We start from the raw sequence: 114,069 nt of genomic DNA, 5'->3' as shown, positions 1-114,069 counted from the left end.
TTCTGACCCGCGGCTCGTTCCTGCAAACGAATAGAAGAAGGGTGCAGAAGGATAGATATTCGAGCGTCTTCAGTGAGGAACGCCAGATTTCCCTGGAGACATTGTGCTTCAACGGTTCGATTGATTCGTATCGCCGGCGTGCTCATACAGAAGGCGCCACGCATTTTTGCCTTACTGGAGCCTCGGGATTCCTTGGCCGCAGTCGATTGGAGCGGAGTCTCCCCCGAAAACAAAGGCCGGCCTATGATGCGATCCTTTCCTCCTCCCCTCTGGTCAGGCCGGTGGGTTAACGAAACCCGCGGAGGCACCAGTGGGGATCCTGGAGTCCCCTCGCTTTCCACCCCCACAAGCTCCGCTGACGACGATTGCTTCTCAGCAATTAATTCAGGAGCGCAACAGCAGAGAAAAGCCGAACAGCAAGACGCCGCTCGTTTTTCCGTGGAAAGGTTTTCAGGTGCAGCTGCACGCGAGGCTCTAAGCCGACTCGACAGGTTTGAAAGCTTGCTGTAACGGCTCTTCCGTGGACCGGCGAGCGGGCTGCACTCCGATACAAGCCCTCCTGTAAAACAGTCCGGTGCGTCAGAGGTGCTTGCTGCCTCGCTCTCGGCAAAATCATCTACAGTCGAAGGGGGAAGCCGTTCTTCTTCCTCTGTAGTCGCCGTTTCAACGCCAATGACAAGCTCTTGTCGCTTCGACGACCGCTTACGAGACCTGTTGTTCGCCGGTGGCATGCGCGGCTCTTCCCGTTGATCGCCATGGTTTAAGAAATCTCTCCCTACGGCCTCAGCACCTAGCCGCGCTGATTCTCGCCCTTTAGTTAGGCTTCTCCGCGAGAGCCTAAATAAACTGCCCGTCGCACGAGGCATAGCACAGGCGTCTTCGCTTCCCTTTTGAGAAGGTCGGAAGGCCTGCTCTGCAGCGATACTCTCTGAGGATTTGTATTCCTCTTCTTCGTTTTCATCCACCACTTCCTCAGCGATTTTTCGCCCAACCGACTGGCGCCCCGCATCACCCGGTAGAGATGCGCTGCCGCAAGAAGCAGCGGCGGACGTTGCACGCTGCAGAACGCGAACTCCTGAGTCTCGAGTTGTAGCTATAGAGCGACGTTGCAGCGTTGCCGTGTTGCCGCCGCTATTGTCAGTGGTCAACCCATCATCAGGCTGTAGGTCCCGGGGTTCCTCCCGCTGGCTAGGATCGTGTCCTGATTCGGCCGCTCCAAAGCAGGACCGAGGAGGAGGAGCTGTTGGCTGAGAGATGGTACGCGATCCTGTCCCGCGCCTTGTCTGGCCCAAGTTATGCCGCGCTTGGCTTGTGACAGAAGACAAGCGCTGAGACGTCCCGATTGTGGCGAACTGTGGTGGACACCTTCCGGTTGCGCATAATCCGCGGCTTGCTCGCTGGGTAATTGTATTCGAAAAACGGAAACTGGGGACGGAGTCGTCCACATCAGCGAAAATGTCGAACATTTCTGCATCGTCTGATGTAGCGGACAATCGCTCTCTCTCACGAGCGCCCGGGGCAGTCCGGATCGGCATTCGACTGTCTGTCCCAGTAGCGTCTGTTTGGTCTGATGGCCTTTCGATTTCACGCTGTATGTCACAGCGATCTTCTGCACCAGCGTCGTCCTGCTGCTCCTTTTCGCCATAGTCCGAATACACTTCGGGCGGTACGGTACAACTGGAACGAGCTGAACGGCAGCGGGCCGCAGCCGACGTCCTGGTCGTCCTTGTGACGTTCAAACGCGATGAAGGTTTCCTGCGGGAAATCGAAATCTGACGAATACTCGGGAGGCTGTAGCCGCTGTCTCCGCAGCTTGCATCTGCAGCTGGAGTCTCGTGATCCTTGACATCCGACGGTGTGTCTTCCTCTTCAGTCTGCGAAGAGGACGAATTTTTCCTGCCCACAAGGTCGTCTTTTGCCGGGAGGGCAACAGAGCGTCGCACGGGTATTAGTACAAAGTCTGCGTCTGTATGCTGGTTTACAGCATGGGGGCATGGTAAGAATTTCGAGCAGAACTCATCATTTGGATGCGCAACAAGAGTATACCTGGATCTGGTTCTTTTCACTGGAAGTAGCAGGTGCGAGCCCCGGCATCCCCGGACAACCGACCCTGTTTCGCCAGAAAAGCCTGGCTCCTCGGCTGCAGATGCTGAAGTGCACGTGGCACAAACACTTGACAGGCGCCTGTTTGACATCGCGCGATCGGGGCGTTCGTGCACTGGCCTGTGAGCTCTACAACTTCGTACAGCAATACTTGCGCAGCGTGAGGCCATCTCGTCGTTTCCAGGGGTCAAACGGCCGCTTCCAGACGTCCCAGTGCGTGAGCCATTTGACACGACTGCTGAACGACTGCTCCTTCTTCTCGTTGGCAGATTCAGCAGTCGCGAGGGTGCCACCCCTGCCGATGCTCTTCTTGCACGCCCGCGAGTGCGAAATGGCCGCAAAATGGAGGCTGTGCGCTCCTCGCCAGCGCTGACGGGAGCTAGCAACGTTAGCTGACACTCGTGATGGGGCTGCAGCTCTCCCTGGAAGTCGAAGTGTCCCGCGAGCGGCTGCCAGCAGGGACGCCTCAGCCTACTGCCTGCCTCGGTCACCACTGAGCTTGGCGTGCTGCCGCCAACAGACTCATCCCGCGACACTCTGTACTCGTCAACGCTTGCCTCGTCCTGTACGATAGTTGCTGTTATTTCATCGTCGTACGCGGTGGGCCTGTGGTGCCGTAGCGAAGTTGAACATAGCCGACAACGTTGAGATCGACGGGGCGCGCGCCCTAAATGAATCTGAGTTTGAAAGGGCTCTCCCCGCTCTCCACGTTCCGCATCGTGCACCGCTGACGCACCCACAGCTGGACAACGCGGCAAGGCCTCTACTTTGTCGCTGGATAGCCTTTTTGTTGCCCGTCGCTCCGTGGGATGTTGCTTCAGAATGCAGATTTCATCATCAGACGCGCTGTCGCGAGAAGAGCAGCTAGCACTGTCTGACAGCTCCACGCCTCCGTCAGGCGCGACCGATGTTCCTTGGACACCGACCCCCCGTGCAGTAACACGCCGATAAATCTGCGAAGAGGCCCTTCGCGGGGATGACGTTCGCAGTCGGTCAGAAAAACAAACGCTGGAGAGGCGAAGCCTAGAGGCAGCTGAGCTGCGCACTGGAATGTACAGTATCGGATCGTCGTCGTCTTCGGCGCTATCGAGAGGTCTTTGACTAACAGGAAGAGGAAGGCTGCGCGCTTCGTAACCATGATTATGGGAATCAGGCCTGCTCAGGTGCCCGATCCACGCATCGGCTTCATCTGCAAGTGTCTCTGGTTGAAGCCTAACGCTGATATTACCCTGCCTGTGTCTGGTCCTCGTTGGTGCTGATGGCATTCCCGACGTGGTCACCGACGTGCGGGCTAGATGGCGACGGAAGACATCGGTTCGTCGTCTCCGTGCAGGAGAACAGCCCCTTAGCACACGGTCGCCAATGGCGCTTTTTCGTGAAGTGGAACTGCGTGAGGTTGTGCAGCGTTCAGCTGGACAGGTGCAGCGCGGGCCAGCGTATGGAACAATGAGGACGTCATTGAATTCAGGTTTTTCGTGGGCCAACTCCCCTGCTGCCTCTGGGTCGGGTAAGGGCACTGATATGAACTCTGAAGCATGTGGGGGTGCTGTCGAACAGCGAGGGATCGAGCAGCAGCAGAGAGCGGCATCATTGCCGGTCGGCAGGCTGACTCGGGCCCGGGTCGATGACCTTGACCGTCCCATTCTTCAAACGGTCAGCAAAACACCCCTTATGAGACTGCAACACGGTTGATCTGTTGTGTGGTCACAGACGCGCTTGCTGAGTCTAGGACTCAATGCGACAATCCCGTCCCGGTTAAGCTGGGATGCAGCCTTCTGCCGGACGTATCCTGCGGAATGTGTGTCCAGGCCTGGAATAGGCGGGAAACGGCAAGAGAACGCAGTGAGTCACGTACCATGCTGTCGCGGGGGTGTCAGGGTGCGAGAGTATTTAGACAGCACGAGGATCAACAACCATCAGCAGCGCCGAGACATCACAGAATATTGCTAACAGCATCGTTCCCTCATATTAGCAGGCTTTGGATTCTGTAAGGCTGCAAGTGTACTTCATAGTACTGTAGATGTGTGAAAAGGTGAACTTTTAAAATGACAACAACGGCACCGCAGGATGACACGCAGCCATCGCTGACTATGAGGCAACGTATCAGATTGACTGCAATTCTGTTAGCGTGATTCGTGCAGTCTTCTTGGCAGATGACTCTCCAGATATACTACGCACAACACAGACGGCGCGTGCCGCATAACCTCTTCAACCACGCTGCGTTTGCAAAAGTGGTAGTGAACCCGACTACGTGCGCATCCATTCACAGAGCGTTCCTCTTATGACGCTGGAAACACGAGAGACGTTCCAAGGAACGAAACTGAAGCCAGTGTTGGAGATCTGAACGCCGTGGGGCTTTTGTACCGATGCGTGTGTTCCAACGGGAAGCTCTGGTGCGGCTTTCAACGCGCACCAGGACACGTCGGTCTCGACATGCCAAAATTTGCTTCGCGGCAGACTGTGTTTCCCAATACAAGAGCATCGTTTGCTACAGAAAACACTCTATTGGCTGCCAACCCCACAAAAAGTGTTGTAGGGCTGCGCACACCTATAACTATAGAAGCCCTCTTTGTCCCACACTTCTACGTGGACACCAAACGAAACAAACCGTACAGAACGGCCGACCGCGCCCTCGTCGGATTCGTGGACGTGCCGCACTAAAACTAGGGTTTCAGGAGCGTCTGACATATTGATTAAGGATTTTCGTCTCGGCGCTTGTATCGAAGTTTGATACTCATGCGGGGAGAAAGCAGCTCAAAACGCTGCAGTAATCACGCAGAGCCACGCACACTATAGAAAACTCAGGCGCTGCCACCCAACACCAACATTCCTGATACAACATAGGAAAACACAATCGCTTAAGTCGTACACATTAAAATGCAAATCCATGCGATGCGCAGCTTTCGCAGAACCCCGACGACCAACGGACCACACAGAAGCACCGCAGGCTTCCTTCCACAGAAATCGTGTGTGTCGACCCAAAGTTGTACCTTTTTCTTCAACGATTCCGCTAGATGTGGCATCTTTTCTCTAACATCGCTTCCTCGAGGGAACCAGCCCGGAACCAGCTTCAGACGGATTCTGCAGCGCCAACAGTATCTTGAGGATCAAATGTGATTTTTTTTTTTTCAGTAACATCCCAGTGGAGCGGGCGGCTTCGTAGCAACGGAACGTGGTTTGGATGGCCTGCCAGACGCCTCATGAAGCTGAAGCTTTTCTAGCCGTCCTGTAGCGTTACAAACGCGCAGGTAAAAAACCGGGGATGGCGAAACGCCCAACACCCGAGCCCTGTTAGCTGCGTGTCTCTTCACACCTGCCATCTAACAGGATGGCCGGCATCCACATATACCATTCTTCGTCCACATTGAACGGTCTGCACACAATGGTTTTGTCTTGCATGCGGGACCCGCCCTTCAGAGGGATTTCAGTATGTCAGCTCAAAGAAGTATCAGACACCGATTATTTATTCTGGCGAATGGGCCTGTCACTTTAAGCACTAATAGTGCAAGGGAAGTCACTCTTATGAAGGACGCACAACGTCGGGGCCTCGATCTGCAGCGCAGTATCGTCGTTCGCATTTTCGCATAAGTCACCTACGACGTGCGCGACTTCTGACCGGCAGGATATACCTGTTGATCTCTCGAGTTTTTTGCGCTAAAGAGAAGATGACGTGGGGGATGGGCTCGTGAGACGAGCACGCACGCAAGATAGAACTAACCGCCTAATGACCGCGGCGGAAGAACGCGTCGACAAAAGGAATAGGATTCATAAGTCGGATGGAGCAAACCAATACGTACTACCTACGACTAAAGTTCTAGGCTGGAAACAATACGAGGAAACCAACGTTTACAAATCACTGTAGTTGACAGTTTTACTGGTCGAGACAGGGGAGAAGCAGACACGGAAACGCTGCCGCTCGAGCGCAGACACTGGGAGGGAACGATGACGTATGATGCCTCCAGTAACACGTAGTTGATCTTAGAAGGACTATTTGGCGCAGCCCAAGACCGAGTGCTGCCCCGCTCGAATCTTTTGAGATAACTACGCACACGACACTGTCAGTAAGACTAATGAGACGTGCAGTGCACCAACGCATCGCTCCTCTATATGGAACCTGGAGAGAGGCGGTGTAGGCCGGAGAGGACGTAAGACAGCCTCAACCTCGCTCTATGCTGGGTACAGTACCTTTCATTCTCTCGGTTCCATACTGGTAACTAGTTTTCACCTTGCCTTCGCGAACACGACTACGCGGAGATCCCGAACTAGAGACATTAGATGCGGGAGAGGGGCTCATCAATACAAAATACCTGCCGTGGCGTTTTTCCATGTTGAGCCAGCCGAGGTAAAAGCGGAAGCATGCCATTGCCTTTATGTGCACATCTGCGTGCATCATTGCGCTGAGCCGTCAACAGGCTATGGGCCGTGCTGGAGACGCGATGAAAAGCACCAGTGTGTTCGAGTACTTGAGCCTCTCCGGGGGGGGGGGGGGTTGAACGTAGGAGGACATAGAAGATTACTTTTCCGAATGAGACCTTCGCTGTACAAGAACACGGCATGTCTTCTCTCCTAACGTGTGGGCAGTCTGACCAGACCCGCAGCAAGGACGACGTAGGCATCATTCCGCGCGCGTTGCAACCCCCTGTTTTCACACCCATTCGACTGTCGAGGGTACCGATTCTCGGCGACAACCATTCAGAAGCCATCAGCCGCACATACTCGCGACCTAGGGTGAAGAATTAATTTCTTGAACGCCATGGAGAATAATCATGCTGCGACCAGTCGGGGGCTTCAGCGGCCGCCGCCACAAGCCCCAGCTCAAGGACGAGATGAAGGTTCCCGCGCCTGGCGGGCGACCGCCATGTGATCGGCCGGGAGCCAAGTACAGATAATTGCCACCACTCACGCAAGCTCGCCAGACCATACTCGTATTGCTTCACAGGCAAACTGCGGAGGCCTGTGTACTAGCAGGAGACTGTTTCCGTGGCCGGGTCGACTACCTAGTGTCCGCACACGGATGATGCATTGCCCTCAAGACAAGCGCGCACGTCCCCCTCAAGGGGGCGCGCGCGCATCACGCACATTCTTTCCTGTGTCTGACGGTCGCCACCCCGACGCCGTCCGTACTCCATCAACGGTCGACAAGCTACACAGATCGTTTGCTAAATTTTTTCTGCCTCAGGGTGGATATTTTTTAAGACTGCCGTGAATTGGTTGCGTAGTGCCTTTTCCAGACTGGTTCTGACAAGAAATGTGCTTTCCCGAACTGTGACGACCCTTGCTGCGGAATCCATCGCTTGGAGGCCGTTGAGTGGCCGGAATGCCCGGCGGCGTCTTTTCATCGGTTGGCACGGAGCCCCCTTGTGCGCCAGGAGGGCATCTCTGTTTCGTGTTTCTCTTATCTTTGTTTACAATCAAAATCCAACCCACACTAGTGCGTTGTTCCACTTCGCACAAGAGCAACTCCCGGTTGAGAGTGATACAGGGGTCTGCTAGCGGTCACTTGCCGGCCGGGCTGCGCACAGTTCGCTGTGCAGAGTCTTTTCGTCGTGCTACCGCTTGCGGACGGGTATGATGCGTTTCTGATGTCGGACGCATCCATTTATCAACCCGTTTCTCGAGTGTTGTCGTCTTTTCTCCTTCCTTGAGCAGCCCGAAATGGGCGCAGGCTCACTGAGGCCTCGTCGCCGATTGCTTGATGTCTGCCATGGTCGTTTTCTTCAGCTGAGGTCAAGTCTGTCTCGACACAACTCTCCCCGTTCGCCGTTCGCACTTCATGTCGGCTGTTGGGTTTCCTGGTCGTGAATGATTTGCGCGCGTCGTGCTCTCGGCGCAACAGCGTGAGGGAACTGCCGCCTTGGCGTTCTCCTGGAGAGCACCGTGAACCGGCACTCGTCGTCTTTTCTGAGCACCATGCATCTTATCTACCATAACGTTTCCTCTTCTCGGTCAGGTTCTCCAGCCGACGGTGCATTCACACGGCCTGTCGTCGCAGAGAAGATCGCGCCCGCCCTCCACCCTCAGGGACCGCCGCCACCTGGGTCACAGGCTCCCCTGCTCCGGGCGCCCTTCATTTCTTACTTCAAAACTGCCTCATCAAATCAGGATATAGGCCAACGGAGTGGGCCTTCGACATGCCTCCCCGGTGCACCTGTGAACCATGGGATGTTCGAAGTTCCGTCGGCAGCGACGCCTTCCGGATGCGGGTCTAGTCCGGAAAGATTCGTATTCTGTGCGCGTGGACGCGGTGAAGATCAGACGGGCGCGGTGACCCAGCATTTGAAACACGAGAATGGGAGTTTCGCTCCTCCACGCGGAGCTCTTTCTCCGTCACACTATCCAGGGTATCACCGCAGTGCCTCCCCAATGGGGGTTCCGGGCTCGCAGTGGAATGGGGACAGGGGTTTATCACAGAGGCCGTTCCTCAGTCATCCCTCGACTCCACTCACGCGCACAGCCTCCCCAGACGTGTTGAGATCACAGATCAAGCGAAATCCCGGGCATCCAGATGACGGTCTCCTAAGCCAGTCCTTTCCGCCGCAGGTGAACTTATCACCGGCAAACCACTCTTTTTCACTGCAACAGTCGGCTTTTCCAACTCTCAATGCGGGTGCAGGCATTTGGCCGTTAACGTCAGCAGCTTCAGCTGCTCGGGCGGCGGCAGCGGCCTGCAATATGCAAGGCTATCGCGCGTGTATGCCCATGGTCCGACAGCAGAGACTGGGTGGAGCAGACGTTACACAGTTCAACGCACTCGAATCTTGCGCGTATCTCTCAGCCAACTACAGCCGACCGGCTTCACCGTCGGTGCCTGTAACTGGAAGGACTGAAGGGTCATACGCATCTGCAGAAAACATGCGTGTACTTTCACGCTGTGTTTCCAACTTGGCACGCTCAGGGGCACAGACTGCGGCTGCAGGTGCGAAGCCACAGCAATCAGTGCTTGCCCCTGGGACAATTCCTTTCGGAAGTTTCAATGACCAATTGCACCAACAGCAGGGATATTCACGGACCCCTTCCCCCGTGGTCCAGCAACCGGCGCAGCAGCACGCTCCAGCACTTCAGCCCTCTGGTCGGGCTGGCTTTCCTGCAGCAGACGTTTTCCGAGGCGCGGATGGGATTCGGGCTGAGAGATCGTCTGTGGCTTCGTCGGACAGAAGTCAAAACAATACGGGAGTCAGGGATACGCGGCCACCCAGTCCCTCCATTTCCCAGACAACATACGCTGGGTATCAGCACGATAACCATCCTCTTTCTCATCCATCAGATCGCACGCTGCGCGGCGGACCTGCCGGAGTCATGAACACTGCGTCGAGCGTGTTTCTTGACGGGCACGGTGGCGGTGCTGTATCTCATGGAGCACAGGGAACTGGCGGACATTCGTACGGCGGTGCCTCTCAACTTCAACCACCCCCGACGATATGTCAATCGGAGATATCACCCACGAAAACGGCATTGCCGCTCTCGGGGGTGACACCGCCAGGCGACAGAGTGTGTGCAGGAGGCAAGGCATCATCTGCCAGCTCCCGGCGACCGAGGTCTGCCCCTCCGCCGATGCTTCGCCCACAGCGGCAGATACCGTCGTTGGTGCAACAGGTAGGAAACGACGCATCTGGTCGTCCTTTTTCGGCAGGCGATTCGGAGTCTCAAGGAGAATCTGGCACCCGCGCGCGCACTGTGTATGGAGGACCGTGGCAGTTGGGTGAGACCGCCGGTGCCTCTGTCCGCAGCGCGAGTGCCGACCCCAACGTTATTAGCGGTAGGCATGGGTTCGCACCTGCGACGACGGGAATCGCTGGCAACGGTTCTGGGCGTTGTGATCCCCTGATGACAGAGCCAACGAATTCCTGCTGCCCATGTGGCACTGTACCAGCATCTGTTAACTCATGCTCTTTCACTTCGACGTCGCGGAAGCTGTCAGCTTTTCCTGTTGCAGTTTCTGCTGCTGTCGCGGCAGCTGCTGGCTACAGTTCCCGCACTCAAGGCCAGACCCCAGGCGTTGCGGACTGTCATTCTGGGATGTTGACTAAAACGCGTCTCGTGCTAACCATGAAACAATCAGCGGGTGAGTTAGGAGTCCCTCGGCCGTGTCAGCCAGCACGGATGTGCTCAACGAAGTCGTTAGGGGAAACGGAGAAGCAGCCACACGCTCTTCCCAAATTTGGATCTTCTCTTACACAAACCCGTGAGTATTCTGATGCTGCACGGGCAAATGGGTCGCCACAAAGTCGGTTGCCGGCGCCGGTGCCGACGACTCCAATGTTACCCCATGTAAACCCGCGGAACAGTCACCCTATCCACGGACAGGGTCCTTCTCAACGTCAGGAATCGACAACCCTAGGTGGGCAACAACTGCATGAGGAGGGCATGTCATGGCAAGACAAGCTCCCCAGCTTGCCTCCGAAGAAGGCGGCCGAGCAGAAATACGGAGACGGCGCTTCGAAGCGACATGAGGTGGAGCATACGTACGACCAGGGTATGGCTCCTATCCATTCAAATGCCATATCCAATGCAGGCTCAAGCGAGTCAACGCAGTCATCGGTGGAAAGACGCTGCTCGAGCCGCCGTCTCAGATCTAGCCTCAGTAACGGTGAGTTGTGTACAGCTGATACTCCAGGCGTGTGCTCAACGGCGGGGAGCCTACCGGGTCCAGGAGCTGTTGCTGCTGATTCTTCGACGATATCCGCATATCCAGCGTCTCCCGAGCCTGACAGACAGATGTCTGGGTCTGTCTCATTCCGCATTCGCGGTTCGAGTGACCCTGTCAACGGTGAAGTCGCGGCCGATAAGAGCGCTCTCGTTTCTTCAAGAACAAGACCCACGCCATTTCGAGCCCCAGCGAAGTCGCATCCGACAGAAATTGAAGTTCAAGCCGCAGTGACGAGCGGGCTGGCGCAGGCGTCGACTGACACAAACGAAAACTGTTCCGATTCTGTCCAACGATTCGAGACGAGGTGTCATGCGGCACGTGATCCGTGCGACTCCAGTTCGATAACCACAGACAACACATCTGTCGAAGAAGGTTCAGATTCGATGACGGTCGTCAGAGACCACCCTCCACAGCCCGCTCAGGGCCTAAGCGTGTCCGGCGGTCGCGGCGATTTCTCACTAGCTAATGATGTGAACGATGATGAGACCCCACAACGGCAGGTGGATTACAGGCAGGGCTCTCTACACAGCCAATCAGATGCGCTCGCAGATAGCGGGCGGAGTGCCTTGGGTGGCATGGCAGGACAAGTTCAGGCTGAATACACACGGGAACGCCGGAAGGATGATGTTGGGGGGCAGGTGATGAAGGATATTGCGCCTCTGCGAAACGTGTCCGGAGATGGGCAGTCACCCTCTCAACACGAAACGCCGGAGCACGATGACATTATTCCCTTACGGAGGTTTTTGTGGGAACCGGAAAAAGTGACTTGGAACGACCAGTCATCCTTCACAGAAAAGCGCACTAAACACACTTCTGAAGAATCACTAGTGAACTGTCAGTTGGATGACTTCGAACTGGCAGATTCGCGTTCTGGGGGTGATGCCAGCCTTCTTGGGAGGGGCACTTACGGCGTTGTGAGAAAACTGAAGCATAAGGCGACAGGGGAAGTTTTTGCCGTTAAATCAATCGAGAAAGAGAGCGTCGTTCGTGCAGGGATGGTGAGCCAGGTGGAATTTGAACTGCTGGTTCAGAAAGACCTCCTCCGACACCGAAACGTTCTGCGGTGCTTTGCCTGCGTCGAGGACGCTGAGCACGTTCATCTTATTCTTGAATATTGCAGCCGAGGAGATCTGTACACCAAAGTTCGCTCTCAGACTCGGCGACGTTTAAGCGAGCGCGAAGCGTTCGTCTATTTCTCTCAGCTCGTGAATGGACTTCATTACCTCCACGGCAAGGGCGTCATGCACAGGGACTTGAAACTCGAAAATCTGTTGTTAGACTCTAACAACGTTCTGAAGATCGCGGATCTGGGTTGGTGCGGCTCTGTCCTAGGAAAAACGAAAAATTTCAACTTCTGTGGGACGCTTGATTATCTGGCACCCGAAATGGTCAGAGGTGGAGGCCATGATTGGAGAGTTGATCTCTGGGGAGCAGGTAAGACAGATGCGACGTCTTGCCGCGTTCCAGGGCCTCCTCACGGTGGGGAGATGGGTGCCCCTGTTACGAGGTGTTGGGTGCGCGCGCACTTCACAAATAATGACAGAGTAACCCACGTGTATGACCACGGTCTTTGGCGTCGCAGGCGATCAGCACACAGTTCCTGGGTGACCAGCTCACATCAGGGCGAACGAAATGGATTGCAGGGCCCAGCAACACCTTTCTTCGAAAGCCCCTTTGCTTTCTTCGTGTGGCTGTGCAGGCATTCTCCTGTATGAAATGCTCGATGGAAAGCCGCCATTTCAATCAACGCGGCATCTCGAGCTGGTACAACAAGTTCTAAAAGCGGAAGTTACCATCCCTCCAGTAAGTGTGTGTCTCGCTCTTTTCCAGCAAGCGTGGAGCGCCGTAAATCGGCATTGCCGCGGCTGCGAGGGTCGACGGTACTGTTGAGGCGAGCGCATTGGTGAGCCGTTTGTGGCGAACTCACCACCTCCTCGCCTTGTCTACCCTGATTCCGGTTATCGCACAGCGACCACTCTGAAGCCATTACGCGTTGTTTGCAACCTCGCAAGAACATGAATCCATCTGGAAGATGTCCTGTGTCCTTGCTTGCAGCACATATCCCCCGACGCTGGAGACCTGATTCTGCAGCTGCTTCGTTATGAGCCGGAAAGTCGAATTCCCCTCCACGGTGAGCATGCCTGTTCGTTGAGAACTTTTCTCATTTACCTCGGTTTCGGATCCCTCTCCTCTGCGATTTATTGCCGACCCTCTACCCGAAAGGTATACGTGTTATGAGGGTACTCGGATGCGTCGCGTTTAGTATACTCGGGATTTCATTTAGGGTTTAGGGTCATTTAGCGGTCGGGGTGACTCTCAGCAGCGTCACTATAGTAGTTCTGAAAGCAGCCCGTCGTGTGCCTTCCGTTCTCTGGTTTTCTTTCAGCATTGCCACAACATCCGTGGGTAAAACGGATGTGGTCTGAACTGCGGGCCGAGTATTACGCCAAATATCCGAAGGCTGTGCCCCAAAGGAGCGGCAGAATTCAGGAGTCAACAGGAACCGTCGGGACTACCCAGCGTCTCACACGCACTTCGTCAGTTCCTCACTGCGAGAAATCTCCAATTCTTGACAGTCGGCCCCTCGTCTCCAGGCGTCCGGTGTTAGCCCGAGCATGCTCCCAGACAGTAGCAACGGGGGCTGGCGGAAAAGGCTTCGCGTGTCCAGGTGCTGCAGCGGTGGCAGCGTCAAGCGATGACGGCCAACGTTCAACAGCGTCCTTCGTTGCTTCTTCACAGTCCTCGGGGGAACATTTATTGGGGGCGGGAGACGCGTCTCGTTCGCGTGGTGGTGCTGACCTCTCGTCGGACAGAATCGAAGACTCTCTTCCCGCACAGCCACCGGCCTCACCGGCAGGTATTAGCCGTGAATGCGTACTAAAGGGAGCCTTGGATACACGAGAAGGCGAGTCGCAAAAGGGATCGCACGAGCTAACACAGAACCGCACGGACGTCTGTGCGCCTGATACGAGCAAGGCGGAGGTTCCAGGTCTTCGAGATTTCTGTAGTCTGCGCGGTGGTGAAGCTTCCGTTTCTGGTCCCTCACGTGGAAACTACAGTCGTAAAGGAACCAGTGATCCAGAGAATGCTGCAGTGGAAAGCGGGCGAGCACCTGTGGCAGGTAGCGCTCACAAAGGAGCGCTCACCACTGAGGAACGTGGCTCTCGGCTTCAGTGTAAATCCCGTGGCGGGGCCGGCTCGGAAACTGTCACCTCTTCCGTCCTCAAGAGCGAGAAGGACGCGTCACTAAGAGTATTGGACGCCACAGATAACGAAGAGGCTCGTCTGAGGCAGGGGCGAGGCTCACCGTGCCTCACACTTCGTAGTATAGTGTCTGGCACACAGGTCGCTTCACCAGCGCCTGGTGACGTGGATGATGACGCAGCGGCAAGCCTACCCCCCAAACGACAGAAAAAGGTCGTCACCTCAAGGACCAGAGGCCGTGCTTCAACTACTTCACCTCCGGGAGGGAGAGGACTACGTGGTTGTGGCTCCCTCAGGCTTTCAAGAAGCTCCTTCCAAATTCCTGAGAGCAGAGCGTCCATTATTCAGCCACTGGAGAAAAGGGACTCGGTATCACAGGTGCACAGGGGGCCCGGCTCGTCCGGTGCGTCCTCTCATCTGGCAAGGACTACCGAAACCGCCAGCAGCAAACGCAGCCGGCGCACTACCAGTGTTGAGAGGGTTCCGCCAACAGGGCAACGGATGAATATCCAGCAGGATGAGACGGTTAATGCGTCGAGACACAACAGGAATTCGCGTGGAGGCGACCGAATGACAGGCATCATGACAACCGAACGACGACTGGCAAGAGGGGGACCGAAGACAACAGACAGTTTACTCATTGAAGAGTCATTTTCAATATCTGACGAAGGACATTCAGAGAAGGTAGCAAGACCCCTGCGCGACAGCAGCGAGCTGTCGAACTGCGCGAGACAACTTTCGGAGACACATCTCACCGGCTCCGATTACGGGATTGGCAGCATCGATGGCAGCTCATTCAAGCAGGATCCGCGTTGGCAGGGCTCATCTACAACGATAAAATCTCACCAGAGCACCGGCCGGAACCATTCTCATACGATGGTCGCACCCTCGCCGGACGGAGGGCCGCGCTTTGCGTCTGAGCGGCATTCTCAGCAGGCTCGACAACAGTGGGGAAACGCCATTCCGTGCGCCATGTCTTACGCTTCCCAGGCCCCTTCGCTTCATCCTCAGATGCCTATGACCTCCGAGCCCCACTGTCTGAATGCTCAGCAGATCGGGGATTCTTCAAATGTCAAATCCTTCCCCTGCGGCAGAAGCGAGCAAGGATCCACTCCACAGAGGAACGCGTTCGCTCTCCCCAGGCCGGGACAAGAAGGGACGCAACGGAGTCACTGCAGCCGGTACGGTGGAGCCGATCCATGTGCCTCCAGGCCTATCTCGCACATCCGCGACCCTCTGCGTGCAGCCGATAGCAAGGAGAACTTATCTGAAAATGCGGCAACCGGAGCGATGTCTGCAGACGGAGCGATGCAGACATCCTTGAAGGCTCATGGGACTCCATCCACCTTTGGAGAGCGGTTCCATTCATCTGCCAGCCACAACCACCGCTACTCAGAGGTACACAGAGGATTTCCACCGCCGGTCCTGTCGGAAGCGCCGCACCCACTGGATGAGGAAACAAACGACCTGGCTGCATTTGCGGATCACCTCTCCGAAGGTTCAAAAACCGATGAAATTCTCGTCTCCACGGTGTACTGCGAAGACAGTGAACCTCTTGCGCCTCGCTCTAGAGACGCGGCGCCCACGTGCGCGGCTCGCCAGCGAGTCCCTCGTTCTGAATCGACTGCAAATCGCCAGTCATCAAGAAATGGACTGCCAAAGCCTCGCAGTCGCTCAGAGCATCCAGCCAGATCCGGCGGGAAGGGAGGACTCTGCTCAAATCAAGCGGCGTCACACGCGTCGGCGTCTGCTACTGTGCCAAGTCAGAACCCACGCAGCGTTGACCTCAGGGCTTCCAAGCACGCCGTGCCGGATATAGGTAGAGCACGAACACCAGGGACTGCAGGTACCCAGCTCTCGAAAGCAGGTGATTCAAGCCCGTCAAAAAGAGGTGTATCGTGTGGCGCAAGGCCAGGTGGCATTTCCAGCTTGAAGAACAATGTCACGAACGGAGGAGGAACGCGGAGGGGAGCAGAAGTGGCCTCTGGCTCTAAACCAGCAAATCTGGCGGCACACCGCCCTACGAGCCGCTTGACAACAGCAGAAGCGGGTGCTGGGGCACGGTGGCTTTCGAGGACACCCGCTAGTGAGGGCTCAATAACTGAACAAAATGAATTGCCCGCTGTCACATCAGACGGCAACAGCCAGGCTCACCCAAGCATGGGAGGCTCAGAAAATCCATATTCAAATTCAACTGGTTGCAGTCAGCCGGGCTGGACGTCCGGGAAGATTGAGGACTCCTCGCCAACCCTTAACAGCACCATTTTGACCAATTTCGGCAATGGGATTGATTCATCAGGTAAGGAAGTGCCCGCCCATGGGTGGCAGGATGGCGTTTATGACAGGCTGTGAAACGATGCTGTGTCATTCCGAGGTACCCACCGCACTGGAATAGAAGTGTGCGTCGGGGAGCGACATGGCGACCAAGTCTCGTAACATTTTCCATTAATCGGCGACGCGAGCCGTTGCCCCGCCCAATGTAGGGACGCCTCCTTTCCCAGTGGCTGATTACGCAACGTTCTGCGGTCTCCAGCGTCAGAGACAAATGCGTGTGGTGTAGTTAGATGCACTGTGACTCACCATACCGTTGGCGGCATCTATCGTGGCCGCGGGTAGCGGACACCATGGTCTCCTGCCGCAAATTCCGCCTTTGTGATCCGTCCCCTTGTTCCTTGTAGGTCAAGGAGCGTCGTTCGGTGGGCAGGGGGGACCAGAGACAGCCGGAGTGGTCCCGCCACCATCTCCGCATCAGCAACAGACATATCCAGACCAGGGAGGCGCCACAGGTCTGGCATATCCTTATCTGTGCGGCAATGCAAAGCCCGGCACCTACGCGGGAACACTTCCCGACCGTAATCCCGCTACGTGTGAGCGTCGTCCCGTCTCGAGAAACGGTAGGTGCACTCATATTGGATACGCGGAAGCTGCGGGCTGCCGTTTCTCGCGAGGCTGTCGCCGCAGCGGAGACTTGACGCTGCCGGTGCTGCTCATCGGCATGTGCTCTATGGAGAACGTCGCTGGCATTTCTAACTCTTTGTCTTCAGCTCGCTGAACTGGCGAGAGGTGCACACATGCAAGAGCAGAGGGCAGATAGGATCCTGTCACGTCGTAGAAGCGTCGGCATTCTCGCTGGCGTCCTTCGCGTGCCCATAGCTTTCCCGTGGCATATGTAAAGCTTTCGTGCACGGTGCTGTCTGTTTTCTTTCTGTGGATGCATCCGGCGTCCTTTCTCGGGGTCCTGCTCGTGCGTATGGTGTACAGGTTTTGCGAGAGCGAGACTGCAAAGTCCACCACCCGCAGCCGCAAGTGGAACCTCCGAGCGTCGACCGTGGAGCACGCCTCCGTCAGTGGTCACGCACTCCTCCGGGACGCGTAGGTGGTATCGTCTCCCGACGTGGGTCGGTAACATCCCGCGAGATTCTCCAGACGACTCCGTCCTGCATCTCACTCCAGGCGTTCCAGGGTCCCGCTTTGAGGACTTTTTGGGAGTCCCGGTCTACTCCGACCCCCGGTCATGTTTCCAGACCTCGCGCAGCGGAGGTGCTGCAATTTCGCAGGCACCCGTAGCCCAAGGCCCATACAATACTCGCCGCCATCCTGTATTACCCACCCCTTCGAACTGCAACACTGCTGCCTTTTCGCCGGCGCTGAACGGCTCGAATGCAAGCATTGGCCTTCAGCTACCCCAGTCTGGCATGACGGCCACCTTGCATCATCCTCCTCATGTGCAGCCTCTTCAACGAACGCCCAGTCCCGTGCAAGGGGCAAGCATGTCTCAGGCAGGATGGCCAGCCGAGTCCTACGGCAACGGAAGATCTGTTCTTCCGTTCCCCGGCTCTTCGTCCTCGCAGTGTGCTCCGATGGTTTTTCACACTCCCTCCATGAGGCCGTTCCATCATAGCTTCGTCAACAGCCAAAAGCTGTTCGCGTCCTCAGCAATCCACCGTGTGGCTGCAATGGCAGCGGCAGTCGCAAGCGGCAGTACAGGCGCGGCAGCGTATGTGCCTGGAACGACTCTACAGCCTTCGTGGGGTGCTTTTTCTAGAACCGTCCAAGGCGCTAAGGGGCCGTGAGCGTGGCGCTAGTTTGAACGGTGTGGAGCGGGACAAGTTTTTGGCGGTCTGTTCACGATAATGATGGAAGAGAAGTAACACAGCTCGCAAACCGAGGAGGGCGTTGACGCTTTCACACCGGAAAGCGATAGGATAGTTTAATGCAGACCGTGAGGGGGCTACTTTGGCGGTCTGTTTTCCTCGAGAGGGCGCATCGTTGTATGAATCCTACCTTTTTTTCGTTGACCGCGGGGTTTCTGCCTGCCGTCACAGGCTGCGACCGGTTTATTTTTATCGGCGTTCAGCTGCGCTGTTCCAAAACGACTGTTCATAGTATATCAGTGTCTCTAAAGCTGTGAGATGGCTCGTTACTTCCTGACCATCTGGCACGTCGCGATAAAAGCATGTGCCACCGGCTTTCCGGCCTTTTCCCGTGCTTCGAGCATCCATGTATTTTTCTGGATCGGGAATGACTTATTTTTTGCTGAGCAATTATACTGGCTTCTGCCTCTGCACCCGCCACCAAGAATGATGACCGTACGACGGGTGTAGAGGCCACTCGCGACCCTCTACACAGTTCACTACCTATCGCCTGCAAAAGGGCGGTGCTGTACTCTTCCAGGAGCGGATGGACAGCATCCTGTAGTCTCGTTTCCGGGGTCGCGACAGTTGTTCTGCGCGCGTGGGACATAGGCGAAAGCTGTGCCAGCTTCGCGGGATATGGCGCCGTCTCGAAGCCCTACACTTTTCCACCACCGCGTAGCTACGTAAATGCTTATCGCCGCGTCTAGCGCATGATTTCAGTGAGCTCGGAGGTGTTCTCAACGACTCGGCTGACCGTCGATGTCTCCCCTCGCGCTTTCGTAGCCCCGTTTGTGGAAGCATATCAGAGTGTTTGTCAGCCCTACACTTTTCGACAGTGTTTAGCTGACAACACCAAATAAAGCTGATGGATGTATATTAATTTACGAAAACAGGATAAGATCTATTTCAGTTCCTGTAGACAAAACTACAGCTGCAGGAAACGTCTGGAGAAGCATGTCCACTCCATCCACACCCCTGTCTGCGCCGTAAAGCACACCAACATACAGCCGGTTGAATGCCACGCACCATAAGTCCCCATTCGTGTAAAGCGCTTCAATCCGATCGGTTCCAGGTGACCTGCGTGGACTCCGGACGTGCCTTCGAGAGCGAACACGGCCGACAGCAGGATAACAGAAAGAAGCGTCGCTCTTCACTACGAAGAAAGGTTTCACGCGCTGATGCGGGACGCAGCACACCAGGAAAATACAAGAGGGGCGCGTCAAGCGCCGTAGATAGAGAGAGATCGCGGAAAACAGAAGACCCTTCGTTTCACAGCTGAGTCTGTATTAGAGAAGAGAGCACTCATTATCACGCCTGTTATCCAGGCACAGGCGACGCAGCGGAGCCGCATGCAGAACGTCGTCCAAGCTGAACAGGACGGGCATGACGCGATGTTCTTCCAGCTCCTCTCAGTCCCGATGCCGGAATAGAAAAACCAGAAGCCACAGATACCAGATTCCTCAGCAACTCACTTCGTCGCAGCCGACGCCTTTTTAGGCCGATAGCCACGGGCAAGGTCCTCCATTGCGTTGTGCTGCGCGAGAAATCGCAAGCGGGACAGGGTCAGCGCGAGACTGTGAAGGTTTCGCTTTGTGTCAACCGCACAAACGTGACGAACGATATTTTGTGTATCCTCAGGTGACGCGAAAACACAAATAAGACAACCTTGAGTCTCCGTATCTGTACTGGACTGAGATCGGTACTGAACGGAAAATCTGCGTCGGCAGCATCAAGTCGCCAACTAGACGCACGTAACCTCTAACACACGCAGCCGCAAGCAGTTCTTGGCACCTGCATGCCAAAGTGCGGAAACACACAGGCATAAAAAAGAAAGACGCTACAGAAATTGTCAGTCTGACGCTGACGCAGGGGCTCCTGATGGTCGCACTGTACGCTGCATTCACAGCATGCTGTCGCAGAACGCCACGCGAGACTCCTTGCCTGCAGCCGGCTGGGGTCCGGCCGGTAAACCCTAAATCCGCGTCCGCTAACTCACCTGTTTCGGCCCGAGTCTTTTCCACTTCAACACCTCCGCTCTGGAGAGTTTTTTCCCAGGCGTCGGCATTGCTGTCGTCCGGAGAATAAGCCGAAGGGGGGTACCCGCGAGAGAGAACTCCTCTCTCATTGTATTGGTCAGCTGTCTCAAGTAATGCACAGGAAAGGTGTTATACACGTTCGACCACGCGACAAAGGTCGGCGGCCGCGATTTGACTTGAGTCATATACTTCACCTGGCATTTGGAACCCAACCTCCACGGCGGCGGCCACCGAAGGATGAATTCCCTCAACCACGAATTTAGTTTCGATGTCGGAATTCGCGCGTTCCATCTTCTGTAAAGTACCATTATTTTAGTCATGAGTGTCTCCAAATTCTGTCCATGCTTCGCGGCAACGAAGACAACGGGACAACCCTTGAGGTGGCCTAGTCCGGTTTGCAAACGCACAAGTATCTCTCTCCGAAGTTTTTCGCGTTCGTTCTCAGCAATCAGATCCCACTTTGTGACACAGACGGCGAGACACCGCCCCTCCTTTTCACTTGCCAGGTGGGCGAGCGCGAGCTCGTGGCTGCTGATTGGCTGCCCAGTCTCTGCAGCGGTCGAGGCGTCAATGCATAAAATGCACACCTGAGAATTCCGAATATTGCGGAGCGTCTGAAGGCCGGCTTCCAACAGCAGGTCTGTATGGCGCATTTTCCAGCCCCGCGTGACGCCTGCTGTATCGATAAGCCGGAAGGGGTGACCCTGAAACTTCCACGCTGTCCCGACCGCATCTGTGGTCGTCCCGGGACGATTGTCGACCACCATGCGCTCTTCTTGGAGTAGCGCGTTCACAAGTGTTGATTTGCCGACGTTTGGGCGCCCAATAATGGCCACGTTGATGACATCCTCGAACAAAAGCTGACGCCGAATCGGGAGCACGTAGTCCCTCGCTGCCTTGCTACGCAGGCGCTTGCGGAGGGAGTCAGCGGGAGCCTCAACAGAGCGAGACAACGCCGCAGCGAGCTCGGTTTCTGCCATTTGAATCTACGGATACAGGGCAAACAGGCAAACGGCAAGGGAGCAGAGATATGCGTAGCAAGAAGGGCGAGCAAAGCTAGCATATCGGAAGGACTGTTCCGCCATGGACCATGCTTCAACGAAAAACGTATTTCATTCTGTCACCGTGATAGTTGTGGATGCGTGGCGCCAGACTGACCTCCACTAAATCTGCAGCTCTGAGGCATGAGAATCTCGAGACGGTTTACAGCACGCGACTTGCGATAGAAAACACGCGCATACTCCGAGGGTAGGCGTGACAAAGGATAGGGTCGACAAAGGAAATGTGTGAAACATCTGCGGTGCCTTCTTCGAAACACACCCGGGCAACAGGACTGACCTCGTCTTCAGTCAGAGAACAGGCGACCCTATGCTCAGCTCCAGCATGTTTCTGCGGCAGTTCTTGTCCGCCACCTCGCTCTACCTTCTCCGCGCCGACACATGTTGCTATCGAGCTTCCTTCGACAGTTTCGTCGCTTGTTTGTTGCTGTCCTTCTGACGCAGACTGGTTTGATTTCGCGGCCGAACGACGTTTCTAAACAAACATGCGCAGCACGCAAACGCAACGCAGAAACGACAGACACTGAGCGAGTTCAAAAGGGCTGCTTCGCTGCACGGAGGGTCACAACTGTGACGTCGCATGCATCCGTTTAGCACAGAAGGGGAATTTTAAAAAATGTAAACTTCATTTGAGCTTAGTTCCGACAGCGGTGCACCACTGCAGGAGGCGTTCAAACATCCTTGCAGCGTATCAGTCCACTGCAGCATAACAGACGCCAACAAAAGCGCTTACCCTCTCCACTGCTGCCTCAGCTGCAGCCAACGCAAGAGACGTGTCAGACAGATCCCACGAAATGTATTGAGGGCTGTCTGGGTTGGTGAAGTGCTTGTATGTCTCTTCGATTCCACACTCCCCGTAACGCCTCGCTAAGCCCTCGATCCATGCGCCCGCAGCCTCCGATGGACGAGGAGGGTGCAGTCTTTCCGTAAGCCGATCAAGATCCTGAAATTGAAAAAAACAGCAAAAATATAGGGACGAACTGTGCGCTACTCACTGAGACCACAGCTGTCGTGTTAATGACAGCTGTTTATACTCGCAAGAGAATTCAAAGACAACGGAAACATTGACAGCAGGGAATATTCATCTCATCTGCCGTGAGCAGTGGCTGTCAGTCACGGCGGCGGCAAAGCAACTCGTGCTCCAGAAACACTTCTGACGAGGCGCGCACACGAAGACGAACCAAACAATGAGGCCCCTTGCTTGCATGCCCACCCGCGAAGCGTCCAGCCCTCATCAGCTGTGACTGCCTTGGAAGGCTGAGGGCGCCCCCATCTAGCTGCGCGCCTCTGTTACGGGTCATTGCCTCCCCTCCATTCTTGCATGTCAGCAACAGCAGTTTATCTTCTCCCCCTGATTGTTGCCTTTCTTTATTCGTCACACCAGAGGTTGCACGCCTCTCCAACCACAAAGAGTCACTTTATCGATTAGTACCTCCGGTAGCAGCTCCACGCCTTCGACCGCCTCCTCGGCATGGCCCGAAGCATCGGCCTCTTGTCGGGCCTTTAAAGGCTCCGCCTCCGTTTCCTCTTCCCACTCTGACTCCTCATGTTCTTCGTCCATCGTGTCCTCTTCGGACTCGAAAGCGGCATTGTCTCTATCTTCTCCCGCTGCGTCGTCATGACCGCCAAAGAGACCTTCGGTCGTGGTTTGGAGGTGACCGACGTCCAGCACCAGGCGGTCGTAGAGGTCTTCCATACCCTGCCACACCAACAGGCAGTATGGCGGCGCCATGCTGTCGCATGGTCGGCTTCATCAGATCGACACTGCACTTCTTCTCGGAAGTTATGCTTCGCGGCGGCGCGTGTTGTAACACCGGGCATGGAACCGGGATTGCCGTCCTGAGGTCAGTGCAGCCCCCTACCCCTGGGATCCTCCCCGCGACGCGGACGTTACAGCGATGCCCAGATAAAGCATCTGAGCTAGCTAGATGTGCACCCAAACAAACAAAAGCTACAGGAGAAACACGGAAACGGGTATTCCGCCGTGCTGTCTGCCCACTCCTGCGCCCTTTGAAGAGGCGCGCTCTGCGCCATCGGCGCTAAAAGACAGGGCATACGGTGGATTTCTTCGTCACACTGACTGCGCATCATTCCTGAAAAATCAACTTCACCTGTGGTCAGTGCCAAATGGAAAGCGGAAGAAACCTGTCTGGCTCGTAGCACGTTCAGCCTTCGCCCCGCCTCGATGCTCACTCACCTCGTTCTTCTTCGCCGATACAATGACGGGTGCTCCCAGCTGTAAATCGTAACAGTCTGCTAAGTAGTCGCCGAGAAAGCACCCGTCTGCCTTGTTAACCACCAGAATAACTGGGACGCGTTCAGCGCCGCTTCCCTCATCAGAGGCTTCATATTGCCTTGCCGATTGGCACCCAGGCTGAAGCGCAGCGCCTCTCGAGCTCCCGGTCCCTGCTGACGCGACGGCCGCCGCCTCCGCGTCTCGTCCCTTCCGGGAGGCTGCAGAAGTTTCTGCGACAAGCGACACTCGGCCGGCATGGCCTGCATGCACTCGCTGCCTGAGACTTCCGCCACCCGCAGCCTGTGCAGCCGCAACTGAAGCGGCTGAGGCCCTGACAACAAACGCCTCTGGCGGAATTGCAGGCGGAAGGACCGCTTGTCGAGCGTTTTCTGTCCGGTGTTTCTCGTCCAGCCAGTCATTCACGAGGCGGCTCAGAAGAATATCAACCGGAGTAATCCCCTCGGTTGCATCGACAAGGAACAGGACGCAATCCGGATCTTTCAGCGCGATGCGCACCTGTACGACGCAAGTGGAGAACACAACGCAGATCCCACGACGTCCGTATTGGCTTCAGCACGACTTGTCTTCAACCGTGCATGGCATTTTTACACCCCCACAGACCCTCAAATGGAGGGGCGAATGAACTGCGAGTGTGGCAATGTTGAAATCGGTTCAGACTGCTGTAGCACCGTCTCCGCGGACGGCAGTCAAGCTATGACAGCGGATCTACGTTCTAGAGAGAAGAAAAGCAATGTTCCGCGCCTACGCGCCTCTTTGTCTGCTGACCTGTTTCCGCATATTCGACAAGAGCTCGCAGGCCTCTGTCGTCTCGGTGTCCTCTAGGCCGCCCGTATCCACAAGCAGCAGCTGTAGTCCTCCAAAGACCGCTCTCGCCTCTTTCCTGTCTCGCGTCGTTCCTGCCTGAGGCGACACAATGGCTTGCTGCAGGCGCTTGAGCGGAGCAAACGGAGTGGATGCAGAATTGCCTCGTGTGCCGCTGATTAAGCGATTGAAAAGAGAAGACTTGCCTACATTGGGTCGTCCCACAAGAACGACTTTCAGGGGGCGGACAGACAAATCAGGCAGGCGCTGCAGCCGCGGATGAATCCGTGAAGTCGAGCGGGAGCCGCCCCGAGCCGAAAACGAAGCAAAGCGCGCCTGGCGCGGAAGCAAACAGCAGGGAGACTGACGCTGGAAGGAGTTGCCTCCAAATGCAGACGCCTGCAAATTGCCCAGCCGGGCCGACCGCCAAGACTGGTCCCACCTCGGATCAGATGATGTACCCAGCAGTCTCCCGGGCAGGGCGGAGAAAACAGAACGAGAAGAGCAGGCGAACGGCGGGCGACAGTGCGACGCCATACGGAGAAACGCTGGCGACGCTGCAAATTGGAAACCAAGAGTGCGAGAGCGAGGTCCGCAGGCAACGTGGCCGCCGGTTTCACGGCTGAAACGTTCGCGGCGCCGGGGTGTGTATGGCTGTCTCAGACGCCTTTGCATGAGCGCAGGCTGCGCACGCAGAGAGGTGAGGTTCGAGCTGGGCATGGTTACGGAGGACGGAGAGAATGACGAAGCGAGGCCAGGGGCAACGGAACTGTCGCTTTTGCAAGGACTCGCGATATGAGGAATGCGAGAAAAACAGGCGGACCCCCTGATCAAACACATATATGTTGAAATGCTGGTGGTCAGGAAACACTGTGCACAGTAACGGGAGTCGCAGAAAGGAGGCCGCAGGCAGCGTGGCCCCCAGTTCTTGTCTGCTCCTCACGGCGCGCCTCCGAACCAAAGCTGTAGCGGCGAAAAGCTGGTGGGACACGGGCTTCAGGGGCGGAGGAAGTCAAGGCATTCTGCATACGGATTCAAGGACGCGGTAGGAGTTCTAAAGGGTCCGGAGCTCCGCTGCTGGTGTGAAATGGGCTTCTCGCTAGAAAGCAGGTGGTCTGCTTCCACATTTATGCAGGCGTCGGGCCAATATTGATTCGGTAGCGTGCCTTCATTCCTCCCTGTCATCCTGTCGTCCTCCCTCAAGATGAAAAAGCGACCGTATGTCCGCTGCCGCCCCGAGGCTCCAGGTGCTCTATTGAATGCAGCCTGGCCTCGCCGGTTCGCCCAGATTCTCACTCCAACTAAAGCAAGCCGTTGACAAAGCCGTGATATAGTCAGAGCATCACTATAGCGAGGAAGGGACACACACAGGTACCTCGCCGAAGGATTTTGTCGCGGAAACGTCACACGCGGCAATCTCCAGTAGACGAGGGCAGAGTGACGACGGGAGAGCAGTGATTTGGAAGGTCGGCCTCTGAACAAAACAGAGCAGAAAGAGAGCACGAAAGACGCTGGAAAAGAAGCAGTACAAGTGCGATCCAGGAGGAAACAGGAAGAAGGGAAGAATTGAAAGATTCTTCAACAGCAGACGCATGTGCTGGCGTTTCGTGCATGCGCCTTGCGTCGTTTGGTGTCTCCTTGTGATGCCATATAAGTTTTCTTTTCTATCTTGACAACGGATGGAAGGCAACCGGAGACTCAGAAACAATTCATATGTTCGAATATCAGTTTGGCTCTGAGCAAAGAAACCCCCGTGCGCTACTGAGATGGGTGTGTGTGTTTCTGCGGTACTTCTTTGCTCATGCAACGAGCAATCGAAGCTCGTGCGCGCGACCGCAGCGTACACTTCTGCCGGGCACGGTCGGGTTAGCGAGGAGGCGTGGCCTTCCATGCTTTTTGATTGCTAAGGAGCTAACAGAAGGGTTTTTTTGGCGGCATAATTTGGCATTTTCAAGGTTGCTGAGAAATTCCTTCGGATCCCCGCTCGAGGCGCGTGCTATAGGGGACAGCGTCTGCACGTGACCCTGTGTGGAACCCCGGAAGAACTCTACAGGCAGCGAGCGGCTCTCGCGTCTACCAGACCTGATGCATAAAACAGCTCGTGCATGCTTATCGCACAATCCTTACTAACCGTCAAGATAATAGAACACGAGGCAGAATTCGGACGCTCAACGCTTTATGTTGTCTTCCGGCGCATACTTCTAGAAAGCCGGCGTCTAATAAATAGGTGAGCCCACGAGTTGGTGATTCCAGTCTGCGGCCACCACAACCTGGGCGGGACCGCAACACAACCGGAGCTTTTTTGCCGCCTAAATTTTTATCTTGGAACAGCTGTACTCAACCACACAAGACGGGGGGAATGTCACTGGTAAAGTGTCTATATTCTCCCGCCTCGCCTCTCGCATATGTCGAGGTACGCGACGATTTCGCGTCTACAGCCGTTCTGCAGCAACCGTATCAGTGTTCATTCACTCGACTCGGGAGGTAGCTCGCCCACGGCACTAGAATTTTTTGAATACCTATGCTATGGGATACTCGCGGGGGATATGGGGAGTCTCAAGAAAACATGCAATCTCGCAAATTACGTGCACCGTTGGCCTCCTTGTACTCCCTTCTGGGCGCAGTCGAGCTCATTCCTCGTCCTGGTCCCCTACAAAGTATTCCTCATTGTTTTATCTGGTTGTATTTTCACTTTTGATCGCCCAACCCAGAGCACGTGGTTTCCAACCCGTTTCTGCGGGACAACACGGCCAAAAAACTTACGGCTGCAGATCAGGACGGGGGGCGATCTCGCCACTTCTCACGCTATTTTGTTTCTAGTCCTTACCCCTTCATCCATGATGAAAAGTGTGTCGTGGTTCTCGCAAACATGAGAGCACTCTCATGGGGAAGCGAACGATGGAACGGATATTCGTGTGGGCGGGGGAATGATATTATGCGAATGCGCTAATACAGATTCGTCAGAAGGTCTTTCGATTTTTTACGTTTTTCTAAGCATGCGTAGCGCCTACACTAACTGTTTCTCTTTTCAACGTGATATCCTCCGTACTTCGTGGCCGTCGGGGTTGGCAGAACCAACCATTTCTCGGGTCGCTCTTCCGGTCGTCTTTGCGGCTGTCGTCAGAACCGACACTAGTTTTCCAGTCGCATGGAGCATGAGCTGTACTTCATCACTTTGACAGAGGGCACGCCCGCGTGACACCGCCCCTGTTATAGGGCGTCAGCTTTTCTTGGTGGTTTTCCTGTGGCAGCGGGTGGTGACAGCAAAGGCGTCAATAACTGCCTGAACGTTGCGCATATCAGCCGCTTGTAACCTGTCTCCCTACACGTCACAGCTCCTTCTTTCCTCCGCCTCTCGAATCCCAGGTGCCGTGTACCCTGCTGTAAGTAGCGTGGAACAGGTAGAGGGGAGTTTGAGAGAGAGGGGTCAACCACCTGATTCGTCGAGTCGCCCCCGGAGAAGGTGAAGCGGAGTGGCTCTCGCCGATGGCGAAAAATCGTGAGCGTAGCCAACAGCGAACATCATGGTCAGCGCAGTCTGACGTTCGCTACGTAGGGCAGTATGAAGATGTGACCCCACCACCTTCCTCAGGCGACGATAAGACACCGACGAACGTCGCTTGCATTGCATCCGAAACTCTAGCTGGGGGCGAAGCGCGAGAGCCCACAGATGACCAAGAGAAGATAGTTTCGAGAACATGGACCCCTTCGCAATGGAGAACACCAGGAAGCGACAATTCAGATGCGCATCTGAACGGCGACATTGAGAGACGTTCTGCAGTATTCTCATGGCTTCGGCGTTTTTGGCTGTTCAGTGACATGAAAACAGGTTCATCTGTGGCTACCGTGCCTGATATTGATGCCGGCATTCGCGCGTGTAGGACCGGTTCTGCGGCAAAGCCTGCGCAGGGCGGACGAGAACAGCTGAACGCAACTAACTCTGAATTCCGAGATTCTATGTCGGGCAAGACATTTCCACTTCGCTCACTTATGAGTGGATGCTTGTGTCGTCTGGTAGCTTTCAGCAGTCTCGTTGGCTCCCCATCTTTCTGGAGCAAGCGTAGCACCTCCGACAGTGAGCCAGTTGATAGCCAGAAGGCTGGGCAGACACAGCATAACCTCCCACCATCAGGATCCCATGCTTCGAACTCATCTGGCTCATTGACATCAAGATCGTCAGTCGTTCATCTCACCCCAGGCCGTGCTTCGGACGACACTTCCTGTCTACAAAACAGCTGGTATTCGGCCGCTGCCTGGAGGGAAGCGGTGAATCGTACAGTCAGATTACGGCAAAAGGGAGAATCGCTACATGCCTGTGATGGTGGAGAGCGTCTCCTGACAGTGCTTCCTGTAAAGGATCCTTGGGCGCTGGTGGTTGGACCCTTGTCCTCGACTACTTCATCCATGTCGCCTTCCTCATCTCCGTCGGAGTGCACAGAGACCTCCTGCCTCTCATTAGAGCATTCGTCTGTATGCGACCAGGCCTACCTCAGTTCGGGTGAGGAAAATCCTTCTGTTATCTCAGCAGCACCCCATGCACCTGTGTGTCGACGCGAACCTTCGAAGTGGAAGGACGCGATACCGCAGGAGAAACTGACAATAGCCCAGGGCAAGGGAGTGGAAAGCATTCTGAATCGCCCTCTTGCCCCGAAAACACTGCAGGAGTGGGTGTTCGGTTGCCTATGCTCTGCGTGGATGGCTTTACGAGGAGGCACCGCATCGCTTTGCATGTCGAAGGTTTTCCGATCTTCGGGAGACGAGCTCCGAAATTCTGCCGGGAAACCAGGTGCCGACCAAACGAGATTGCAATTCCCTTCACAGCTGGGTTATAGACGGAGGAGCATGAAAAACTCTCGAACGACTCCACTGTGCAAACCAGGCGACACGGGGACTGCGTCAGTCGAAACCGAACATTGTGCATCTATCAAGTACACGCCTAGCGGTGAAAAGCCTATTCTTTCTCTCGTGACTAGGCAAGAGAGACATCCGAATATGTCAGCTAGGATTGTCTTGTCTACTTCTAATCTAAGGTCGATGGATATGGCAGACTTGCTGCGCATTGGTAGGGACTTTGTGCCTCCTCATATTCTTGAGAACAGAAAAATGGAAACGGCATTGAGGCGTGAACTGCGGGGGAGAGTACTTAAGCAGTGGTTTCAGAGGCGCCTCACCCGTTTGCTTGCACTTGTCGCTGTGATCTCTCTGCTTCTGCTTGTCGCGCAATTTCTTAGTGTGCCGGTGTGTATCTTTGGTGGTGTATTCTTACTGAGTGCCGGTGGGCTGGTGGCTAGTTTCTTCCATCTCATACGGTTTCACGGGTTGGCTGTGACTGTATCGCCTCACACAGCACAAGTTTTGGAGGAGGCAAGGCTTCTTGATTTGCTGTACGTCCAGCTTTCCTCCGGCAGGCACAGTTTTTACATATCCCGTCTTCTGGCACTTCTCTTTTCCAATCCTACCCCTGAAGAAGCGCTGGCGCTTCTTGAGGGTTGGCATCCTTTCCTCGTTAAGGTTCTAACCACCCGTGGCGTCGTTCATGCTATGCCGCGGTCTGTGCGACGTGCTTTCTACGGGACGGGCGAACACGGGAGAAAATCAGGGCGCGTTATTCCCGAAGGGGAACACACTTCCCTCGCTTCTTCGGAGAGGGGGCACCATTCTAAGCAGGACAGGGAGAGGGGCTGCTCACATGAAGACACACTGGACAATGAGACTTACAGACGTCATTGGACAGGCGGCGCTCTCGGGCGTATCTGCATAAACCACGAAGAGGACCAGAGTAGTAAGAACGGATGCGGTTGGAAGACAGGAATGAACCCAAGTACTGCCACAGCTACCGGAGAATCAAAGCATTCTTCTGAAACACTGAACGACGTTGCTTCTCCCGAGAGCGGTGACTGCAACGCCCCGTTCAGCGCACTGCACGGCTGCATCGGATCCCGCACAGAATCATGTTGCTCTTCTCCCGCCTTATTCTCGTCTCCTGAATTCATCTGCTTCGCAAATAGACAAGGACATCCTCACCAGCCGCCACCAGCAGCGCGTGGCGGCCTCGAGACGCTATCCTGCCCGCTCCCAGGACCCTACTCTTCAACCTCCACGCCGTCGGTGGGCCGACAAGCAGAAGAAGAGAGGACGAAAACAACCTGCCCGCTGTCAATAGAGACAGCTCAGGGACTGCTTTCACGACAAATGTCCCCAGGAAACAGCAGCGACTGCTGCTCGGAAACGGGGGCACAACTCGTCACTCGAGAAAGGCAGAGACGAGGAGGGGAGACCCCTCCGTGGTCGAGAGAAGTCGTTCTCCCTCCATTGCCAGCTCACGAGTTTGTCCCTTCATTCGACGCTTACTACAAAGGCAGGGATTTGAAGAAGTCGGTACTAGAGAGCAGAGCTTCGCAGGTTGTCAGCCAGTTGGGACTTCGTGTTGGTAAGCGAATATGGGGAGCTGTGTGCGAGTGGTTGTGAAGGGAGGATCAGGGAGAACATGGAATGCTGTGTTCCGCGCTTTATTGTAGAGGTCGAGCCTAACGTGTAAGGAGCCCTGAGAGCGAACATATTTGTGCGTATGTCTCTTGGGAGAGAAATACACTGCATGGTTACGCATGTGACTGAGCGGATACCGTACCCTCACACGAGCGTGATGATCGATCCGTGTAAGCCACGTTGGTCGTCCCCCTTTCCTCAGGTCTGCGTGACACAGTGCGCTTGCGTCGGCGGGCTTCAGCTTCCAAGTTCAGCCGTACGGCGTCAATACCGTTGTATCGTACATGCGTGCGAGCTTCATTTGCCCTGAAGTGTCCTTCTTCATTACGCGTTTGACAGAGTCAACTCCTTGTAGAATCGTTTGCCCGTTTGTGGAGAGCCTTTTTCAAAAATGAGTCATTTCGTACATTTTCTGCGGTTCTGAAACAGGCCCGAGACGCAAGCTCTTCCCTCCCCTTGCCCCCGTTTTGCTACGCCTCGTCGTAACGAGGCTCATGACTTCGCCCGGCCTGCGCACCGCCATCGCGAGATTAAAGTCGAGACTTCTGCCCATAAGTGCCGCGTGCGCCTTTCTTGCTGCGCTGCTGCGGCAAAAACAAGTACGAGGGGCGGGCGCGTCTGAAGTTCTGCTTCAATGCGACAAACTGTCCGGTGTTGATGATTGCGCATACTGCTTGAGTTGCCAGCTTCGCAGCCCACGCAGGAAGTTTTCTTGGCGAGGATCGCTACACATGTTCCAAATAATAATGACATGGCATTTTACCAGGCGTGAATTGTAGACTTCCCAGGTGCTTGGTTGGACACGTTTTTCTAGTACCTGTGCCCAAGCTGCGTAACGCACGCAGCCAGGGTCTTGCCGCCGACAGAGGCTTACTGTGGTGTTGTGTACCTGCCTCTGCTTGCACTGCTGCCTTTCGTTTTTACACAGATTCGACAAATCTACCAGCGTCTGCCTTTGGGAGTCCTTTTCTGGATTCTTCTTTCCTTCTATCTATTTCTCGTTAGCTCTCCGGGACCTCCAGTGTGGTTTCTTCGGCTCCTTCGCCTTCGGCGTCGATCCTTTCATCCACGGCGGGATTTCCAAAAGGCGGGCGCACCCCCGTGTGGGGAAGAACATTTTCGGGGGAGAAGGCAGGCAGCCGAAGGAGTTATGCGGGAGGAGGAAATGCAGGAGCGAGCTGTACGGTTTCAATGTCCTGCGGATCCCCTCCCTTCTGCAGCGATACCTCACTGTTCCAGTCCTACTGCGAACTCATCGATCTTCTCGTGCGACGAAAATACTACATATGCGCGTTTTGGGGGTGGCGCGATGGCGAAAGATCCTCACTTGGCTGTCTGTGAAGAAGCCGCTACTCAGTTCTTTGCAGAACAGTTCTGGCCATTCACACTACGGAACACAGAACATGAAGACGACATTCACGAGAATGTTTCGTAGGGACAGTGCCCACTAGGAGAAAATTCGGTCTATTTTCAGAGGTGATACCTCTGAATAGAAGGGTCGGCTGCACACGTGCTTTCACGTTAAAGCGATCTCGAGGACAGACCCTTCCGATCGTGAGCAATGGGCGACTGATTTTTTTGGGAGAGGAATTGCTATCCGGTGCCGAGCTGCTGCATTGATGTAAAGTTCTGAAAGTTCGACTGTTGTGGTATTATGCCTGCCGGTTTCACATAGAAGCAGCCTCCTGTATGCATATCCTGTTGTATGTCGATGCCGTACAGTGTGATGATGACCCCGTCCGGTTTGACGGGCAGGGACTTTTGACGGTCAGCCGCTTGGATTGTTGAAGACACCACTAAGGCCATCCCTTGTAGTTTCTTACTTTTGAGAGCCATGCTTGTTGGCACCCCCACGGCGAATTGAATATCGAGGGAGAGGAATGGCTCTCAACGGTACCCCACGTCATTCCTCGGCATGATATCACACCGTCAGCTACCGTAGACATACGCATACATCTCCCCTACCCTATACACGGAGGCGATGCACGCTTGCATCTCCTCGCGGCGATGCACTGACATCAGTACGCATTCATCAACGAGCAGTCATGAATAGAGCGCGAAACCGTATACAACTCGGAAGCATTCATTGCCTTACTCTACATTCGGGAGAAGAGACGGTAACCGAACGAAGACAACGTGTAATGCTGTCCCTGTGATACGACCGCGATGACTCATCCGGTGGCAGGTCACCCCAGCGCTAACAACCAATAGTTCGTGTCGGGCTCGTATTTCCCGTCATTCTCGTTTCAATTACTAGGAAGGGTGTGGCATCGATCAAGGCGCGGTTCACCGTCGTTTTTCGATCTGCGCCTTCACTGTCACAAAGTGGCACCGTGATTGACAGAGGTGCCTCCGACGTCCTCCTCGGTACAGAGGTGGTCGACAAAGTACTTTCTTCTCAAGTCCCTCCACTCTTGTTGGAGAATCTCACTATTCGTACGCGAGTTATATACCGACGCCTCGCTGGAATCATCCGTGAACTGATCACTAGCTCATCCTGCAGACCAACAGAAACAAGATCGACAGCAAAAATTGTTGCTTTCCATGAGAATTGGTCTGCTGCCACCAGTCGCGGACACGGTGGGTAACTTACACAGTAATGGCGATTCCCTCGTTTAGTCCATTTCAGATTTCTCTCGCCCAAACCGCGCAGAATGGATGGCTGAGTTGCTCAGGGCGCGTGTTCCGCTTACACGCACTGAATCTGTGTTCCAGCAGGATTTCTTGAAAATAAGCCGACCGCCAAAAAAGCTTGGGTGTTGCTACCCGTGCTGCTGTTCGACTGGCGTGCACGTTTTCTCTCACATCCGCTAGCTTCGCCACGAGCTGTCGCCCTCCAAAGAATTTTATCAAACCTGCAAAACAGCTTCAAGGTTTAACAGAAGCTTCCTCATGGTCCTTTTTTTTGACCTTGGTCTTGGGTTTGCTTCCCTCGTTACCAGGGGGTTTTCTGTGCGTGTTCGTGTCCTTGGCTTGATAGGACCGGCAGCGTCAGCATTCACCACACGGAAAAACGGATTGATTTCCCTACGCGACTGAGTAGCCTTGCTTCCGAGGAGGCTGTATAAGACTGAGAACCACAGCTCCTTTCTCGCATTTCAGTATGCCTTCTCACCTTACCTGACGACAGAGAACGTGTTCTTGTCTGTCTTTAGGTAGGTTTGTGGTCCCGCAGGCGGCGCCAATAGTCTTTTCGGGCGAAACAGCCCTTCCATAGTGCTTCGCTGAGCTTCAGGGACTTCGCTTCAGTGTTTTTTCTCCTTGACATGCCCAGTATGTGGCGGCTGTTCGCAGTACTTCAGCGTGCTGCCGTGTTTTGAAGAGTTTCGATCGCGTCCTGTTTAGCAGCCGAGGCTCTGGGGCGCGCACCTTTTTTTGGTTACAGGCACAGGTCTTTTCTTTTTTTCGTCTGGTGACATTTTGTATTGCCTGTGCGAAGTATCGCGTGCACACGAAGGCAACACTTTTTCTGGCGTGCGCGCTCCGGTCTGCGTCGGGGTGCCATCGGGCAGTCGTAGTCTGGCGTTCATCCGAGACTTCCGTGTTTTATTCCCAAACCCCGTCGAGGACCGTTCTGCATTCTCTCCTCTGCAACTCCTCGAAATGGCGACCAAGGAGGAGCAACCGAACCCTCCGCCCGCAGTGCAAGGCCACCCAGCGTATCCACCGGCATACGGCCAGCCCGTGTACTACCAGCAGCCTCCTGCCGGCTACCCAGTGGGAGGCTATGCCAGTCCGCCACCGGGACAGTATGGCTACCCTCAATCTCAAGCTTATGGATATTACGGCCAACCCGCGGTCAACAGTCCTGCCTCAGCTCCTTATGGAGGAGTGGAGGCTGGCGGCTATCCGGCTCCGCCTCCAGCTGCCTACGCGTACCAGCAGCAGGAGGCTCCGATGACCTATGGAAAGACGTCTTCGATCCGTGAGTGGCCTGTATAAACTAGTGGAACAAGGATGATGCCCAGTGTGGGTACGAATGCGCGTGCACCGCGCTGTATCGCATGTGCATTCCCACTCACGGCCTGAGTCTCTGTGCGTGGCATTCCCCGCCTCTCCTCAGCGAGGAGCGGAGATCGAAAGATAATGTTCGGGTGTGAGGGGTTCCAGCTGGTTTCGTGAGCCGAGTCGGAAAGCATACGAGGAATAGACGGATCATGTCATTCGGGAGTTTTTACTCGAGCGCCAGACAGCAGAGGTGTACAGAGAATAGCTCTACACTTTTAATTCGCTCGGGGCTACAGCTGCTGGACCTCTCTACGTTTCCCGATGTCACGTATTTATTACTTGTGCTGGTCTGCTGCGTACAATGATGCATGACGTGAACGTTCCATGTATTCGAAATGAGGGGTTCGTTTTCGGAGCGTCGTTTTTTTTTCTTTTCAGAGAGCACAGCACCTCCAGGAGCGCGTCCAGGGGCTGTCGATCTTGAGACAGCGTCTCAAGTGTCGGATCTGATAACCCCGGATGTGGACAGGTCGATCCGGCATGCATTTGTCAGAAAGGTCTATGTCATTCTGTCAGTCCAAGTCCTTGTAAGCTAAACAATTTACGACGTTTCGCAGCTTCCGATAGAAGGCCGACTCTAGATAGCGACGAACAGGCGACTAGTTCTCGCTTGTGTGTTTAGGGGCACGGCAGTTCGATGTCGTGTTCGTTCCAGCCAGCGATAACCAGGGGGTAGTATCATAATAATAAAAACATATCCATGGGTTCTCTTCGTCTGCGATTTGCTGTTCTGCTTTTGCGTTTTAGTTCACCTTCGGGTTGGCGACTGCCTTCTCCCTCGTCACTCCGATGCGAACGTGGCTCCAGGCGAACGCTTGGCTGCCCCTTGCGCTGACGCTTATTGGTTTTGTTTTGATGATAGGTAAGCAGACGACGGGTGTTTGGCTCGTCTGGAGTGGAGGTCTCCTCACGGGCGATTAGTGCTCTCAGCTGTCGGCTAGCGAGCCCTACCATCTTCTTTGTGCTTTCTCGCATGTCGAAATCCGCAGGATTCGTCATAAATGCATTCAAAGAATCCGGTTTTTTTTTTGCGTAGCCCCAGCAGCAAGCAGGCTTGACAGCTTTTGTTTACTTCTACTCAGCATCTGAACTCCACCTGTGGCGTGCTTGAGGTATGAGCTCGTGGAACTGATGAGCGACGCATCCTCAGAGTAGTCACCCGAAGATGTCTCGTTCCTCATTCCTGCGGAAAAGAGAGGCACGTGCGTATGCTGTCACGCAAGTGCACTTGTTGCCGTTTTCTCAGGAGCAAATATTTCATATTCTTTTGGTATCGTGATTCTGCTTCGTATGTGAGTATGCACTTCAGAATGTTTGCTCGACGCATTTGGGTTTGACGTGTGCGTTTGCAGTCGTGACGTGCTTCCCGGAGATGGGGCGGCGGGTGCCGCAGAACTTCATCCTGCTCTCCCTCATCACGGGCTGCTTCTCCATGCTCATCGCCTTTGGAGGGGCGGCGACGGAAAGTGACGCTTTTTTCCTTGCAGTGGGCATCACCTTCGTGGTGGTTGTTGCCCTTACGCTGTTTGCGTGCCAAACAAAGATCGATTTTACAGGTCAGTCCCCCTTTTCTGAGTTGCCCTCTCTCGCGGATAGTACACGAGCCAGCGAAGCGTGCAGTTTGCAAGTTCCATGCCTCTTCTGACCGGAGGCTGTGTACGTGAGTCTCCAAGCCTACGCGTTGCTGCCCCGCCGAGCGCGGAGGCGGCGTGAGAGGAAGTGGGCCGGTGGCGTGATCATACACTAAGCTTCCACTGGGTGTTCTAGTAACGGCTTGCGAACTGTTCCATAGCCACCCCGTCGTTTTGAAACCTGGTGGCGATGTCTGTCACGTTACGTGGCGGGGTGCGTTTTCTAGACTTGGCGGCGGACTCTTGCCAACGCGTAATGTGTGACGGTCAGTTGTTGATGCTTTACACGCATAAACGTTTTCTGCCAGAGTGACGAGATCGTGCTGTGGAGCACGGCGCAATTGCGACTACACCGGATAAAATCGTGCGGAAAGTATTAATATATGTCGACTGCTTTTAGGATCGCCAGAAAAGTGGTGTTTGGGGAGTCGCGCCAGTCTGCAGATCTGTTTTTATTGTTTGGCGTCATTTTGTTTACAGGCTGCGGACCGTACATCATGGTCGCCGTGATTTGCTTGATGATGTTTGGTATTTTCTCCATTTTTTGGCACTCGCGTGTCATGAACCTCGTTTACTCGTCGCTCGCCGCCCTCCTTTTCAGCTTCCTTCTCGTCTACGACACGCAGGTAAGGCGCCCTTTTCGGCACGACAGCTTCCGCCGGGGTTTTCTGTTGTTTCACAAGCATGTGGAATGCATATCATACTCAGGAATGAAGTGCGGAATTCATAAAATATACCACATTCGTTAGAGACTACTGTAGGCGGGAACGCGCACTGCCGTCGTGTATGCGGGACACGTGTGACTGGCGCGAGTCCAGAGGTCTGTGTGCGGCGCACGCAGCTCCGGGCTTACGGCGGCGGTACGTTTTTTGTCGAGACTGTGGCGGATGTGTGTTCACTTGCCGGGGTTTCGTGAGATGGCGCGCCAACATCGAGGATCGGGTCGTCTGCGCCTGTGACGTTCCTTGTTAAACACAACGGTTGGTTGTCGAAAGGCCCGGTAGTGTACTGCACGCGATCCTGTTTGTGTCTGCGTGCAGCAAGTCGTTGGTGGAAAGCACCGCAAATTTCAGTACTCCATCGACGACTACATATTCGCAGCTCTCACGCTGTACATGGACATCATCACCCTGTTCATGAACATTTTGAGCCTGGTTTCAAACTCATGATGCGTTTTCGGCGCGCTAGCATTTTTTCTCTGTAAAATGCTTCAAAAGAAGCCAAAGGGGCTCGAATAGAGTCAGTAAGGGATTGCATGTGATGGGGTGGTGTATACTTCGGAGCTGAATTGCGCGCACGGCCTTTAAGAGCTGTGAAGTCTGCATCAGTTTGAATCCTGTAACAACAGATGAAGGAAAAAGTCTGTCCGACATTGCCGCATTTCATTACGTGGTGTGTTGTGTAGACACCTATCCATACCACCTTTTTGGGGTCTGGCGGTAGTCAATTTTTCCCGGATTTGGCATGGATGTTGGACCTACCCATAGACAGGAGAGTTGCGCCGGACATCGAACTAGGATCGTCTTTCAACTCCAGCCCCGCCGTGTCGCACGTTGAGCAGTAGTACCGTTATCCTTGTCATCGTGAGAGTATGTCAGGGGTGCGCGGGTGTATTGGTATGCAGTCTGGCGACACGCCATGGCTTGCACGGTATAATCTCCCCTCACACGGATCTCTCGTCATTTTGACCGTTGCCTGATCAGTTTCGCGGTCTGTGGGGGGAGCGGTGTAGTCTTCTCAGCTGTTAGTCGGATACTCCGCTAACCTATGAGTGACGGGTGCGAAAAATACGGAGAAGCGAGCGAGCGCAAATGCTGTGTGAATAGCAAGATCTATGCTGTGTCCCGTCATGGAAAGTCGTCGCAAATTTTCAGATTTACGGGGAGACAGAGACCTCTCACAGTGCGGCAGACTCCGTTACGGGTCCGCCGCCGCTGGGCCTGCTGTCCAATTTCGACGGTCGGGTGTGACGAGTTAAAGATGGTCGTCTGGGCTCATTGATGCCTAAGTGCCACAGGGGACCGCAGATCGCACGGTGTGCTATTCCTTGCTGGACATAATGCGCTCTATTTGCGGTCGTATGCCACTTACAGCCTGATTTAGCCGTGCGGATTTCTCCGGTGTCGTGAGTGAGACCCGCTGGCTACGAGCCTCATCTTATGGGGCGACGGAAGGCCGCCCGTCAAGGGCACACGATGCCTGTGCCGCATCTACGGAAAACATCTTCCCGCCTGCGGCGCTTTCTGAAAGCGCCGCCCACACCAAACAAGAGGGCGAGAGCTGGAACGAAGGAGGAGACAGCGGGAGCGTGCACGATTGACAGATGTCATCGGACGCCACCCACCTGATTCTCTGCAATAGTCAGCCCCGTCAGGGGGTGCCACTCGTTTGTGTGGTGCCAGAGTATTAGATGCAAGCGGTGGCAACCGCTTAAGGGAATCGCGCGTGAAATCGCCATAGTCTTTTATCAGAGGCATTTTTGTTTATCAGGAGGTGACGAATAAACCCACGTTCCTCGGGATACAGTGATGAGTACGAGGAGTGCGGTTGTGCCACCGGTGGGTGGCCCGTAATTGGACGTCACACCTGCTTTCGGACCTCCTAGGGTGTACGGGTAGCGACGTCCTATCGCCAGAAAACGCCAGAATGGTGAACTAGAGAGGGCGTCTGCTGCTGCGGATCCAGTGTCGGCGGTCTCTGCCTGCGAACCAATGCATCTTTTTTTTTTTTGCAGTGCATGGCAAATTCCCAGGAAATTAATACTCCGTACAAAGCGGTTGCAGTTTATGTATTGCTGGTGGGACACCGTCAGCGTGCCTGAGCCTGGAAGTATTACCGTCAGGCATATCGTCCGCTATTTTCCATTCGGAGTTTTTGCAAAACAGACCTGGAGTTCCTATATTTCAAAGCGGCGAGGGCTAAAGATATCCATTCAGGCGGTTCATCAGTGTTTCTACAAATAGAAGTCAGCGCAGCAGGTATCCAGTACCGTTCCTACTGCAGATGTTAACTGCATCCCTTGGAAGGGATAGGAGACATCCATCCGCTTTACGGGTAGACCTCTCGGCAATGCAGCACCAGTTTCCGCCACTCGTCATAGAATCAGTTATATCAATACGATAATGCTAGGCATCACCCCATCTCAGCAAATTTCGTGGAAACACCGCAGGTCTATGGAGGTTTCAATAGCTCTTGTTCCATAGATGAACCACACGAGTCCACGGAACGATTGTAGGCTGACGCTGGAAATGTGAGGAACACTTCGAGGCGAACCGTTATAGTTTTATTTGTGTTCTTCCAGATTACGTATAGTGGTTCATGAGGATCTTCCGATGTACGAATATACTAGCCGTGTGTCGCACTGCAACTTACGCACATGTGTCGATCTGCGGCTGTCAGGTGAAGGTACAAGGCACCTTGCTGCTTTCGAGGGTTCGTACCCATTCACTGCCCGGTGCCAACCCGTACTTCCCTGGAACTGCTAACCGTGACAACGCCATCAGGCTCTACCCGCGTTTACTCAGGCGCACCGCCTTCGCATATTCAGAAGGCGTTTCTAGTCTTCACTAAGGAAGAATAGGTGGTAAAGGCTCAACGCACGCTGGTCGTACACGCATATTGTTACCCTGCCAGGGGGGGTGCTGCTGCACCACTCAGCGTCCATGATATGCTTTCCGACGCAAATGCATTTTTCACAAGTCTCTGCTGCAGCAGCGCGGCAGAAGGTTATTAGCAGGTGAGAGACTTAATACAGCCCACCCACCTGCAGTCAGGACGGTCTCGATAGACTATACAGCCCCTTCCCCTACTGAAACATCTTCTACCGCCGCACCCGGCATATGAAATACCGAGAACTCTCCTCCCGTCTAATTTGCTGAAATGTCAGTCATTCGTCCATAAACGCGTGCATCGACCACTAAAACGCTCGCAGGCGAACCCAAGTTTCGTGGCAGTTCGACAGCACGACCCCGATGGAACGCAAACTCTTGACACAGTCGCCCCTTGACTTATCTCTACGAACCCGCAACGCGTCCGCAAGAATTTGGTTGCCGGCTCCAACGCCGAGCGAAGTGCCTGGTCATCTAACAGGTACAGCGGATGCTGGCCGCTATACCGGAGCTGCACGGACATCAGAGTGGGAAAAGCTTCCAGTAGGCGTTCCAAATGGCAACCAATCACGGGACAGCAGAAAGCCGCATTCTCGTGCTCATTTCTGTGTGGCTTATAGGCATGCCACCCGTCACGCGAAGATACGGTCTGATCAGGCCTGGGTGGCTTCCATAGTAATGTGCCCGTGGCTGTCATGTAACTGTCCTCTCCCGGCGTCTCTTCCTCGAGAAGCGACTTGTCCACGTTCCGGCGCTTCGCCATTTCTATCGGTTCACCGACTATCCCTGACGAGCCCGTGACGCCACACCTGGGCACGCCCACTACTGCACCTTCCTTTCCCGAGTTCCGCGGCGTTGGCTCCATACCCCCAAAGCCCGTCTGCTTATCGATACTGTGCAACTGCCTGTCAAATTCGATGGCATCGAATTCTGAGCTCGACAGCTCAGTCCGGAAAGGCCTCGCACGAAGTGGCCGCAGCGGTTGCTCTATAGAGACACGGAGACCGCGTCCACCGGTAGGACATTGGCTTTCGGAACGCAGCGGTGGTTCTGCCGTCTTCGTAGGTGTGAGTGGGATCGTGCTTGCATGCAGTCTTTGATCAAGAGATACCTGCGATCCTTGCGAGGCAGGCACGAGGGGGTCACAGCCTCTTCCCATTCCGGAATTCCTGCCAAACCTCTCGTCGATGACACACGTTGCGGCGAACAGAACATCTTCTGTGATAGCATCGCTAGTCGCTTGCATGTCGAGGTCGACTATGGTGAGACCCACAAACTTTAGGCATGGTCTCGAAACTGCCTCCTCCGCCACGAACCCTTCCAGAGCCTGTGGAAGCGGACGTGTACTGTAATGATGGCGGTCTTGATATCGCGAATTCCGTAGACATGCAGAAATGTTGGGGACCTCCGATGCAGTTGCATCGTCTCCGAAAATCAGCGCAAGGACGCTGACCGCCAGAAGGACCCCACCCTCATTACCAGCAGCAGGCATCGTAGTAATGACTTCCCCGCAGATACCTCCCAAATTTTTTTCCAGAAACGTAAATACTCGCGACGCTAAACGGCTGAATACACTTCTTCTGTCCCTACCCTGCTGGGAGCTCCGCCCGGATTGAACTGTCTCGGATAACGACCACCTCCGATCAATAACGTTTTCTGCATCCACCGCATTGGTCTCGGAGCTTGCCTGTGGGGCACCATACGGAGTTCTTCTCGGCACTGGGATCGCCGCAGCCTCCACGTCGTCGAAACGCAGACATCCTCCGAACATCGACGACGGCGAAGGCCATGAGGCATTCCGTGTATATTGGCTAACGCGAAAACCCACGGATGTAGTGGACGCGGGCTGAGGATTTTGATCAACTTCTTCGTCCTCACCTGAAACTGGTGATGCCAACGCGGCCCCGGAGTGCGGATGAGCGGGAAAGAGCTGTTGTAAATTTAAGACGTAAAATGGATCCTCTTCCTTCTGGCTGGAACTCCTTCTGCTGCCCCCCGTCAGCGCTTCCTCCAGTTCCACCTCTGGACATTCTAGACTGCTTCCGACGACGCCAGCATACTCGCTGCCCCCGTCACTTGGGTCTTCCCTAAACGTCTTATTCTCCTTCATGTATCGCTCTGCGTCGGCTAATAACTTCTGGGCACTGTCTCTCAGATCCTTTCCAGAGACAGTTATCGAGAGACAGAGGAGACCTGGACGACCCGAGATTAACTTCGCACAAGCAGGCCCACAGTCTGTTGCAGCCTCGGTGCTTCCAGGTCGGACGGGGCTCGAACGCGAGGCAGGTGCAGGTGAAACCTCCGCAAGCAGCTCTTCGTTCAGAGCAAGAAGAAAAAGCACATCCTCCAGCCCCCTAAAACAGTACGATACCGGTTCCAGTGCTCGGAACAGGCGGAGATAAGAGCCTTGACGAGGCACACCGTGACGCTTGAGAGCATTCCGGTTCTTCTCACGCAGCTCCTCAAATTCACGTTGGTGTGTAGAACCCAGCTGGTGGCCATTCAAATCTACAGTAACCACGTGAGTCCGTGGAACAACAATTCTGTCAATCTCTAGATGAACATCCGGAAGGTAATTGTCGAGAACCAGCTCTTGTAGAGCTGGAAATGAGACAAATGACAAAGGCAGGTCGCACGTCGTCGACGATGTATACCGAACGCGAAGACTGCATATGTTCGGCGCGAGATGCTCTATGATCTCATGAAGCAACGCCCTATACTGAGCACGGCCAACAAGGAAACCATCTCCTGTTTCTCCTTCTTCCCACTCTGCTTCCAGGTGCGACCTGTCCTCTCCATCTCCATTTTGAAGAGAACCATCGGGGTTGCGTCTTTCTCCGCTGTCCGTCTCTACGCTCTCGCGGGACATGTCCATCTCTGCCCTTAGTGAGCGATCCCGTGCAGACTCGTCCACACTCTCTGAAATAGAGAGTATCGCCCCGTCTGCACCGACCGCCTCATCGCCGTTGTCAGAACTGCCTCCCAGGTCGCCACAGCGCCGCAGGAACGACTCGCCGGAAGGCGTGTCTCCATCGCGTCGCTCGCAGGGGGTTTGGCCACTTGGAAACGAATGATCAGAAAAAGGAAGAACGGTGCCCAAAAGCGGATGCTGGTGGAGGACAAGGGACGATGCTGTTACTGTGCACTGAGGAAGTGCTGAAAGAATTCCAGCAAATCTAGCCACATCGTGAACAGACCACCCTAAATGCAGGGGCTCTCGGAGTGTGACCTCTCTGAGGTTGGGAAGAAGAGTGTGCACTCTTGCCTCTGCCGGAAGCAGACCACTATCACTGGGAATGCCGGTACTGTCGTCGGGATACGTACTCGCTCGCTGCCTACCCAGGCCTTCCGCCCCAAAGGGCTGTATGACAGTGTTAGCCGTCAGTATACCCAAATCAACTAGTTCTGTGAGTTGTCGAACATCCAAGGTGACCTTGCGCAGCCGGGTGCTCAGAAGGACAAGCGAAGGGACAAGCCGGACAGAGAAAAGATCGAGAGCAGGAGGCAGGCGGATATCTAACACTTTCAGACTGTGCATCGTCATCACACTGCGTAATAATATCTCACGGTTCGCTTCCAGCCGCCATGAAGGTCCGGCAGAACCAGCACCCTCCAAATTGCTCCTCGTATGCGCCGCACTCCCGGCGGTCCCGACCGCCCGTTCGATGTGCATGCCTTCGGGCCTTCGCCACCCAAAAAGTCTCTGTAGTACTCCGTGTAGACCCAGACCCTTGAGAAACGCCGCTGAAGACGCGCATGCACGTCCAGGCGTCACCCTGGTCGATTCTCGCTCCCCATCCCTGCTGACGCTGAAAAGAGGGCATGGTAGAGTACGTGGAAGGTTCCCGTGCAAAGAAAAACTTTCGAGGGAATGAGGCAGAAACGTCTGCATGGCGTCGAGCGTCACCAGGCAGGAAGCTGCGGATCCAACAATCGAGAACTCTCGGAGCTCAAAAAGGTACACACCGGCACCTGACGAGTAGGGACCAAAAGAAAAGCCAGTGAGACCGTCGCTAAGCCCGCCAGTCTCGAGACCACGGACACTCGTATCCCAAGAAACTGTTTCTGCTTCGCGATCAGCTTTTGAAGATGATTCATCCTGACCACGCTCGCGGTCCGGTGCGGGAGGAAGACGGTGACTTCGAGTACCCATCGTCCCGCGCAAGCCCCCAGGAGCGTTGGTAACACCATCGTGAGAAGACGATGGAGAAGAGACACAGGGAGAGCGTGTGCTCCCGCATGTTCGTTGAGGTTTCAACAGCAGCTCTGCAGCGTACGGAAGGCTGACGACGGAAAGACGTTGCAACGAATTCTGATTGTTCTGGAGCAACATCAAGAGATCTCTCCAGCACGTCGGGCATGATTCAGAGGCCGGATCAGCGAAGGGACAGAAGAAAATCTTCAAATCTATCAGGCGTGTGAATTGGGAAAGATATGCAGCCCGAACTGCCGGTTTCGCGCCTAGCCAGCTTACGCCCACAACAAGGCTTCTGTAGGAAGCGAACACGCACGCTGTCGCGCCTCGGCCGACACCCTTGATGACGCGGCCCCCCTGCGTCTCGTCTCCGTGTCCGTTTCCCTTTCGAGTGTCATGTCTGCGACAGTGAGTGGTCCTTCCCCCCTTGGACAGTTGACTTCCGAGAGAATGAGCTGTCTTCAAAAACGAGACTGGTGTCGCCGTTCCCGTCTTCGCAGAGGCCAGAGCCGCCCCATTACATGGAGCTGGCACGCCCGCTCGCGCCGCATCGCGACTTGAGGCTGCAAAGATTGAATCGTCGCAACTCGGCAAAGAACTTGTATGACTTTCCCCTGCGCTTACTAGAGTCTCCTCACACTCGCTCTCGCTCGCCACTTCGTCAGGCGGGAACCCTGAAGAAGGAGTTGTCTCCAGCTGCATGCCCTCTCCCTCGGCGCGGGAAAATGATGTATCCTGGTACAGGAGGACCTTGTCAAGCCCAACCGCTCTACGGACATCTCTGCTAATAACTTGATATTTGAGATTCTCCTCGACGGAAAGAAAAGAGAAGCACAGTCTGACACATACGTCGGGCAGGTCGGAAAAGCGGAAGATGTTTCTCGATGTACAGCCAGATCGGCAACGTGGCCCTTGAGCAGCAACCTCAAGAACATTCAAGTGACCATCGTGTACTCGAGTCTGTCCCTGAGACGCCGAATGGGGCTCAGCTTCCAAGCAACAGCGCGTCCCTGTGTCCGCAAAATGGGACGTGACGCTTGCTTTGAAAGGATCACACGATGTAATCTTGCCGTCTGGCTGACCTGCTTCAACAAGCGTTCCTGTTGGAAATAGAGCATACCTATCCTCTCGCTTTTCATCGTTGCAGCCGCTGCTAGCGGGCTCCATCGGGGAGGGATTCCCTGCCTTTGCCGCCACGCTTTCCGCACGCAGCGAGGACGATGAAGCGCTGAGGGGCGTGGACGAAGGATTCGCACTCGACCCTGTTCTGTTCAAAATATCCTCGACACGATACACGTGGAGAGGAGAAAATGAAGCATTCTCCTCATCAGGAGGAACGGAGGTGAACTGCTGTTGATCTGCGTACGGAATCGACGCGAGTACGACCAGCGAGTCACCGCCATTGGCTGGAAGGGACGCTGCAAAGACCGCGGGTTCAACATGTGAAGCAGCCTCATTGGTACTTAGAGAGGAAGTGGTCAAGCCCGGCTGTTTAGATGCCAGGAGTTTCCTGAAAAGTCGCATCCTCGCAGCTCGGGGTCCCACAACGCGACACGGCCACAGTGTGCCGGCACAAGCTGCCTCAGAAAATCCTCAAACCGGCATGCCCAGCTCCAAGCATGAAACTTCTTCACAGACTCAAGAAAGAACTCGCACTGCTTTCGAGAAAAGAAATAGAAAAGGGTGTTTGACGACGCAAGCGATAATTCGCCACGTACGAGCGGCGCCGGCCTGCGTCACCAGCAACGGAGGATGCACCCACCACAGCCTACGGATCCCAGCTCGTACAGCGCGAAACAAAGCAATATGATGGGACATACACATTGACACACATGACTGACCAAATCGTGTTAGTGGCAGTTCCAAATGAGAGACACCTCTGCGCCCTCATGACAGGGAGTTGCCCATCTGCCCAGCCGTTGCTGGCAGGCAGGGATCTGTCGAGAAGGGAAAAGGCCTGCAACGCTGAACTTCAGACCCACACGTGTGTAAAGTTGTAGACACTGAACGTTAGAGACCGTGGTTTCAGAATCAGAGAACGCCAGTGACGCAACGGGAGGAGTGGTGAACAAACCAGTAGTCGACCCTTCCTCCGTCATCAAGATCGAGCGCCGTCACCTATCCGACCTCTCGCGAAGCAGAGACGACGCAGTCACCTAGCCGCAGCCAGGCCAGGCAGTCTCTGTCGAGGCAGCGCTCCGCGTCTTCTGGTGCTCTGCCGCTTGCAAGGAGCGGCTGCCAGTTTTGTCGCAGGAAAATAGGCGGCAGTGCGTCCTCTATGATCAGTTGCATAAATTACCGCCTTTCATGCAGCTTTCCTAACACAGCTAGGACTGATGCACACGGGTTAAACTGCATCACCTTCTTTTCTAGTTTGCGTTTACGGCGCCGCTTGCTGAGACAGCTCTAGTGCAATGGTCACTTGTACTGGCAGGAAGTGTGTACGGGGGTGGCTTGGTTCGTTGAAGCCGCGTGAGGCAGGCTTTCAGTTGCTGTCTGCCAATTGATCGATGCGGTCATTTGGTGCTGCATGCTAAGCTAGTAACATACCTCTCTCCGTGAAACCGAGCACCCCTCTCGCGTCCACATGCACACCGCATGAACCGGACGGTAGACTGTCAAAATGGAGTACCGTACTCCTTCGTTCTGACGAGAGGATCAGGACGCACAACTGCCCGAAAAGTCCTGATCCTCAGTTCTCTCAAGCAAGGGAACGAATGCGCGCGAAATCCACGACGAACCCACATTCCACGTGTTTGTAAAACGACACACCACCACTGCCACGCACCGGGAATCAACAGACGGAAATAGCCCGCCATCTGTGTGTCCCGCTCTGGAACCAGCGTCATGCATCCTACATTTGAATGTCGTTTTCAAATTCCCGTACTCCCATCTAGGACTGTCTTTGAAGAGGTGGCTCGGTGTAGTGCTGTTGCCTAGACCCAACTATCAAACCACTCGCGGAGGGCCAACACCGGGCTGAGAGCACTGACTGCAATTGCAACGACGGAATCCTACACTGACCGGCAAAAATCTCTTCTTCCAGAGAAATAAGACACAGGGAATGATACGGAGAAGGTCTGACTTCAGCGTCAATACGATGCAAGACAACAGCTGTGCCCAAAGTCAGAGGTCTGCCAGTTTCCCTCGTGGAGACGAACTTGATAAGGAAAAAGCAGATCAGACGCCACTCGAGTAGCAACATTGCCTGATGTCCAACCTACACGGACGCCTACCTCTTCTCGCTACTCGAGAAGACGACCACCAGTGCCGAACGCCTAAAAACCGTAGAAGCCAGCACACATGAGGCATGTCTCAACAGTCATAGCGTGTCTGACAGCTGTAAGTCTCCCCATATGCAAAGTTTCACGAATTAGGCCTCCATTACAGCCAAAAGGTTGTGTGGAACGCACACGCTGCTCGGTGCTTGAGTCAGAGTAACACAAGCTCTCCATTTCAGCACCGGGAGCGAACACAAGTCCTCATCGCTAAGCCAGCAGGATGTGGCAAGAGCATACAGCGGTTTTTTTGAAAGCGGCACGCGCGGTCGTCAGCACTCAAAGGTGTTTCGGCGTACTCTGGGGGAGTATCACCATGATGTAATAAATCGGGAAGCCCAGCTTCTTTGTGTGGGGAAGAGGACTGTCTCATCCTTGATGGAGATTCCACTTACGTCCAGGTCTCGCCAAGTGTCAGTACTCATCCTCATCGCGCGTTCAGGGCGAATGCATGCTGCCGAAGGCCCCTTGCACAGCACTGCGTGGCGCGGAGCCTCACCTGCAGCACGACATACTGTTGATGCAAGAAATTGCATGTAAATGCGCATGCGCAGGAAACACCATTTCGCCAGCTTGTGCTATACCGTCACTCCTGCGACGCTTATAGAAAATCCCAAGCTTGGGGGAGTACCCGTCGATGGTAGATTCCGTGTTGGGTCAGGCTCGTCGTCATACCGCGATGCTGTATTCACCTCACCGAAGAGCTTGAGCCGCTCGTCAGTGCTAGGGAGATGCTGCTCGCTCAACAAATGTGAGGAATTCATGAGGAGACGAAGCGGCATACGCACTTCTGTTTGATACGTGTCTACCGTTCGGGTGCACTGCGCCAACAGTTTAATGTGTCGTCGGGTGACATCCGCGCATATGAACAACAGCTGCCGAGACACGCGTCGTGGAAGTCCCGAATAATCATTCGCAGCGCCACTTTTGCACACAAGAGCCATTTCGCATCGCATGCCTGAAGTGCGGCAGAATCGCTGGCAGCAGGTGCTCTTAACTTACATACAGCTCACTTCCAGTCTCCAAGGTTGTTGTTTCTGCTCGAACGCGCCGAAGGTCTCGAACGCTGTCACTATCTGTGGTGTTACAATGTCACTGTGTCGCGCGTGGGCAACCGTACATGACGGGAGAAGAACTCGCCTACAATTTGTTAACCTGGCGCAGACCTAGCGTTTGCCTGGGTGTATTGGGACGATGAAAGGTTAAGAGAGGTTGTTGCCGGCAGACGACACGGGGTCCTCAGTTGCACTTCACCACCAAACGTGGAAGATCGAAGTACAGCAACGACTCTTCTGCGTAGGCCTCCCATCACAGGCACGGCAAAATTCGTCCGTACACTATAATCATATACTATAATAATATAACACAGACCGCCAACTTAGAAGATTCCTACTAAAAAATCTCTTCGAAACTTAAATCTACACACACTATGAGGCATATGCTAGCTTGAGGCTTCGACGCCTTCTCCGGGCTTGTCATCGCGTCCCCCTAGTTGGCAAACTCTGCCACCTGGTGTGCGCTACTCTGTCCCAAAGATGGAAAGAGCAAGGAACAGAGGTAACTACTTCAGGCATTTCTTGCGAGCAGATCACTCGTCGCATCCGCTGCGGCGATTTCTTGTCTCACTACAAGTGCTGCTGTCTTCGGTCCTTTTCTAAAATTGTGTGTCAACCGTCTCGGGTAGTTGTGTAAAAAGACCGCTCAGCAACCAATATCGGAGCTGCAGCAGACACGGCTATCGACCGGGGCAAGTGGGGCTGTGGCGTGCACAGACGTGCAAGACGAGCGACTCTCCCGTCTCAGACGTGAGTCGTGTTCCATCGGTACTGCGTGATGCTAGCCGGGTCTGAGCGCGAGCGACACAGAATCATGATTCAGCGTCTGTGCCATTGTCAGCCCATATAACACATCTTAGCAAAGGCCACTTATGACTCCGGGTCTCTCGAGCCAATCCCGAATTTGGCTAGGTATTTCATGAGGATGCATGCAGAATCGATGAATGCGTTACGCGGGCAGTGGCATGCATCTTTCAGAGGAGGCAGACATCGCGACAGAACACATTTGAGTAAAAGTTCGAATTGGAACGTGAAACGTCTGCACTGCCGCAGCAAAAACTCTTCCGTTGTACAGACTACGCCTTCTAAGGAAGTGACAAACGAATCTAACGCGTGGCCTGTCATGAATAATTGCTGAGCTACCGTCGACTGTAGTCAACTTCGACAACAGTTATGCATGTAGACCGCGCCACGTTTCAGAGTCATGCAGAGGTTCTTTTCTTGATGGCGAGCATTCACGCCTTCTTCGATCCCCTCGCTCCCAGTATGCATGGGATCTTTCCTGCATTCTCGCCTGTATATAAAGACGTAGAAAAGCGCGTGTGCTTTATCTTTCACCAGACTTGTTGCATGCAGGTTGTACGGCTATCTCCTGCCCTTATAGCCCATTCACTTCAGTCTGGGCAGCGGTTCTCGTCCCATCTGTTGTCCTGTCCTTTGTATCCTTTGCGCTGTTGCATAGGATGGATGATAGCGTTCACACCAGAGTGCGATGGATGCATGTCTTCGTCCCGCCTTCGCCTCGAGCCCCCGGGTGCTCAGGTGTCCCACGTCAACCTTTGCCGGTGATTTCGCTGCACTCCCTGCCATGCCCTTAACTCGCGTTGCACCCCTGGATACTCTTCTACGTTTTTTTGGATTTCCCGTCAAGGGCCGGACTCGTTCCTTTCAGCGCACATCCTCAACTGCGGCGCAGCAGGCCCTCGCAAGGCCCGAGCGGCTTCACTTCCATGATTCCCGTCTAAACAGTTCAGGAACCCGACCAAAAGAAACGTGGCAGCTTTTATATCGTCGTCCGCTTCGCCCTCTGGATGCTATTTGTCGCTGTGCTCTCCTGTCTCGCCTATTTTCTTCTGTGACGCCCTCGCGTGGCCCCGCCGGCAGCGGGGCGGGCCCTCGAGCATCTGTAGGTGAAGTATCACGTGATAAACGGCTTAATGAAGAAGCCAAGCTTCGAGCTTTCGCTCCTTTGGCGTCCTCTGACGGGGCCGGATCCGAGGCTCCTAGGAGAACTCTGTCAGATGTCACGGCATCTCCAAGCGCCGCGGAGCACGAACGTCGCCTGCGTAGGCGCATTCAAGCAAGCGGTCGAAGGCCAAGCGAGATACGTCGTCTACAGGATGTGCTTGTGACACATTTGCTGTCTGTCGCTGGGAATCCTTCGTATAGGTCAGTGATGCTGCCCTCCTCTTGCCAGTTTTTGCAGTACCGCGCATATAAGGAACACGCTTGTGGCGGTGTTGGCTTTCGTGTCCAAAGGCATCTTTTTTTTATTGAAAGTCCAACGAGATATGGGTCAGAACTATCCCCAGCTCGGCTGTTTGCGTGTTCGCCAGGTTGTCGAGACAGAGCGTCATCGTCAGCGGCGTATCCTTGATAAACGAGCTGCGGAAGTCATTCCACTGCAAACGACTCATCGTCAGCAGGCATTCGAAGCGCCCTAAACCAGAAGAGTGTGCAGATGCTGCTGAAAAAAGCGATCTTCTCAAGGCAGGAGCGTCTGGAGGGCGTTGCCTAGGTCGACTGTCTAGTGATGAAAATACTGTGCAGATAACGGCTAACTGCTCAGCAGAGACCCATTTTGCGAGCGATCGGATTGTTCGCAAAGTAAGTAAGGAGTCTGTGTCAAACCCCGTGCAGCGTCACGTCAACGAGATTGACGCGAGCACGTGATAGTGGGATTTGTCTGCTGTGCTATTTGCGTTCAGCTTTCCGGTCTGCATTCGTACGACGGTGGCTGTGTTGCGGAAATGCGGTACCCTCCGCCCGCAGCGACTTTCGGTGATGTCAAACTGCTGCTGTGTCTCGGCCGTCCTCCTAGCTCTTTTTACGAGAACAGTGTGGCTGGAGGGGCGGCCAAGGGCCCCGAGGAGGAATGTGGCAACGACCAGCAATCCGCACTGGGCACAGTCGGCACAATTCTTCGATCTGCAGCCGCATTGCAGTGGCAAGGCGTCTGGCTTTTACCTCATTGCCCGGACATTTTCAGCCCTCTCGGCATTCGAGCTTCGCAGGTGAGGCCACGCATGTGGTTGAAAACGATTTTCATTGGAGGTGCGTGCCCGGGAGAACATTTGTCACAGGTCAGGTGCTTCGAACTAGTGGGGACGTTCTAGAAGCGTATCATGCGTAGTGGAGCGGATGCATCTCAAACAGGCGAGTCTCAGCATATTCGTGCACGGTCTGTGGGACTATATAGCAGCGGATCCCAGTCAGCTTTCTATTGGGGTCGACCTCTGTTTTGTGCGCGCAGGGGGCTCTGTTCTGGCTGCCATACCGAAAGGGAACGTGGGACGAGTTTCTCAACTTCGCAGCCGAACAGCAGTTACTCATCTGTGTACCTCATCGCTCTGGAATAGATGTTCACTCCGGAGAGCTACTGCGTCAAGGTTACAAGGGTATATGTCTGTTGATTGACGACACTGCCTTCCAAGCTGCTGAATGCGTTGTTCAGCAGCGTAGTAGGAATGAGATGAATGCGGTGGGGGGCCACACTGCCCCATTATTAGAGGTCAGCGACCGCCTGGAAGGCTCCGTAGGAGGTGGAAAGAAGAAACTCCCTATGCTTTCGCGTCACCACCAACTCATTTCGCTGCCACCGGTTGGACTTCGAGGTAGCGAAAACGAGCGTGCTGATGGTGTGAATTTCATGCACCCTGTTTCGTCAACTACAATTATGATGTATCAGCTGAAGCATACGCATTTTCCTGATACAGCGTCATCGGCGTTTCTATTCTGTAAAAACAGAGGATCATAGATGGCCGCGTGGTTCGTGAGCGCTGGGTTGCTTTTGGTAAGATTTCGGTGATGGCGTCGTGCCGGAGCAGTACGATTCGTGAATTCGCGATCACAAACTTTGATCCGCTGTTTACGTAGAAGGGTAGTTGGAAGTGCATGAGCCGATCTCACAGTCGTGGAACACAAATTGTTGCACACGTGGTATGGACTTGGCGCGTGGTTACGGCTGCAGTGCCACTCGTCCCAGCAGACGCATGTCTCTCGCACAGTTCGATAATCCTGCCAGAGATGTCGCGTACAGTGCTGGCAATCGGTTTTTAATGGCGTTTACGGGAGAATGAGCATGCCTTCTTACCAATGATCCCCCTCATAAGGAAAGAAACAAGATTGATGCGCCTGCCGGGTAGCATGCCGCGATGTCACGACTTAGCCAGTGGCGTAATGCATGGGTTCCTACCTGACGACGGCTACGGACACTACCTCCAGAAGCATTCCTGCTATGGCTACGTAGTAGAGCTTTGCCCATTTCCGTGGTGACCCGACTGTGGGAAGATATGCCACAAGGGCGAAAAAGATCAGGATAACCTGATACCCTATTTCGGCAATGACCAGACCCAGCCTGGGGTCGGCACCCGACGACTGGATCGTCCGTTGACCTCCAAAAACGAACAGCTGCCCAACGTACCATCTTGTAGGTGTCTCTTTCCAGAAAGCGGAGATCATTGAAGGTACACCGTCATTATAGTAAGGGGTAACCATTGCAATGAGCAGGACAACCTCAGAGAGAACGGCGAACCCGAGCATCAACACGCACTACCCGATGTGCATCAGCGACTGTGGGCTCGTCCACTTCGGAATGCTCACCATGTTCTCGTTTTTGTAGTACAGCTCGTCAACCTGTTCAATAGTGGGAAGTCGGCTCGGCAAACCCCTGAGGAGTAGACCGGGAGCAAGAAAGTAACCGCTGGACTCATCAGGCGCCACACGTGGTGTCGGCGGAGGTACGCCGGGCTTATAACCACTTGGGAAACCTGGACCGCTACAGCTATAGTTTGCGCCTCCGTAAGCTTTGTACACTGACACCCTTACCCATAGAGGTCAGCCCCGTGGGGTTCTGGACAAACACGGGGAGCAGGCCGGACCGCTTAGAGGGGAGAACCTCGGTCCCTTGTTTTTCTGCAAGTGTCATTGAGAACATTGTGAGCAAGCTCGACAAAGAGGCAGATCTCTACGTTGGCTCAGCAATACGGGAAATCCTCGTGCACAGGTAGGTTCGTCTGCAGTTGCTGAGATACGCGGCTGAGGCAGAAGTGTACGGACACTGAAGCAGGAGCGGCAGGAGAATCGTGGTCTATTTGCGTCGGAGAGCGACACAAAAGGAACGTGTCTATTTTACGTGCACACGCAAAAGTGTTAGGGCTCCAGGCACCCCCGACTGCCAATCGGGTACGTTATGAAGTAGCACGTACAAGTCCCCCTGCGCTACGAACTGACATACGACACCAATGGCTAGCGGACATCCGTACCCTACTGCAAGAGTGCGAATTGCTACCGTATTCCAACAGGACGTTAAGGGCTGCTGCTTTGATAGTAGCTCGAGCATTGCTGGTATCGTGTTGCAGCTTGGTGGTGAAGGTGATCGTCTGATGTTTTAGAGCATTGACCGTACTGTCAATCAGGAGTGCACCAACGAGTACTGGGTGATCCTTCAAAAAGGGTAGCTATGCAGGACACTTGACGCATTTCGACAGCGACCCCTACTGTGTAAGGGTGACCGTCTGACTGAGCGTTCTTGTTGACTTTGATTAGCGCATGCGAGCAACGGGAGCCTGCGTTCGGCGGACGCTTGACGACACGTGCCTTAACACATAACTGTTAAGCAACAGTCAAAGCTGCGAGCGAACCCCATGGTGAAGCATATTCCGTGGATCTGGCATATTCTGATACGATTCCTGTAGCTGCTGGACAACTTTGAGAGCCCGTCGTAACGCAATGGGGCACCTGCAGCGCTGCCGTCGCTAGTGACAACGGGCTTCGTGCGGAAGTATCGCAGCCAGACTTCCCGGAATGACCCTGACGCACTGATTTAGCGGAATGAAGTGGAGAAGCTCCTCGATTCATCTGTCTCCTTTCTGTAAGCTCCTCCACACACACGGATAAATACCCACCTGTCGAGGCACTGTTTGACCGTTTTACGATTCGGTGCTACTTTCTTCTGCATGCATCGATAATTTGGCAGAGCCGGCAATTCCGCATGCCTGCATGACGGTACCGCTCATCGTTGACACAATGGACACACCGTCAGAATCTCCACACTTCCAAAGCCCCACTCATTTATCTTGCGTCTCTAGGTGTATTGTATGTGTCACAGTTACATTGTGTTTGGCAACCAGGCACCGCGGGCGTGCAGGTTTCAGACTGAGGCCCATTCACCGACACACATTTCATTTTTGAAATCCGAGTCGGAATGGGGTCGTCTCTTACCACGGTTAGTGACAGAGGGCCGGCCGCTGTGCCACAACAGCAAGTAAACAAATTTTCCCGGGCAGCTTGCTGGGCAGCCAAGGATGACTTCTTTGCCTGCTTGGATAAATCCGGCGATGACGCCGACGAAGGGTGCAAAGAATACAGACGAAAGTTCGAGGAAAAGTGCTTGTCATCGTGGCAAGCTCATTTCATGGCGCAGCGGGGCTTCGAAGGTGGTTCATCAGGGTAATCCCCGAACAAGAAAGAATCTCTACCCATGCTTTCTGGTCTTCCAGGAACGGACTAGCCCGGTGGCATCGCTAAGACAGGAGACTCGAAACCCCTATATCACTTATCGTCATTCCTAATGCAGCTTGCTTGTCTTTTTTAGGTGCTACCTGTATAACCAGGCCACTCACTTGTTAATTGATTCTTCAAAAACGTCATTGCTGACGCTTCCGGCTACAGACGCGATAGGGGAGCCGCCGTCATCGTACGAACAAAACTCGTGTTGCCGGTCTCGTTTATTGTGCAGCTGAACCTGTCCGTTATGTTTCCTTGTTCCTCTGTATATTGCATACCAACGTTAGGTCCTAATCTCTATTGTTTTTGTTTGCTGTGCTCCAAAGGGAATGCACTCGATTGACTGTTTTGTTTTGCCACCTGATGACAAATGCCTCATTTTGGCGACATCATGTATGACAGACCTTTGAACAGGGAAGCGTACCTGGCATGGAAATGCTGACGCAAGCACGTGAACGCAACCTGGATGCCTACATGTCTTCTTAGCAGATGCTGCGATACCGCGAATGGGTGACGAAAGCGACTGATTTGCACGCGTGGTGCAGAATGACCTTGTAAGGGCATGAAGTGCATCTTAAACCCTATGCTGGTAAGAGTACTTTCGACTGAGGGCAAGGCCTGTTCCGTACTACAGTGTCCCACTCAAAATCGTTTTCAATCTGCCACGTTTAATGCCGCCTACGCGATGCCGCTATCGCGGGAAGTGATATTGGTTCGACGGACGGATGGGCTCCTTTCCCGTAGACTGACAAGGACAAAACGCCACTCAAACGACCAGCTCAGGTGGGAACCTGCAGGCCTTCATGCTAGCCTTTTGGCGTACAACACCTACCCCCCCTCCCCCTCCGTTAGAGGTTCCACGTACCAGCACGTACGCTGGCACAGTCCGCCGTTCGCGGTACTCTGGCCGTTGCAACTTAGACGATAGTAGACGTACGCGGAGCATCATATATCATCTAAGAGATTCGGTGCCGCACACGCCCCTTGTGATAGAGCAGGAGCAATAGAATGACCTCCTTTGATGTACTGGTACGTCATGCGTCCGTATGTCGTAGCGGGCGCATGAGTCTTTTTTGCCTTTGATCCCATCACCGCTGCCGCCTGTTGCTGCCGTGCTGCAAAAAACCACAAAAAGATGCTCCACAAAATATTCAGTAATCAGAACGAGTATCTGCTTGGCGACCTAGAATGCCGCCACTGCATGGATACTGAGGCTGTGGAAATAACTTACCCATTTTCCCGCCATTGATCGAAACACCGAGTTTCTTGAACTTCCGAAGTGTCTTCGAGTTGGCAGGTTGTACGACGGTAATTTCCTGAAACAACGAAACAAGCAAGCGCAATGCCGCCATCTGCTTCTCAAGTCGACACTGTACAGGTTTGGACTGCCCGCCAGTAGGAAGAGTTGTTCTACTGGCTCCTTACCTGGAACTTCTTGTTCCGCTCTGAATCAATTTCCCTACGCGCACCAACAACAGCACAATTTCCGGTGAGTCTCAAGTGAAGCTCAGTTTCCTGTCGAAGCCACTGTCACCCAATCTCGCATTTTGGTACAACACACTCCAAGAAATTCTGGCAGCACCAGCAAACGCTGACAAAATTCGCACGAGTAGACTCTTGTGAGCGGACGGCCTAGATAGCGTGTCAATTCGGTCCTACGATAAGTCGACTTACAAGACGCATGCATCCTAATTCCCGACCCTTATGAGGTTCCTTCAAATTAGAGTCCACCGCGATGGCATGCAGAAAACAGGGGCGCATCCCTCACCGTACCTGTCTTTCCACTTGCTTCGTAAAACTCGTATTGGCCGGTTTCCTACATATTTGAAATTCATCTCCTTTAAAGCCTTGAGCATGTCATTTGGGTCCGAAAAGGACACGAAGCCTGAGACAGGACATGTGCCGCACCCAGCAAAGATCTTAATCAGCAGCCCCGTAGTCAGACACGTGGTATACACCCCCGAAAAATACGAGTGTCATTGTAGAAACTATGAAGGCGTCACTGATGCGCTCTTAAAGAGTGCGACTGTCTGAAGAAAACTCTCCGCTCACCATAGCCTTTCGTCTTTCCTGTTCGCTTGTCTCTAACCACGCGGGCCTTCTCGAAGGACTTATACTTTCGAAAAGCATTCGACAATACCTCGTCCGTAACTTCATTGCCCAAGTCTCCACAAAATACCCTGGAAAACCACGCATCACAGGTGCACGCGTAGCTTCGGCTGGCATCCCTATTCGAAGTGTGAAGCGCTGACGGGACGCCTCCGCCTTCTCAAAAAGGCCAACCCACGAGCATTGCCGGGATGTGCTCACCTGAAGTCATTTTCAGGCCACTCGTCCAGGGTGGGATCGCTCCATATCCGCCCTGCTCCCTTGCGCAGATGGACCTTCTTTTCTTTGTCCGGAGCGCCTGAGGCCATTATGCTGCCCAAGGAAGCCGCTTCATTTGCTGTAAAACTCTGTACAGCCTGTAGAAGCCACAGAATCAGATTCAGCACAATATTGTATCGTGTACAGCGGGTCTCGTGGAATGCGGGATATTGATAATATGGTGAGGGGCCGACAGGCCTGGTGGCGCTGGCACAACCCTGCGGGCCACGTTCCTACGCACCGCAAACCATCGGATGCTTCGGCTTCGGATGGAGCGCTAACCCAGATACTGGCTGAGCGGCCGCGGCAAATTAAGGACTTCGCGTCCTATGCAGGTCTCAAAGCACACATACCGACGCAGTGGGATCCTCGCTTTGTGCGACGGGTTGCGTGACGTAGCCGCTTGCAACACCCATACCTGTGAACGCAGCAACAGGGCAAGTCGCTGAGCATCCCACCAGAAGCTGAAAAAAAACGAAGTGAAGCGTCCTACAGAGGTAGGGTGCGCTGCCCGTGTGATCTCGGAAGGCGCTGCAGATTCTCCAGTGTTGCATTCAACTCTGTTCATTTCTGCGCCCCCACTGGAGTGTAAACGCAGTCAAAGCTTACCGAATTGTGATGCAGGAGGGACCATCATGGGCATAGGAAGAATGACAGGGGCAGGCATGACGGTTGCAGGCATCACCGGTGCGACTTGTGGTAACGTATTAAGCAGACAGGCCGAAGCCTGCTGCGGATCGGCGGCCGGAGTAGTCTGCGCGTACATATTGGCCGCCTCATCAATGGAGGGAGGTCACCTCGAGTGGCAGGTTCTGCCGAGCTCCACCGGGGAGAGTAAAAGGAACGAAAAAGCAAGACAACTTTGTTGGTCCCGATGTGGGCATGCTGATAATTTCTCGTGACGATGAGGCAAAACGCAGTATCAGAAGGGCGTCACTGCCAGAACAACAGAGAGTTCCAGAAAGCATCTCAGCAATCATGACCGCCCCTCCATGAAGAAAAGACCAACATGAATGGAACATAGACTGGTGCACAAGATGTAAAAACATCCAACGAAAAAGCTTCAAGCCAGGAGGTATCAACAGTGATCAAGGCCTCCTTTGGAACTTGCAGTTAGAAAGCAAAGTTCGCTGACTGAGCAAAGCTGGCCTTGATAACGTGCCTCGGCATGCACCGTCAAATGCGTGCGCGGCGGGTAGAACAAGCGCTCGTGACTACTACTGATGTCCAAGACACATTCTCCTTATAAACATGTTCCCCTTCCGCGTGTCCGCGCGGGCTCAAATAGGAACTTTGTGGAAAACTGAAGCATGGGGCGTCCTCATACAGGGCAGAACGAAGAGAGGCGAAGACACTCGAGTCGAATGAAACAACCTAGCGGACGGAGCCCTAGCAGTTCGTGCTTTTTTGCAACGCTGAGTTAGACTGGCTTAATTTACTGGCCAGGAGTGACGCATGTCATAGTCGTCGACAGGGAATCCCACTCTCCCGGCGCGGCTATTAATAGAGAAGGGACTGTGGCTCGTAACGCGTTCTTGCGTGTCGAGAACCTTGCTGATGACCGCCCTGCCCCATTGGGTTGCCACAGGGAGTCATGATTCAGTACTAAGCAGACTGTCCTTGCACTACGATTCTTTAAAGCTTAAGGGTTTTTCGTGTGCGCCTCAACAGAATGCGCACCCCTAACACACTTTGTTTTGGGGGTTCACGAGTGTTACGAGGAAGGCAGGTAACGATGGTGTATAGGAGGGAACTCTTCCTTTACCGGAACATGCAGCATGCGAACGACTCACCATGCGCACCTGCCGGTGCAGACTACACAGTACTGTTGCCTCCCTCTAGTTGATTCAAGAGACCTGGCAGAGGCAAGTCACTTGTCCGTGCACTAACGTACATGTACTGCTTCTGACTCACTAGCTAGCCGACTTCGGAGCAATGTCTTCTCTCCGAAGAGACATTCGGGAAAAGCTTCAATGGGTTTCCTCATTTTCTGACTCCTTGCATGTGAGAAACATCAGCGGTCGGCGAAACTACTCGACACCTCACCGTGCCAGAGTCTCTTTTGGGCTCATGTTGAGCGGTACTTAGTGGCTTCCCCGTCCGCCGTCCATGCGATGTGCTTGTTCGCTCGCAATTCCGGTTGTTCCTGCGTGCCTTAATGAAGCGGTACCTGCTATTTGCTCACATATTGACGGCATGCCCCACCTGTTGGATTGTTCCGTTCGTTTCGGCGCCAACCTCGGCTGTTGTGGCTGTTGTTCGGATCCTCTTGCTCGGATCGGTTTCCCCAGTATATGCCTTTCTTTTGCCTGGTGGGTCTATAGAGAGAGTGGCAGGAGTTCTGTCGACGTATGTCCAATGTTCGTCCTCTCTTTACTGGGGTTAAGCTCTCGTGCTCACTGCTGCTGTTGCGTTTTGCCTGACTGTGCGATGGTGTGATGCACATCTACTGAGTTACACCCTTCCGGTTTGCGTGTGCACCGGAGCTCTTTCCTTGCTGGAAAACAGCCCTCCAAAGATAGGGTATATGCAAAACTGCGCACTCAGAGGACTTACGCCGAACAAGGCTTTCCCGTCCTCTTCCCCGGGGGTGTTTCCTGGAAGCTGGGCGGCCGCAGCACCTCTCACGTCTCATCTTCTTTGGGTCGCGCACTCGGGATGGAGGCGGGTACGCTTCGGCTTTGAATACATAATGACATACTCTCCTTCGGGTGCTCGATTCATTCCATTGAATGAGTTGATTACCTTGTTGGATCCTGAAGAGAATCACGGCGCTCGCGGCTCTGATACTGGCATCAGGATTACGAAAGGTTCCCACCTCCGCGGAGATGCACGATTGGAACTTCCTGCGTATGTGTCTTCTTGACGGCGTGTGACTGAGCGGGCCACAAACTTTGTGACCTTCTCCACTGACCACATGTTGATGGAATACAAGGATCACTGGGTTTACACCTATGCCTACTTTGTGGCAACCCCAGCAAAGTCTGACACCCGCGACTGATTTGGCAGGGTGACGCCACGATTGTCCTTCGTTCACGTAGACCACGTCCCATGAATTCTTCTTCCGGAAAATGTTTTTTTCCGTGTCTGACTGCACGCTTCATATCGGTGCGGAGCCATCCGTCCTGTCGCGAGCACTAGTACGCGCGGCCGGCCATGCGCCGTAAAGTGATTAACTGACCTGTTGCCCTCGCGTCATTCTCTCTTCATCGGGCAAACGATTATCCGGGCCCATGTAGTTTCTGCTGCTTCCAACACCGCCGGAAACCGAAGGACCTCCTGTACTCGTCATCGACACGCATACGTTGGCTGCCGGTACTTCATCAGCCACCCTCTGAGAAGCCGCGGTAGACACCGTATCGACAGACGCATGATAATCCTGATTTGATACAGGCTTCGCGTTTGTTGCTTCTGCGTCACACTCATATGCAAGGTATTGGTGCCCCTCCGGAATGCATTTAGCACACGCCACTGCGCTGATCGGACTACTGCATTCCTCCACGTGCTGCTCGTGCCCCGCCGACAGAATATGCATAAGTGGCGAGCGGAAATTAAATCCGCTTGTTGAGCTCTGCTGCGCCCCTGCAAAACTGGGGGGTTGCTGAAAGGACGCTGACAAGACGGTGTCTTCGTCGCAGAGCATGCTGACAACAAGTCGTTCGTCTAGTCCTTGGTCAGCAAGAGCCCGCACACCTGCAGCAGTCTCCGGCTTGAACTCCGCAACCAGAGGAAGAAGAATATCCAAAGGTAACTGGCTTAGAGACTGGCGCAGCTCCTCTTGAAGACTAACTGTTTTCGGGTTATTCGGCATATCAGATTCGTAGGCCGATCTGCTGTGTTTCAGTGACAGCTCGGGGTTACATGGAGTCCCTTTGCGAGGTGGTCCTCCTCGTATATTTTTGCACCGGCCTGCGTTTAACTGGGCCTCGGATGGCAGTGGGCTCGGAGGCTGAACGCCAACCACTGGATCACCCTCAAGAGTGTTCAATTGTCCGTTCTGTGCCTTCGAGGATTGACGGAAGCATCGCCCAGCTTTTGGGTCTGACTGAGGGCCTCCAGGAAGTAGTGGGAATGGCTCACTTGTACTCTGTGATGGCCCTGCAGCCACTCGGCAGGGACTGGCTCCATTACCGGGTCGGCCGTATTTGGTAGATATGTTACTATTATTGCGCCGGGCTCCAACTGAGATAGCGCTGTCAGACGATGAGCGGTTGACGCCAGCGTTCTCATGTCTGTCTGCCGCGGGGTCCTCAGATCCACATCTGAGGTTCCCCATACACGACTTTGTTTTTAGGTGCCTCGTCAAACCTCCTTTAATCCTAAACACCTTTGTGCCAGGCGGACAGAATGGGCCTGCGCTGGATTCTCTGAATGTCTTTCATGCCAGGAACGAGCAGGCGCTCTTACACTCCCACTTGGATCCATCTGGTGACACTTTGGCTGCGGTGTCTTGCAGACCCACATTCAAAAGCCTATGCATGAAGGGGCGATCGCTTTCTGCACACGCGCAATACGCTTCGGGACCGTACCTGAACTCGTGTGAGTCTACCAATCCGTAGAACGGACTCTTCACGGACCAACATACCTACGACAGCATGGGTCGAGCAGCTCTGGCGTGTCCGGTTTAGAGCTTCGTTTTGCTTCCTATACATCTTATCGCTTCTACCTATCGTGAGTCACCGGAACTTGTGCTCTCACCTTGGCTTGCGGCAACAGTTGTTTTGGCGGACGGTTCTGCTTCTGTGAAGCAAGCGGTCTCTGGTGTGACGAGTCAGGTGGCACTTCTTGTCTGCTTAGAGTCGTCGTAGAGGCGCCCCTCGAGAGCGGTAGCAACTCTGCAGGGAAAATATCCTCAAATTGGTTCCTTCGACGCCGCGCCTGCCTTGCGGTTTGTGACAGGTCCTCGTTCGCATCACGCTGTGGTAGGAAGGAAGACACGTTTCGTTGGCTCCTGGAAGTGAGCTGACTTGTAGCCTGCGCGGTGCACTGCGACTGATTGAAAATCATGGGTGGCTCTCCATTCGTGGAATCATCGCGCGGCGACATGTAATCCGTTGTCTCCTCAACCCGTCGTGCACGGCCGGGCTGATACTGAGCATTGTAAGATGGCATCAACGCTGAGGAAGGCTCACAACAACGCCTGTCGACCTTGGGTCTATCCAGACTTCTGAGGTTCTGTCTAGAATGCAGCCTTTGCCTGCCGGGATCCAGGGCAGCAGGACTGCAGGAAACTCCAGGGATACTCTCCAAAGCATATGCCCCAGACGGTTGTGACGGCCCCAGTTGCGAGCATTGCGTAAACCTGTTCACGTTGAATCCTTTTTCACCAAAAGTGGAGAAGTCTTCCGCACAACGCGAAAACCGCGAGGGTGGGGGTTGGGAGAAACACCCGGATCTGGCAAAGGTATTTAAGCAACCACTGCCGCTGTCAGGCTGGGTAAGCAGCTTCCCGACCGACTTGTTTGTTTGTCAGGATCTTTGTTCTCACCTGCTGACACTGATCATCGAGTTCGTCGTCCAGAGGGGCGCTCTGATCGTAGTGGAACACAGGCTGGCTTTGCAGGTGCCACAACCTGCGGCTGAGCTCGTGCAAGCTCCTGGGCTGCATGATTTTGCATTCGGGACGCGAAAGTGCAATTTCGTCTGGAGCAGGCTTCTCCCAGTTCACCAGTAAAAACCTGAGTTCAGAATTGTCTTTTCCTTATATGCCCGCTTCAATTCTATGCCAAAGAAATACTGCCTCTTGGAGTCTGCGATTCTTGAAGCACAGTTCTGTCGATGCAGTGGAGTTACACCGTTACAGGAAAGCCTGATGGCCCGGGCGGGAGGGTGTGAGGCCTCACTATACCTGCAAAATTATAGGCGCGTCTGCCTAGACTGACTCACGCCTATTTCTCGACATGGGCGCTGGCGAACTATGTCTGCTCAGCTGCGAGGTCAAGTTCCCCTATAAACGTGCCTTCTCACCCATTTCCCACATAAGGGCCACCAAATGGCAGACTATCTTTCACCGTGTATTTGATTCGGCGTGCAAAGCAAAAAGCACCATAGAACAATCATGAGAGCTTGCAGACGCCCTTAGTACGTCAAATGGCTGCATATACGCAATGTCACGTAGAGTCGAGTAAATGATCCTCACCCGAATGCAAGCCCATATTCGTAGCAGAGATGCTGCGGCGAACCAAAATGCAACCGAGCAACCGCGCTCCCTTCTACGGGTGAGAGGGAGAGGGGGAGACGAGGCACATTCTATTTGTGCAGCATCAGTTCACGACGAATTTTTGGCTGAAGAAATACCAGTTGGTTTCTACAGGCTTGCGCTTCTACGTTCACTCCCTCTGCTGAGCCGACGCACCAAGGCGTCCTTTCACGTGGGATCCCGTTTCTGAACGAGCTTGCGTGCGCGAACCTATGGATCCACGGCGCGGCAGTGGGATGTTTTATGCGTGAACGACCTACACTAGAAGATGGGAATCTAGTTTACCATGTCATCCCGTCAATCGGAAAGTTGCCATAATCCAACGCGTGTAAATAGATTTCTCAGACAGTTTTTGGACAGTCCCTTGAGCCTGAAGACAAAATACGGGTCAGATACGTTAAGCCAGTAGGGAGTCCTACATCAAGAGGTCGCATGGCAAAAGAGTACTGGTACGGAGGGACACGCTTAGCATTGGCGCACGTGCACACGCCATGGGGTGGGTGACAGTAGGAACGCCAAAAGGTAGTTGAACCCGAGGAAGGTTGTGCCGGAGACACGCATGTGCCAGGAGCCTATTTGTGAGCGATCACACAGCTATTGTTGAACATATGCCCGGACGGTCGAGCGTTAATGTGAAAAAAACCCCTCGGTTCTGCAGGAACTGTCAACAAGTAAACCAAACAAGCACTGGCGAATGTCTTTAAGGTCGTCGGCCGTTTGTGGTAGCGTCCCCGCCACTCTGGAAGTTTGTTCACTACCCTGAAGCGATTGGTTATGTTCCGAACTCTGCTTGGAATGTGGTCCTCCTTTTCATATCATGAATCGTCTCAGTGCTATCAACGGACATCTCCGTCCCGTTGGCGCAGCCAGCACCGGCACCGCCGAGAGTCAGGAGAGAGTAAAAACAGATACCAAGGTAACTACAGACAGCTTGATTGTTGTCGATGAGCGAACAGGTAAGCTCCTTTCAATTGCTCGCAGAGGAGACAGCGCATATTGCGCGCACCCAAGATGGAGGTTAGGTGACTCACCCTAGAGCATCAGATGTCGCCCTTATCGCCGAGAAATTGGGCCACGGAAAAAGTGTCAATCTCTCTCAAAATGGCTGCTTCTCCGTGTATGCTCCTTAAGGAAACGAATATAGTCTGCCTATACAAAACGATACCGTCCTGGCGAAGGACTTTGGCAAGATTCGAATACCGGGAGGCCCGCCGCTGCGCATCTATGACCCCGGTCAGATGAACACTTGTGTGTGTACATCTCGAATCACATACATCGATGGAGCCAAAGGCATATTGAGGTAAGAAATTGTAACCACTGTAAATGGTCGTTTGGTTTTGCCAATGACCACGACAGTGAACCGCGTGGTACGCGTGTTTCGGTTGTGTGTGGTCTCAATACGCGCAGGTACCGCGGCTATCCTATTGAGACTCTGGCGGAGAGAGTGTCATTCGAAGAATGCGCTTTTCTGTTGATGTATGGGGAGCTGCCCACCGCCCCGCAACTGGCATCATACAGTGCCACGTTGAGAAGGTTGGGTGATATTCCTACGGACTTAAGAAGTACGTGCCGAGCCGTCAGGCGATTCCTGTGGGTATTAGCGTGTCTTGTACTTGCTTCAGCCTCAGTCGTCCGCCCAGGTGGCTCCACATTCCACCGAGTAGAAGCTCCTGACCCTCTTGTGATGAGCGTTTTTCCTTTTTTACACCACGGTGGTGCGTCTCCAGGACTGATCAAAACTTTCCGCCCTGAAGCACATCCCATGGGCGTTCTGATGGCGTGTCTGGCTGCGGCTGGGACGATTTATCCGGAAGCAAACCCTTGCATTGCCGGCCAGACTGTGTACAAGGATGTACTTGTCAGGAACAAGCATCTGCTTCAGGTGCTTGCTATGACGCCTGCTATAGCAGCGAACATTCTCCGGTACTGCTTTCGGATGTTAGATGCAAGCCGAACATCGTCACACTGAACGGTTCACTGGGGAGCTCTGATGACTTCTTTTCATTACATGAAGCTGCATTTTCGTTATCAGTCTGTGTTAACGACACGCTCAGTAAAGGTGTTGGATAGCGACCGTCGCACGAAAGGACCGATGGTGAGGCCCCCGGGCACCTGCGTTTGTTGAAGCTTTCAAAACAAACAGTTTCTACGTAGTTTTGACGTGCGTATTAGGCACAGACAAGGGCTTCCTCTTGTTAGCCCAGATCCTAAACTAGGATTTACCGCCGGCTTTTTGGCCATGATGGACAAGCGGGGCAGCTTACCATGCTCTCCACATCCAGTGCTCGTCAAAGTAAGACCTGATATTTGGCTCCTGAAGCACGCTCTGCGCGTCTACATTTATTGGGCTATGAAATTCTACCCCTGCTAGTGCAAGACACTATGCAACATCGCTCGCCACTGGCTCAAAGCCTCCTCAGGTCTCGTTAGATACGCAGTCGTCGGCCCGATTCAAGGACCCGTTCGGTCATGTGGTACCAGAGATTAGATGACACTCGCAACAACAGCCACCTCATCTACGCATAACGCTCCAGCCACGCAGCCTTTCTCTGCTTTACAGGCCCTGGATATTCTGTTCGTCCTCCATGCGGACCACGAACTAAACTGTAGCACGGCCGCTGCTCGCCACGTGGCTTCCTCGAATGCTGATATATACACTTCGATGGCTGCAGCGACCGGAGCCCTTTACGGGCCACGCCATGGGGTGAGCCACTGGGAATCTCGTGGGATGTCTCTATTACGAGGGAGTTCCACAAATGGTAGCTCGTATTCGACACTGTATTCATCTTGACAGCCTTCGCGCTCTGTTATTGTGGGCCGCTTCACTCCTGCCATACTTCCACATGCACCTGCCAGCACCCACTTTACTGGCCTGGTGCAGGATATACAGTATTACTCAAATCAGACAGATGTCACGACATGCAAGTCTCTACTGTTTCAGGGGGCGAATGAGGCTGTTGTGCGCATGCTCGAGCGTATAAAAACCATTGACGCCGTCCCCGGATTCATTTCGAGGGTGAAGGAAAGGAAGGTGAGGTAGTTGCTGCGGGGGCTGCGCAAATTCTGTTTTCCGACAGCAGCATCCTCACCTCCAAACGTGCTGCCCTTTGTGTGTTGGCCTTGCAGGAGAAATTGATGGGCTTCGGGCACCGTGTATATAAAAGCTACGACCCAAGAGCAAACATTATTCGCCAGGTGGCGGAGCTTGTTTTCAAGGTCGTCGGAGACTCTCCTCTCATTGTAGTGGCTCGAGAGTTGGAACGGATGGCCATGAAAGTGAGCACAGCGCGTCTGTCGGGTAACGTTGCACGGCCTTTATGTCGATAGAATAAGATTCATCGCATAGGCTGAACATGGATGAAGAACCGCCTGTGACCCGTTATCGTAGACGTCTGTTACTAGCAATACTGCTTTGTCATGCTACAGGACCCATACTTCACTTCACGCCGTCTGTACCCAAACGTCGATTTCTACAGCGGTATTATATACAAAGCCATGGGCTTCCCCATTGACTTTTTTCCGCTGCTGTTCGCCATTCCGCGAATGGCCGGCTGGACGGCGCACTTCAATGAATTCGTCAACGATCCAGAAAATCGGATAGCACGGCCCTTTCAGGTGTATCTGGGACATGGACTCAGAAGCGAGGTCCCGCCGATCAAGAAGAGACAGGAAGTAAGCATTCCTGTGCGTGAAACTGTCACTCGGGCTTTCTCTAAGATACGCACAGCGCTGTAGTGCTCGCGACACTCTCGACCACACGGCACTCAGTATCCGTCCATCTAGCTATAAAACCATGAATCACTTTCCCTATGTGGGCCCGCTGTCAACATGGGTTTTGTGCAGCTGGTTGCGGATACTGCATTCCAAGTTAAAATTTCAGCAGACGACCGCCGCCAGCTCCTTTCTACGGCAATCGAGGCAACACCGACGTCGGCCACATGAGTTTGGACTATGCGTGAGTGGACGCTGTGCGTCCATCATTAATAAGTTCTGTCGCTTCGTGGAAGTCTTGGTACAGTGCGAGAATGTCTTTACCAACAGTCGCGCGACGGTGTGCAAAAAAGAGACCGACTTTAAAGTAGCACCCACTGAGCAGGCTGCCATAAGGGAGTGCCTGCCTGCATTGGCAGCTCGTATCGCCCAATACCTGCATCATTAGTCATATCACTTCTGCTTGAAGAAATCTCCTGTTACAAGAATAAGTAGGTTCAAAGCCGCCAAAAGACTCCCCTCCGAGCGCTCGACGGCGGAGCCGCCCCGCACCTCACGTGCCACGGAATCGATCTTGCGCTCCTCTGCTACACCTGCTGCGGCTCCGATCATGTCTGCTTTTCTCCGCGCTTGGAAATTTCGTGCGAGCCTTCGACGTGCGCTTTCACACTCTCGCCTCACACTCTGGATGCAGAACGCCACGTCAGCGTCCATAGCCTGAGAAAAAGCCGGAACAGTGTCTCTTCCCATGGTAGTTTCACTGCTAGGACGCTGGACTAGAAAGTAGCTGAATGAATGAGCCGATTCGCAAAGCCGCAGAGGGCGTGCTGCCGTTGGCCGCATGTTTGTGAGAGCCCTTCTGCAGTGCCTTAACGTCTTGTAACCCAATCGTGGGACCCCTAAAATCGCGTCTGCCGCCATCGCGCCCGGGCCACAGCCGTGCCGTTTGAGCCCGCCGGCTACAGTGGACTGCTTCACATGTGACTGAACTCATCAAACGTCACTCTCACAGACTATTCCTCAAATCTAGGTTGGCCCGAATGAACGCCCCATTATCCAGCTTACCTGAAGCTCGTCTAGGAAAAGAAAGATACCGAATAGCCAACTCGCTTGCTGTAGCGTTAGATGACATGCCTCCACGCTACAGCAAGGACATCCTGCCTGGCCGTGGCATTTACTTCTCTGTAAACGCATCGGCGCCGTATCATTTTCACTCGTTCTCCCATTGACATGGGTGCGCGTAATTGCCCTACGCTGCAAGACGATGTCATCAGCGAGAAGAGAAAGCACCCGGCAAAGCGTAACATTGTCGCATCGGGCCAACATCTCAACTGACGGTGGGTAGCATCGACAGTACAGTCTCCACTCTGTCTCATCCCAGCTCTGACAGTTCCCGTTTTTCGCCTGAGGGACTCCTCTTTGGACTGCTGGAGCGGCTTCTTGAGATAGACTCTCGCGCAGAGCCACGAAGGCAGAGAGTGAGTCCTTCGACCATTCCAACGATGGAGCCATTTCGGACGACTCCGCAGCACTCCGTTTCTTCTCCATAATCAGAATCTTCTGTAGATATGACATTTCCTGTGTATCGATGTCCTCAGAGTCGTCAGCACTAGCGGAACTGTCGGTACCGTACATCTGTGTAGCAGGCATGAAGCGCATGTCAGTATTGTCGGCCATGCCCTGTCGCCCGGACAACGTAAGACTACACTGTCCAGAAGATCCAGTCGGCGCTGCGGAGTAACGCGCTTGTGCGGGTGCACCCGCAAACTTGTCAACTTCTGCCACAAAGTTCGGCAGTCCTTCATGTACAGCGCTTCCTGTGGTGAAGGACATGCTTCTGGAGGGGGATTTCGCTTCATCGTGCGGGTGACCATTGATTGAGCGTGTCTCAAGCCACATTCCGTGACCGCTCGACGCACTTCCATCTCCTAAAGCGCAGATAGTACCTGCTTCATCTGCAGAGTATGGCACTGCCTTCTGTCGTAGCTCTGCGGAACATTGACAATCATTAGCAACTTCACCCTTACCCCCTGATACGTCTCTTCTCGAGAGGGGCGCGTGTTGACTGTTACCGGAGGCACACACAACCTTCGGCAGAAGCCGCGCTTCATTTCGGACAGCAAGTAGATATGCCTCAGCAAGAGGCTGCAACAAGTTTTCGTCTACTTCATCATCCATGCAGGCGGCCACAGCGCTGGCAGCTGCTGCCACAACATCAGATGCACTACAGAAGGCGCCGGACGCAGAGCTGACGTCGGAAACGGGGAGGACCTGCTGGGGCAGGAGAGTGTCCATCCACTCGCCCTCTGTACCATAAGAATCATCTTCCATCGGCCTTGTTTCCATGTTAAGCAATGAGGAAATGGAGCGGTGCAGCACTGCAAAAGGTTAGGGGTACTTCTATGCTGGATCCCTTATATTGCAAGACACAGTGATTGGGGGCGAGTACGAATGACAAACTAAGGAAGGGGAATCCCATGCCGAATACGCGGAGCAAAAACCTCATATATACAGCAGTGATGACGTTTTGAGTGGAAATTAAACGCACATGAGAAAACGACTTGTCATTCAGAATCCGTTGCGAAACAGGAACCGCCGCGCATGCGGTGAGCCATATTCTTCAACACGCGATTTCATCTACTGTGCAGAAGACTTATTGTGAACCGTAGACAAAAAGCCCGGTCATGACCCACGCGAGGTAGGTTCCAATCCAAATCTGTCGCCTCTTTGATTCGGGTTCCTGTACAGTTCTACGGCACTTGGAAGACGCCCTTCTTGAAACGCATGCGAGTTTGCATGCCGGAGCGGCTCAGTCACGTGAGGGACCCAGCTCTCCCTTACTGAACAGCGTAATCACTTAAAATTATTACCTATAACAGATTTAACACAAAGTTCTTTTAATGGATGTTCTCCAAAAAAACATCAATAGTGTAATGATAATGATCACTATTAACCCATTACTAAAAGAGTTGAGTAATCTGCCATCCGCTGAAAGATTACGGCTGCTACTGTTCTTCTTGGCCGTGGCAGCCAACGTATTCGATGGAAAGGCAACGTGCTTGGAAAGTTCATTAGCATGTCAATGCCACCCCTGCGCACGCTGCGCACTCTTTCATTAGGTTCGAAGGATCCAGGCGTCAGCAGAATGCAGGCGACTGTCCCTGCTAATCGACGCCGCGTTCTGGCTCTAGCAGAACAGTAACATAAGCTATCATCGGCGGGAGCTCCTGTAAAAGTCTTTGCATCGTGCCTAAATCGCATCCTGTGGACTGGTGGCAGCCCGGGTGGGGTCTTTCAAACAGCGATCGAGAGGATGGTACAGACAGTAGACTCTGGCTATATCATGCACCCTGTAGGGCAGCTGATGCGCACGCCGTGGGCATCCGCATCATGGGGAGGCTCGGGTTGAAAACAGGCGCTGGATAGCACACTCACTTCAAGAACGCAGTACTGGGAACGAGGGGGGGGGGGGTGCTGTTTCGGGTTCTGGTGGGGGATGAATCATACCGCGCTTAACAACGTGTGGAAAGATAGATTCCCTAGCACGTAGGAGTTTCTTCCTGTTTGGCAGATCCTCGTATGGGGGGCCATGGGATCTATGTAATGAGGTGCGATTCCATCCGAGTCGTTGCCATATGAATACAGCACAACGCACGGAGACAGACTCTGAGACTAAAGACTCCATTTGACAACCGTAGAGATATTTTCCAATAGGATGGACCCTTGCAAGCGGTGAGAGCAAGTAGCCCACACGCGATATGTGCAACGTAAGGGGACACGCGCAAAGACTAACGACTCCACTTGACAACCGCAGATCTATTTCCAACAGCATGAATCCTACAGGTGGGGAGAGCGGGTAGCCCACACGCGATATGTGCAACACTATGGTTAGGTCCGAGCGAAAGCACAGCAAATCCGTGCTAACGCTGCCTCCGATATGCCCCCGGTAGGCGCCGTGCCAAGCTCGTCCTCATTTTTTAAGAATGAGACTACCAGGCGTCGACACTCTATCCAGACTACCTCTTCGAATTCTGCATAAGGTCACTGCGTTCGCACGACCTACTCCTTTAACTGAGGCCTCGTATCGGCGCCGAAGTGCCTCTTGTGCTCCTGGTTGCCTCTTGTGCTCTTGGTAGAGTTCGCCTTTTGAGCGTAGTCATTGCCCATCGGTAACTGTTGCGAAGGCAGCGTGAGTAGGCATCGCGTCTCCGCGGAGCGATCCCTCTAGCGGTTTTCGAAGAGGGTATATAGAAATGTATGTTCTCTTCGTAAAGCTATGTCGGGCGTGTTTAGCAGGCATGCTGTACTGTCCGATTTTTCTCAGAACCACAGCACATGGACAACATTGGGCCAACTGCGAAGACGTTGCTGAAAGCTGGGCCCGCCCGAAGGATAGCATCTTGCGGTTTCGTGGTGGGCGGAAAGCATATTCATTGAGGACCTTGCATCTGTGGATGCACTGACGGGATCCTTCGGCGGAAAGGGTCAGAACTACATGCGAACGTTTTTGCATGCTCCTCCTTACCGGAGCAACCACATGCGCGTTTGCCTGAAGACGCTGGTTTTGTGTTCGTTACACAATCATTGTCGTGCCATTTTCGGTTTTTCAGATGCCACCATGCCAATTTATCCTGGGAAGAGCCCCTGTTCTCGCTTGCAGCGACAGGGGCGCGATTTGCACTCCCTTTGCCGTAAGGGTGGCCAGGAAACGCGGTCGCGAGAACTGGTGTCAAAATTCTTTAGAGATCAGCATTGGTAGCGTTTACACAATCGCCTCGTTCTCTTCTGCTAGCCGGCTCCAAAGCAGCTGACGAACGAAACTCCGTATTTCGAAGGTAAATACTCTACTATCTGCACTTGATCGCTTTCTCACTATGTCGCTCGCAGAGATGAGTCTCTGAAAAATCCGAGGCTACAATCTTTTATTCGCGTTTCAAGCAAATTGGCACTTTCATTTCGAGGAGCGATAACAGAAAACATTATCTGTACCCCTTGATGTGAGCGAATGGCCTTGCACTACAATCGTCTTGGTAATACCCCGCACCAGGGATTCTTTCCTTTATCCTGGCTGCTTAAAGGGACGTACTGGCTTTAATTTTGTAGGCTGCACTGGAACAATCTTCCGCGAAAGCAGGGACTTTCACGAACCCCCCCGCTATATCGCCTTCGCACGGCAAAGCCACGCAGGCATCGACTACAATTCACGTGTGACACGACTGGCTACCGTGGCTCTCGGCTTGTGTTTCGACAAAATTAGCTTTGAGGCTGAGGTGCGTCACTGCCTTCTTGGAAGTGGTATTAACGTGTATTTGCGACCTCATTTTCGTGCCCCTTTAATGGCAGTTGGGTTCGCATGCTCTGTCGTAAGCTGGCTAATACGTGCGCATACCCGACGTGGTTCCTCTATTACTGCCGTTGGCAAAATACGACGGCAGGGCGTGTTCAATTCCATGCGACGGCCAACTTCGTGACTCTTGATAGGCTGGCATTGGTGGCTCAGAGAGCAAAACGTTCTCGCGCAACAGGGCCACCTCCAGAGACAGAGAGACTGGTGCTCACTGCTCCACAACCATGGCTGAAAAGAAGGAGCCGGATGCTCGGCTTCTATGGGTCGAGAAGAGGGTGTTTGCTGCATTTGGCCTGAAGCGGCATGTCTGGGAGAAGTTCAAGAGAGCCTTTGAAACTGAGGAGAATTCCTTGTAAGATGAGTGAGGCGCGTCTGCGGAGCTTGTATGTATCACTACACACAAGACGGGTCCCCGTGAGGTCACAGCTCCCACGAGGTGCGATAGGCGCAGCGTTCAAGCCAAAGCAGTTTTGCGTCCAATGAAAAGCTCGTCGAGACTGAGTAGAAGAAATCAACTGAGGCTACCTGTTATTCGCTCCCCACTTACGCTTTTTGCGAAGTAATATGCCGAGCCCATAGACGACGCGCCCGGCTCTTTCGACATCATGAAAACATCTTGCTACTTTCGTGGAGACATTACCGAATCACGTGGGATCTCGCCCACGGTGGGGTCGCACCTGTCACAGACGAGGACTCAAATTCATACGTGGTACATTACAAGGCAGGCACGTGGTACATTACAAGGCAGGCACGTGTCACATGTACAATTCTGGCATGTTTACCCAACAACGCCGTATCACTGGTTTGTTCCCTCGCCTGCGCCCTATTATATGGTTGCTCAAAACAGGAAAGCCGTCAACAATTTTTTAGACGACTCGGACACGCTTTTCATCCTTTTCCAGACTGGGAACACCCCCGAGGTTGTCGTCGCCTCTGTCCATGATGTTCCCCAGCCGTCTCAAATGGCTAAACGGAAAAGCCTGCTCATGCTCAAGGCTGAAAGAAACGTTGTCATCACAAGTGTGAGTGCTGACACCTTCAGACCGCCTAGAAATAGTGTCAGAGGCTCACAGACCGAGGGGTGCCCGCTGGGAAGCACGAAAAATAGCTCAGGGTCGAGAAGGCCGGCATTTCACCGTTGAGACTGATAGGGGGGACCGGGCGACCCTCTGGCTTTCGGCATAGTCAAGATGTCATGAACGCCTCGAACGAGAAGCTCCGAGGCCGAAAGTTCTGTCTGTCTTCAGAGACATTAGGTCGCCAGCGACTTCTACTCCGCTGTGGCATCTGCAGGAAAATGTTCAAACGTCGATTCTCTGTCTGGAGGTGACATCCGCCATCATGGAGATGCTCCATGAGCTATGCGGCGGGGTCTATCTCAGTACATTGTCAAACCCCGCTAACCAAGTGAGACTCATGCTGAGACGCCTGCTCGCAGCGCCGCACCACATGGACTGCTCTCATACAACAGGAGATTCAGGCTCTTGAACTAGGAAGGGCCGCTTGCGACTCGTACACGTCGGCGACACTTTTTTAGCTCGTTAGACACCAACGAACTGACAACTACGACCGCTACCCGGCGAGGCTTGAACGTGCGGCGTCTTCACTTTCTGCCCCCCGCCCTCCAATCCAACATTCGCGTTTACTTGAGGCTTTTACTCAATCATGTACCTTCGTGCATCGGAATTCGGACACCAATTGGACGCCGCTACGCGATTCGTCGCTGTTGAGATCACATCGATCTTTTCCCAGTGACTGCCTTGCAGGTGGGCTTGTCCCAATTTGTAACGAAAGACATACTCGAAAAATACAGCAGGTTCCTGGCAAAACTGCATGCGACGCTCGGGGTAATGAGCGGTCGCACCCTCCTGCCGACACCGCCCGAAGGCTTATCAGGCGAGAGCTCGAATTCAGAGAAACTGCATCTCTATGAAGATTCCGTAATCATGTGGACCAAGCAAATCCGTCTGGTTCTGGAGAAGAACCCTGCACAGTCTCTGAACGATGGTACGAGCGACGCGTCAGCCCGTAGTATCATGGTTCGCGACTCAGCCCGGCGTGAGCGGTAGGCGAGAAGTGCTTTGCAGGATGACACACCTCACGTGATTTGCTTATCAGTCAGCGGCGACGCGCGACAACCGCTAGCCAGTCGCCCTCCCTCCCTGCATATGCCATCAGGACAGAACCCCGAGCCTGCAGAAGAAATGGAATTTTGGGAACACCGGGCCGCAAACCTGGACTCCATCAGCGAGCAGCTGGGGGATGACGCAGTTCTTCATGTGCAAGAGTTTCTACACCAAAACAAAAGTACATACTCCACGCCCTTTGAAAAGCTCCGCAATGAAGTTGAAGTGGAACGGAAAGAGGCAAGAGATAACGTCAAGTTCTTGTCGACGCTCAAGCCATGGTACGCGACACCTCGAGAGGAGAAAATCTCGTTCAGTGGTCGTTGCCAGTCGACAGCGATATCCGGAACAAGGAATCTGAATGAGAATTGACTACAGCATTTGGCCGTTTCCATAGGGGTCATCTGTCTCGTTGCACACCGGCGACACTAGTGTCGCTGTAAGCAGCTGGGGCAGATAGGTCTTCACGAATAGCTTTCGCAGAAACGTGACATCTGCGTTGAGCAGCAGGGGCAAGTTTGCAAATTTTCCAATCTTGTCTCCTTTGTACGAGCGAGTGGATCGCAGGCTGATGCGGCTGATGGACGAGACGATTGAGTTCACGAGTCTGGATAATCTCTTCGAGCCGATCTTGCAGAACATCTTGCTGATATGGGAATACTCAGAGTACTACAATACGCCTGCGCGCCTTGTGGTCCTGATGAGGCAGATCTGCAATGCCATTATTGCTCAAGCTTTTCGATACATCAGCGGACAAGAGGTCTTCAAGCACATTCAAAACGACGATCCTAAAGAAGCCCTTTGCAAACTTGGGACCGCGCTCACAGTACGCCAGGGCATACGCACCAGCTAGACACGATTCGGATCCCCTTCTGTCGACGTACATTGCGAATGCGCCATGATGACGAGGCGACTAGCTACACAGTTCGGCCCAGCTACTAGAAACCGACTCCCTCTACCTAACACAAGCCCCGTGACGAGCGATCCTGCTCACTGGGCCCACTGGAGACAGAAAACGATAACGTAAAGGATTCTTGTTCGAAGCGACAATCCGACACACCGCCAAGAAGCGCAGACTGAGCCGCCGAGCAGCGAGAACGGGGTGTTGGAAACTATGCCAGCTTTCGATGTGGCATCAGGGCCTCTCTTCGTCCGACACCGACCGGGCTCCGCCGCCGATTTGCGACCGGAGGCCAGCTTTGCCGCAGGAATGCCGCGACAGGATTCAGCCGATCCGCTTTACGAAGCGACGCGACAGATGCATTTCGTGCCTGGTTTGTGCTTCGTTCCTGCCTTCGCTTCTCATCGTCTAGGTTTGTAATAATTTCAAGAAGGTCTACCTGAAGTACCGCAGCCAGGCGGAACGGGAAGGATGCCCGTGGCAAACCAAGAATGAGGCCCTCTTTCTGCGCCTAGACACATATCGAGAGCGAAACAAGGCTCTCCAAGACTTCACAAAAACCGTTATGCAGTTCAACAAGCTGGAAAAGATTGAAATTTGTGGAACGAAGGGTACGGGCGTAGCTACTTGAGGCATCTGTGGAAACAATTTGCAGTTAACCAGGACCCGCAAGCACGTCACCCTACCACGGTGTCCGCACAGACACCTCGCTGAAATCTACACAGAGCTAAAGTCAGCGTTATTGTCATGAATGTCGTGTACTTCACAAGATGCGCAAGATGAGGAAACACTGGCGACACGCAGCAGCCGGCCCCGCGTGCGGGGCGACAAGTATGCCTTCGAAGGTGAACGACACGCTCCATCCACCTCTCGGCTGCACAGCCGTGCAAAAGAGGCTCTCCCGACCCGACGGACTCTTAAAGCAGTGCGCTGCAGCTTCCGTCTATAGGCTTTGCGACTACGAATTTCCTTCGCAGGAAGTGCGCTCACAACCTATGTTCTGACTCTGTTTGAAGAGTTCAAGCGCCTTGTTGAGGACTTCCAGCAGGTGGATTACGACGTCATGGACGTCGACTGCGCGCAGCTCGACGACCACTTCTACAGGTTTCGGTATGCACGCCTGCTCCGATGAAGAGTCGCCACCGAGGTTCTCACAACAGACAACTCACACTTCACGCGTAGATGCCGAATCGCCGTCGCTCATAACATGTCCAGCCAGACGCGCCTTGCCGCGGGCCTCCTCCAGGAAGCAGTTCGAGTCCGTGCCTGAAAGGGCTGAGAGTGCGCAGACCGATGAAGCACCAAGACCGCCGGTAACGAGCCATGGGCGAAGCACGTATGCAAGGAGAAGGCGCCTGGCAAACAGGAGGGAGCGCGGGACTTTTTGTGGCTTCGCGGTTCGCTGGCGTGTGCAGCTGTAGCGTGAAGGAGTTGGAGCAGAGGCTGGCGTCCGTGCTCACGGCAGGCTTCGACGACAGTAACACCATTTTGGGCCGCATCAAGCTGTTCGAGTCGTTCGGAAGTCTCCTCGAGCGCCCCATCATCAAAGACGAGTTGGAGAAGAAACACGCGCTCCTTCTTCAGCAGTACAAGCAGGACGTCAAAGAAGTCCAAAAGCTCTTCAGAGACGGCTCTACAGCCATTCACCAACAAGCCGAGGATGCGCCGTGCTTCGCCAATCAGCCGCCAGTCGCTGGCGCCCTCTTCTGGGCGCGTGCGCTTCGGGAGCGCGCAGAGGAGCCGATGCAACGCCTCCTTGTCTTCAGCAAAAGCGTCCAAGAGAAACCCGACGAGTTCAAAGAGGTGGAAAAGCAATACCACTGCGTCGCAAGTGCCATCCAGGACTACGAGGAAGAGATGGTGAGCAGTGTCCAGCCGTATGCAGAAGTCTCCAGTTGCGGCGCGCAGGATGCGACATACAGTCTCAACAAGGCAGCCGCGTATGAGTGGGGATCTCACACCGCAGCAGCCGGCACCACTCGCTCTTCAGCTCAAAGTTGCATCGCAGACCCAGGAGCTGCTTGGAGCGAAGGCGGCTCTCAGAGGCGAGTGGATCGCCGTAACACCCGGCAACACTCTCACTCAAAGATATGTGACGTTGACGTTTTCTTCTGTCCGTTCAGCGCACTGCGTGGGGTGCGACGTCAGTAGCCCCAACCAGAGAGAAGCTAGCCGACCTGCTTCTTCGCCGCACGGAAAACGGGCTGCTCAAAGTCAATTTCGATCCCGCCCTCACGCGACTGATGCGCGAGGTGAAGTACCTCGAGCTGCAGGATCTTGCGGTGCCTGAGGGGGCGCGCGAAGTCTACGCCAAGTTCAACACCTACAGACGGCAGACTGACAGCATGGAAATGATTGTCTCCATGTACAACCAAGTGAGAAATGTTTCCCAGGCTCCTCCGCCCCCGACTTCATCCGCGACATTTAGCATCTTTGCGTCGTCACGTGCTTCACACTGCACCATGATTCCGCGTGCGGGTGCTCGCGACACGCGCCGCATCTGTCTGACACCACCGCGCCCTGTGCTCGGTCGGTGACTGGGCGCGACGCTGCTGTTGGCAGCTCGTCAGGAAGTGCCGTTCAGGCCTAGCCCTTCCTTCACGTGGGCAGGTCAGATGAGTCTGAGGGCCCTGTGCCCGCCTGCGCGCCACCTGGCATGCGTTTCGAAGGCGCCGCCGGACCCTATAGCTTGAACAGGTTTTTGCCTCTTCTCTGCCCAGCAGCGGATCGCTCGCTACAGTGGAGAGGGAGCGGCACCGTTAAGGATTTAGGCGTTAGACGGCGAAACTCCACGTGAAGAGACCGCTGAGTCCATGGGGAGTCGCCCCCGGCTGCACGAATGTCGTGACTCTGCGCTCGTCTGCTATTTGGGATCTCCGCCGCGGAGCATCATGAGAAGCTGCGGCTCCGCGCATTGCTGCAGCCTGGGTGCCAGGCGTGCTTGTCGCGCTTTCGGTTGTCCCAACCACCCGTGGCTGCAGATTTTGACCGACCTCCTGCCCAACGAGCGTCCGCTGCTCGCGGATCGCATCGCCAAAATCAACGCGATCCTTGCGCCTGGGCTCACGTCCCTTCGCTGGCACTCCTCGGAAGAAGTCGATGAGTTCCTCAGCCAGGCGACCAGCGTCGTCACTGAAGTGTACGGAATCTGTCACACTATGAAGGCCAACCTCCAGAAGATCATCGGTACGCTACGTCTCTGCTTTCCGCCCCGGCTCCGGGCCTTGCATACATGCGCACGGGCGAAAGAATCCGCCTCGATGTGCCGCCGCGATTCGCAGTACGCTTAGGGATTGCAGAGTGAGGTGACTGCACTGTGTGCCAACTCACGCCCCGGCTGCCCTTCCATGGCAGGTAGTAACGCATTTTGAAGGCACCAGGGCTTTCGAATGCATGCTGAATTGGCACGCCCGGCACTGATACTCATCGGGGTGGGGCCCCCTCTCAGCATAGCGGAGAACGGGCACCGGAAGTTCGCACCTGGTACAACAGCAGACGGGGGCCGTTATAGCGTCCTCTTGAAATCTCCGAGAGACGTGTCGCTTCGCCTTTGCGTAAGCTGTTTCCCTGACGGGACTCTCTAGAGCCTCTATCTGCCATAAACCCCAGACCTCGACCCGGACTTGTATGTATCGGGGATTTCGCCCGACCGCGAATCCTGGCTTTTTGAGCGTGACGGTACCACACCTACGAGCGAAGCCACCTCAACCCCGTCCCTGGATTACCCTGGACCTCTTTTAGTTTGATCTCCCGCGCCTTCTCAGCGCCTCGTAAAGTCTGTCTCCTTTGCCTGACTGCTCTGCCTGATGCATTTTACCCCCTCCAGGAGCGGAGGCGTTTACTATTAGGGTCTCGCTTGCAGGACCTTTGCGTGCATCTACTGCCACCATGGCGTTTCTTCCTCCGTAGCTGTTGGCTTTCTATGATGCCCAGGCGTGCTGGCGAGCTGGGCGGAGAAGCCGTTGTTTGAGCGCAAACCGAAGCCGATGTCTCCGGACGACATCGACCAGATGCTGCGCGCCAGCATCGCGATTCGCCACCACCAGATGAGCGAGGAAGGGAAAGAAATCCACAAACTCCTGCGCGACTCTGCGGATGCACTCAAGACCAGCAAAGGTAAGCGCATGCGCACGACTCGGTCGCAATATGCCGCTCGACAACCAGCTTGCCTCTCATCGGGTCAAGTGAGGAAGGGGCAAGCGCCGACGCAACGCAGAGCGACTGGCTGGCACGCGGAAGCAGCGGACGTGCTGCCTCACGAGAAGCGTTAACATTTCTCTCTGCTTTCCTCGAACGCAGCCGACAACAGCCAGCGGCCGCGCGCTTTGGGTTCTGGCTCGAGCGATGGCGGCCCTCTCGCGGCGAGGGCGGGAGTGCGGGAGCGCCGGATGCGCGATGCAGCGTTGTCGGCTGTCGCTCCACACCGGGGGGCTGACTCCCGCTCTACACGCTTGCTTTCCTCGACAGCGGCTTACGGCTGGCAGCGGAGTTTGCATCTGAATATCCTGAGAGTGGGCGGCATTGGGATGCCCCCCGCCACATCGAAAAGTTCGAATGTGCGTTGTGTGGTTCGCAGGTGCGCCACAGTGGCGGCTGCACGGAGGCTTTGTCAACTCCATCGTGATTCAGGGGTTCGCAGCTCTCATCGTCATCTCTCTCAAGCATCTCTGCAAGACGCTCGAGGCAGGTAAAGTTCAAGGCAACGCGAGAGGTAGTTTCCGCGCAGCCTTGAAACAAGGCCACACACGGATGCGCGTGACGCCTGGAGGACACAACTGCCCCAGCGGAAGGCTGAGGACAGCTCAGGCGCGTGCCGCGCGTGCCCCTGCGACACGCGGATTTGCCGTACACTGAAACTGGCACGCGGACGCTGCGGGTGCCTGTTACGTTCGTTTGGCTCGAGATCAGAGCGCCGAAATCACGTCAGGAACTCCTGCGAGCGATGTGGCGCACAGCCGGTAGAACTAGCATACTTATCTCGGCCGCAGATACGCTCAGAACGCTTCCATTCGATGCGGCTCAACGTGCGCCGCTGCGACACTGCACCATGCGCTGACATATGCTCACCATAGAACGCTCACACGCGCGACCGTCTGTTGCAGCGTTGAGGAAGCGAGAGCGCCCCGGTGGGGAACATGTGAGACTTGCAGAATATCGAACGGTGGAGGTTGGACTCTGCATTACGAATTGGAAAAGCCTGATAGTGTTGCACTCCTCACGAATTGAAATGCGGTTGCTGCTGCAGCGATGCATCCGAAGCCCGATGTGGCTCCGCTGTTTGAAGTGAAACTCGAACTCGTCGACAACTCCATCGACTTTGTTCCCTCCTTTGATCACGAAAAACAGTAGGCGCCTCCGTAGAAAGTGCAAGACCGCCTGCCTGGTTCTCCACTCAAGCGCCAGCCGCAGCTAACCTTTAGCGGACTTCGGGGAGTTACGCGGCTGCTGTCCCTTCCAAGAAAGCCTCGACCTATCGGTCTGTCACATGGTCTGTGGGATACGCAATTCAACTTTGCATATACACGCTGCCTTTTGAAGACAAAACAGCTTCACCTGATCTTACGCCTGTGGGGTCCGAGTGGAAATAAGCGACAGAACTGGTCGCGGTGCATTGACAAACATCAGCATGCATACAGATACCAGCATATATATGCATGTATAAAGGGACATTCGATGCATACATATATTCCTTCACGTGTTCATATGGAGTTCCGAACTATGCGCTGGAGAGAAGAGCAATGATTGCCACGGGAAGAATGCTGGCTTTGTCATGCTGCACATCGCATCAACTTGTCAGCGGAGGCAGTCCAGGAATTCGCGATCTCATTGACCAGTGGATTGGCGATTTCTTCAAGTGCGCGACCACTGTGGCGCGACTAGACACCGGGACTGGCGACTACCTGAACGAGGTCAAGAGCAATTTCCTCGTAATGGTGAGATTCGCTTGTCGGCAGCTGTGGGGCGTCGCTCGAGCCTTTAGCCGCAGTTCTCGCCTGTGCCCCCCGCTGCGCTCTCGCCTGCGTGCGCCTGTGAAGGAGCTGCGGAGACGCACGGCCCATATAGCAGGGCAGCTGTGAGAAGCAGCAGCAGGTCGACCGGAGCTGAACGAACACTCCTCGCCGATAGGTCAGCCACCAGGGGTGCCTCGCGACACAGGTCAAGCCCTTTCTCTCCTCGTTTCCTGTCGGCCCCCGTCTTACCTCCCCCCTCCGCCCCTACCGCCCAGAGACTTAGCTTGAGCCGTGCGTGTGCTCTCGCAGGCTGTTCGATCGCGCCTCACGAAGCTTATTGGCGCAACACGCCAAAAGCTGAACGAGTACCTCCTCACATTCGAAGAGTACTCGTTTCTGTGGAAGCGGGACATTCACGATGTCTTGGAGGAGTTCCTGTCGGACGAGCCTAGAGGGCTCGTCGAAAACTGGAACGACTCCGAAAGCGAGCCCTTCCACCAGATCATGGAAGTCATCGGCATCGACCTCGGGAGACCGGTACGCTCGCGCGCGGCCCAGAGGCTCGCCATCCCCAGCCACGCTTCAGGCAGAAGAAAGAACCACGGCGAGATCGCATCAGGCCTCCGGCCCTCCAAAGGCGCCCATGAGAGGTCGCCAGCCAGCCGATCCGCTTGAAAGCTTGACCCTCCGTGGTGCCGCTGCGTGGCGCATTCTCCACCGTGTCACACAGTATCGCAGACTGCCCGTATACATTACTTGCATTTAGCTCGCTATTCGCATGGCGGACACACAGCGTCTGTCGGGCGATGAAGGCAGGATGATTCCGCCCCTGGAGGCGTTTCGCAAAGAATGCGCAGTGCGGGTTCGCGGTTCGCGCCTCGACTTTTCGCTCAGATACCGGCTCTGTCCCGGTTCGACGAGAAGATCACCTACTTCCAGAGAGTGCGCACAGAAATCTCGAACTTCAAGACGCCGTGCGACATATTTTGGATTCGCATCAACGCGCAGCCGACAAAGATTCAGCTGAGCCAGTTGGCCGCGAAATGGGCAAACCAGTACACCAGCTTCCTCCACGACTTTTGTGTCGCGCGCATCGATGGAATCACCGGTTTCATCAACAAAATGCTCGGCTACCTCGATGCAGACATCCCTGCCGAAGACGACGAGAATACAGAAGCGCTCTACAACGTCATGACCAATATCCGCGACGTGAAAATCGCCATAGACGCCATCAAAACGCTTTTCGTCCCCATTCGAGAGCAGGTATGGACTCACCGTGGCGTCCGACACAGCGAACACGAGGTGGACGCCTGGCCAGGCTGACCGCAGTCGACTGCCTTGGAGCTGCAAGACATAGCTCTCAGGGGCTGGCTTTTGGAAATCCGTTCAAAAACTACTAATCCCTAAACCGTCGGCAAAGAAGCGAGAAGGCGGGCTCTCAGCTAGGAGAGAAACAGAGAGAGACCCCGACTCATTTTCTGTCGGCTGAGGACGCAAGCAGCTCTTGTTACGAGACAGGCAGTGTGCAAGTGCGTGCAACAGCTACCCTAATCGTGGGGACCGTGCCTACTTCTTTTTCTACCTCCGCTCTCAGTGTAGGCGGCCCCTGGACTCCGGGAAGTCTCCTCTCACGCCGCGTCGAGTCTCTGTTGTCTGCTGGCGCACAGGCGCTACGAATTACAGACGCTGACAGAGGTCTGGAACTATGTTTTCTCAGCGAAAATTCTGGCTCGCTTCTCGAAGCTGGCGAACGCCCGCCGCTGGGCTGCCGTCGGCTCCCAGGCGTTTCTCTGCAGACGTCCGCTTCGCGCTTTTGTGTTTGCTCTGCCTCTCGCAGGTGGCGTTGCTGAAGAAGCATGGATGCTTGATCGCGGAGGAGCGTTTGGTGGCGCTGGAGGCGGCGCCGGCTAAGTGGGAAGAAGTGATTCGCAAGGCGTTTGAAATCAAGGAGGCGATCCTGCCGATGCAGATGCAGGAAATGACAAACATCAAGCAGACGCTGTCGACGTTCAGCGATGACGTGCAGAACTTCCGCGACGCCTTCCTCCGCGACGCGCCGTTTCGCCACGACTTCCCTCGCGCGGACGTCTACAAGTGCCTTGATGAATTCTATAAAAAGACGCTGCTCATGGAAAGCAAAGCGAAGGACTTCAACAACCTCGAGATGCTCTTCGACATGGCGCGCTCTGGCTATAGACAGCTCAAAGACACCTTCGTTGATCTACGCCTCCTGAAGGTAGCAGCGATCTCCTACGTGTCGTCGACAGCGGCGCGAGGCGAAGCAGCAAACAAAAAACATGTGCTTTCTCTCGCCGTCATCGGACCCGCATCCACTGAGGAACTACACAACGCAGGCGCAGGCCCCCACACTCGAACAGAGCCAGGCTGCCGCTCTCTGCAATGTTACTGCACGCGTGCCCGTACAAACGAGCGGAGACATGGGTGCGTATACATATATTTATATATATCCGTGTGCTTGGGTACCCATCTTTTTTATGTCGACCACGCTGTACGATATATGTGAGTTCCAGGCCCCAGTCTAACTAATGGATACTTCACTGTTTACAGCTATATAAATATATATATATATATATATATATTCTAGCGAATCTGCACGAGTCCACGTCCAGCATGTTTGAGCATAAATGCCGTAGCTCCTCGCAGCTCAATGAGCTAGAGACTGTGGGCGGGTAATAATAAGAAAACTAGAACCGCCATCTTCTTCGCAACCCGCATGTCACGGCGCAGTCTCTTGACTTTCTGTGGCGCATAATATGGCGCCTGCCTTCCCTTGGCCTTCAGCAAATCTGGGACGTGATTGACTTCTGGACCTTCTCGTTCGACGACTGGAAATCCACACTGTGGGGAAAGATCGTCACCGACGAGTTGCTCCTTCGCGTGAAGGACATGCAGCAGCAGCTCAAGGCGCTGCCGAAGGAAATAAAGTCCATGCGCCTCTTCTCGGTACGCATCATCTTTTTTTTTCGGGAAATTAAGGTGCGGGCTCAGGGGCTGTAAAACGCCCATGCTTGACGATGCACAGCTAAGATTGATGTGCAGCTGCGTCAACCGACCACACGCTGTGCTGGGCTCTTTCGCTAGCTGTACACGCGTCTGTGCCTTTTGGGCATCGAACGTGTCGGCGCCTCTGTGGAGTGCTTCACATGGCGATTGCCGTCAACGCCTCCGAATGGCCTGATAAACTTCCGCCCAGATCACGGGCTCGTCTACGAGTTCCGCGCTGCATCGGACTGAATGTTTAGCTCCACGGGACCTCCAGAGGCACCCTGCCACACAGAAAGCAATGCGATCTGCATACGTATTTTACGTGTTCATTCACACATCGACACGTGGGAATTTCGAGTCGGGGGGACGGGTGCCCGTATGGTCGCCGCAGCACGAGAGTGAACGCTGCGCAGCAGCTCTTGGTGAGCAAGAAGCGATGCATGGCGACGTACTCTTCTCATGGACTGCTGCAATGCGTCGGTGGCGTCTCAGCGCGACGACGATTTACGCTTCGATTCGCTGACAGTGTCGAAAACGACGAGCCTGGCAGATGCCCCTCGAAGGCGTGCGCATGCCAGTTCTCTCCTTCCCTCTGTGACGTTCCGGTTGAAGCAGGAGACAGGCAATGAACGGGCCGCCGGCGTGTGTCCTCCCCCCCCCCCCTCCCCCCAGTGTAGAGGTCCTTTGCCCTGGCGGCGGCCACCACCGAAGGCGAGCATGCATTTTGTTTTATTCAGTTTTGTTTTTCCCGTTTGTCGGCGGGTCCCAGTGGCTCCAAGGCGAAGTGACCAACATGCAGATCGTATTGCCGCTCATCAACGATTTGCACTCCGAGTTCATGCGCGATCGGCACTGGACGCAGCTCATGGCCGTGGCTGGCAAGACGTTTACGAAAGGCAAGTGAATGAACCCCCACCACACTGCCTGCCTTTGTTTTCATTTGCGTGCCTGGTTTCGATCCTAGGTGTGCGGACTGATTCAGCCACCTTTCATCTTTGCGCGTTCTCTGGTTTGAATCACTACGTGACAAACCGCGCCCCCACGTAGATCTCCGTCGCGTTCAGGAAAGCGTCGAATGTCTTTTTTTCGCTTCAGGCCCCGAGTTTTGTCTGGAGGACCTGCTCAAGCTGCGGCTGCATGAACACGCGGACGGCGTGTCAGACATCGTCGTCTTGGCGCAGAAGGAAGCGAAGATCGACAAGAAGCTCCAGGAGATCACCAGCGTGTGGAGGCAGCTTGCGCTGCAGTTCAACCTCGAGCGCGAGGATGTCCCTCTGCTGGAGCCCCTGGACGACGTGATTGAAGTGTTGGAGCAGCATGCCATGGACCTGATGACAATGGTAGCCCAGGGGAACGTCATCGACTTCTGCCGCACCGCCGTCGAGGAGTGGCAAGACAAACTCCGGACTGTGGACTCAGTCCTCAAAGTCTGGATGGAGCTGCAGAAGAAATGGCGAGTGAGCCCAGAGTCCGCACGGCCTTGCAAGGGAAAAAATACAGGGTCCCAAACAGGCACGAAATCGTACATAGGGGAAGACTGCGTCTTCGGCGCCTCTCACATTCTCCCAGAGCTGTAGCGCCTTCCTATGTGCGCCTGCGTATGCGATAGCATAGAGAAATATATCTATCTATATATATGTATTTGTGTCTATCCGGGTATTCTCGTACCACACAGATAACGAGGAGAGCGGAAAATGTGTTCGGCTCTTTGCCGACGTATAATGGCGGGGATGCATACATTGAAGGTGGGAGTGCATGCATCCTACCTGTGCCCGACGTTTCCGTGTGTGCGGCGCGTTTCTGCGTGCCTCTGGTGCGGGCTTCGTTGCTCTCAGCGCCTCCAACCAATCTTCATGCTGTCCGAAGACATCCGCTCGCAGCTGCCGGAGGACTCCAAGCGCTTCGAGGCTGCCGACGGCGAGTGGCGCGACTTGATGTTCTGCGCAGCGCACCAGCCCAACATCGTCGAGACTTGTCACCACGAAGGTCGCTTCGAGCTCCTTGTGAAGCTCCGCGACATGATTGAGGTCTGCGAGAAAGCGCTCAGCGGTACGCAGTCGAAGCGCGCCTCCTGCTGCCCCAAACGACAGACGCTCGAGAGGCCTTCCTGTCGCTGCACATGCATCGAAACTACTGTGAAGAGACCTACGCACACACACGCATCGGTTCGTCTATGCCTGGCGTTGTGTGGATTTGAGTCGAACACACTTGGCGCCGACGCTGCCCATGGGTCCCTCAAACTGAGGAAGCTGTGGATTCTTGTGGGATGCCTTTGCATGCTGACATGTCGTACTCATCTGCGGAGCCTCCAGTGCAACTGCGCCTGTCGTCGTCGTCACAGCCTTGAGCTGACGCGGGTCTCACCCTTGCTTCGCGTCTCGAATGACCGGAAGAGGCGGCGGCCGTTTTTTGTATAATTCGTGGTTGGTGCGGCGTAGCTTGAGACGGCTGCACATAGCTCTGGAAAGTGCTGCAGAGCGCCACGGGTCGCTCAACCGCCCGTGCGTGTGAGCGTGGATCATCCCATCGCGTATTATGCATGCGCCGTCATCTTGGTTGAGCGCGATTTGCGTCGTCGGCCTCGCTTCAGATTACTTGGAGCAGAAGAAGAAGGCGTTTGCGCGGTTTTACTTCGTCTCGAACCAGGCGCTGTTGGATATTCTGGCCAACGGAAATGACCCGCTCAAAGTTTGCTACTACCTGGGGGACTGCTTCGACGGCATCAAGACACTGGATTTTCAAAAAGATCCTGTGCATGCGCGCCTTGCCTGCGGCATGTACTCCAAGGAAGACGAATACGTCCCCTTTGGCGAGACGTATCGCCTCGAGGGACCCGTCGAAACGGTGAGCCTCCGTAAAGCGTCTTTACATTCACGCAGACGAAATAGATGCAGGGCCTCAGCGAGCGGCGCGAGGCAGACTTGCGAGTGCATACGGCCAGTGGTGTCTGACGGATCCGCGCAAAGACCTGAAAACCTCGCATACAAACATGCAGTGTGGGGCATGCCCCCCCATATACGATATATCCAGACATATCTATAATTACACAGATAGTTACATATCTGCAAAATCGCGGCGCTGAGAAGACACATCAGTGAGAGTCCAATTGGAGACCGGGGCGCCGGTTTTCTCAAAATGCTACGCGCGGCTTATGGGGCCTCCGCGGCTGCTCATCCCTCGTTCGCCAGTGAGGAAGCCCGTCAGACACGCGCCAGCCACCACAGCGCTCATCGGCGCCTTCTGCTCGCTTGGGACTTTCAGTCTTAAGTCTGAAACTGCCTCGATGTCCAGATGTGGAGTTCCTGCGTTCCCTGTTTCCATCCGCCAGCCTTCCAACCACGCTGAACTCGCCAGCGTCGGCCTGCCTTGACACGCTCGTTTCGTGCGATGCCCAGCGCAACGCTGCACGCTGGGCGTCCAGGGATCCCAATACGCAATCAGTTCCCACAGCCACCCGCCTGAACCGCTTCACGGGCCTGTCATACGTTGCTTCAAATTGCGTTCGGTGCGCTGCTTGCTCTCGGCGCGCGGTTTCGTAGTATCTAGCAAACCTCGAGACGCACGTCCGCAAGCAGCTCCGCGACATTCTCGAGGTGGCGAAGGCGAACGCGGAGAACTGGGAGGTTGACAAGCCGCGGTACGTCTGATAGGCAGTCCAAATAGAGGCGATATCGCGTCTCTGTTCGAGACGCCAGCTCAGCGAGGCTCCCACAGCGGCACGAATGCGGAGTGGACACAGAGGCGGAAGCCGATGTCTGTGAATGGCCCCCCTTCCTCTCTAGAGGCTCGGATAATCTCCGTCGAGCACACAGCCAAGCACCTGGGAGATGGAGGGACGGAAGCGGGCCTCTATTTTTCGGGGTCGGGGCGGGGGCGCGAGTTCGGCCTTCGGGTCTTTCCACGCGTGTGTGTCTCCCATCCTCGACTGGTGTGGCTTCATCTCCTTGACGCGCATTGCCGGGGTTGGCATTGGTTGTGGTGTCGCGCGATTAGCGCGTCTGTCACTGTTTGCGTGATCTGCTGGGATCCTCTGTCCTGCGGTCACCTGTCTCGCGCCTTCAGCGAAGAGTGGCTCAGGGACTACTGCGCGCAGATTGCGCTGGTCGCCAGTCAAATCATCTGGACTGACGAGGTTTCGCGCTGCTTCGAGGAGCTCGAGGGAGGCTCTGAGAACGCGATGAAAGACTACAAACGCGTGTACGACGACCGAATCGAAAAACTGATTCGGCAAGTTCAGCAGGATCTGACGTGTGACTTGCGCGTGAAAATTATCACGCTCATCACTATCGACGTCCACGCGCGCGATGTCGTCGAGTCCTTCATCAACAAGAAGCTCACAGAAGGTGCGTGTGTCTAGTTGCATCATCCCGGTTCGCTCGTCGTTGAGGTAATACCTCCTTGCCCTCCTGATGCGTCTGTTTCGCCTTTTTGTTCACTCATTCTTGAGCTCTCGTCTTCGTACTGCCGCTCCTACGGGTTAGAGTTCAGTCTGCGCGCTGGGGCCCTTGAACCCTGACTCGAGGCGCGTTATGTCGCCCTCCTGCGCCCTGTCTTTGAGCGCCGGCGGGTGTGTCTGCTTCGTGGCGGCGGCCGCGCTGGGCACCTCTCGGGCTTGGGGCGTATCTTTCGCTGAGGCTGCGGGTCGTATGTCGCTCAGCGAGTTCCTTCCAGTGGCAGTCGCAGCTCCGCTTCTACTGGGCGCAGAAGCCTGGCGAGGAGACAAAGACCTGTATCGTGCGCATGTGCGACTGGTCGACGACATACATGTACGAGTACGTGGGCAACTGCGGCAGACTGGTTATCACGCCGCTCACCGACAGGTGCTACATCACCCTCACCCAGGCGCTCAACTTGATGATGGGCGGCGCGCCCGCCGGTCCTGCAGGTGAGGCCAGATGCAGAATGGCGCGGTGGCGCAGCCGGCGGCGGGGCTGGCGCGACGAATGTGGGAGATGGGCGGAAGAGGCAGGCGGCGCGCCGACAGAGGTCGCAGAGAGTTGAAGTGAAGGGACTCACTCTCAGGCTAGCCCGTGGATCCGAACGGCCGACGGGAGCGAAGAAACCGAGAAAAGCTAACGACTGCGGCGGGAGGGCACTCCATACTGAGAAGGCGCGAAGGGCCCCTGTGCTCTGACCACGGAAGCGACGGTATGCAGAGAACGAAGGCGATGCCAAACCGGCGCTTCAGGGGCGGAAGGAAAGATTCGTGGAAGGAAATGGCCTCAGCTCCGCCTCGGCGTACGTGGCGAACTCCGGAGTTCCACTCTACACGGGCGCTCCTGCCTCCTCCTCCCGCCGCCCCCCACGAACCCCCCAGGCTGGGTCGCTCTAGGGTTTTCGGCGTTCGAGGGTTGCCCTGTCGCTTCAGGAACCGGCAAGACGGAAACGACGAAGGATTTGAGTCGGGCGATCGGGCTGCCGGTCTTTGTGTTCAACTGCTCGGACCAGATGAACTACCTCTCGATGGCGCAGATCTTCATGGGCCTTGCGCAGTCGGGCGCCTGGGGCTGCTTCGACGAGTTCAATCGCATCTCAATCGAAGTGCTTTCCGTCGTCTCCACGCAGGTGAAGTCGGTCCTCGACGCCATCAAGGAGGGCAAGAAACGGTTTCAGTTCATGGACGAAGAAATCAACCTCATCCCTACTTGCGGCTTCTTCATCACCATGAACCCAGGCTACGCCGGACGCACAGAGCTTCCAGAAAACTTGAAGGCTCTCTTCAGGTAAAGGCCGAAGCGGGGGGAGAGGGGGGACTTCTGCACGAGATATCGTCGCAGTTCGTTTTCCTCTGCTTCGTAGTCAAGAGACGCAGGATCGCTTCTGCAGTCCTCGCCGCAGACGTCTTCCGCGACTTTCTAAGGAGAGAGAAAAACCACTCATCAGAGTCCAGCATTCCCTCTCGGTGCCAGGGGTGCTGCTGCACGGTTGATCTGCTTCGCCGCTCTTCGGGTGCTCTACTAGCTGAGGACGAGGAGACGCCCCTGCCCGCACGTCGCCTTTTCCGGCTTCCCACATATCGCGTTGCTACGCAGCATCTCTATCTTTCCACGATCCTGTGCTCGGCAGTCGTCTGCTCACGTGTTTCTGTCGCACGCGTTCGTGTCGATTCAGGTCGTGTGCGATGATTGTGCCAGACGTGCGTTTCATCTGCGAAAACATGCTCATGTCTGAGGGCTTCATCAACGCGCGGGCGCTCGCGCACAAGTTCGTCACGCTCTACTCACTCTGCAACGCGCTGCTCTCCAAAGCGATGCACTACGACTGGGGCCTACGCGCTGTCAAAGCCGTCCTTCGACAAGCCGGCGCCCTGAAGCGCGCCGACACCGCGATCGACGAAGACGTGCTTCTCATGCGCGCGCTCAGAGACTTTAACATCGCCAAAATCACCACAGACGGTCAGCCCTCCAGAGCCATGACACTCAGAGTGGAGATAGCAGGGCCAGATACACTCATAACAAGGCTGAAATGCTTCGAGTACCCGAATGATGATACGACAGCATTTTATGAATCGAAACGTAGTCATTGGATGTGTCGTGATGTGGGCATCTGCTGTTACATTAAAATGCGTCTCTTTATTGCACATTACCTCAACTTTTCGACACCTCCCCTGGCGATGCCAGACACAGAAGGATAGAAGGGATCAGCTTAGTTCCTGTAGCTAGCGCAGAGGATGGACACGCGTGCGTCGTTGCTTGGGCTCGGGGATAAGGCGTTTCGGGCACTGCCGAGCTCCGCTAGCCAGCTGTGGTCTCCGGCGACATTTTTTCAAAGCATATGAGCGCAGGGCTTTACCATTCTCTCCGTCTCCCGTGTACCCGCGGCCCAAGACCGTACCTCCGACGCCCCTGAGTCGCGTGCAGGAATCGCCCTCCAGGGGTGTTTGGAGCGATCGTGCTAATTGAAGGTGCTGCGCTCTAACAGGGCTTCCGGAAAGCCTTCAGGACGGGCAACCGCCTGCTCAAGTTGACGCAAGGTCCTAACGGGAGGCGTTTGCGCGTGCGAGAGTCTCATTCGTCTCTGTCGGATGACTCGAGGAGTGTGTCTTGGTGTGTGAGCGCGTGTGCCGCGGCGCTCTCGCAGACAAGCCGATCTTCCTTCGCCTAATCGAAGACCTCTTTCCGGGCATTCAGGCGCCTTCGAAGCGCGACGCGGACTTCTGGAAAGTTGTCACGAAGGTGACAAAGCAGCAGAAGCTTCAGGCCGAAGAGCAGTTTGTCCTCAAGTGCGTGCAACTGCGCGAAATCCTCTCGGTATGTCCTGCGTGGTGGTTCAGGGGACAAAAGCCTTTTGTGAAACCCTGACCAGAATCTCCCATAGCTCAGGGGTGGGTAGCACGCTTCGAGGCGCACAGCTCTGTATGCAACTCGACACGGCGCGGCAGGAATGGCGAATTGTCGAACCCGTTGACTGGAGGAAGCTCTGCTTGTGCCGCCGGGGCTGGGAGCGGACGTGTCCCGTATGTGGGGCCTTGGAGTCTTTGGTTTCTTGGAAGTCTCAAAAGCTGGTCTGAGGCCGACGCGTGTGGCGGTTCGCAGGTGCGGCACTGTCTCTTCGTGCTCGGACCGCCGGGCTGCAGCAAGTCGTGCGTGTGGAAGACTCTGAACAAGGCGCTGGTGTCGATCGGCGAAGACGCCGTGTTTGAGGCTCTCAACCCCAAAGCGATCTCGGCCAACGAGCTCTACGGGTAAAGCGCCACACGCAGCGAGCGCGCGGGGCGCCGCCGCCACAGAAAGCTTCCCGAGATCGTTAAGCCGACGCCGCAATCGCGGGTGGGGCGTGGGGGGGCGTTGGGCGCGGTTGCTACCCAGAGGGGCGTTGTCGGGGATCCTCTTCTCTCACGCGTTGTCTCGTTGCCATGCAAATGCACCGTAGACCAAAAACGCTGAGGGAAGCGAAGGATGCGACTAGCGAAGCCCCAAAACGGTCACCCCGGCGTTGCCCCTGGCGGCAGGCGTGACTGAGCGAGTAGCACATCCGCACAAGGGCAGGGCTGGTGTCGTTGAGGCTGCTGGCGTGCGCTCGGCAGACACATGACTGCGACAAAGGAGTGGAGAGACGGCGCGATCGCGGTGATCATGCGAAACATGTCAAAGGAGCGCGGGCGCTTCAAGGCTTCGCACCGCCACAAGTGGATCGTGCTCGACGGCAACATCGACGCAGAGTGGATCGAGTCGATGAACACAGTCATGGACGACAACAAGGCAAGTTCCGCGAACCAGAAGCAGCCACGTTATGTTGCCGCGTCTCACGCCTGCTTTCCTGTCTACCTCTGTGGCATGGAGCCGAGGACGGGGATGCTCCACAGGAGGCGGCTCGACGCCAGGAGCGTCAGTGTATTTCTTAATACAGGCGCATTGCCGCGCACATTAAAGCGTAATACACACCCGCATGGAACGCTGAAATACTCGCGAGCAGCCGCGCGAACACCTACTCAGCGTGAAGGCTGAGCACTCGCCGCCGACAGCAACAAGGAAAATAGAATGGAGTGCTCATGGACTCGCAAGCCGCACGCTGTTTGAAACATCAAAGAGACTCCTTCTCGCGGCCTCGACACTCAACTCTTAACCCAGGCTTCACGCGAGTCGCGCGCGGCAGAATCTGTTGTTGCTCCTTATCAAAAGGGACGCATGCGGATAGGGAAAACGTTGCATTTTGGCGGGTCGTAGGTCTCACTACGTGCCCCCGAATGCGTTTCGTCTGACCCCGGCTTTGCCTTTCAGGTTTTGACACTCGTCAGCAACGAGCGCATTCCGTTCACAAGCACCATGCGCATGCTGTTCGAAGTCGCGGACATGAAACACGCCAGCCCCGCCACCGTCTCCCGCGGCGGCGTCCTCTTCATCAATGAATCTGACGTCGGCTGGAAGCCGTTCCTCGAATCCTGGCGCGAGACACTTCCAGATCATATTGCGCAGTCTCAGTTCTACCTTCTCTTCTCCTACTACTTTGAACAGGCAAGGCAATCGATTCCGCACAGCGTCCCCTGACGGATTTGGTCCCCGTGAAGCTCCGACGATCTATGCACACATGCAAACACGCGCCCCTGCCACACCACGACCTGCCTATATATATATATATATATATATATATATATATATATGCGATTGTTCGTCTGTATACTGGCAGCCAAGTAAAGACCTGGATTGCAGTTCTTGATGGACGAATGCGAGTAGTGATGTGAGCACTAGAGTCGTCGCTGCGAAAAGGCGTCTATGTCTGTTTCTGGTCGAGGTTGCCAGATCGACGCCTTGCTGTCCCCTGCCTCGCATTCGCGCGCCGGGCCCTCCAGCGTGAGGCGTCGGTTCAGGGGCTTGTCGCTGGTGGCGCGGGATTCGCCCGAGATGCAACATTGCATGCATCTCGAATAGAGAGTGAACTTCTGGCTTCACGCCCATCAGCTCCACACCTGGCCTCTGGCTTCACGTCGTTGCGCAGAATCTCGAAACTTTCCATAAGAGCTTCAAATTCATATGCCCGATGAGCGACATCGGCTTCGTCGAAAGCATCTGTTGCTTCATCGACGCCATGCTCTATAACAACACAAAGGAGAACACGGAGCTGCTCAAGAACAAGTCGCCCGACGAACAGAAATTCATCTACGAAGCCTACTTCATCGTCGCCCTCATGTGGACTATCGGCGGATGCCTCGCAGACGACAAACTCGTCAACTATAGGTGCGCCAATCCTGAACAATTAGATATATTTATACATATGATCGTGAATTCATTTGTGCATCACTTACCCAGACGACATATGTAAACCTACATATATGTATATATGTTTACACAGTTGTGCGTTCACCACGCTGCATCTGGTCGCATGCACGGCCCCTCTGAGTCATCTACGCGGCGAATTGAGGTTTCCATCAGCCACAAAAAAGCAGTTCGCAGGATATTTGTGCATGCATCCTTCGCTAGCTTTCTTTGTCTTCCCTGCCGCCGCTCTCGCATCTCACCGCTGGTCCCTCACGAACTCCTAATCCGCATGAGGGCGTGTCCACCAACCGCCGGCGGGAGTTCGATGCCAGACTCCGAGTGCGCGGGTCTCTCTCTCTCGTCCAAGAATTAAAAAGTGAAAAGCGCCTCCCGCGCGTGCGCCTGCGGATGAAGGCCCTGCAGAGTATCTCGGGTGTGAGCGTCCTTCAGAACGGCTTTCGCGTTTCCACTCGCGCTTTCATTTTTGCAGGAATCAGTTCAACAGCTGGTTGCGGAGTGCGTCTAAGATAAAATTCCCTGAAGGCGGCCTCTGCTTCGATTACAAATTCGATGAGGTTTCGGGCCAGTGGACGCCCTGGGCGCAGGAGCTCCTCCCCTTCGAACCTGCGGCGGATACACTCTTCACGAACATCATCGTATCAACAGTTGATACCGTGCGGTGGGTATCTTCAGCGACCCCCCCTCCCCCGCCTTGACACCTTGGGCAGTTCATTTGCGGATTGCGTCTCTCTGTATTTATATATATATTCACATATTCGTATTGACCTGCAGTTCTGCTCGTGCATCTCTTTCGCAGCGCATCGACGTCTTCGTGGGACACCTGGGTGCCACTGGCAGCATGCCTGCCTCTCTCTCAGGATAGATAAGGTCGCGAACTTTCAGAACTGAGTGCATTGCCAGCTGCATGCCCACTCACCGCGCCGCGCCCACTGCGAGACCGCAGTCTGCTGGCAGACTCGAAAGGCAGCATTGCGGACTATGGCCATCACAGTGTCGTTCATAAGAGGTCGCTTCACCCTCAGGGATTTGTCTTGGCGCTGTTTGCACTTTGCACTCAGCATGAAGTTTGTGGCGGATCTCCACGTGCGGCGCCGCAAGCCCCTCCTCTTTGTCGGAACGACTGGAACGGGAAAAACCACTGTTGTTAAGGTACATCGCTGATCACGGCGAAACAGCCAAGCAAGCATATTTACTTGTGAATATATGTGTAAACATGAATTCGAATGACCGCGCGAATTGCGGAAGTGTCTCAGCCTTCTTTAGCTAGCGCATCTTTGTGAAAGAGGCTTGGCATAAGGGCGCAGCAGCAAGAACGATTACATTCCTGCTTGAGTGGAATTCACAGCATGCGTACACGGAAGCGCCCATGCGTATGCTTTTCCAAGTGATAGATGTAGATATATAACTGCGTACATGTGTGGAACGTGAGCTGATAATGCTGATAATGCTCTTTCTTTTGGTCACGCGGCGCTCTGTAGGACTACCTCCGTGGCCTTCCCGAGGAGATCTTGTCGGCGACCATAAACTTGAACTCTTACACAGACTCGAAGAGACTCCAGGGAATCATCGAGAGCCACATCGAAAAACGGTAGGCAAAAGGAAAAAAAAAAGACCTGGTCCCCGCTTCCAAGTCAGTGGCAACTGCTCTAGATTCGAAACCTACAATTGAGAGATTCATCAGAGGCTCCAGGCCGCACTCAAGCTCGCTCCTCTGCCAGAAGAGTACGCGACATGCGCCCGCCGCCGGAGCGGCGGGCGCATACGGCTCGCCGCAGTGCGCCTTTCTCCTGCAGGTCTATCAGTCGTGCGATTTCATGTCTTGCGGTCTCCCGCTTGCCTGGGTGGCGTCTGCTGCTGGCGCGTCTGCGGATGTGTCGCTGTCTTTTTTTCGCGTTTGAGCGTAACGCTGCTGCTCGGATTGCACCTGCGTGTAGGACAGGGCACTCGTACGGCCCTGCGGGTAACAAACGCATAATTTTCTATATCGATGACTTCAACATGCCTTTCGTGGACAAGTACGACACGCAGCCTCCGCTGGAGCTGTTGCGGCAGCTGGTTGACTACGGCTCAATGTTTGACCGGGAGCGTCTGGACGAGCGGAAGCACATCGTTGACGTTCAGTACGTGGCGAGCATGAATCCTACGGCGGCGACGTTTCACATCAGCTCGCGGCTGCAGCGGCACTTCTCGGTTCTGGCCTGCTTTCCCCCGGAGTCGGAGACCATCACGCGGATTTACGGATCGATTCTGCGCCATCACCTGCTGCCCTTCGACACCGCCGTGCAGAATCTCGAGGCGCCGGTTTTGCAGGCGACGATTGACATGTTTCAGACGATCCACGGCAGCCCGAGCTTCGTGCACTCCGCCAAGAAGTTCCACTACACCTTCAGTCTCCGCGACCTCTCGCTGATCTTCCAGGGCGTCCTCCAGTCCAGGCCCGCGATGTACAGAGCCGTCAGCGCCGGCACTACCAAATTCGCGCGCCTCTGGATGCACGAATCCTGCCGTGTGATCCGCGACCGCCTCGTGAACTCCGAGGACGCCAAAGCCTTCGACGAGATTCTCGGAAAAACCGCAAAAAAATTTTTCCCAGACGAAAACAGCGATGCCCTCTTCAAGACTCCCAATGTGATGACGTCATTCGTATCCGAAAGTGGCGGAAACGATCGGGTGAGAACGCAAAAAGGGCACACGAGAGGGAGTGGCGCAAGACACGAAACGCCGCGATGGCGCAGGCACCAAGGGTCCGCCACGCGAGAGAGGCGGCGGGCGTAGGCGGAGCGACCTACGACGCCGCAGTGAAGAAGACTTTAGGCAAAGGCGGTAAACGCGCGTTTCGGCAACACTCGCGAGGGAAGACCTGCGACCCTAGCGAAAGCCCCAGAGATGTCCCCGACGAGTGTGGCTCTCCTGAAGAGTCGCCGGTCGCTTCCCGGGCTACTGAAGCGCCTCCTCCCCCTGTGCAGCGCACTTCATGCCCGCAACCCTCCGCACTTGGCCAGGCCCCATGGAGGAATCCCTCGAGTCCCTTTAGACTGTCGCTCTCTGCCAGACGTCTGCGCGTTGCCTGGCCGCGCAGGTCTATTTGCCGATCAAAAACATGGAGCAGCTCAAGCAGGTGTTGGACGAGAAGCTGCAGGAGTACTCGAAAACCTACGTGGACTTGCCGCTGGTGCTATTCGACGACGCGATGGAGCACGTCGCGCGCATGTGCCGCGTGATCGACCAGCCCGGCGGCAACGCGCTGCTCGTCGGCGTTGGCGGTTCGGGCAAGCAGAGCCTCTCGCGCCTCGCCGCCTTCATCTCCAAGATGGAAATCTTCCAAGTCACCGTCAACCAGCACTACGACCGAATCGCCTTCAAGACCGACCTCCAGGTGGGCTACGCAGCCCCGGAGGCCTCGGACACTTGCGAATGAACGAGAACGTTCCGTCGAGAGCGGTAGCTGCTGACCGCGTAGGGGGACGGGGGTTGGGATGGGGAGGTTGCGATGGAGTGCGCTGTGCTGCAGGCTCGGTAGAACCCTTCGCGGATGCTTGGTTTTCTTTGGCGCTCGCGGAGCCCGGTCTTGTTACAGCGAAGAAAAATACGAGGGGTGGGCGCGAGGAAGGAGTGTTCGTTCTCTGCGGGCGTAACCCAGATGCCTACATTCACCAACGCATCCTTATAGGCAGAGAAGTGTCCGCATGCCTGTATAGATCCACCTTTGGAGCTACCTATCTATCGACCTATATATATATATATATATATATATATATGCGTGACGAGGGTACCGGTGTCCCGCCTGCGTGCGAGGGCTACCAAAAGGGCACGGTTCAGTTCGTACTTGTCGGCCTGTCGCCACCGTCGCGCTTGCCGTCAGTCCGACTGCCCCCATGTGTGCTCGCGGGGGACGTTTGTTTTTCAGGAGTTGCTGAACAAAGCGGCTGTGCGGCCGGGCACGCCACATGCGTTCCTGCTGACAGACCAGCAGATCATCGACGAGGGTTTCCTCGTCTTCATCAACGACTTGCTCGCGTCAGGCAACATCCCTGACCTTTTTACAAGAGAGGAGATGGACACGATTTTCTCGACGCTGCGGTAAGCGATTCCCTCGAGCTCCGCAGAGCGCGAGCGAGCCCGAGCATGACAGTCAGCCAGAGACCTCGCCACATACCGCCTACAAACACCGCCCACCGCCCCTACCCGCTGCACTGGTCGCACCCTCTCAACAGAACATTTATTCAGTCCTCTCAGTTCCTACTTACCCGGCGCTTGACTGAATGCATCTCAGCGCCCGCCTCCATCGCGGGATTCGAGTGCTGTTTCCCGCACATGTCAGGCTTCTCGCGCGGTCCTTTTCGCGGCGTGTTCGCCTCGCAGGAAGCAGGCGAAGGCCGCAAACGTCGCCGACACGCGCGAGGCGCTGAATCAGTTCTTCACCGACAAACTGCGCCGCAACCTTCACGTCATCATCTGTCACTCGCCAGTGGGCGAGACCCTCCGGTCGCGCGCACGCAAGTTTCCTGCCATCGTCTCTGGCGCGGTCATGGATCAATTCCATCCTTGGCCGCGCGACGCCCTGGTGCACGTCGCCCTTCGGTTCATCCGAGGTAATGTTTAGGGCGAGCGAAAACGACAAGGATTCATGCAACAGCGCCGTTCAAGAATACACTCGACACGTGCATGTATATATATATTTATATGAATGAATAATGTCGTACGTATATGCTTGCACGCGCGGCGAAAGAGGGGTGCTTCATTGGAAACAGCCCGTGGAACTGTCCGCATGTGGTGCGTATATCTAGACATTCATAAATGTTTTATACATATCGATATAAATATTTAACGATGCGAGCCCTTCGACATAAAGGGCGCAGGCGCGTGTGCGTGTAGAGTGCAGGCTGAGGCCGCCTTCTCTCTAAGATAGAGTGTAACATCAGTGCTTTTATCGACGTGATCTCTCCAGCGGCTCCACATTCTCTGTTTTTGGGAGCTCTTTTTTTAGATTTGGAGCTGCCTTCTGAGGAGATGCATGCGGTGCTTGCCGAGCACATGGCGTCGGTTCATCTGTCGGTAGATCCGGCGAATCAGCGCTTCTTCGAGTTGGAACGCCGGCACAACTACACGACCCCCAAGTCGTTTTTGGCGCTGATTGAGTTTTACAAGAAGTTCCTCTCGAGCAAGCGCGTGGGCATCGAGAAAAGCATCGAGCGGCTGCAGCGCGGCCTGACGACGCTGCAGGAGACGCGCGTGAAAGTCGAGGGCCTGCGCGAAGACCTCCAAGAGAAAATGGTGAAAGTCGACGAACAGAAGGCTGCTGTGGACCTCCTCATTGACCAAGTCACGAAGGCGGCCGCGGTCGCCGAAGAGGAATCCAAAGTCGCAAACGAAGAAAACGAGAAAGCAAACGAGGCGGCCGAGGAAGCTAGTGCTATCCAGAAAAAGGCAGACGAAGAACTCTCTGAGGCCATGCCCGCGATGGAGCGCGCCAGAGAGGCCGTCAAGTGCCTCACCAAACCCGCCATTCAGGTCGGCCTTTCAGGCCTCGTTCGAAGTCGTGCATGCGCTGCCGCGGGCCCCTGTGGGAGTCCACAGCCACCCAGCGCAGATGCCAAAACGCAGCGCCGATTGCATACGGCGACCGGCAGTCGACGATGCAGCAGCTGTCGCCGTCAAACAGCATCGTTCACGCCCTCCATACAGCCAGAAGGCTCTCTCGGCTTCACGGACTCCTCCCATGCGCCTGTGCCTGGTGTCGCGCGTGTTCCCGCTGCTTGTGTGGCTCAGTCCCGCCTGCGTGGTGTCGAGGATTTCCGGAGTTTAGTTTCGACTTTCTGCGCTGCCTGCACATCCTGTGTTCTGTCTCTCCGCGCGTCAGGAGCTGAAGGCGCTCGGGAAGCCGCCAGCCGAGTGCATGGAGGTGACCAAGGCAGTGCTCATCATGCGCGGCGAACTGAAAAACACCGACTGGAAGGCCTCGCAGAAAATGATGAACGACCCCGGCAAGTTCCTTGACCAGGTGCGCAGGGGAGGCCGCAGACACATGCGGGCACACATCTTTGCAGAGATGGCTAAAGTCCGAGTTGGAAAGAGATCCAGCCTCGCGCAAAGGCCTCTGAAACAGCAAACGCCAATGGACTCCAGAGGTTCCAACCTGAAGGGCTACTCGTGATTATATATATATATATATATATATATATATGTGTCTGAGTAGGCAGGTATGTATGTGGATATGTGCGTCTGTTTAAACGTCTAAACCCCTGCTGGAGGAACGACAATGGAGCGTCAGGCTTGCCGTGCATGGCTGCTGCATGCGGCTGAATGGGATCCACGCCAGACGCGCGGAATTTTGGGAGGAGGGGGCGGGAGTGCCTCTGTTGATCACAACTCCGCCGAGGGATACCACGAGTGCGACCAATGATTTTTCGTGTTTGCAGGTCCGAGCGTTTGACGCAGAGAACATGACTCAGGAGACTGTTGCCCTGATTGAGCCGATCATTTCTCAGCCGTTCTTTAACTTCGACGTCATGAAAGGGAAGTCGCTCGCCGCGGCTTACCTGGCCAACTGGGTTGTAAACATCGTTACGTACAACAACATCTATCGAAAAGTGAAGCCGCTCATGGACGCCTTCGCACAGGCTACAGAAAGCAAACAAAAGGCGGAAGCAGCTCTCGCAGTCGTCCAGGAACGAGTCAAAGAGCTGAACGGTATGCTCACGTCCAGCCCATGCATGCCCGCATTCACGCGTGCTTGTGTATAGTGATAGTGGTGCACGGACTCCCGAGAGCGGCCTTCTTCACATTCGGCGGCTTTAGAGTTCAAAGTGTTTAAAGATTCAGAAACCTTCAACTTTGCGAACGCACCCTAGACACGCTTCCAAACCAGGCAGCCGGCCGCGTGGAGGGCAGCGTGGGTCCAGTAGAGGGTCGCTCCAAAAAGCCAAAGAGACCTGTCATGTCTCTGGCGCGAGGCGACGCGCAGACCGCCTCGCGAAGTTGAACGGCAAGATGCAGGAGGCCGACGAGGAGAAGGGGCGCGTGCTGGCTGAGGCGCAAGCTTGTCAGCTCAAGCTTGACTTGGCTGAGCGCCTCGTGAATGGGCTCGCCGACGAAAACACGCGCTGGACTACCAGCGTCGAGCAACTTGAAGACTCGAAAGTCACCGTCATTGGAGACGCCCTCCTTGCCTCAGCCTTCGTTTCCTACGTCGGCGCCTTCACCTCACCCTTTCGCGTCTCACTCATCGAGGTCAGCGAAAAACATATTCTCTGTTCTGTCTCACTATCATTTCATATCAGCGTTGTCGTGCACCCTACACCCTAAACCGTAATCCCGTACGTCTGTCCTGCGAAGGGATCGCGCCTCATATGCGTTTTAGCTGCGGTTTTGGGGTCAGAGGCGCATGCAGCTGACCGCATGGAAATGCGTCGTGAGAGGCAAAGACCCGAGTGATAATCCGCCATGCAGACAAGCACAGTGTGGCTGTCAAACAAGTTCTCTGTTCTCGGCGATGTCGGCGTACTGGAGCCAAGGCAACCATATACATATATGTATACATATATATACTTGCATACATGTGGCTGCATAGAAATACGTAAATAAGTTTTCCCTATTAACTGCACTAAGTGACAGTTGCCTCGCGTGCGCGGTGCTCACATTCGCTTCTCGGTATCGCCTTCAAACTCTGCCTCGCTCGACATATATTCTTCGCGCAGCAGTCCCTGTGCGCAGGCGCTATACGCGGCGACGCTTAGAGCCTCACGCAAGCACCTCTGTGTCCGTTTCCTCTGCTCAGGAGACCTGGAAGGTTGACCTGAAGCAAAAGGTGATTCCCTTCACAGAGCAGGTGACGCCGCTTGAGGTTCTGGCGGACGAAGCGGACATGGCGAGATGGAAAAACGACGGCTTGCCTGCGGATCGCACGTCAATTGAAAACGCTGCAATTGTGACCTCTTGCTCACGGTAAACGCAGCAGCCTTTCTGCCGGACTGGCTCCTCGCCGCCTCGCTCCGCCGACATGCCTATGGCTGGCGTCTATTTTTCGCCTCGCGCGGACGGCCTCGTATACGGCTGCTGTGGAGAGGCGTAAAGTGTCTGGGATCATATGGCGGGGGCGGGGCCTCATGGCGGCGCGTAGATCTAGAGCAAAGTAGCTGTGAAGTAGACCGCCCAACAGCGCTCACTCCGTGCGGGCTCCTGCGTGCCGCGGCCTTTGCCTTGAGACGTTTCTGTCTGCTTGACTCGCTGGCGCTTTAGTCGCGCGCCAATCATCACTGGCGTAACTGATCGGCTCCGCGAGGGGGGTAGCTCGGTCTCTTCGCACGTGATTCCGCATTCTGCTTTCCCCTCTTGTACGCTTTTCTTCTGCGACAACCGACTGCGGGGTAAACGGAAACGCTCCATAGTCCTCATCGACTGCGGCTGGTGCGAGCCCCGTCTCTTGCGTCTCTTTTTCGTCTTCCACTGGGCTTGCTCTGCTCTCTCTCCTGTCGCGTCCTCAGCCATCTACTCGTGTCTCCTTGTGTCACTCTGGCTTGGATGTATTTTTTCTCGATTGTTCTCAGCTGGCCGCTGCTGATCGATCCGCAGCTGCAGGGCGTGAAGTGGATAAAGCAGAAGGAGCGCGACAGCCTGGTGACGGTTCAGATGACGCGTGACAAGTGGCTGGCGAAGGTGTTGGAGGCGATGCGCAACGGGGAGTTCCTGCTCATCGAGGCAATAGGCGAAGAAATCGACGCAATCCTCGACCCGCTCCTCTCCCGCGCAGTAGTGAAAAAGGTACAGAATCCGGCGCTGCGCCGGCGCGTGCTTCAGAGAAGACAAGCAGACGAGTCAGCTCCCACCAGCCGTGGGGCTCAACTGCATTTTAAACTTCGATTCGAAACTCAGCGGGGACGTGGCGGTCGCTTAAAAGCGCGCCGGACGTCCGAAGGGAGACGAACGAGAGACAGTCCCCTTGGGCGGAGGAAAAACAAACAACCACGACAAAGCAAAGCACGATCGAAGTGCAGTATATCCAGTCCACAGTTAAACAGATATATCAAAATTCATCGTCGTATTTGTAAATGCATATTCACGATCACGCCCGAATGTGTACGCATCATGCAAGTATACTGAATTATTGGCACGCACCTCTGGCGGCAGAGGGGAGGTCTTCATCCCCTGCTGTCGTCCGCGCCTTGCTCTGTTTCGCTTCGCCGCCTCGAATGTGAGACAGAGGCAGCCGCTGGCATCTGGGGAGTCATGTCGTCGCTTTCGGCTTCAAGCGCTTGGGTCTGCCTTCCCGGGGGTCGACACCCCTTCCTCCTCTGCACGTCGCCTGCGCCGCGCCGCGTGCCTCCGTCGGGTTTGCGAGCTGCGATTCCTCTGGGTCTTCTGCGGCCGCCTTTTTTCTCTTCTTCTTCAGGGTCGCACGTTGCTGCTGAAGATCGCGGGCGAAGACGTCGAGCTGCTGCCGTCCTTCATGCTGGTGCTTCAGACGAAGCTCGCGAATCCGCACTACAAGCCTGAGATCGCGGCACAGTGCACTGTGGTGAACTTCACGGGGACGCCGGAAGGGCTCGAAGAGCAGATCCTCGCGCTGATTGTGAACGCGGAGCAACCCGAGCTGGAGCACACCAAGCGCGAGCTGGTGCGGAAGCAGAACGAATTCAAAGTGACCCTCGCGCAGCTCGAAGACGCCCTCCTCGTCCAGCTGTCGAACGCCGATCCCGCCACCATCCTCTCCAACACCGAGCTCGTCGAAGGCCTCGAAACCACCAAACAAACCGCCACCGAGATCCAAGAACAGGTCCACAGGAAGGCTGAATGACGTCCAGACTTCACACTTGATACGTTTTTGTGTTGGAATACTAAATAATGTAGGAGTGAGAGTAATCGAATACGATCGAATTCGTACCTCCATTCGTCGAAACCAAAACAGCCTTCACGGACTGTATCTATAAAACGGAAGCGAGAGGAGAACCCGCAGATGCACACATGCGTAAAAGGTCTGAACGCAGGAAAGAGGCACACAAAGAAGCCAATGAAGAAGACGAGGAAAGCTGTAGGGTGCTCGCATGTTGCGGCCTCTTATTGTGGATGCATGCAGCTGTTTTGCGCCTTTGTGGCAGCTCGTCTCCTCCGCACTTTCTTCCGCTTGCCACCGGACCTCCGCGTTGCGTGAGGCGCGTCGCTCTGCAGGCTGTCGCGGCGAAAAAGACCGAGGCGCAGATCAACGAGAGTCGCGAGACATACCGCGACGCGGCTGCAGAGGCCGCAATGCTCTACTTTCTCCTCACGCAGCTGTGGAACATCAACCCCATGTACCAGTATTCCCTCGACTCCTTCGTCACCTTCCTTTACAAGGTGAGATTCGCGGCGAAAAGAGGCCTCAGTCGCACACGTGCAGGCTTTCTGCAGCTGCCGCGAGAGTGACCGGCGCTTCTTCCGTGCTGAGGCCCTCGGGCGCAGGGCTTGCTCTGTCGTTGCGTCGTCACGAGGGCCTTCTGTGCGGGCTTTAGGGGTTTATACGTTTACAAGTGAATACAAAATAATAGATCTATTAAAATATGTTGTCGCATATCCATTTGTATATATATCTCTGGCAATGACGCCGCGAGCAGAGTTCGAGCTCCACAGCGAGAGAGTGCAGTCACAAACTCCAGGAGGCACTCAGTCGTCACTCACACGTCCGCCGTAGGCGCCGCGTAGTCGATTGCGCAGCGCCAGTGTATGCTCGCATTCGCACCGACCTGCAGCCGTTCCTGCGTGTTGTCTGTCGCCAGCGATTTGCCTTCTCTGGGTGTCTCTTTTGCTCTTTCCTTGTTTCCCTCGCAGGCGATCGACAAGGCTGAAGCGCGTGCGAGTTACGCGGAGCGCTGTGTGGCGTTGGTGCAGTCGATACGAAAGACAATCTTCACGTGGGTCGCGCGCGGGTTGTTTGAGCGGCACAAGCTGACGTTTGTGGCGCTGCTGACCTTCCGGCTGCTCCAGCGCGGCGTGCTGAACGACGCGTACGACCCTGAGTGCTTCAACTTTCTGCTGCGCGGCCCCTCTAAAGTCGTCGCGGAGACTCCCCTCACAGAGTGGCTGCCCAATTCGGCCTGGTATGCGGTGCAGAAGCTGATCGAGCTGCCGGGTTTTGAGGCCTTCGCAACCAACATGGAGCGCGACGCGCCCTCGAGGTTCCGCGAGTGGTTTCAGGAGCTCCAACCCGAAGCCGTCAGGCTGCCGCTCGACTGGAAGCGCCTTGACTCGCAGCCCTTCAAGAAACTCCTCGTAAGCCCCGACCGACCTCTTGTCACGCCCTGCCTGCACCTTGGCGTGGTTCCGCCTGAAGGGACTTTTCTGTGACCGAGTCAAAGCCTTTGTAGAGATGCAGTCCTGCTTGCAAATAAGCATGCATACATCTGTATACATATATATATATATGTATGTATATGTGTACAAGTAGACGCATTTAAGGAGGATTCAGTACATTGGTATATGCACCAGCATGTGCGCTACGAGCAACCCCTTGCACGGGCGCATGTAGACATATATATTTAAATACATGAGCGAGTGCGAGCTCAACGTCATGAGTGTCTCGATGGGTTCCAGTCACCACACGTTTGCACACAATTTCAACTACGCCGCTTTGTCGGACTTGTCGAATGCTGCGTCTGGACACGTGTTGTCGCGGGTTCAACTTTTTCTCTGCTGCGTCGCAGGTGCTCCGCTGCCTGCGCCCTGACCGCATGACGACGGCGATCGCGGAGTACATCAAAGCTATTCTGCCAAGCGGCTCGGAGTTCATCGACGGGGACGCCGCGCTGTCGTTCAAAGACATCCTCGAGTCGTCCTTCAAAGACTCGGCGAACACGACGCCGATCTTCTTCATTCTCTCGCCTGGAGCCGACCCCGTCAAAGAGGTGGAGGCTCTCGGCCGGAAGCTCGGCTACACTGCGAACTTCAACTTCCACAACATCGCCATGGGTCAGGTGCGCCTCTGCAGCGGAGCCGCGCAACTCCGAGTGTCGATCGAAGCCCAGCACGCGCCACACGCAGTGAAGCGAGCGTTCAGAGTGCACTTATGCAGACAGACACGGGGAGGAGGATGGGCTTCAGGCAGAGGCGCCAGTTGACAGCATGGCCGCATGCAGTCGTGTGCACGGTCTGTGGAGCACGACTGTAAACCGCGCCTGGGCGTGAGGCCGCTGGCCTGCCGGCGAGCGAAAGAATGGGAACAAGAAGCTGAGGGGGCGACGCGCCTGCATCCGGGCACAATAAGCAATACACGCATCTGTCATTGTGCATTTATGCAGACGCATATATAGAGAGGGTGATAGGTAGCGAAATTGAGGCATATGTCTCTTCGCGGCTGGAGTTACCGCCCTGGCAGGCGACCGACGACGCGCGCCTCGGTCCGCACGCGGAGCCCCTACTCACGTGTGTGTGAATATGTCTCCACTGTTGACGCGAGGCCGCGAGGTTGTTTTCTCGCAAATTTTTCTCTTCAGGGTCAAGACACAGTGGCGATGCAGAAGCTCGACTTTGCGCAGAAAGAGGGGCACTGGGTGATGCTGCAAAACATCCATTTGATGCCGAGGTGGACAGTGGAGCTCGAGAAGAAGCTCGACGCGTTCGCAGCTGAAGGCTCCCACCCCAACTTCCGCTGCTTTCTCTCGTCAGACCCCTGTACGTACATCCCGATCGGAATCCTGGAGCGCGCGATCAAACTGACAAACGAGCCGCCGCAGGGACTCAAAGCGAACTTCAAACGCGCCTTTGCCTTCTTCTCTAGAGACGACTTCGACGAACGAGACCAGAAGGCAAGCGCAACCCGAACGAGCAGGCCGAAAGCGCAAGCGGAGCCGCAGGCCGAGAGTGCAGTGCAGCACACACACGGTCGCGCCAACGTGAAGCCTTCCCTCTCCCCCCACTCATGTCTCTTATTGCATGTGTAGGGTGGCTTGAAGGACTTCGGCTGTACCACGGGCCGCGTGTCGATCTGAGGTGCGACGGTGTTCCGCGATCCGCCCACCCCTGCGGAAAGATACACTTTGAGACACGTGTCTTCCAGCGCGACCCTGCATCGCTTCCTGCGCGCCTTGTGCGTCTTCGCCCTGTGAGGGAACCCTCTGCATGATCTCAGCGTCATAACGCGTCTGCGCCTTATCGTCCGCACGTGTCTCTGTTGGGCTCCACGACTCCGCACGCCCCCCGTGTCTCCTGTCTCTCGCGAGCGCGTTGGGGCGGGCTGCGAGGCGGCGCTCGCCTCCGTTCGTCACAGTCGTAGCTCGCTCCAGTCTGCGCGTTGACGTTTGGCGCTCGTTGTCAGATCAGAGCGACGCTCTTTGGCCTCTGCTTCTTCCACGCGGTCATGCTGGAGCGGAAGAAGTTCGGCTCGCGCGGATGGAACATGACCTACCCGTTTTCGATTGGTGACTTGCGCGACTCCGCGCTCGTTCTCTTCAACTACATCGAGGCGCAGAACGCAGTCAAAGTGCCTTGGGATGACTTGAAGTACATCTTTGGCGAAATCATGTACGGGGGCCACATCATCGACGTCCGCGACCGGCTCCTCTGCACCACATATCTCGACTTCTTCATGCAAGTGAGAAAACGTCCGCGCCCGCACGCAGCGACCGCGAAGCTGTGCTTCGTAGCAACTCGTGGCGGCGTACGTTGAAAAAGGCTGTCAGGGCCGCGCGGGGCGCGGAGAGGCTGTCTGAACCCCCCCCCTCACACTGCACAAAGACGCGAAACGCACACTCCTGCAGACATCCAGAGTTTTCGCATAGCTGCAGGCGAGCATCTGCAGGGGGATATGCTTGAGTTAAAAGACAACTGCGAGCGCCGTAGTGTTGCGCCCTCCACCTTCGGCGCTTCGCAGCGAGGCGCGCCCGAGACGGACAACGTCCAGAGTGTCTCCGCAAGCAGGGAAACGGGAAGCATTCATTTGCGGCATGTGCAGGTTTTCTTCTCTCCCACCAAGGTATTTGCGCAACTAGACTGTTTCACTCTTAACATCGCGTACAGGAATCTATGCGGCTCTTCCTGACTAACTTAGAAAGCGTTATCGCAGTTTAGCTCGACAGCGGACGAGTACATATATTTGTGGAGATACACATGTAGAAATATAGGTATAGATCTAGATATGTATACAAACGTATACATACAGCGTATCCGCATCCGCAGCCAAGTTGTATACGCTTCCTATCACGGCGTTTGCTTTTTTTCTCAGGACCGACTGTTAGATGAAGCTGAGTTATTTCCCTTTTGCGAAGGCCACGACGGAGTCTCCTTCAAAACACCTCCGCCCCAGGGCTACGAGCGGTGAGCACGTTTCGCGGAGTCGCCGGCTCCATCTGGTTTCTGATTTTTAACGCGTCTCGGGATCAGACAGGCCTTCGAAGAAGCTCAAAAGGAGCAGCACGCCGCGCAAAATGTGTTAAATGCTTAGCAGAGGTGACAAACTCGGCGGACAGGGGAAGGCCCCCATAACTCCGCTGCGCGCGGCTAGAGGCGTCGATCGTTGAACCGTTACAACGCGGCGGTTTCCTCTGAAGCGCCATGCGACCGCCTCACAAACCTGTCTGAATGCCAGCGTTACCTGTCTACTCGTGTATAACAGCTTGTTTATCAACCCCCCTTGTTCTCCATTTTCCTTCATTCGGCCTGGTTCGCCACAGGGTTGCGGCTTCTTCTCTGTATGCGGCCGCCATCCAAGCCTGTGGCGCCTCTCCCTCGAGCGTTCTTGCTGGCTCGCGCGTGAAGTCGAAATGCGCGCGTTGGTCGGTTTCTGGTGTGCGGCCTGGCGCGGGCAACGCCTTCAGAGACAGAGGGTCTCAAGCCGATGTCTATCTGGCGCAGCACCACAAACTCACAAGAGGGATGAGCAGGGTTTTGTGGGGCGTATATACTGCGAGTTGGATGGAGGCGCCAAGAAGCGGAGAGGGAGAGCGAGCTTCCGCTGGGCTCGGGGGTTGAGCTAAAGCCGCGTCTCGCGCATGTGTAGGGCTCTGTTTTCCCCCGCGAGTGCCTTCTGCAGGTACCTGGAGAGCATCGAGGCGATGCCTCAGGAGACGCCTCTCGCCTTCGGACTGCATCCGAACGCCGAGATCGGCTATCGCACACAGCAATGCAACGACCTCTTCACCACGCTGCTGCAGATGCAACCTCGCAACGCCTCCACAGAAGGCGGCGCCGGAAACCAAGGTGTTCAGTCGCAGGCTGAGCAGGTGAAAAACAGAGAATGCGTGTATTCCTATACGTGCTCGCGTAGATTTGTCAATATATGTCGGGACTGAGAGGGCACGCGGGCCTTGTGTCTGCACGCGCTGCGCTGCATAGAGACCTAAGCGAACATATGTCGATACCTTTATCTAGCTGCAGAACTACATCGAGCGACGGAGACAGTCCAGTGGACTGCGGCACGCTGTGCCGTGAATCATGTACACTACCCGGCAACCACACGCCTCTGTAATGGCCATAAGTACATATATATGGATGCATATATATATGTATCTTCATATATATGTATGTATAACTAAACATTTGTATCTTGCGTGTTTTATCCGTATATTGACATACGCGCGCGCGCCGACGTATTGCCAGGTCAATTTACAAAAAACAGTGGAATGTCCAGCAGAAGGATGCATCCGTGCGTTGGAGGGCCTGCGTGACTTCGTGGCTTTCAGCGCATTTGCTGCGTTTTTCGTTGGCGTATCACAGGTTTGCCGCGATATCCTCGAGGAGCTCGGTGACTGTCGAATCGACATCGAAGAAGTCTCCCAGTCCATTCCGGACGAAGAAAAGGGACCTTACCAGCACGTATTCCTCCAGGTAAATCCCGCCTTAGCAACAAATCGTCCAGTGAGATCCACGAGTGCTACGCGCGTGTGCCGTGTTTACGTCTTGCGGACTCTGCTGCGGCTGGTTGGTGCGCATACCTCGCCGCAGCCCCCCGTCGGCGCTCTCGGCTGCGGTTCATTCTTCTCCTTCGCTTGACTCTAGCTGCATAGGCTGTGGGGAAGTCAGGGGAGCTGGAATCTGCAGGCAGAAGGAGCTGGCGGCGCTGAAGAAGCCAGACGGCCTAATTTGCTCTTCCAACCTCGAGCTTCATTGTCTAGTTCGCAGCAATGCATGAATCACATGTGCGCCTCGCCCCTCACTTTACGTGCCTCCATTTTGTAGTGCCGGGCGTGCGTCGGATTTCGTTTTTGCAGGAATGCCAATGCATGAATGTTTTGATCACCGAAGTGATCCGCTCGCTGAATGAACTCGAAATGGGCTTCAAGGGCGAGTTGACCACGTCGGCGGTGATGGAAGACCTTGCAGAGAACCTCGTGCTAGACCGCGTCCCGCCCACGTGGACGAAGGCAAGCTGCGCCACGGTCTTTCTCTTCTGCCAAGAACGCACTTTTCTTCCAGCATTAATTGGTTTAAACAGACACGTAAAAAGTGCACTTCTGTGGAGCGAGCAGCCTGAAAGCCGCGAACGGCCTCGTTCCTGACTGGCTGGACAGAGCCGGCCGCGCACACCACGCGTTCAGAGTCGACCGCACTGAGACGCACGCCTGCATGTCCAAGTAGCGTTCTATTTATTTATCACTCTATATATGTTTCCGTTGATAGATATACATGGGTCTACGTTTGTGCCTATATCGGTTTACCTATATATATATATATATATACTTATATATATTTGTACGCACCTATTATTTGCGTGTATGCGTTTATATATATATATATATATGGATCTACTTTTCTGCTCTTATGCGTTTCGCTCTGTACGTGGGTTCAGCTCGCGTTCCCTTCGACTCGCCCGCTGGGGTCGTGGCTGGGCAACTTGAAGGAGCGGCTAGAGCATTTGCAGGACTGGACGAAGGACCCGCTGAGTGTGCCGAAAGTTGTGGATCTTTCGAAGCTCTTCAACCCGCAGTCCTTCCTCACGGCGATCAAGGAAGTCGCTTCGCAGCAGCACCAGCTCGAGCTGAACAAACTGACCATCCTCACGACAGTCACCAAGAAGGACGTCGCCTCCGTCGAGGCCGCGGCGCGAGACGGTGAGTGCTGCGCAAGCGGACTCCCGTTCATTCTCGCCCGCGTTGTGAGTTGAAGCTCGACGGCGAGACTACACGCGGAGAGAGACGCCGCACACTGAACCCTGCAGAAACGTCTTAGGGGCCGCGAACCGCGGGATCGCAGCACACGCTCAAGCGGCAGCGCTGCCGTCGCCAGGCGAGCGAGCGGAAGCATAAATGGAGAAATACGTTGATGTTCCTTGAATGCCAGATGCGCGCTGCGTATGCAAATTAGTTCGGGTCGCACAATTGCGCGCCATGCAAGAAAGGGGGGCTCCGCGGCAGCCACGCGTGAGAGGAAGCTGCGCGGAGACAAGCGGGGCTACGAATCGAAGGCGCAAACGCGTAGTCGAGAGAGAGAAGCGAGATTTAGGAAAGAATGGACAAACATGAAAGAGCGGCAACCGCAAATAAAAACACCCAAAGCACGAGCAAGGATAAAGAATTCCGAGACAGCAGAAGGCGTGCAACGAGCGAACACGGCTGCCAGAAGGCGAAGTGTATCTCACGCAAAGCTCATGAACATTGTCTCACGCTGCGGTAGAAGGACTTTCGCTTGTCGGCCGCACACACTTACACTCACTTTTGAGTATGCAACTAGATAATATATATCTATATATATGTACATGTATATATGGGCGCAGCCGGCGCGCTGGCAGTCTCGAAGGCCTCGACCTGCCTCGGCGCACGCCGTCGCGCTGTACGCCTCGTGGGCTTTTTCGTTTTTTATCACAGGGGCGTTTGTGACCGGCCTTTACCTCGACGGCGCGCGATGGGATGCGGCCGCAAACTGCCTCGAAGTCTCCAGGCCGAAAGAGCTTTTCTGTGCGCTGCCGGTGATCCACTGCAAGGTGAGAGTCAGCACGCAGCGAGTAGGGTTCAGGGTTACAGAGAACGCGTTCATGGCATTCGTCTTGCGGCGATCCGTCCCTCCTGCCGCTTAGGCATATGCATGTTCAAATACCCATGTGTGTGCGTATATACATCACGTAGATGGGTAGAAATTCATTATGCACATATAAACCGGTACTTAAAGTAGAGCTTCGAGAGGACTCTCCAGAGAGTGCTGTGCACCACGGGTTTGTTAGCGAAGCTTGTCGTTCTCGTATGATGGTTTTGGCTGCGGCCTCTGTTCTCTACGGAGACTCTCGAGCTGCTCTTTGCTCTCACGTAAATGAACGAGTGGATCAGGAAAGAGTGTGGGTTGCAGTAAATCGATATTCCCTCCGCTGATGCGTGCATACGTGGACATGTGCAACCTTGCGACTGTCGAGTCTCAACCCTATATATATATATATATATATATATATATATATATATATATATATATATATATATATATATATATATATATATATATATATATATTTGTGTGTCTACGTTGACAGTGCATTCCATCGTAGAAAATCATAGCGGCCGTAGAGCAGGCGAGTCACCGCAGGAGTACGAGTCTTCGAGCTTCTCTGGATTAAGTCGGCACGCGTCTATTTTATTTCCTTTCTTGACGGATCTGCTCAACTGCCCGTGCGTCGCAGGCGGCGGTGGAGTCTCAGAAGGAGGACAGCTCGACGTACATCTGCCCCGTGTACAGGACGCAGCAGCGAGGCGCTACGTTCATTTTCAACGCGCAGCTGCGCACCAAGTATCCTTCAGCGAAGTGGATCATGGGAGGCGTCGCCATGATCCTCGATGTCGGCGTGACGCTTTAAGATCAAAACACAAGACTAGGGCGCAGCCAGCTCGCAGACCTGCAGGCGTCTCCAAGAAAAACACGAACGGAGAGCGTGCACTGAAGCATTTCGTCGACGAAGACGTGTGCTGTGCTGCCAACAGCATGCGCAACGCGTATTTTGGCAGTTTGCGCAACTTGCAATTTTTACCTAAATTGGTCTCGGGCGCACATGCGGAGAACCACGCGCGGCCACGAGGGGCACGTGTGAATCGGTTTGACTGCGCTGAGAGAAGCAAAAGAAAGGGCGAAGGCGGGGTATATTTCACCAAAGTAGAATGTGCTGTATCGATACTGAAATAACGACAGCGGCGAGGCGTAATGTCCGCCGAAAGTGTCGTGCCCCAAAGACTTTTGTCACTCCGCTTCATTGAAGCATGAGACACCCATGCATCTCTGACTATGCGGCGCGTAACGCGCCTTAGTCACTTCAGAAAGGCAGAAGCCAACCTCTCGATTCAGAGCTGGTGAGGCAGAAGCCAACCTCTCGATTCAGAGTTGGTGCGTGCGGTTCAGCGACAGAGGCGTGAATGAAAGCGAAAAAACGCGTGTATGTCTCGGCCGGCACGACTCGCCGTAGGCGAGAAGCTTCCTCAGCGGCTTTGGCGAGGAGTGTGCGAACAACTTCGTGTGCATGCTTTTCCGCGCGTGAGCAAGGCGGGTTACCTGAGCATGACACGGGCTTTCTGCATGTCACGTCTTGTGCTTGCTTCTCAACTGCGTGCTCACATACTACTGCGCACAAGCCTCTTGCTCCACGCGTCATAGTAGCTCTCCCGCAATCGCACGGCAGCCACATAAAGTCTCTATCTTGAGCTGAACGCCCTTCTTAGCCGGCGCCAGCATTTCCGACTTTGGCAGCCCACTCCTTGCGACCCTCTTTGTGGCATCTCATCCGACTCAGAAGTGAGCTCCCCAATCGCGTTCACATGTCACTAAACGACAAAATCAACTGCCTTCCTTCCCGGCGACACTG

At 54.8% G+C, this 114,069-nt stretch overlaps 13 protein-coding genes across 13 annotated transcripts; 7 read left to right on the top strand and 6 right to left on the bottom strand.

Annotated features, from left to right (window-relative positions):
- Positions 1 to 8,013: 8,013 nt before the first annotated feature.
- On the top strand, positions 8,014 to 12,988 carry BESB_066180 (aurora kinase; the record flags this gene model as incomplete). The annotated part of the gene is made up of 3 exons (XM_029365011.1): positions 8,014 to 12,184; positions 12,450 to 12,553; positions 12,806 to 12,988. The coding sequence occupies 3 exons, from the start codon at positions 8,014 to 8,016 to the stop codon at positions 12,986 to 12,988; spliced, it is 4,458 nt and encodes a 1,485-aa protein (XP_029218594.1).
- Positions 12,989 to 13,165: 177 nt separating this feature from the next.
- Positions 13,166 to 18,027, top strand: BESB_066170 (uncharacterized protein; the record flags this gene model as incomplete). The annotated part of the gene is made up of 3 exons (XM_029365010.1): positions 13,166 to 16,253; positions 16,633 to 16,848; positions 17,216 to 18,027. 3 exons carry the CDS (start codon positions 13,166 to 13,168, stop codon positions 18,025 to 18,027), a joined length of 4,116 nt encoding a protein of 1,371 aa, XP_029218593.1.
- Positions 18,028 to 19,558: 1,531 nt separating this feature from the next.
- Positions 19,559 to 24,779, bottom strand: BESB_066160 (ribosome biogenesis GTPase Der protein; the record flags this gene model as incomplete). The annotated part of the gene is made up of 7 exons (XM_029365009.1): positions 19,559 to 19,624; positions 20,087 to 21,112; positions 21,465 to 21,659; positions 21,918 to 22,127; positions 22,617 to 22,883; positions 23,382 to 23,936; positions 24,207 to 24,779. 7 exons carry the CDS (start codon positions 24,777 to 24,779, stop codon positions 19,559 to 19,561), a joined length of 2,892 nt encoding a protein of 963 aa, XP_029218592.1.
- A 2,949-nt stretch (positions 24,780 to 27,728) lies between these two features.
- Positions 27,729 to 30,780, top strand: BESB_066150 (uncharacterized protein; the record flags this gene model as incomplete). The annotated part of the gene is made up of 2 exons (XM_029365008.1): positions 27,729 to 30,672; positions 30,761 to 30,780. The coding sequence occupies 2 exons, from the start codon at positions 27,729 to 27,731 to the stop codon at positions 30,778 to 30,780; spliced, it is 2,964 nt and encodes a 987-aa protein (XP_029218591.1).
- Positions 30,781 to 34,331: 3,551 nt separating this feature from the next.
- BESB_066140 (N-methyl-D-aspartate receptor-associated protein) lies at positions 34,332 to 37,536 on the top strand (the record flags this gene model as incomplete). The annotated part of the gene is made up of 6 exons (XM_029365007.1): positions 34,332 to 34,653; positions 35,115 to 35,263; positions 35,484 to 35,598; positions 36,089 to 36,292; positions 36,848 to 36,993; positions 37,408 to 37,536. The coding sequence occupies 6 exons, from the start codon at positions 34,332 to 34,334 to the stop codon at positions 37,534 to 37,536; spliced, it is 1,065 nt and encodes a 354-aa protein (XP_029218590.1).
- A 2,387-nt stretch (positions 37,537 to 39,923) lies between these two features.
- On the bottom strand, positions 39,924 to 45,694 carry BESB_066130 (uncharacterized protein; the record flags this gene model as incomplete). The annotated part of the gene is made up of 3 exons (XM_029365006.1): positions 39,924 to 39,933; positions 40,389 to 45,008; positions 45,291 to 45,694. 3 exons carry the CDS (start codon positions 45,692 to 45,694, stop codon positions 39,924 to 39,926), a joined length of 5,034 nt encoding a protein of 1,677 aa, XP_029218589.1.
- A 4,397-nt stretch (positions 45,695 to 50,091) lies between these two features.
- On the top strand, positions 50,092 to 52,260 carry BESB_066120 (uncharacterized protein; the record flags this gene model as incomplete). The annotated part of the gene is made up of 4 exons (XM_029365005.1): positions 50,092 to 50,672; positions 50,840 to 51,110; positions 51,212 to 51,517; positions 51,757 to 52,260. The coding sequence occupies 4 exons, from the start codon at positions 50,092 to 50,094 to the stop codon at positions 52,258 to 52,260; spliced, it is 1,662 nt and encodes a 553-aa protein (XP_029218588.1).
- A 434-nt stretch (positions 52,261 to 52,694) lies between these two features.
- On the bottom strand, positions 52,695 to 53,000 carry BESB_066110 (uncharacterized protein; the record flags this gene model as incomplete). Its single annotated transcript, XM_029365004.1, has 1 exon — positions 52,695 to 53,000. One exon carries the CDS (start codon positions 52,998 to 53,000, stop codon positions 52,695 to 52,697), a length of 306 nt encoding a protein of 101 aa, XP_029218587.1.
- Positions 53,001 to 55,955: 2,955 nt separating this feature from the next.
- On the bottom strand, positions 55,956 to 58,143 carry BESB_066100 (RNA recognition motif-containing protein; the record flags this gene model as incomplete). Its single annotated transcript, XM_029365003.1, has 8 exons — positions 55,956 to 56,125; positions 56,242 to 56,326; positions 56,436 to 56,469; positions 56,784 to 56,895; positions 57,063 to 57,190; positions 57,321 to 57,475; positions 57,731 to 57,795; positions 57,987 to 58,143. The coding sequence occupies 8 exons, from the start codon at positions 58,141 to 58,143 to the stop codon at positions 55,956 to 55,958; spliced, it is 906 nt and encodes a 301-aa protein (XP_029218586.1).
- A 2,406-nt stretch (positions 58,144 to 60,549) lies between these two features.
- Positions 60,550 to 61,188, bottom strand: BESB_066090 (uncharacterized protein; the record flags this gene model as incomplete). The annotated part of the gene is made up of 1 exon (XM_029365002.1): positions 60,550 to 61,188. One exon carries the CDS (start codon positions 61,186 to 61,188, stop codon positions 60,550 to 60,552), a length of 639 nt encoding a protein of 212 aa, XP_029218585.1.
- Positions 61,189 to 64,393: 3,205 nt separating this feature from the next.
- On the top strand, positions 64,394 to 67,518 carry BESB_066080 (putative citrate synthase; the record flags this gene model as incomplete). The annotated part of the gene is made up of 10 exons (XM_029365001.1): positions 64,394 to 64,532; positions 64,708 to 64,876; positions 64,984 to 65,138; positions 65,304 to 65,499; positions 65,749 to 65,869; positions 66,137 to 66,280; positions 66,518 to 66,607; positions 66,703 to 66,852; positions 67,003 to 67,248; positions 67,420 to 67,518. The coding sequence occupies 10 exons, from the start codon at positions 64,394 to 64,396 to the stop codon at positions 67,516 to 67,518; spliced, it is 1,509 nt and encodes a 502-aa protein (XP_029218584.1).
- Positions 67,519 to 67,740: 222 nt separating this feature from the next.
- On the bottom strand, positions 67,741 to 69,618 carry BESB_066070 (uncharacterized protein; the record flags this gene model as incomplete). Its single annotated transcript, XM_029365000.1, has 2 exons — positions 67,741 to 68,004; positions 68,353 to 69,618. 2 exons carry the CDS (start codon positions 69,616 to 69,618, stop codon positions 67,741 to 67,743), a joined length of 1,530 nt encoding a protein of 509 aa, XP_029218583.1.
- A 3,240-nt stretch (positions 69,619 to 72,858) lies between these two features.
- On the top strand, positions 72,859 to 113,073 carry BESB_066060 (dynein heavy chain family protein; the record flags this gene model as incomplete). Its single annotated transcript, XM_029364999.1, has 59 exons — positions 72,859 to 72,986; positions 73,482 to 73,656; positions 73,928 to 74,041; positions 74,401 to 74,641; positions 74,813 to 75,041; positions 75,328 to 75,586; positions 76,074 to 76,272; positions 76,639 to 76,771; positions 77,077 to 77,521; positions 77,785 to 78,036; positions 78,643 to 78,847; positions 79,595 to 79,777; positions 80,238 to 80,348; positions 80,907 to 81,006; positions 81,459 to 81,594; positions 81,922 to 82,149; positions 82,507 to 82,875; positions 83,450 to 83,848; positions 84,415 to 84,576; positions 85,010 to 85,040; positions 85,714 to 86,075; positions 86,454 to 86,667; positions 87,209 to 87,462; positions 88,158 to 88,255; positions 88,681 to 88,961; positions 89,276 to 89,503; positions 89,987 to 90,341; positions 90,730 to 91,013; positions 91,699 to 91,868; positions 92,154 to 92,302; positions 92,645 to 92,819; positions 93,339 to 93,572; positions 94,054 to 94,292; positions 94,804 to 94,992; positions 95,393 to 95,483; positions 95,813 to 95,922; positions 96,269 to 97,004; positions 97,414 to 97,710; positions 98,242 to 98,414; positions 98,697 to 98,926; positions 99,322 to 99,845; positions 100,195 to 100,335; positions 100,754 to 101,024; positions 101,299 to 101,564; positions 102,112 to 102,278; positions 102,881 to 103,094; positions 103,723 to 104,106; positions 104,499 to 104,663; positions 105,135 to 105,575; positions 106,007 to 106,276; positions 106,796 to 107,107; positions 107,617 to 107,892; positions 108,523 to 108,614; positions 109,330 to 109,519; positions 110,013 to 110,123; positions 110,507 to 110,659; positions 111,085 to 111,346; positions 112,100 to 112,215; positions 112,900 to 113,073. The coding sequence occupies 59 exons, from the start codon at positions 72,859 to 72,861 to the stop codon at positions 113,071 to 113,073; spliced, it is 13,497 nt and encodes a 4,498-aa protein (XP_029218582.1).
- Positions 113,074 to 114,069: the final 996 nt, after the last annotated feature.

Source organism: Besnoitia besnoiti, chromosome VI (assembly GCF_002563875.1).
Source record: "Besnoitia besnoiti strain Bb-Ger1 chromosome VI, whole genome shotgun sequence".
Taxonomy (NCBI): domain Eukaryota; phylum Apicomplexa; class Conoidasida; order Eucoccidiorida; family Sarcocystidae; genus Besnoitia; species Besnoitia besnoiti.
This window is presented reverse-complemented; position numbering and strand designations above follow the sequence as displayed.